Source organism: Cucumis sativus, chromosome 5, assembly GCF_000004075.3.
Source record: "Cucumis sativus cultivar 9930 chromosome 5, Cucumber_9930_V3, whole genome shotgun sequence".
Lineage (NCBI taxonomy): Eukaryota > Viridiplantae > Streptophyta > Magnoliopsida > Cucurbitales > Cucurbitaceae > Cucumis > Cucumis sativus.
The window spans coordinates 23,647,370-23,749,988 of record NC_026659.2 but is presented as its reverse complement, the minus strand read 5'-3'; the positions used below and the strand labels follow the sequence as shown (position 1 = coordinate 23,749,988).

At 28.9% G+C, this 102,619-nt stretch overlaps 13 protein-coding genes and 1 long non-coding RNA gene across 19 annotated transcripts; 4 read left to right on the top strand and 10 right to left on the bottom strand.

Annotated features, from left to right (window-relative positions):
- Positions 1-5,694: 5,694 nt before the first annotated feature.
- On the top strand, positions 5,695-9,648 carry CSPIN6 (auxin efflux carrier component 3-like). The gene is given in 6 exon segments (NM_001280786.1): positions 5,695-7,215; positions 7,301-7,574; positions 7,743-7,828; positions 8,512-8,669; positions 9,143-9,219; positions 9,369-9,648. Coding segments are annotated over 6 exon segments (1,911 nt in total). The 5' UTR covers positions 5,695-5,966; the 3' UTR covers positions 9,436-9,648.
- Positions 9,649-31,252: 21,604 nt separating this feature from the next.
- On the bottom strand, positions 31,253-31,910 carry LOC105435542 (leucine-rich repeat extensin-like protein 5). The gene has a single exon (XM_011657165.2). The coding sequence runs from the start codon at positions 31,760-31,762 to the stop codon at positions 31,316-31,318; it is 447 nt and encodes a 148-aa protein (XP_011655467.1). The 5' UTR covers positions 31,763-31,910; the 3' UTR covers positions 31,253-31,315.
- A 12,137-nt stretch (positions 31,911-44,047) lies between these two features.
- Positions 44,048-44,871, bottom strand: LOC101214672 (leucine-rich repeat extensin-like protein 6). Its single transcript, XM_004150427.3, has one exon. The coding sequence runs from the start codon at positions 44,745-44,747 to the stop codon at positions 44,328-44,330; it is 420 nt and encodes a 139-aa protein (XP_004150475.1). The 5' UTR covers positions 44,748-44,871; the 3' UTR covers positions 44,048-44,327.
- Positions 44,872-49,758: 4,887 nt separating this feature from the next.
- On the bottom strand, positions 49,759-50,956 carry LOC101214430 (dnaJ homolog subfamily B member 6). Its single transcript, XM_004150426.3, has 5 exons — positions 50,756-50,956; positions 50,567-50,663; positions 50,350-50,432; positions 50,143-50,199; positions 49,759-50,033 (listed from the first exon to the last, which is right to left on the bottom strand). Exons 1-5 carry the CDS (start codon positions 50,867-50,869, stop codon positions 49,968-49,970), a joined length of 417 nt encoding a protein of 138 aa, XP_004150474.1. The 5' UTR covers positions 50,870-50,956; the 3' UTR covers positions 49,759-49,967.
- A 1,612-nt stretch (positions 50,957-52,568) lies between these two features.
- LOC101215631 (probable calcium-binding protein CML31) lies at positions 52,569-53,580 on the bottom strand. Its single transcript, XM_004150431.3, has one exon. The coding sequence runs from the start codon at positions 53,276-53,278 to the stop codon at positions 52,841-52,843; it is 438 nt and encodes a 145-aa protein (XP_004150479.1). The 5' UTR covers positions 53,279-53,580; the 3' UTR covers positions 52,569-52,840.
- Positions 53,581-53,966: 386 nt separating this feature from the next.
- Positions 53,967-56,367, bottom strand: LOC101215873 (U-box domain-containing protein 11). The gene is made up of 3 exons (XM_011657164.2): positions 56,231-56,367; positions 55,643-56,020; positions 53,967-55,183 (listed from the first exon to the last, which is right to left on the bottom strand). Exons 2-3 carry the CDS (start codon positions 55,967-55,969, stop codon positions 54,122-54,124), a joined length of 1,389 nt encoding a protein of 462 aa, XP_011655466.1. The 5' UTR covers positions 55,970-56,020; positions 56,231-56,367; the 3' UTR covers positions 53,967-54,121.
- Positions 56,368-57,486: 1,119 nt separating this feature from the next.
- On the bottom strand, positions 57,487-63,602 carry LOC101216115 (uncharacterized lipoprotein syc1174_c). 4 transcript variants are annotated; one of them, XM_031885056.1, is made up of 11 exons: positions 63,436-63,602; positions 63,195-63,329; positions 62,983-63,099; positions 62,716-62,844; positions 62,274-62,450; positions 61,529-61,669; positions 60,299-60,484; positions 60,036-60,107; positions 59,370-59,532; positions 58,865-58,921; positions 57,487-58,159 (listed from the first exon to the last, which is right to left on the bottom strand). In XM_031885056.1, the coding sequence occupies exons 1-9, from the start codon at positions 63,559-63,561 to the stop codon at positions 59,371-59,373; spliced, it is 1,245 nt and encodes a 414-aa protein (XP_031740916.1). In that variant the 5' UTR covers positions 63,562-63,602; the 3' UTR covers positions 57,487-58,159; positions 58,865-58,921; position 59,370. The 4 variants fall into 4 exon arrangements, with proteins under 4 accessions (XP_031740916.1, XP_011655464.1, XP_031740917.1 ...); XM_011657162.2 differs by having other exon boundaries at positions 57,487-58,079; XM_031885057.1 differs by lacking the exon at positions 63,436-63,602 and having other exon boundaries at positions 57,487-58,079; positions 62,983-63,117; positions 63,195-63,330.
- A 1,061-nt stretch (positions 63,603-64,663) lies between these two features.
- Positions 64,664-66,979, bottom strand: LOC101214913 (heavy metal-associated isoprenylated plant protein 37). The gene is made up of 3 exons (XM_004150428.3): positions 66,677-66,979; positions 66,420-66,495; positions 64,664-66,019 (listed from the first exon to the last, which is right to left on the bottom strand). Exons 1-3 carry the CDS (start codon positions 66,713-66,715, stop codon positions 64,959-64,961), a joined length of 1,176 nt encoding a protein of 391 aa, XP_004150476.1. The 5' UTR covers positions 66,716-66,979; the 3' UTR covers positions 64,664-64,958.
- Positions 66,980-73,922: 6,943 nt separating this feature from the next.
- Positions 73,923-75,017, bottom strand: LOC101215152 (heavy metal-associated isoprenylated plant protein 22). The gene is made up of 3 exons (XM_004150429.3): positions 74,823-75,017; positions 74,641-74,716; positions 73,923-74,333 (listed from the first exon to the last, which is right to left on the bottom strand). Exons 1-3 carry the CDS (start codon positions 74,964-74,966, stop codon positions 74,041-74,043), a joined length of 513 nt encoding a protein of 170 aa, XP_004150477.2. The 5' UTR covers positions 74,967-75,017; the 3' UTR covers positions 73,923-74,040.
- A 542-nt stretch (positions 75,018-75,559) lies between these two features.
- Positions 75,560-76,732, top strand: LOC101216354 (putative fasciclin-like arabinogalactan protein 20). Its single transcript, XM_004150434.3, has one exon. The coding sequence runs from the start codon at positions 75,560-75,562 to the stop codon at positions 76,730-76,732; it is 1,173 nt and encodes a 390-aa protein (XP_004150482.3).
- Positions 76,733-77,160: 428 nt separating this feature from the next.
- On the bottom strand, positions 77,161-80,291 carry LOC101216600 (pentatricopeptide repeat-containing protein At1g71060, mitochondrial). 2 transcript variants are annotated; one of them, XM_031886320.1, is made up of 3 exons: positions 80,053-80,291; positions 79,231-79,321; positions 77,161-79,039 (listed from the first exon to the last, which is right to left on the bottom strand). In XM_031886320.1, exon 3 carries the CDS (start codon positions 78,976-78,978, stop codon positions 77,350-77,352), a length of 1,629 nt encoding a protein of 542 aa, XP_031742180.1. In that variant the 5' UTR covers positions 78,979-79,039; positions 79,231-79,321; positions 80,053-80,291; the 3' UTR covers positions 77,161-77,349. The 2 variants fall into 2 exon arrangements, with proteins under 2 accessions (XP_031742180.1, XP_004150483.1); XM_004150435.3 differs by lacking the exon at positions 79,231-79,321.
- An 8,785-nt stretch (positions 80,292-89,076) lies between these two features.
- Positions 89,077-89,787, top strand: LOC101215395. Its single transcript, XM_004150430.3, has one exon. It carries the CDS (start codon positions 89,099-89,101, stop codon positions 89,576-89,578), a length of 480 nt encoding a protein of 159 aa, XP_004150478.1. The 5' UTR covers positions 89,077-89,098; the 3' UTR covers positions 89,579-89,787.
- A 3,190-nt stretch (positions 89,788-92,977) lies between these two features.
- On the bottom strand, positions 92,978-94,765 carry LOC105435538. Its single transcript, XR_969592.2, has 2 exons — positions 94,373-94,765; positions 92,978-93,670 (listed from the first exon to the last, which is right to left on the bottom strand). It is a non-coding gene; the product is annotated as an uncharacterized LOC105435538 (long non-coding RNA).
- Positions 94,766-100,201: 5,436 nt separating this feature from the next.
- On the top strand, positions 100,202-102,309 carry LOC101212746 (protein PIN-LIKES 2). 2 transcript variants are annotated; one of them, XM_004150808.3, is made up of 2 exons: positions 100,202-100,358; positions 100,601-102,309. In XM_004150808.3, the coding sequence occupies exon 2, from the start codon at positions 100,642-100,644 to the stop codon at positions 102,001-102,003; it is 1,362 nt and encodes a 453-aa protein (XP_004150856.1). In that variant the 5' UTR covers positions 100,202-100,358; positions 100,601-100,641; the 3' UTR covers positions 102,004-102,309. The 2 variants fall into 2 exon arrangements, with proteins under 2 accessions (XP_004150856.1, XP_031741930.1); XM_031886070.1 differs by having other exon boundaries at positions 100,234-100,358; positions 100,580-102,309.
- Positions 102,310-102,619: the final 310 nt, after the last annotated feature.

Sequence of the window (102,619 nt, the reverse complement as noted above, 5' to 3'; positions counted from 1 at the left end):
ATATTCTAAGTTTTTTTTATGTAATTTAAAATTATAACCTCATTTTAAAATAGAAAAATTGTGAAATATAGTAAAATCAATCAAATATTTATTCAAACGTCAATAAAAAAATCCTACGGTTGACATGTGATTTAATTCTCCCTGTACTTTCAAATATTATTTAGATTTTCACATTAAGTTTTTATTAGTTAAACAAACAAATATATATTGAGATGGATTTGGTACTTTTAGTTAAAACAAAATATTATATTACGTATAAGAATGAAGATTAATATAATACAATATTATATGAGTTAAATTGGGCTCATTTTAACAATTTAGAATTATTTGTCATATACCAATCTCACCAGAAAGGTATATATATAGCACACATTTTTGTTAAGATTCATTTTAATAAAATATATAAAACCAAAATAGTTTAAAATCTTACAGAAAATAATGTATGAACATAATTTGTATACATGATATCAAATATAAATTTTCATTAACTTTATTATTTTATTCATCACGATTTAAGAGTTAATATAGATATTTTAAAGGCTTGATTCAAATATTATTTAATTAGCAAATAAATAAACAAGTATAATAAAACAAATATGATGCAATAATAATAACAACAATAAGAAATAAATAATAATAAAAAAAAGTCAAAAGCAATTAGAATATTTTTTTTGGAATGTTTGTTTAATACTATATTGGAGGCAAGATGGATTATTGGATTGTAGATTGGAAATAACTATATAAAAAAAACTAATTATTTACATCTCATTAAAAAAAAGAAAAACCACTAAAAGACACCATTCTAGTAAATATTTTGTTCATATTGCGAATTTTTATTTTTTTTATAAATAGAATCGTTCCTGTTTTTACATGAAATGGAAAAAATAAAAGAAAAATGTTCGAAATTGATAAATAAAATATATAAACTCTTGTGTGTACTGAAAATTTAACACTAAAAAATTTACACTAAAAATGAAAAATATATGAAGATTATTCTTCTTCATCAACTTCATATATATTATTTTTTGATAGCAAACACAATTGTTTGATTAATTTTGGTAAAAGTTTAGCCAACAATATAAACATAAGAAAAATGAAAAGAAATATCTAATTACTATAAATGAACAAAATACAGAATATAAAAGGGATCCTAATTGTACATGCTAACAATTATTTTAATTTTCTAACAAGAACTTAGCTCGACATATATATATGTACCGAAATATAAAGAATGATTTATGGTTCAATTTTGATTAGAAATTTAGCAAAAGAATTAACAAATATAAGGGCTTGGTGAGCATATTCAAAAATAAAAATAAAAACGGGAGGAAAGACCTATGACTATAGAATTAATACAAATTTATGAAATATATCAATAAATATAAATATATATATCAAAGTTCTGAATTTTATAGAAATGTACATAAAATTATTGTTAATATATGGATTGATAGATAAAATTATTGTTAATATATGGATTGATAGATATCGGTAAACAAACAAAAATTGATATAAAGAAATAACATTTTATGATTTCTAAACAAGAAGTTAACAAATTTGTTATTTATATTATTATTTACTTTAGTGAAATTATATTACTTGATTTAATTTAATTTTATTTAATGTAGAGTGAAAATGTCAGTTCTTCTAAATGTCGATGTCAAACTTATAAAAGTATAAAATAATAGATGAAGCTATTAACATGTGGATGAAAATTTTGATATCCTAATCATTTTTTAATCCAATATCAATATTTGACTTCACATATTGATGTAACATTGAGTATGCCTTTTAACCTACAACGCCGCCGAAGTAATCTTTTTCTACAAAATGCATTTCTAGGAAAAAAAATTTTATCTATAAACATTCGTTTAAACACATCCTTAATTGATTGATTTTCTCATTTCTAGATTGATTGACGACTAATCTAGATATGAGATAGAACCTGTCTGACTATATATAGAATTATGTCAAGAAAACTCAAATAGTATATATGCTATATTTTCAATCTGAGAAACAATTACTTAACTAAATAATTAGGGTAAATATTTATTTTTATTTATTTTATTGTTAAATTCTTATATGCATAATTGATATATGTTTTTAAAAGAAAATTAAAAATATATATATATATATATATATAACTGTTTATTTTATTAACAACTTAATTTCAAACAATACCTATAGTATTATTTTTTAATATTTAATTTTTTCTAAAAACGATCACAAGTGACTAATCAACAATAATATTTTACAAAAAAAGAAAATTGAATTAAACAACATTTTAGAAGTGATTGACAGGCATCATCCAACCAAAATCACCTATCACTCAATTCTTTCAAAACTAATATGAAATGATTTTCTATTTTTCTAAATTAGTTTTAGTTCATGCCCAATGTCATCAATTGAAAGAAAATTTTAAAAGTGATTTTTAGGAGAAAAAGTGATTTTGACAAACATACTTTAGTTTTGAATGGAAATGGTTAATGTATATTTTGTATAAAAAAATATCTACAAAAACGTTTGAAAGTGTTAAAAAGTAATCTTAAACTTAAAAAATAATTAAGAAAATACTATAAATTACTACTACTGTATGGATGAAAATCTTACTTATCTTTTCTTTTTCTCCCACCATTTTCAATACCTTTTACTCACTTTTTTTTTCTTCAAAAACTATTTAACAGTTGTTTATCATATGCTTTGGATGTTGGAGATTTTGATTTTGAAATTGAGTTTTTGTGAGATTTAACCCTAACTAAATTGTTTTAGATTTTATTTTAGTTGGTTGAAATTAATAGATAAAAACAGTTGTGATTATACAAAAAAATATTTTATAGGTACCTTTTGAAGGAAATTTTTTAAAAATAGTAAATTTTTTAAAATATTTGCAACTTCTAGCAAATTCTATCACGGACGGTTATTGAGAAGATTATCAATGATAGAATCCAAAATTTTGTTATAGCTTGTAAATATTTTAATTTATTTTGTTATTTTCAAAAATACCTCTTTTTTAAAATACGTATTAACTACTTTTGTTTATATGGTAATAATAAGAGTGTTTTTTTAGGTGGAGGGTATTTTTTATATTTTAAAAGTTTGTGAGCTAATATTAAAAGTATTTAAATTTAAAGATATTATAAAACTTTTAAAAGTTATTTTTTTTAAAATCTAAAATACAAAGTACTTCTCTTTTTCAATATATAATTTAGGTACAATTTTAGATGTGATGGAGAAGATAAAAAAGGTTTTGCATTGGGTGTGGGATTTGAGAATATCTTTTTTCAAAAAAATATAATTTAAAAGGACATTCTTTTTAAAGTTTGTAGGGTCTACAAAAGGTTCAAAATTATTGAAGCCACGTGGCTCAATCTTGGTGGTCCTAATACCTTTATTTGATCATTCAGCCAAAAACTTGGAAATAAAAATATAATCCCTTCATTAAAATTAGAAACTCACATTCAAATTCCTTGTTAATTCCAATTTTGGTTCTTAACCCAAAAAACAAAAGAAGAAAAAAGGTTTCCTCTCAAAAATAAATACAAATTTCACCTCATTTCCAAATATGATCAAATATAATAACTTTTTTTACCTATGATAAAGTACATTAATACACCAATACTATTATATTAATGCAACCGCCATTTCCACACACCAATTCAATTTCTGTTGGTATGTGTATGCCTCTTTCCATCACCCATTCCATTGTTCCATTTGGTGTTGTTCTTCTATGATTGAGTGGGAATATCGTACCTCTCTGCTATCTGTTTTAAGTTTATTTAGTTTTAAATATAAGATATTTGACAAATTAGGTAACGATTGAAGAAGACATTGAACATTGTATCACTTTTTTTTTTTTTTGCTCGTGTATGGTATTGAGGTTTTGAGAAATAAAAATTTATTTATTGTAGTTAATGGTCTAGGGAGATTAGGAAAGGCTTTTAATTTCTCCAATAATTTGATATTTTTTAAATATATTCTATTAAGGCTATAAGTGATATTTAAACTATTTTTCTTTCATATATTCATGGGTTTTGACCTAAATGAAATGATTTTGTTTCTTTTACTCCAAATTTTGCTGAGAATTACATATCTCACACATCTCTCGAACCCTTTATATATAGATTGTGCAATTTTCAATTGAGAATTGGTTTTGTGGGTAGACATATACTTCCTTTCCTCGACTTAATTACAAAGTCTTTGGCTACTCTGATAACTGATTTTTATCGATTTCTCTTCATTTTTAATCTCTCTCTTTACTTGGGTTAGGGATGAGACAGACATTGGATTTAATGTTAAAATTGTATAACAATCTTAAATTCATTCTCATGTTCATAAGTTTAATTTTATTGTGTATATATATTGTAGTAGTAATTTTAAGTTTTTTTTCTTAATATTTTGTTACTAACATTATGCCTTACAGTTGTATTTTCATGTTTTGTTGAGGGAGTGAAAGTTTGTTAGATAACATGTGAATGCTAGAAAATAAGCTAGAGTTTTATGATTTATGATTAAAGAAACATTATTTAATATATATTGTATTTTTAAACTTCAAAATTAATATTAAAATACAAAAACCGAGAATGTAAGGGGGACAGTGCCCCTAGCCTCTTCTTAAATCCGCTCTTGAGTGTAGGAAAAGGGTACATAAATAAGATAGATAACAAATATAGAGATACAAAGGTCTTAGAGAGAGGGAAAAGAAGAACAAATATTATAGAGACAAAAAAAAAAAAAAAAAAGAATGATTTAAATTATATTGAATAATAAACATTGTCCATTCATTTTTAAATCGGGTGATTAAACTATAGACTATTAAAATTGCGAGTAAACACAAGTTGATGTGTGACAAATTTAAAAGTGAAGATTAAAAAAATGGTATATTCTAAATGATTTCATGTAGATCTTATTCATGGACTTTTTTAAACGGAATTTTGTTTGTGTTTGTTGCAAAAGGAAAAAAATTAAAGTTAGATGAATGAGAGGTCATACAAATTAGTTGGAAGTCCAGATTCAAACGGATTTAGGTGAAGAACATTAAAATTCAAGTCCAATGGTGAGCCTAGCTATAAAGCCAATCTTGTGCTACATGCTATCCATGAGTGAACCTTTGTCTATTTAGGTAGCTTTGTTAAAAAGAATTGACAAAGCTCCCTTGATATTGTTTCCATACATCAACTTCATTGATATATTTATCATATCAGTTTACTATTTCTATAAGTGAAGTAAAGTTGTACGAAAAATAATCAAACAATCATCGTGCCATACCAATCAAAAGATTAATCTACCATAATCTCAATGACAATGAGGTACGTTGTTAAAAATAAATTAAAATCGTTATAACTAGTTATACTATTTTTGGTTTAGAAGTATAATGATTTGTAGTGATTATGTAGTATATAGTTGAAAAAAGAATAAGAAATTGTAAAATGTAGAATAAAAAAAGAAAAAAAAGAGTAAAAAAGTTATGAGCACATACGTTGATGGAGTATGTAAAGTAAGTAAGTAGAAAAGAAGAGATCGGATGTGAGTGAGAGAGGATTTGCACATGAAAACTGCCACTTGTGCAAAGTAGGGCCCACCATAACCCGAATTGGGTTAAACTAACCATAGTAGGCGGTTAACTTCCTTTTTACGAACCAAAAAAAGAACCTCACTTCTTTCTTCTATATATACTCCTCTAATCTCTCTCTCTCCTCTCCGCTCTCTTCACTCTCTCTCTAAATTCATTCAAATTTTTTTGTTTTAAAAAAAATTATAAAAAGAAATCTATATTTTTACGTCTTGTCGTCCCTTCCCTTTCTCATAGTTCCCATCACAAAGCTTTACCAGTCGATTGCTGCAGAACGACATATATTCCCACCCTCTTCGTTTTAGTTAGTTAACTAACCGAAAATTTTCTTTCCTTTTTTACCCTTCTTTTCTCTTCTAATTTATCTTCCACTGCCACTCACCAAACAAAAACCGCCATGATTTCATGGAAGGATCTTTACACCGTCTTAACGGCGGTTATCCCTCTTTACGTCGCCATGATTTTGGCTTACGGTTCTGTTCGGTGGTGGAAGATTTTCACTCCCGATCAATGCTCTGGAATCAATCGTTTTGTCGCCATTTTCGCCGTTCCTCTTCTTTCCTTTCATTTTATATCTTCTAATGATCCTTACGCTATGAACTTCCGTTTCATCGCTGCTGATACACTTCAGAAGATCATTATGTTGTTTTTTCTTGGGATTTGGACTAATTTCACTAAGAATGGGAGTTTAGAATGGATGATTACTATTTTCTCTCTCTCCACCCTTCCGAATACTCTGGTTATGGGGATTCCTCTGTTGATTGCCATGTACGGTGAGTACAGTGGGAGTCTGATGGTACAGGTGGTGGTCTTGCAGTGTATTATTTGGTATACGCTTTTGCTTTTTCTGTTTGAATACCGTGGTGCGAAGATTCTCATTATGGAGCAATTTCCCGAGACGGCTGCTTCCATTGTTTCCTTTAAAGTTGATTCTGATGTGGTTTCATTAGATGGTAGAGATTTTCTTGAGACTGATGCTGAGATTGGAGACGACGGAAAGCTTCACGTGACAGTGAGGAAGTCCAATGCTTCTCGTCGCTCTCTTGGACCTTGTTCACTTCCGGCATTAACGCCTAGACCTTCTAATCTCACTGGTGCCGAGATTTATAGCTTGAGTTCTTCTCGAAACCCTACTCCTCGAGGCTCCAATTTCAACAATTCCGATTTCTATTCTATGATGGGATTTCAAGGTCGATTGTCTAATTTCGGACCTGGAGATTTGTATTCCGTTCAGTCCTCCAGAGGTCCCACTCCCCGGCCGTCAAATTTTGAAGAGAACTCTGCCGTTCAGCCTCAAACTGCCTCTCCGAGGTTCGGGTTTTACCCGGCTCAAACTGTGCCCTCGTCTTACCCGGCTCCAAATCCCGAATTCACTAAAACTGCTAAAATCCCTCAGCCACCGCCGCCTCCTCCGCCGCAGCAACCACAGCAACAACCGCAGAACGCTAAACCAAACCATGACGCGAAGGAGCTTCACATGTTTGTATGGAGCTCTAGCGCTTCTCCAGTCTCTGAAGGCGCCGGTGGACTTCACATTTTCGCCGGGAATGAAGTAGCCGGAGCCGAGCAATCTGGACGGTCCGATCAAGGCGCCAAGGAGATCCGGATGCTCGTGGCTGATCATCCACAAAACGGGGAGAACAAAGGTAACAAACAATCATGATAAAATAAAATAAATAGTTGTAAGATATTTTAAATTCTCAACTAATCTCCATAATTCCATTTTCCCAGAAAATGAGGGCTATGTAGGTGAAGCCTTTAGTTTCAGCGGCAAAGAAGGGGAGGATGAAAGAGATGATCAGAAAGAAGGACCCACAGGCTCAACAGGAGATCAACTCCACGGGAAAGTTTCCGCCGGCGCACCGGACGGCGTGAACTCAAAACTAATGCCGCCGGCAAGCGTGATGACCCGTTTGATTCTAATCATGGTTTGGCGGAAACTGATCAGAAATCCGAACACGTATTCAAGTCTGATCGGATTAATTTGGTCACTCATTTCATTCCGGTAAGCCAAACCCATTTTGATTATTACACAGTAGATTGGATTGAAACATCCATTTCAACTAACTGTTGTTCCCTCTTATTTGGATTTGTGTCTATGAAATTTTGCTCCGTATTTATTGTTTGTTCATGGACTTGTCTTTCTTGTTGGGTCTGTGATGAAATTTTGCAGGTGGCATGTGGCCATGCCTAAAATAATAGAGAAATCGATCTCCATACTCTCTGATGCAGGACTTGGAATGGCTATGTTTAGCTTAGGTAAGTGGTCGTTATCTTTATTTATTATCTTTCTTTAATTAATTATTCTTAAAATTCTAATGAATTAAGAATTAAGAATTAAGAATTAAGACTCAAGGAGAGAAAAAAGAAATCACTTGTTCTTTTGGTCTTTGTTTGAAACATATTATGATCATGTTGTCACGTAAGTATCCTAATAATTGAAGGGAAACCTAATGTAATCATTACAAAGACAGAAAAATATATATATCTTAAAGAGTTGATTTGTTGTTTAATCCGAGAATTAAGAAAAGGTTAGTCTATACCTTTATTATTTAGTTAATTAAACAAAGAAGTGTATTATTTGGTAGTGTGTATAGAGGCTGGCAAAGAATGGGTATTCTTTTTTGTGTGCATTATTTTTTGGTCACATTGTATGTCTGAAAAGGGGATGGGAAGGCTTTTAATCTTGGGCCTTGACCAGCCGACATGAGGGCCCAGTGGGCCCAAATGGGGTAAAGGTCTGAACTGGGTGGTCCAAGGAAGGGTGGGCCGCAGTTAATGCCATCCATTGTACAGTCCAAATTAGTGAAAGTAGTTGAAGTGTAAATTCATGTATTTTTCTTTTTCCTTTTTTTTTTTTTCTTTTTCTTTTTCATTCAAATTCTTCCTTTGGAAAATTGACTAGCGTTTGTTTATTGATGAAAAATTAAAATAAAATAAAGGTATATTTATGGGACTACAACCAAAGATGATAGCATGTGGGAACTCTGTTGCTACTTTTGCCATGGCTATCAGATTCCTAACTGGGCCAGCCGTTATGGCTATTGCTTCCATCGCTATTGGCTTACGCGGAACCCTCCTCCGCGTAGCTATTGTTCAGGTAAGTTCTTTTAATCAGCTTGAGATGACTTTTGAAAATAGTTTTGTTTAAACCATACATCACACTAAACTTGCCTTGCCTTGCTTTCCTTCATTTTGAGTCCATTCCTTAGGTTTAAAATAGTATTCACACATCTCATGATAATTAAATAGTGTTTGAATAACTATAAATAACTTTAATTATAGAATGTTAATTGATTCTATAACAAACATTTTAAAAAGTTACGAATACAATAAAATTTATGAAAGACTCTATTGTTATTAGACTTTTATCAATAACAAACTTTACTGTAGATAGACTCATGTTTATAGTCTATCACTCTTAGACTTCAAGACTTGAATTTATTATGTATGATTTTTTTTTGTTACATTTTATTATATCATTTAATGGTCTGAACCTAATTAAAATTGTATGAGGTTTGTATGAATAAATAGTGAAAAGCTGATGAATCATCCCATGTGCTATTATTGTAGGCGGCATTGCCTCAAGGAATTGTACCATTCGTGTTCGCCAAAGAGTACAACGTCCATCCAGCAATTCTAAGCACCGGGTAACCAATACTCAACCTTTCAAAAATGCCTTTTCTTTGCAGCTTTTTGGTCCTTTTTTCAGGCCCTCTTTTAATATAAAAGCTTCTCCTCATCCTTCTGTGGCCATCATTATTGAGTTTGGTACACTTGCTATCATCATATTATGCAGGGTTATCTTTGGAATGCTCATAGCTCTCCCCATTACTTTGCTCTACTATGTTCTGCTGGGTCTGTAAATTTCTCAAATTCCTTCCATATTTCATAATGGTTTTGAGAAGAAAATGATGGTGACAACAACGACGAAGATCATAGGTTATATATAGAAGAAGTTTGACGAATGCTTAGAGAGAAGCCTCAAGTATAATGTTGGAAAAATGTCGAAGTTTCATCAACTTTGCAAAAGATTTGATATGAAAAGAGCTGTGTTTTGATCATCTTCATATATAAAAGAAAGAAAGAAAGAAAGAAAAAGAAAATCCGAGCAAGAGGAAAAGAAAATCTTCGTTGCCATTTTGGGTGTAAATTTCTGACTCGAGTGGGAGATCAATAGGGAAATTTAAAGATGTTTCTTGATTAGATTTTAATTGAGGAAAAAAAGAAAAAGGAAAAAAACAAAACATCAATTATTCTTAATATTGTTTTTGTTTGGCAATAGATTTAGAAATTATTTTGTGTATGTCGTCTTCTTCTTCTTCTTCTTCTTTTTGGGCTTTGTAATTTCGTTATATATACTATATTATATATTAGGTTGCTGCTGATTATATTTCCATTTTGTCACCGTTTTTTTTTTATACAAAGAATTTTTTTTAAGAATGTAAGACCATCTGATTTTAATCACAAGTCTCTTTTTAGTACACCTTTCATGTCATGAAAACACTAGGCTTGAAATAGGCTCTTATAGGATTGAATAATGTAATTATATGAATTGGTATTTTAAATGTATGATGTCCCCCAACTTGGCCAATGGTGGTCCATCTCCTATAATTATTTTACCAAAAACTTGTCACAAATCAACCGGAGTTATTCCTCCATTTATAATTTTATCTACCATATTCACATTACTCCAGTGAATGTTCTCTTGAAAAAAAAGAAGTACATGTTAATATAGTCTTGTAAAGTTGAAGATACATGCTAGTATCAATTATCAATTAAACTAAGCTTTTGTTGAATTGTCAAGTTTAATATTTTGATTATTATTATTTTTAGTTGACTTATATAGAATATTTTTTTACAACAACAAAATTTAAAATTATAAACTTTGTTTTTACCCAAAATAGAAAATAAAAAAAGGAAAAAAAAATGGAATAATAATACATTCCTTCTCTACCTTCATCTCTTTTAAAAAACAACTTTTAATTAGACAATATATATAGGAGAAAGAGAGAATCAAACTTCTAACAATCTTAGTCACTTTTTTAACTAGTTAAACTCTAATTAAATAGTTAGATTACGAGCTTTTAATTGTTTTATTTATAAATGTAATATTCAAATAATTAAGTTACCTTCTTAACTTTTCAAAGCAAGAGAAAGAGGGAGATTTCTGTTGGTTTGATGAACCAATTATTTATAGAGCTTAAGACCAATCAATTAATTATCTACACACCCTTTCCAAAAAAAAAAAAAAAAAAAACTACTTAGTAATTTTAATTTTCAATTATATATATATGTGGAAATTTGAATAAAAAACTATATTTTATTTATTAAGGATATCATATTCTAATTAGAAGTAGAGTTAATTATTACTTTTTTCAAATTATAAGAATTCAGACCTCCAAATCTAAAAGAAAGATGAATCAATTATTGTCAACATGCCCGCTTTGATACAAGTGAAAAAAAACTAAAATTTTGATATTGAAATAGAGGCTATAATGTCAATAGGTAGATGCATGCATGTCTCTATATAAAGTATGAAAATCAGAATTCCCTTTTTCAAAAAACTAATTTTAAAGTGAAACACTTTATCATACTCATTTTCAAATAAAAATAGTTACATTTTGTGTCTCTTTTAAAAGGTTTATATATATGTGTATTTTACATGTTGCTCAATAAATAAAATATTAATAAACATAATAATTCAAATTGAAATTTCAATTATTTGATCTATCTCTACCACAATTAAAATGAAGATAAAATTAATAGAAATTTATAAAGATAGCTCTAACTTTTCGATCTTCTGAACTATAGAAAATTTTCTATTCTTACCTTAAAAATAATTTAAGAGTCAAATATATATCTTTAAAAAAAACACATGAGAACTTAATAATGATATATTTGATCTACATATACATATATACATACCATATATGAGTTTGTGCATTGTAAAAAAAAAAATTATATCATCCATATAAGGAATAGGGGACATTGGAAAACATTGTAATCAAATTAAATGAAATTGAAATGAAATAACCAACCATTAGTCACCTCAAAATTTCAATCAAATGGTGGTGTATTAATGGAGGGGAGCATACGCCATCCCATTACACAAAACCATGGTCTTTATTTCCTCTATTTAATTACCCCACCTCTATTGTTGTTTTAATTCAATTAATTATTTCCTAAAATAAAATTAAATATTGAAAAACTTGTTCACCTATCACGTAAATATTTATATATATCTGTATATACACACATTGTATCATAATATTTTTTAATATAAATGGAGAACCTTAGATCTTTTAGTTCCTTATACTAATAATGTCATTCAAAACTTAAATCTAATATTTATATTATTGAGTAGAAGAAATGTTATATAGTAATATTTTAGATATCATAACTTTATGATTGATTTTGATTAATTAATTATCTATTATTTTCATAAACCACTTTATCAATCACTCCTCTTAAAAGCAATATTTGGTTTTTCTTAATAAAGGGTTGAAATTATATATAAATCTTAGCTAAAATTCAAAGCATTAAAATATTGTTTTTTAAAAAATACAATATACTTTTTTGGTATGGATTGCTAAACTTTGACCTAATTTTCATGAAAACATACATAAAATATTCTTTTTAAAAAGAACAATAATAAGGTTGATTTCTTTAAATAAAATTAAAAACAAAATAGTTGTCAAAGAGACAACCATTTATTTGGGTTGGAATAAATATGATTTAAAAGAAAGTGGTGAATAATAGAGAAGATGCAATTAATTAGGAAAACCGACATGCATGCTTTCATATGGGAAAGCGATGTATCGGTTTGAATAAAGGCACACTCGCCACCTTTAATCCAAGTTTTGTACGACTTGTCGTTTTATAATATGAGAAGAACCCTTTTTTTTTCTTTTGAAAAATATCTCAACTCACACATTAATTCAACTTTTTATTGTTTTTTTTTTCTTTTATCATTTTACTTGTCCCAATTTTAAGCAAAATATGCAATTTTGTCCTATTTGGTTACTTTTCTTTTTTTTTTAAAAAAAAAAAATCATTTCATTTCTGATCTTGAATGAATTTCTTAAATTTCTAGTAAATCACCCAAATTTGAAATTTAAAGAATCCATCTATTAATTACTATCTTAACTTGGTTTGTATGTGGTGGAAAGATTCAAATCTCCACATTTTACTTCTTTTACTATAACCAAAATATTGTTTCCAATTCTATTGATGACTGGGAAATGATGAAAGTTTGTTTATCCATCTACAAATTTATCGTAATATTTAATTTAATCAAACCAACATCTTCTGCACAAAATTTTTTTTTTATTCATTTTGATTTTGATGATGTGTAAGAGAGAAATTAAACCTTAAATATTAAGATATTGAAAGTATCATTGTTTATGTCCATTAAGCTAGGTTCATTTTGTATACATCTTTATCTAATATTACTTTTTTTAATGTATGATATTGGAATATTATTTAATTATTTAGTGTAAATAAAATCAATTAACTCTCTGACATAGAATTATTTCTATAAGTGCACTGAGAAAAAAGAGAGATTGATTAATAGAAGACTGATAGAGTTCATTTCAACTGGGGTTCAATAAGTGAGAGCTGTTAGATACTCTTAAAACTGGTGTAGCTCATCTAAGAGCAAGAACAACTACAATCCTCTGTGTTATCTTCTTCTTCCTCTTCTATTTATTTATCTCTTTCTTTATTTCTTTATGAGTGTTGGTGTTAATTAGATTTATTCTGCAACATTATTAACTATGTTCTGAGTTTAAAGAAGATTATCAACTACTTGTTTTACACTCCAAATCATGGTGCAAATTCAACAAACATTAATGGATCACATGTTAGATATTGTGAATTCAATTTATAATCCGAAAGCTACAAATTTTCATGGGAACGACAACATTGAGCTTATCGTCTAACAAATTTTTAGGTTCAAAGTATTACTTTTATTAAATCATAATTCAACCATATACATATACGGTTAAATACTTTGATCCATATTGATCAAATAATACCAATAATTTTCATGCAAAAAACGAGACATTTACTATGTAATATAATTTCATACTTTAAGAAGTAAGTTCATAAAGATTAAACCAAATAAAAGTATTAAAACTTAAACCATATTTTAGGATAATATATATGTGTTGAAATTAGACCATTGAAAATATAAAAATTAAAACGAAACAAAATCTAAAGCGTCCAAAATAATATGTTTAAAATTTTATCGTATAATTTTATATCGTGTATTTCTAATATAAAATAGTGTGATTTATATATTGCATATATAGACATGTGTGTATGAATATTTGGAAAATTATTTTAAATGAAAAAATATTTAAAAAAATTATAGAAACAACCCATTAGTTACAATGACGACATCCTTGAACTATCAATTTGCTCAACTATTCCTTAGGTTTATTATTGATTGCAAGCAATCAGTTTTGTTCAATCAATTTTTATTGTTATATCTTATATGGATAAAAAAAAGGACAGTCTTTTTTTATTATTATTAAAACTAGAAAGAAGAATATTGTAGAAAAGTTTTACCTTGAAAATAGGAATTCTGATCTTATATATATTTTACAATCCCAGCCACATATTTTGTCAAAGCTTAAAATGATTAAAGAGATGAAAGAAAGAGAGAAATGTAGCACATCATTTCTTACAGCTAGCTAGGTATGAAATGTCTTTCTATTTTCTCTAAAAGCTCAATAACATTATCTCAATCCAAGGAAAACTCCAGGTTCTTTGTTTTGGAATTTGCCCTAAGGACACTCTCAAGAGTTGGGTCCATTGTTTTTTCTTCTCGTGGCGTTTTCTTATTATTGAATTTCTCATAATGAACAATGCAGAAAATGTATCTTAATCTTAATGGTATCTTATTGTTTTTCAAAATGTAAAAAAAATAAAATAATAATAAATGTCTCAAAAGTCGTCTCACAAATCAAAAAGATTTACCCTTATCAAATATTTAGATCATGTACCATCGTTAATAAGATGTGTCGGTTTTCTTTCAACAATAATTTATTAATGGAGAAGATGATCAATAGATGCATCCACATACGTCTTGATTAAGGTTGAAACATCGAAACATCCGTAAACCCTCATCCTACTCTAAATTTAGAAAAAGAATATCATTTAGATATAGGCCAATAGAACCTAAAGAGAGAAGCTCACTTTCTTTTATTTATCACACTATTTACTATTTCCTACTAACATTTATCCTCTTTATTATAGTTTTTACAATTAAAATTGATTGTAATCTAATACATGCTGAAAGGACTTTGGATTCCTTAGACCTATGCTAGGGTTTAGGGCATAGGGGAGGAATTGAATGTTTTTCTAATCATTATTTTTTTAAAAACAAATTTATTTAGGACAGAATAACATAGATAATAATGCATAAACCAATCATTTCAATTTTTTTTTTTATAAAAAGCCAATCATTTTAAAGTACCATTGTACTTCTTGAATATTGTATTTGTTTTAGTGCTTTGATGATTTTTATTAATTCAATTTAGTTTACTTATTTGTATAAATTTAAATAACTATTTTAGTCTTGTTTTAGCAACAATAGGTTTAAGAATCACAAATGTTTAAAAGCTAATAATAAAAAATTTGTACAATTATTATAAAAGTCATCCATTTATTTTAACAATTTAAATTCTCATTTTAAGTCTTAAGATGTCAAATTTGTTGTTTACAATTCTTATGCATAAGATATGGTTTCTATTTTTTAATAGAAAATTGTATTAAATGAAAAAAAAAAAATTTTTAAAGAAATAATTCATGATATTTTTTTCGATAATGTTGATATGAAAAAATTAGTGATATCAGACAACTATCAAACGATAATTATAAGATTATCGAAGAGTTATCATACGATAATTATAGGGTTATCGACTTTTGAATTTGCTACTTTTGCAATTTAAAAAATGCAGTGACATGGATTTTATTATTATAATTTATTTTGGTATTTTTGTCCGAGTCCTTTTTTAATTTTAACCATTTATAGTGACAAAAGAAATTAAAAGTACACCATAAATCTCAACTACATTGATACATTTTTAAAATTATCATCATACTTAAATTAAAGTTTGAAAATTTGCATCAAAGAAAAAGATATATAATGTTAAATACATACCATGAGAACTTGGAGATCAGCAAATCTAACATACGTGTGAGATTAGATATTAATTTTGAATTCGATGTGAAATATTTGAACCTATTTTAAAAGAGACAATTAAATGGTTTATAGAATTTGTTTTAGTGGATCTTATTCATACAAATATTACAATAGTGAAAATTTGAAAGAAATGATATCACAATATTTTTTTCAATAAACATTGAATGACTAATATGTATGCCATTTAATTATAGTTTACATTATGTATGTAGATCTTAATGTAATTAATTACATAGAATTTTCTTATAGTACATGTTAAGTTTTTTTTTTCTTTTTTTGGTAGAATAGAAATAACACAATAATGATGTAGTTAGCATTTTCAAATATATCAAGATTAACCAACATATTTATAAAAATAGAGTAAAATATAGCAAAATTTTATGTCGATAAATGCAAAAAATTTGTTATATTATTCGTAAATATTTTCAATAATTTTATCTTTTATCATGCTTTCTTACATTTGAACTATACTTTGGTTTTTGAGTTTGATGATGCACATTTTAATTGATTTGGAATTAGTTTTTAATCTCTAACTAGATTAAAATTCACACACAAAAACGATAATATAATGTTTTATCAGAACTCTTTTCCCCCTTACATGCATATCTAAAAATAGGTCATAATTAAGACACAAGAGAGATTTGATGTTATGTACACACAGAATTGAACATAAGTATGAAGGAGAGGTTTTGTTTTTTCTCTTTCTATCTGGTCATCCAAATTCTAAAAGTGCAATTGAAAATTTAGAGAGGAAAAATTGAAATATCGTTATTTGAATCAAAGATAAATTAATGGTGCAAGTGGGAACAAGTTCCTCCTTCATTTTTCCCTTCATAATTCTGATCATACAGAGAATTGGACAAATCATATTTGAACACTCCGTGTATCTTCCATAAAACTTTTTAATTTTGTGTCTCATATTTGAAAGGTTTACAAACCTATTAAAGTATGGAAATGTCAAGGTACTTGAAAAGCCCTTACAGAAGTTAGAAATTGTGAATACAAAGACTTATTTATTATTAACGAATTTTTGGCAATCATTTCCTTTTCTACTTATAGTTTTTTAAAATTAATTAAGTTTATGCCCTCTACTTTATCTATAAATTTCTTTAAATATAAGCAAAAAAGTTTAAAACTAAAAAAGTACAAGTAACGTCAAAGTCATAGTGTGAAGTTTATGAGAAAATTAATACAAGTTTTTAAAAAATAAAAAATTGAAAACAAAAAGGGCCTTAGTAGTTGTAATTAGAAATTTGAACTTTCAATTATAAAAACTAAGCACTCAAATTCATGCACAATGTATTAATATTGAGCCCTCAAATCTAGGTCATGGTAGAAATTATAACATTTGTATAAGGTTTGATAATTTGATAATGCCATTTTTAATGAAAACTTAAAGTTGCAATTGATACCTACCGCCATATGCTTACAATTATTAACAAAATGATGATGAAAATTGATGAGGTAAACAAAAGCTTTCATTTTTCTTTGAGAAGAAAATAAAGAAGTGTGTGGAAGCATGGAGGGGTATTGTGTTATGTTGGGAGAAGTTAAGAAAGTGACAAGGAAAAAGGGATAATATTCAACCAAAGAAATCAAAATTGTGGTGCTTTTAAGATTGGTTTTTATAGCCATGCACACGTGAGAACCATATAATATATATATATATATAATAAGAAGAATAATTAAGAAGGGGATCGAGGGGCCTTGTTCATGTGGACTACCATACTGCCCACCATGTGCATTGGCCTCTAAAACACTTCAATCCAACACTTATTACAATCAATGATGTTTTGTGTTTCTATGTGTTTAATCATTCTTCAAACTTTTGGGGTACCACAAAGTTATATAGCAAACATGAGAGGGGTACTCAAGATATATATATAGTTTAATTTTAATGTTTCTGTCTTTCCATTAGAGGCTAATTTTGGTTATTTAGGTATTTATCAGACCTTTGAGATTGAAGTATATTCATATGATCATAGGGATATTCTCTGTTTCTTACATTCTGTTGGATAATTATTTACCTATTGATTGTTTGGTTATAGTTTTTTTTAAAAAAAATTAAGTTTATTTTCAGTTTCTTACCCTTCTACAGTTTTCTTAAGTCAAACATTTGTATTCTTAGTTAAATTCCACTAAAAATTTAGCTTTAATTTTTAAAAATATTGGTAAAAAGTTATATAACATAGCAATAAATCTAGTGATGTGTAAAGTATGCTTATAAGTTTAATTTATTTTTATAAAAATTCGTTACCAAATAGAATAATATTTGTTTTTTGAAATTAAGGCTATAAATATTCCTTTCACCTCTAAATTTTCTGTTTTCTGTTTTATGCATAATCTACTTTTTATCGATATTTTAAAAAACCAAGAAAATTTTGAAAATTAAAAAAATAGTTTTGGTTTTTCTAAAAAACGAATCGCTAAAGATTACCTTTAACTCTACTAATAAAAATATTAGAGAAAATAGACTTCATTTAATAAAAGAACAAAACTAAAATAAAAATGTCATCAAAGAACTTTAACCATTTTATTCATATTTTTCAATTTTATCAACTTTCAAAACATTTTTACGATATTGGACTTACATTTAATATGATAATTATGATGTATAGCATTTTTAAATATTATAATGAATAAATTACATTTTTAAAACGCATGCAGGCTAGTTAAATACTCATCATTTATAAAGAAACATATTTTAATCATAGTTAGATTCCAAAAAACAAATTTAAATTTATAAGCAAGCTTAATTTTCAAGACACTCAAAAGTAAATATTAACAGTGCTGGTTTTAAGTTTCTCTAAAAGTGTTATGTAGTTATGTATATAAACCTAGCTACTATATCAAAAACACCATTTTGCAACTTTTATATTTAATTAAGGGTAGATCAACTTAACCCTAAAATAGAAATTGCAAATTTCAATATATACTGTATGTGTATATATTATAAGAGAACTTTGGAAAGAAAAGATGAAAGGGATAGAGATCAAATCGTAACCCACAAGGGTGGGGACTTGAGCCAAGTTAGGCAGAATGTGTTTGGACTTTACAAGTCAGTTTGTTTGTGTTTTCTTTTAGATTTGAATAATGATATTAAAAAAGAGAGATAATAATTGGAGGAGTGAGTGTCCCAAAGAATGGAGTATTTTGTATATCTTGGAGTCTATATTTGGTCCTACCAATATATTTGGTTTAAGTCTTTTTACCCTTTGCAAAAGTAGGGTTTGTGTATGCGTGAGTTTGAGAGTGATTGAAGAGTAAAGTTCAATTTCCATCCCCCACACACTGTTTTATTGGAAAGATATGAAGGGATTGTAAAGCTGACCAAACCTAACCCTTTCTCTCTTCTTTTTATTTGCCCTAATATTCATGTACATGTAAAAACACGATATCTACAAATGTACCACACACAAAATAATTCAATACGATTTATTGCTATTTGTTTGTTCTTTTCCCATGTGAAATTCTTTTTTTATTTTAACGCTATCAGATTTAAAATGGACTATATTTGATCATTGAAAACAAAATCTTCGGTAATTGATAGTTTGGATATGCTTCTTATATTATACTAGTGTATATATATATAATGTACTTCATGTACTTTAGGCAATCACCTCTCATTATTTAATGATATTGTGCTTTACAAAATTAGTATGAGGTTGAAGTTCAATCCAATGCTTATGTATGCTCTCATTTGTTTGCACTAAAATATGTGATTTTTATCGAACAAAGTCTTAATTGTTATTATTGTTGTATGAGTGGAATAACATGGATTGAACAAGATAGTTTACATGAATTGATCACTTTGCTTTCTCTTTTTTAACGTAGAGAAGCCTGACAAAAAAGTCTTATTGATTGCACCTAAAAATAATGTCAGTAATCTTATTTATTTAATAATACTTAGATTAGAATTCTTAGTTTAAAATAAAATGGCTACAAAAAAGAGAGAAAGAAGTTAAAGAAATTAGCATATGAAAACAACTATAGTAAATGAAAATTATAATTTTTTATTATTTCAAGTGGATTATTTGACGAAGCTAAAGATTGTGAACATAAAATAGGTTGAAAGAAATGGTACTTTAGGTATTTTTGTTGCTTCCTCGTGTCTAAAGTGAACCTAAATTAACTGACATAAAATATGTGTATACTATGAACAAAGATATGTATGGTTAATAAAATGTACGTACTAAGAATGAAAATACTTAATAAAATAAAATAACAATGTTTAAGTGGTATAGAATTAATTTGTTCTAAACTTTGAAATTTTGAACGTTTTTCTTTCAACTATCTAATTTAAATTTTTATATATTTAGTGGGAAAAAGATTAAAAAATAATCTGCTTGGTAGGTGATTTAAGAAAAAAAAAACTCAATAAAAATAAAAGTTATTGTAGTTTTGTTCAATAAAATCTTATTCTATCATAAATGTTTATATTGTTAGTAGTTTATGTGCAAATGCATTCTCTATTTAACAAATGTGTATAATTATTATTATTTTAATATACTATATAATAAATATTATAAAATTACTTTTGAGATCTCTTGAAAATCAAATATAAGAAAAAAAATAAGGCTTTTGTAAAAGTTATATTTTTCTCTGTTTTAAAGAATTTATGCATCATAATATATGAAAAGTTGATTAATTAAAAACCATATATAGGAAATTGTTCTGTTAATTAATAAGCAAATTAAAAAAGAAAAATGAATTAGTGGTGATCTGCCAAACTTTTCATCACTAGAAACTTTGAAAATCTTCGCTTTTTATCTGTAAAAGCATCCAAGATTTGGTTGGAGAGTACCAAACACTCTTTTTTTATTTGTTGAATTTTGAAAGAAGTTTCTTCCTTTTAATGGCAGATTTATTTTCCTTTTATAATTATGGGCACACACAAAAAAGTAGCCCCCTGGTGTACCATGTGACCAATTGATAGCAAAATAGACCACTAAGATCTCGAGATCGATCTTCATCTTATAAAATTATCGATGTATATAAATATTATAATATAACTCTTTTAAAATATTTGAATTAGTAAATTTGTATATTTATGACTTAAGTAAGTTTAGGTTTTTCAGGGTTTAGGGTTTGAGATTATTGATCATAAGAACTAAATGTTGTAATTAATTATATTATATAGTTGAATTCTCTTCCATCATTGTTGATGGATTAATTTTACACTAATATTTTTAAGGTGATTTTCAAGTAAAATAAGTTTTATTCTCTTGTTATTTTTCATTGTTATTCTTCTTCATCTATTATAGTTGCAAATCCATCTTTTATCCTATTTGATCTAGATCCATTTCTAACATGATATTTTGTTTATATTTTTAGTATTGACTAATCATGTATCATGTCGTTAGTATATGATCTCACAAAAAATATGTTTTTGTTACAAATTACATAAAGTTTAAATTTAAAAAAAAAATGAAAGTTTAAAGTGGGATATAAAACAGAAAAGAGTAGAAGAAGACTTTAATTTTTCTTCAAATGAGTTCCTTAAACACTGCCATGTGACAAATAATTATTTTTATTCCAAGGACCTTAATGTAAGATTCCAAATAAAGACTTTCCTCTAATTAAAAATGTAATTCTACAAAGAATGTATAACATTTTTTATGAATGCTAAAAGGTGTTTTTGTTTGTGCTTGATTACGTTCATTTTCTGAGCTTTTTGTTAGGGTATTTTGTTTGTGTCATGAACTTGTAAATAATTTAGTATATTGAAAAAAAGTAAAAATTTTGTTATAGAAGTTATTTTCTGGAAGAAAAACTCATGGTTAATACTAATTTTTATTATCCTAACTTATCATGTTATTAATTTAAATTAGGTACAAATATTTATATTTAAAAAGTTAACTCGTTACATAAACAATTAAAGAATCACAAATATTACAAAATCTATCGGTGATAAATGATATTAATGACAGATTTTTATCAACGATATAGTACTTTTATCACCAATATACGTAGTTTTACTATTGATAGACTCCTAAAGTTTAATATAGATTTTATTATGTCTGCATTATTATTATTGTTTTTTTCTTATATTATGCTATATATGTGGCTATTCTAGACTTGATTGTTGTATTTACAATTGTCACCTAGAAACTAAAAGATTAAAATAGTCATGATGTGAATCACATACATTGACCAAATAAAATTAAAAGACACAAATCAATGGTTTGTTATAATGGAAAATAAATGTATATCTATAGGACAAACTCAAATTTATATATCCATGGTAAACTTTTATATATATATATATAATTAAAGTAAATAATATCATACTACGTAAAAATATACATATAAAGAGTCGTTGTCGTTAAGATTGAGTAGAGCAGGAATGTTTTTATTGAAATTCTAGCTATTTCATCTCTCTTCCCTAGATTGCTTGTTCTTAACATCTATGACCGAAGTGAAATAGCAAAATTTTCCAAAGACTTTGCTAAACCTTAGCCTTTTATCAACTTCGGGATGATTTATTAACTATTTCTATTATATATATATATATGCTTCTCCAAACTAATCCTATTTTCGTCATTGTGATATATAAGCACTACAATACCTTTCAATTGAAGTATTCGTTTCAATTTAAGCATTATTATATATGTGTGTGTTTCCTACCTAAGTAATAGTGATTTCTTAACCCAAAGTATATAGATGTTATTAGTATATATTACATATGCAAAAAAAATGGATGAATCTAATGTCAAACAATAAAAGTTCCCATGTAATATCATCAAAACGAAACATAAATAGAAAAACACAAAGATATGATGATTCAGTTCGATGCAATATCATCTTCTACCGTAACTCTCATACAACTTACCGTTCCTATTTAACTTAGTCACCTTCTAAGCTTGAGATCATTTCTATTTTTATTATAATATTATTTTACCTCTTGTTCAATTTGAAGATACATTTAAATTAAATAAAATTATTTGGGCTTATCCTAAATATGAGATCTCAGATCAATACATACAAACTTAAACTCTTTTAAATACGAATAAGTTTTGTACTTCCAAAATGAAGTAATTATTCTTGAAAAACTCTAGACCCAAATCTTCAAGACGCTCGCATTAGTCTCACAGCTAAGAGGTTTAATTTACACAAACTTCTTTTCAATAAACGCTCTCACACCACACGCTCACTCACTTGTACAACAAAGAGGCTAACTTGAAATGGAATAAAAAAGAGAAATATATATGAGTTTTTACGAGGATAATTTCCAAAAGAGAGAAAAAATAATCTTTATTAAAAAATATGTCAAAAATTGGACCTTCAAATTCAAAACATATATATAAGGTAACTTAGCTTTGAAAAAATATAAACCCAAACTCATCTACCGTAACAATATATTGTGTATAGGTAAAGAATCTATTAACTACATACCAAAAGTCAATAATTGATTAATTTTAGTAATCGTTAAACTCGATATTTAATTCACCAATAAAACTTAATTCTTTTCTCTAAAATTGGTATATTAATTCAAAACATAGAAGGTAACTAGGTACATTGTGGCTTTAATTTTTCTTCACTCTAAAATTCAAATCACATGATGAGAGTAGTTTGAAGACAAGATATATAGACAAAATAAGGATAACAAGGCATGTGGATCCATAGATGAGGACCAAAACTATTTAAAACCCCTTGGCTTTGTAATGGTCATAAATAACATTACATTCACATATATATACACACAACAACAAGTAATCAATCTACATTGTGAAAAAGAGAGAGAAATGTGATGGTTTATGTAGGGCAAACCACGGACAGCAGCTGGGTCCATAGAGAGGGACCAAAATACACACTCAACCATTAATGGTGAATTGGATGAGAAAAAGAGATCCCTTCTGACAAACCATGTCATGACAACACACACTATACTTTTCACTTTTTAATTTTCCTACCCTAAATTAGGGTTTATAAGTTGGTCAAGTTAGTCGTAAATGATATTTACTTTTGTCAATATTATATGGAAAATGTTGTTATATGATATACAATTTTATCTCATCTATCCTAACCTATTCATAAAAGCTTCGAAGTTAATTATTACAAATTTAATTTTAAAACTTTAAAGTTTGTATATATATTATGGTTTCAAAACTTAGTTTAATATTTTGTTGGTATTGATAATGTGTTGTGGCGTTTGTGAATTTTAAAATTTTAGAAGTTTATAAACTGAAATAATTTTGTGGTTTGGAAAGTTTGGAAGATAAGGGTTTGAAAGTTTAAGAACAAATTTATTATTTCTATATTTTTTAAAACAAAGAAAAAATGAAAGAAGTATAAAAAAGATTAGGATAATACTAATTTCTTTTTCAGAGTTGAATACCTCATCAATAGATCCTATTCGAACTCTTCCAATTAGTGGCCCTCTTTAAAAGAACTCTCCAACCCACATGCATACACAATCCCTTTTCCTTTGCACTCAACACAAGTTTACATCAAATTCCCTTTATCAAACTGCACAAAGTTGAAAGCAATGTATACATAGATATATAGATATATATATATATTAATACCCTTCAATGTGTAGACAAAATTTAGGTATACTTTTAAAATCTTAATTTAAATTTTTAAGTTCTCTTTAAGACTTAGTTTATAGTTATTCTAATTTTGAAAATGATCATGTCAACCGTGTTTCTAGAAAAATCAATTATGAATGTAATATACCTGTGTTCGGTCAATTTCAAACTTTTAACTTCAAAAAGTGAGTAGTAATTTCAAAAATGCTTTTTTTTTTTTTTTTTTGTCGTTGATTTCAAATAATACTATAGCTCATATGATTTAAACTTTAATTTATTTTATATATTTTTTAAAGGAGATTTTTCAAAAATAGCAAATTTTATAAAATATATACAAACTATAGCAAATTCTATCACTAGTATCATTGATATGTTATAGTGATAAAATTCAAATTTTTGCTATAACTTGTAAATACTTTAATTTATTTTGTTATTTTTATAAAAGTCTCTTCTTTTAAATATAAGAGTGTTTGATTATATATAAGAGAAATAGACCGTTTATAAAAAAATTATATTAGTTATCGAAGAAAAATTTATGGTATTGAACTCTTCCATTTGAAAATTTAAGACTAATTTAAAATTTAAGATATATAAATTAGTGGTATAAGAAATTAAATGTACAAAACAAAATTTTAATTAATAAAGAATAAATTGAAAATTTGAAAAATTGAAAAATTTGTTAAAAAGTGACAATCCTAATAAAAAAATCACTTTAAAGAAAAGTTGTGTGGAGTATGGATATGATCCGAATGGTCATGAGAAGGGAGGAAGAGTCATCGAATCGGAAAAGAAACATGACCACTCTGGCCCAAGAAAAGGGAGGGAGACACATATCCCTCACTCGACCTCAAAGCGAGGCTACCTAATGCTATTTTATATTGATTCACGTTTCTAATTACAATTACTCTCATGGATTGACTATATGAGATCGATCATCCTCCACTTCTTTTATAATATGTTTAAATCATTGTTTGAATAACTATATAATTAATCAATATTAACTTTTGTATATGTGATTTGGATTATAAAAAATGACATAATTAATTGACATTTTGATGAAAAGCTTAGAGTCCATTCCACTAGACAAAAGATAAACTTATGACTTCGAAAAATTGCATTAAATGACCTATATGGTCCTAGCCTCATCGTGCAATATGAGGGCATGACGGATGTAAAAAATTAGAGTAATTATTAGGGATAACAGTTTTAGAAATAATAATTAAATATATAATAATATTATTTTTAAGAGATTACAAATATAGTAAAGTCTATATAGATTAATATTTATAACATGGTCTATTATTCGTTTATAATTTAGGGAAAGTATCACAATTTTTACTCTCAAAATTTTCAATACAAGCATCAAAGAGTATATGTAGAAAGCATAACACGGACCTATAGACGTTCATTTCTTTTATAGATAAGTTTCTTACCCACTCTAAAAAAACATATTGTTATTATAAAGTTGTGTTCAATTCTATCTAAATTTTGACTCTATTTGTACAAGTTTATTTTCTTTTGTATCACGTCGTTCTTCCCCTACTCTAAACAAATTTACTACAATCACATAAAAGCCATACCCTTTAACTTCTCCTATTAGCTGGAGTTTTACATTTACAATTAAATATCTTTAAAAAAATTAAATAAAACAAGTATTCATATATTTATTAGGATAAACATAAACCTTCATACCTATCTCTATAATGGTATGCTATTGTTCACTTTGGTCACAATCTTTGCAACTTTGTTTCTCTACTCTTAATAATATATGGTGGATTTTTATTAGGATGTAATGAACATGTGATGGGTTAGTGATATATACGGATTACAATGAACAACTATATAATTATTATATGATGGTTACTAATTATTGATGAGTTTTAAAAGTTGTAAATAGTTATTTTATAATACTTTTTATCTCAATCATCCGAAATCTTTCCCTACTAATACTGTCAACATATTTTAACAAAGGAATCAAACAATACTGAACATCATAAATGGAGTTGAGATGGGAAGTTGGGTTAATTAAGTAATCAAAACCTATAGCTACTTGCATGAAAAGATGTTAAATTAAAGCTTGATGAATTATAGACATGTTACAATCATAGATTTATTATTGCTATTTATTTGGAAAGTTAAAAAAAGAAATGAATAATTGAATAATTGAAGCAAAAGCATAGCACGTGGGAGAGAGCAATAGAGTGATGGGTAGTGTAGTTGGTCCAAATACAATCCAACAAATTTGAGGGTTACAAAATCAAAATTATAAATGAAAATTCAGAAGGGGCAAATTCATTCAATTAATTTAGTACATTTACTTCTCTTTTCAATTGTGGACCTTTTTGTTTCCTATTAGTTTCACATCTTTTTCATCTCTATGTACTCAATTTAATTTTATTCTATCATCAAATCTTCTTCTTCATTTTCCTTTCTTTAATGTGTGCTTTACTATATGGCCCCATTAATCCCTATATATTACCTAAATATATAACTTCATCACAAAGTTTTCATAACTCTCACTCTCATCCTTTATCACGTCCTCAAAAAAAATTAAATTTTCGTTGATTTTTGCCATCTTAAAAAGTGGTATTTTTGTCTAATGATTAAGATGTTTGTGATTTTAATTCTTCGGATAATTAGTTAAATAATTTAAGATAAATATTCTCTTTTGAATTATTTTGTTGTTTCAAAAGCAAGCCATATTCTTTTTTAATTCGTTGTATTTTTACATATAACAAGTGATTTATTGGCATGAGAAATACGAGTAAGGTGAGTTGATGTGAAGTAGGTAGGTTTTTGACCTTATGAGTGAAAAATATTTAAATCAGTATATTTTATGATTATATACCAACTAAAGGTATTTTCAATCTCTCTCAACCTGTAAATTAAAATGGAGAGCACAGTTTAACTAATATGTGTTAAAAATAATTTAAAAGGGTGTTTGAGTGTTTTTATTTTTCTAATGTATTTTACAATATAAAAATCATTTATGTGAAAATAAAATTGTTACAAGTATTAGGTGATATTACAAAATGAGATGCTTTTTCAAATTTAATCATGTATGAGATTGTTTGTCTCAACCTCATTTGGATCAATTTATTGTTTTTAAAAATTTTGAAGTTTTAATTCTTCTTATTTATTTTTTAAAAAATAAAAAAAAAGGTTAAAATAGACGTATATACTAAAGATCTTTAGTTTGTGAAGACTAAATTGGAAAAAGAGGTAGAGATCACGAATAACTTATATATATTTTTTGTCTTGGATATATGTCAACTTATTTCATAAGGTACATTTAAAAAAAATTATAATATCAAAAGTTATATTTATTAATGTTAAATTATTAAGAGAGAAAAAAATTATCAATTTTCATCCCAAATTTATTGTATATATATAGTATCAACTTTAATTATAAACTTTCAATTTCGTCATATTTATATTTTTAATTACATAAATTAATTAGTTTATGATGACTCTTATATTCTTTCTAATTAAAGTCAGTGAAAGTTGGATGGAAGATAAAAATGGTAACATCTATTTAAGTTTTAAGGTTCAATATTGATAAAATTTAATGTACATGAAAATTGGCACAACCTAATTAACAATTTTAGAATGAAAACTATTGTTATTATTGTTATTATTATTATGAATGACTGAAAATTAGAATAATAATTGTATTTTTCGTTTAAGTTCAACACTATAGAAGTTAAGTTTTAGATATATCTAACTTATATATACGTATGTAATTACATCTTAATCAATATTAAATTAATTTTATGTCATATGTATTAGAGAACATTTTGTTAGAGGCAATTACGTATAGATAACATGAATTTAATATGGTAATATTAGATATAGCAAAAGTTTGAATTTTAGAAAATTAAATGAGTAATATACAAATTAAACTCAAATTAAAAATTAATTTTACGACAGTTTAATATTTTCTAAATTTTTTATTTTAGAGAAAATATGAAAAGGCGTGAGAATGAGAAAGTGAATGCATGGACATGTTGAGAAATATAAAAGCAAGTGAACACAGATTTTCTTTTATGATTAATTTTGATTCAGGTTTAGGTTTTCTTTTTCACTTTTTACTTATTTTGATATATACATTCTTATTGATATTTGGGATTCAAATTTTTTGCATTATATTAGGGAAGAGATGACTCAAAAAAATTAAGGCTGTTTTATGTTAAATTGATTATTGGCGTGATTGAATTAATTTAGAAAAAAACACTTTCCAATAAATCATTTTCATTACTTTCAATTTCAAAAATTGTTTAAAATAAATACACCCAACTATTTCTCAAAAATATCTTTATATGAAACTTCTTTTCTTTGTTATAAACCCTAATAAAAAATTACAATGAACTAATAATTTAAATAATAATTAAAAAGTTGGTGAAAGTGGTTGTTGGAGTGACAAAAACGAGAAAATCTAATAGTCGGATTTAGTCAATAGAGGGTAATGATAGTCATGACAAGATAGTGTAAGTAAGGTAGATGACTTTCAAATAGATATCATATTATATAATAAAATGTCATTTTTCTCCAAAAAATTATAAAAAATTTATCCTAAACAAACTTATTTTATAAAAATGAAACCCTTTTAAAGGCACCACTCATTATGCCAATTCAATTACTATGTTCATTGGTTTGTTAATGGGTGCTTCTTCAATTACCACATGTGAATGATGTATTATAACATGTGTTAGTCTCTTAAAAAAACTCATCTTTTGAATATAGGAAGAAGATTCATTTAAATTTAAAAAATTATTTCTAAGAACAAAACTATTAAACAATATATTTAAAAATATAGCAAAATGTCAAAATCTATCTCATTATAAATATAGATGGACATTGATATTAGTGCATATTAGTTCGAGGATGGTCGACTCAACATCACTTTTTCTTTTTGTACTAATTTAGACATCAAAGTATAATAGATTCAACGTCATATTAGTGGAAGGATGTATTATTGCTTAAATCACTAATTTACATAGTAATAAATATTAAATTACTAACTTGGCAGATATTAAACCTTTATCATTATCTTCAAATATCATCGATAATAAAAAATTTACTATGATAATGAGTTTGAAATGGGCCTCCAAAAAGCAAAAGAAAATGGGCTTGATTCTGACAGCCCAATAAAAGTTGGGCCTGAGAGTTATGATGATTGGAAGTCCAGCCCATAAGGAGGCCTATTTAATTTCAAGTATTGTATAGTGAAGCCCAAATTGGAGCTCATGGATAGTCCGTAGTAATTGAAGAGTATCATGTTATCGTTTGTATAGAAGAATTAATATTCTTGCTCATCCATAAATAGTATGTTGATGAACTAGAGATTTAATATGCTTGCTTATTGATATCTCATACACTAATGATTGGACTAGAAAATGTGAAACTCTTGTTGATTAATGTTTAATAGAATCCCACATACCATATATTGTTGATATGCTAAAAAAATCGAAATGCACATGAGTAGGATTATATTAATATATCGAAATTTACATATTTTTTTATAAACTTGTAGACTGTCGTTGACAAATTTTATTAATATGTTGATGTAAATTTTCAGTATACCAATTTATAAATTTCTTTTTTTTTTTTAGTAAATTGGTGTGAATATTTGCATACAATTGACTTATTTTAAAGTTGATATACCAATCTAGTAAAAATAAAAATATTGAGATTACAACAAAATTTAAAAAAAAAATGACGAAAATAAATAAATAAGTAAACGAAAAACTAATTAGATTGAGAGGAAAATTAAAGATGAAATGAGATTTTTTTTATTTTCTTTTTCACTACATTTTCTAAAACTTATTTTCTCTTGGTTAAACCTGACGACTCGTATTGGTTTATGAGAATAACCTTCGTTTTAATAAATCTTTAAGAGAATACGGATGAAATTGTCAGATTGCAGGAGATGCAAGGAATGTCGAAGATCTGAATTCTGATCCCAGTCCTGGACTTAAAAATAAAGTTTTTAAAAAACAAATCTAGACGAATCTACTTTGTGTACCAATTTCACTATTTATTTTTAGCCATTTGAATTAAAGAGTGATAGATGGAGATGAATGTAAGGAAAAAAATCATAATAAATTATTAGAATAAATTACATATTTAATCTCTAGATTTAGATGAATATGTAGGTTTGATATCTCAATTTCAAATGTTAAGAATAAAGATTTGTATCATTTTATTAAATATGAGATTTATGAAATATAGTGAAAAAGGGACTACTTTTTATATTAATTATTTTTATCTATATTCTATCCTATTTTATATCTGTGATAATAACAAATTGATAAAATAAAAACTATATGATAAAAAATATTTTTTATTTTGGTTGAAATTTGATTATTGATGGACAATTAGAAAAGAAATTTGTATTTTATCAATTAAACTAAACAATGTTCCAATCCCAACTTTAGTATATCAAAGATTGTTTATCAAATATATATATGCTCAACTTGTTGATTCATAGTGGTGATTTAGATCCAATTGTTCTTTATTTATTTATTACAATTTTATATTTTAACAATTTATTCTATTTATCAAATTCTGTTCCAATTCTTTAGGTTTCTTTTACCAAATTAAATTCACATATTAAGCGGAAGCTTATTCATTTTCTTCTAAGAAATTATATGCCCACTTTTATACTATTGTTCATTCTTTAGTTAATTGTTTCGTTCTATTACTTTATTCTACAATATTTTAGTATTTATTAAATTTATTTCAATTTGCTTAAAATAATTAAATACATTAAGAAGTGTTTTAATTCAAACCTATAAATAAATAAAGATTATTTTTTAGGGTGTAAAAATATTTATAAAATAGCAAAGTTTAATTTATGATTAATAGAATGGGAAATTTAACTTTATTAAAATTTATACTTTATAAATAGTTATGTAATTATATTGGGAAAATGACTCATAAATAAATAAAAATTTATAATTAATTCATTAAATTAAAAGCAGGTAACTACTTTTTTTTTCATTACATCAAAATGAAAGAGAAGAGAGAGAGAGCTATAAGCACAAAAGTTCCGGCGAGCAATCCGACCTCAGATTTCCGTCCGGCGACGGCGGAGCCACCCGATTCATCATCCGGTTTGTGGGGAGGCTTCTTATAGTAATAAGGGAAGTACGGCAGAATCGGGTCCGGCGGCGGTGGAGTTACGCCGTCAAAGCTGTTGCCGTCCGACGTCGGCGGGTTATATGGGTAATAAGCAGCCGGCGGAGAGTAGTACGCGGGAGGAGAGTAGGAGCTATAGCCTGTTTGGGACGGCGGAGATAGAGTCGCCGGCGTGGTGGTGCCAGAGCCTGTGGGCGGAGGGTAACAGGGATATGGACAGGTGTCGTCGGATCGTGTTGCCGGCGGGAAGAGAGCTATGACCAAGGCGAGGAGAACAGCGGGGATGGGTGTTTTTGGGAGAGAAGCCATTGTGAGGAGGAGAAAGGAAGTGAAGTTTAGAGAGAGAGAAGTGTGAAGTGAAGTTTAGAGAGAGAGAAGTGTGAAGTGAAGAGAAAGTGTCAATTGAAAAGGGGAATTTGTCAAGGAGAGGAAAGAAAGAATGGAAAAAGAGGATTTATTTCTTTAATTATCCTTTCCATTTCCTTTTTGGAAATTATATGTATATGAATACAACTTTTGAACTTTGAAAAGTAGTTTTAAAAAAACTTCACAAATGATTCATCAATCAACTAATAATATATGTAGCCTTTTCATTTAAAAAAAATTAATAGTATATTTGCATTATGTTATAAATTTTCAAGTAATAAAGTACTCAAAAAATCAAGTCATAATAAATGTTTTTTAAAATTGGACTTGATAAGTATTGAAAATCTAAAATTATTTGATCTTAGAAGTTAAAATCAATAAGATTTGAAACAATTATAAGAAATACTTTAAGAAAATAATAATCTAGTCTAACATTTTTTTTCAAGGGAATAATCTATAGTCAATCTACAAGAATACTAAACAGACATGTCTAAAAAGAACTATTAAAGAAATAGATAAATTGGGGATGGAAAAGAATATTGTAGATACTAACCAAAATCATTTTGCAGATAAATATGAATAAAGGATGAGGTGTATATATATATATATATATATATATACTTTTCCTTTTAATAATTTTAGGTGGAAATTATTCAATTATGTGGACAATTAAGGTGGAATTTGAAATAATACTGAGTGATATAGACAATGGACGATTTTTCTAAAATGGCTAACAATGTCACAATTAAATAATTTGACCAAAAAAGAAGGTCAATTTAATCATATATTAGGCTTGGAATAATTACCTAAACAGAGTCTTATTTATCTTTCCATTCTTGCATGCTAACCAAAACACAACTTAAAATTTTAAATGGTATGCAATAGATTCCATCTCATCTTTCTATATATAATATTAAAGATGCATCTATTTTTCCAATTTCAAATTTGATTGATGCAAAGAAAGCACTTTTCATCGCCATATTAGATTTTTTTTAGCGAATGCATCTCTCCTTCACATGCCTCAATTCCAAAAATTGAGTAAAATAGCACATTGAAATAAATCGACATCACATACAAATGAAAAAGATTTAAACTAGTTATACAAAACATGTTTAAAGAACTTCATAGTTATAGAGTAGGATTAAAAGAACTACAAAACATGATAAAGTAAGATATACATTTATTTTCAATAACTCGATTATAAGAACTTCAAAGTTAAACTTACTTCAAAATTTTCTTAACTTGAAATTTTTTCTAATTTGAACTATAGGATTTATTGAATTAAAGCATTTGTTGAATGATGATGTCTAATGCATTCCCTCAACTCAGAGAGGCATACACTCCAATTCCAAATCATAGATTTGGAAGTTTTTGTGTTAGTTCATCTTCAGAACAAGTCATAATTCTATTCTCTAAATTAACTATTCAAATCAAAATTTGTCTAACCAACCCTATTATTTTTTTTCATCATTCTAAATTTATAAATTGATAAAACATTTTTAACTAATTTTTTTTCATCATTCTAAATTTATAAATTGATAAAACATTTTTATATTATTAAAGTGTAAAAGGATGTGACATAGGCATTTTATATTACATTAAAAAAAATACATCAACACAAGAAGTAATGTGAGTCCTAAAAAGAACAAAAAGATATTTGGTTAGGCGTTGAGAATATGTCCTTGCAAGTGGCTCAAATCAATTAGGTAATGAACTTGAGACATATCAGGGGATGAAATGATAATTTTTAGTGTCATATTAGATATAAAATCTAAATTTTAAATCATAGATAATTCTTACACTTTTAGAACGATACTTGTTTTACAAATTAGTAATATAAAAATGTGTTGATAAAATTTCAACCTCAACTTATACTAAGATATATGTCTTAAATTAAATTTGACGTATATAAAAATATTGACAAGCTTAAAATAGTATATATAAAATGTATTGTCGTTCTAGAATATCGATAAGCTAGTGATTATTTTGTATAACTTTTTACATTCACACTCATATTTTTTCACCTTTGGAAGTATTTTAATTGTATTGGCTTTCATTGACCCAACGACGAATTCTTCCACTTTCAAGTTTCCTATTATTGAAGTCTCCACTCTCACCAAAACAATAAAGCCTTGATCATCAGTTTTACCTAAAGATTCCATATGACAAACACAAATTCCCCAATTGAATAATTTTTTGTTTCTACCAAACTTTTATTATAATTTTCTCAACTTTTGGTTGTTTAGTTTCTTTTTTCTTTCTCCTTCCTTTCTTTCTGTCTAAACTCTTGCCACTTTGATTCATGGGATTGGAAAGTTGAACTATATATATATAATTAACATTGAATTCTTTTCATTTATATATTCAGATAAAGTAGGGAAGGAAGGCTTATTTAAAAGTTTGGTTATAAAATCTTAGTTTTAGTCACCAAATCTACAACTTTTCCTGAGTTAAAGTATATAGTTAGAATTGAAGACCAAATTTTGAGGAGTATGAAAAAAAATTTCGATAACAACTTGCTTTTAATAATTTGTTTTCAAAATTTAGCTTATTTCTTCTCAAGTTTTTAACGTGGTTTCAGGTTTATTTAACTTAATCCTTGGAATTTCTTTTTTCTTTTTAGTTTTTAAATTTTGATATAGTTATTTAAAATATTAGTAGTAAGTGGATAACAAAACAAACATATAAGTTCAATTATAAGCTTAATTTTTAAAAAGAGAAAAAATAGTTATGAATTTATTTTAAGTTGAGGATCCTTAATTTTTTTTTTTCTTTTTATAAAACATAAAGAAAAAGATTGTTGTAGAATGTAGCATATGGATTTTATGGAACAAAAAAGATTATATACTTATAACCTATAAACCCCTTTTGGTAGCAAAAGAATGTATATATGTGTATGTCTTTATCCTCCTTCAAAATAAAATAAAATAAAAGCATATTTGTCGATTAGGTAATTCAGTTGTTATCTTTTATATTTAATCAATCTTTTTTTATAAAAGGAAAATTAAGATAAGAGCACAAACTCAAGTATTATTATATAACTTTTATTAACAGAATATATATATATACACACATATATGACAACGAATAATGAGGGGTATTGTATATTAAGAAAATTATTTAATTCAAATAAAAAAAATTACTGAGAATATTTATAGATATATCAAAAGTTTAAAATTTATCATGATAAAAATCTATCTATAATTATCATTTTAATACAATTTCAAGGATACATGAATTATTGTAATAACGTTCTAATATTACACTCATTGTTATTTACAAATGATATTGAGCATGGACAAATCATAAAATAATTTCATATATGTAATCAATTATGAAGAATTTTTTTCTAAAAAATGTATTCATTAAAAACAAATTCTGAGAAGAAGAAAAAAAGTACACGACGAACTTCTTTGAAAAACAAAAATTAAGAAAAAACTTAGAAATAGTAAAAAAAAAAAAAAAAATTACTCACCAAATGCAGCAAATTCATTTTCTTCCTGTTCTTGGTATTTTAAAAAGTAACAAAATATTAAAACTATTTATAAAATCCATCCATTTCTAGTCTATTTAAGTTTTATTTTTGTTATATTTTGTAAAAAAAAATTCTATCTATAACAATTTCTTTTTTTCTCATTATATTGTTTTTATTTATTTTTATAACAATAAAATAAAAAGCTCTAACAAAATTTTGATAAAGATTTTTTCCCGAAAAAATACAGAAAAGGGAATAATTTGTGAAGCATTTGAATTAAAATTTATTTTTTTTATAAAAAAAATATCCCTTGTATTCTGCTTGCCAAATCAATTTCAAATTAAATGACCTAAAAACATTCCAAACTTCAAAAGTAATAATAAATAACTATTTACATAAAGAATATTTTGGTGAGATAAAAATAAGAAAAATATTGTGAAAATTGAAGAATAAAAAATAAAGTTATTTGAGTTGATTGGACACAATTAAAAGAAATGTTAGTAAAAAAAATCAAAATCAAGAGTACAAACAAGAAATCTATGAAACAGAATCACCCACACAAAATTTCCATCCAATCGCCTTAAAAAAACTTATCATCCTTCCTTCGACACCCAATGCCTCAATCTCCTCAAAACAAAAATAAAGTTTGAAAATCAAACGAAAGCTCATCATTAACCATAGACAATGAGGATTAAAATGAAGGGTGCAATTTGATTTCATTTTTTTCTTTTTTTCTTTTTAATTGGATCAAAAGGGATTTTCCATAACTTTGGTGGGTTTTGATGGGTAATTCAATTCCCAATATCTCAATTCTCACGCAAACACAGCTGGAAAGTTAAATGATTTAGACGTGTAGTGTAGGTTAAGCTTAGTTTAATTTATAACCCCTAATTATGTTTAAATTATTTTAACTAATTATTTTACTTTATTTTATATCTTTTTTATAAAAAAAAAAAAAAAAAAATTGACTGACTTAAAAAATTGTTAGTCAGAAAAAGTGTTGGAGTTAGGTTTACTTTTATTTCAATGAATAGCCTAAAGAAAAAACAAAAAGAAGGAAAATGGAAAGCAGCCTATGATGGAAAGAGAAAATGTAGATATAATAGATTTAGTAATTTCGTGTCTTTTAAATACCGGAATAATTAGGGTACGTATTCACATCATATATCTTTATCTATAATGCATCCAAGTATTTTTTTTTAATAATATATATAATTAATACTGCAAAGTTATTAACTATGAAGTTGAAATTTCTTTTCACTTTTTTAAATAACTTTTTGCTATACCGTGTGATATGTATCATTAAATTATTGTTTTATTAATATATTTATACATGTAAGCATGATATTGATGATTAAATAACGAAAAACTACTATCACTAAAATGTACGTATTTGAATATGTAAAATAAAGTGATCGGTCATTTTTAGTGATTTGTATATTATATATATATATACATATGTATATGTATGTTAAATATATTGATGTGACATAATAATTGAAGTAAACCGATTGAAGTTCGACAAGAAGGTTTGTTTCCACTAGATCAACTAAATACATATGCATGTTCATCCTTTTTTTTTTCTCATTAATACATTGTCCTTTTCAACGGGACAAAAGACATACAAGTCATTGTCATCGATCTCCATCGATCTTAAAAAGCTATTAGGATAAGAAAAGCTTTAAAACGAGAATTGAAAATATGTTAGATCTTTAATGAATTAGATTAAATTATATTATTAGAGTTGATGTTAGTGTCGGTGGAGAGGGTTTTTAATTTGGTTTGAAATTTCTAAGTATAAAGTGTGGTTGTTATATCTACCATTGATTCCCATTTCCATTAAAAATCTTGGGTCATCTTCTTTTCTAAAGTCTTTTTCTTTGATTCATGTACGCCCAATATTCCAAAATTTATCAACTTTATTTCCTTCCATATACTCATGGTTTTCTTTTTATTAAACAATTTTCCTATTTTAGAAAATATTATTATTTTTATCCCTAATGAAATATTTTTCCTAATTTTATATATATGCCTCATTCAAAGCAATCGCCTAATCAAAACTTTTAAAAATAAATATACACATACTCGGTTAAAAAATATAATAAAACATATACACATTATTATTTTGAAACTTTATTTTAAATGATAAACTATTAAAAATATTAAAAAAAATAAACTAAATCGCTAGATAGTAATCTATCGCAATTTATCTCATAATATTTTTATTTATTTTATTATATTTATTATCTAAGATAAATGCAATTTCATTATGACATTTCAATTGACTGAACTATGTTTTATATATATATATATATATAATGCTCTCTATTTTTTTTTTTAAAAAAGTCTCTATATCCTTTGGCATGGACATCTCTCTCAAGTGAATATTCTTCCATATAAAGGAAAGAGTGGAAGGGATAAAAGTTAAATGCTAAAAACAAAAGTGTGAATCTTTATTTTTTTTAAAAAAAAAGTGTAAAGACAAGAAAATATCAATCTTCATTTTATGAAATGAATAATTTTCTTAACGCAAATATTTTTTATCAATCAAATATAATTATGAGAACATCTATAAACGAAATCACATTTTAACTAAAGACTATGAAGATATAAATTATGGTCAAGAAAACTTAAAAGAACTAAACTTCCTTTTTAACTTATGACACTTTTTATATTGGCTCACCTCCAACAAGTTTTCCTATATTAGGCATAAAAATAATATATATATATATATATATATATATATATATATATATATATATATATATTATATTTATTGTGATTTTTTGAAAATATGATAACTTATTTTTATAAACATAAAAAATAAAATGTTATAAGTACAATGTACTATCTTCAATATGATTTTATGGATTTTAATATCTAAATCATAAGAAGAAGAATAATAATAAAACATATATTTTTTTCTGCCTTCATGGATAAGGCTTTCCCTGCTTTGTAAAAGATTAAACATATTCTCTCTTTTTCTTCAATTTTACAAACCTTTTAAAAAGATGAAAGATACTCTACTTTCTATTTTTATAGAAAAAAGTTGCATAAATTTTATTTTCTATTTTTATATTATGATTTATTTCAGTTGTATACATTTTTCCTATTTTAAAAGTCAAATCAAATTGGAATCAACTTGATAAGTATTTGTGTTTTTACAATGTGAATAAATAATATTTATGATATAAAAAAAAGTGCATCATTTAAATTTACTAGGCCTTAAGAGATTTTCACTCTTTTAAATTCATGTTTGGAAATTGGAAGTATTCTAATTTTGTCTAATGAAAAAAATGAAAAAAAGAACTATCATTTTGTCTTTGAAAAATGAGTAAACAATATAAGAAAAAATTAATCAATCAAATATTATTGGATCATTTAGAAGAAAACAAAGTTTAATTATAAATTTCCTATATTTTTTATAAATAGTACCAATTAGATTATGAACGAAATCCAAACAAATATTTCACATAATACCTTTGTCGTTGTCACGTAGCAAGAGTGTTTCTAGGTTAGGTTGGGTTTGCAAACACTCTTAAACCAATAATGATTCGAGTTGTATTTTCTTTAACTCAAAATAACATTTATTGAATTCAATTTAGTTGTGTTTAGATTATATTTTTAAATATTTAATTTAGAAAATAAGTTATTTTGAAAAAAAGATTAAAAGGTTTGAAAACAATTCAAAATATAGATTTTTAAGTATATTTTAAATAATTTTAAAAAAATGTCAAAACAAAAATGAGTTTGTTGACAAATATTTAAAATAAAAAATTTTAACATGCATTGGTGCTTCTTTCCATAAAATGGGATGGAAAAATAGAAATCATTTGAACCAAAATTTAAACTATGAACAATGGTGGATTTTTTCAACATGCCATACTATCCCTTGTTTACTTGAACAATCATGGCTAGGTGAATTAAAATACAAACTAACACCAACTTAGTATATTTCCATGTAATGAGAAAGAAAATTAAATACTTAAAAAAAAAAAGAAAAAAACTAAAAACAAGTCTCAAACCTTTATTCATGGAAAAAATGTTGATCAACGTTACTAAAATAAACGTGTACTATCAATAGTATCAAACACCTCGTATATTGTGATCAATAGTGTCAAACACCCCGTATATTGTGAAAAAGAAGGTTTTTTTTTACAATATACTAGAAGAGATAGGATTAGGACACGACGGACCAAAAAGCTGCTTATGTAAAAAAAATTACAATAATAGAAAACCCCCTAAAGTTAGAAAATTTAGTATTTATGTTGATATCGATACGAGGTTCTATATCGATATTCCTATAAATCAAATGATTTGCCCTTCAATTAAATAATTTTTGGAATTTCAATTTGAAATCTCATATCGATATCAACATCAATAGAAAATTTTTCAACTTTAGGGGTTATTTATTATTGTGAGTTTTTTTACATAAGCGGCTTGTTGGTCCATCGTGTTCTAATCTCATTTCTTCTAGCATATTTGTCAAAAAGAACCTTCTTTCTTTCCTAATATGCGGGGTGTTTGAAACCGTTGATAGTACACATCTCTATCACCTATGTTGGTCAATATTTTTTCCATGAATAAAGGTCGAGAAACTTGTTTTTAGTTTTTTGGTTTTTTAAGTAAGTATTTCTTTTTCTTTCTTTTTTTCATTACATACAAATATACCAAGTTGGTGTTAGTTTGCATTAGTTTTCTTTCACCTGCCATTTTTTAATTATATGGTCTAAGAGGGCAAGTTCTTTTGCAACTGCCATATATTCTACAAGTTGTTGTACTTGAAATATTATCATTTTGCTTTTGAACTTATCTTCAATGGCAACAACATCTTCAAATTCTGATCCTTGCTTCTACCCTTTTAACCAAACCAAAATTTTACTTTATCAAATATTGTATTGATTATTTTTTTTCTTTTTAATTTCATTCCTAATCTTATAAGCATTATTGCTTCTTCCTGTATTATGTTTTTTTCCCATCAAATGTTTACCGTTATTAATGGATTTCATTTATTTTTGGTTGATAGGATTATTTTTAATTGAAGAATAACTTACGAATTTGAAATTATTTTTAATAAAAAAAAAGTGCAATCGTAGTATATTACAAAAGATAAATCTAAATTGGTTTATTTATCAAAATTTATGATTTGAATGGATTTTTTTTTTTTTATTAATAAAACCTCTAAAATTTAAAGCATAATTTAATATTTTTTGTAAAAAGAATTGAATGAAGTTCATCTAAATTAACTAGTGCAATAATTAAAATTTGGTCCAAATGAGGTAATTTTGTGACAGAATGGCCTCGACCCTTAATTGGCTCATGTCTTAAATTTATCTCAAAAGTTAGCTTAATATCCTTAGGTGACACATACTCGTTAAAATGGATTAGAGTCAAGAAAACTCACCAAAAATGAGACAAATAAAAAAAGAGAGGAGAAGGCAATAAACTTCATATATGTTTTCATTCAGAAAATCAAAACATTTTGTAAGATCTAAAATTGATTTTAGATCCACAATTAAGGGAAAACATTATGAACTATAGCCCAAGGCTATGCTATGCTAATTTAGCAACTATATATCATGATGACGTATATTATTGTACACTAAAAAGAACTAGAATTATAAAAACTCTTCTAGATAAAAATGATAATAATAACAATAAGACTTTAGCCTTAGTCATCATAGCAAAAAAGATGATGGTAGGTTTAATTTCTTTTATGTATTGGTAGTTGGAATATGAGGACTAATTCAACTCATAAAATGTGAATGAGTGCCACTTTCTTCTTCTAGTGTTTGCTGGTATGAAAAATGAGAGAGGTCTAATATGAGTAAAGGTATATGAACAAATTAAAATCAATAATTCCAAAGTCCATCTTTTCGTTGGAAAAAAATCTAACATTTCATACCCATTGGTTTAGTTGGAATAACTAGTTATTGAACAATTATACCTTTTATACCTCATTAGTATTTAGATTTTTGTAAAGTATAAACTTTATGATCGATACACTGTATTAAATAAACGTAAATTCTTATTTCTAATTACTAATTGATTTTAATATTAAACATGCACAACATGAATTCTCAACTAATAGTTAACATGAATTTTGACCGAGTTATTAATTTAAATTAACTAGTATATATTTTAGAATTAATTAGATAATTTTTTTAAATTTTTATGTAAGTAACAAGGCTGTAAATAGTCAATCAGTTTTGTAACTAGAAGCTTTTGATTATCATTTTAAAATAGAACTTGGTTCTTGCAGAGATACTTACATTTTTAATAGATGATGAACTTCCTTTACTTAATAATCATGGATTTTGCCATAAAAATCTTAATTAGTTGTGTTAGGTTGACTCTCAACTTTAAGTGAAGTGAGTAAACTGCTATAGCTCAAACTCCAACTTATAGTAGTCGGTGTGTTTTCAACTATTATAACGTCTAACAATTAACTATAATATTATTATCTAAAATCTATTAAGTATTATGTGTTTACTATTTTCCACAAATGTTAAAATAGTATATACATCAAACTCATACTATTAAAACTTATGATAAAATAATTTACAAAAAACAATAAAGTATTATGATCCACAAATTATAATTATAACCACGTAGTCTATAATAACCACATCATAGCTCCAAACCCCTAACTAATGAATTTATTTTTCCTTTTCTTTCTTAATAGCTTCAGACACCACGATCTTACGTAAGTGAAAAGTAACTTCACTAAACATAACGTAAACTTTTAAAAAAACATATATCAAATAGATCTCTAACCTTTCGAGTTTATTTTAAATAAGTTTATAAACTTTGAATATGTTATAGGTTTTGGAACTTTAAATTTTATGTGCAAATGTCTATAAGATGGTCAATTATGTGCCTTGTATGTGCAATAACTAAAGAAAAAAAAATATGTTGAACACAAATTAAGAGATTCTAAGATATATTAGATACTAAATTAAATGTTTACGACGTAGTGGACTCTTTTTAAACTTCATAGACAGTATTAGTTACAAAATTATAGAACTAAAAGTCTAATCGACCTTAAATCTAAATAAGTATCAAACTTCAAAATCTTAAAAACTAAACTTGTAATTAAATCCAACCTGTTTTCAAAAAGTTAATCAACTCTCACATTTAAATTTGTAAGTAGATACATTATTTTCCTTTTCTCTCTTGTGATAGAAGAGCGAAAACAGAAGTACCAAATAGATTTTCTAATGGAAGAAAATATAATTCTATCTCAACTAATTAGTTGGCTAGTTTTAACTAAAAATAATGATTTATATGTAAATTATAACTTGTTTGGAATGAGTTTTGATTGTTTTATTTTAAAAAGAAATTAAAGGTCAAATTAAAATTGATAAATTCTAGATTATACACAATACATACATTCTATACCATTCATTAAAAAAAAGGATATGAAAATATATCCCTCACTTCCAATTTTCATATGAGAGAACTTATGGAAAATAACACGTCTTTCCCAATATAGAGTTATGATTACATCATTTACCTAAACATCAGTTACAAGTGTATGAAAGTTTTGATAAATTTAGAGTTAGAGGTGAAGAAGTTGGACTTTTCTTTAATTAGAATATACGACACGTGTCATATTGCAATGCCTTAGAAAAGAAAAAAGAAAATATAGTTTTTAGTTTTTAGTCGATGAAGAGACATGTGGGTAACGACGTGTAATATTATATCATAAAAGAAAAAACAGAGTGAAAAAAGATGAAATTGGAGAGTTTAGGGAGAAAGAAATCCAGTGGGGCCGTACTTTGGTGAAACCGAAGATGATCATCCTCGGAAGTCAAAAATAACCCTACACCTGATCTTATCGCATCTCGTAGAACTCTCTGACACCCGATCCAATGGCTCGGGATCGGGTCCCCACTTTCCAAGTACACTACGCATTTCCGTCTCGGAATTTGAACTTCCACACGTGTCATTATAGCATTCGTTAGCCCCACATTGTAATTTACTCTTTTTGCCCTCTACCACTTTCTCTTGCCCGCTGCTATCCCTTCTATTCCACTAACAATCTTTTTCTTACTTTCTAGATCCATTTAATTTAATTCCACTCCATACACGTTTGTTTGATTTTTTTTTTTCAAGGATAAATACAAGAATAAACTACTTAGTAAATAAACAAAAAAAATTATTAGACTTGCCATCTTTCAAAGTACTAAGATTTTGATTTTTGATTAGAGAGAAATGAATACAACATTTAAAATTAGAATTAATATGATGTAATAATAAAATAAAATTTATGTGAGTGAATTGTAGGGACAATTGTTCCATTGATATTCAAGGTTTTTGTAACAAACTTAGGTGTGAGGGAAAAAGGAGCTTTTTGCTTTTGGAGAAAACGACGCCGTTGAGGAATATTTATTAATTAATTAGAAGGAAGATGGGAAGTCGCATTTTAACAACCAATGGGGCCCAGATGACAAATTAATTTTCGTATTCATCTGTTAATGGATGACTCTAGATAATCCAAGGTTATATCACTCTCATAAATAAACAAATAAATAAGACATATTTCTATTAATTATGAAGGAAAAAAATATCGTGGCTCTGTCACTACAAAATAAAAAATGAATTCATTATGAATATTTTAAATTAAACAATAAAAATGTAATCAGTTTTAAGTATAATTATTACAGCACAAAACTCAATTATATGGTTGTGCGACGATAGCGATTGAATTCGAATCATCCAAATTTGCATTCATATTGAAAAAGAGAAAATGATCGCACTGAATAATTTTGGCCTAATTTTCCATATTTTCATTGAAAAAGGAGAGGAAAATAAATTGCTAAACAAAAACACAGATATCTTCTCTTCTTTTTCTTATCACAAATTTCTGGACAAATTAAATATTTGGTACAAATTACAAAATTATTGGACAAGAAAATTATGATGATGAACCATAAAAATTCTAAAACAATAATATCCCAAATTAAAAAGTTTCTCGTACGGGGAAATTTGTTTTACCTTACGAGAAATTCTATTGAGATCCCACCGTTTCTAAACGACCAACAGAAGCCCGGCCAGAACAACCCCAACCACGGTTGCGGCGGATCTCCGCCCGGCGGCGTTGTAACCCTGGTCGATGGGATAGAGGTCGCCGGGAGGTCCAGTTATGTACATGAACGACGGAGACGGCGGCGGAGGGCAGTTGGGGCTTTTGGGCTCTTTCTTCTTGGGGGGTGGGGGAGAGTAGTAGGGGACGACATCGGGTGGCGGAGGAGACGGCGGCGGTGGTGAGGGGTACACAACCGGCGGCGGCGGAGACGGGGGATTTTGTTCGCATGGGGCGCACTTGACGTTGGGGTCGGTGGGGGTGGTGGTGTCATCGAGGCGGCGGACGGTGACGGAGGTGAGGGCCGAGGAAGGGGAAATGAGGAGGAGGAAATTGAGAAAAAGGAGAAATTTGAGAGGAAGCATTTTTCTAGAGAGAAGAAAGAGTGGGAAATTAGTTAGATGAATGGGTGCATGGAAACTGTATAAAACTTTGAAGACTTAAGAGAGAGAGAAAAAGGAGTGTTTGGATTCCCAGCTAAGGGAATAGTTTTTTCTTTTTTTTTTAATGTCATCTTTATTCTCATGAATTCTCCAATTTTAGTTTTTTTATTTAGTAGTATCGAATCTATCTATTTCATTCATCACTTTTACACAGAATGAAACAATGAAACAATAGACATTTTATATTTCTGTTTTAATATAAGTATAGATTAACAAATTTTATTAGGTTGCATAAAAATATGTATATAGGTAAAGATCACTCAATTTATTTTTATTTAATTAATTTTGAAGATTTCTGTTATTAATGAATGTAAAATAAAATAAAGTACAAAAATGGTATTTAAAAGAATTAATAATGAAAATAAAAATGGTTGGGACTTGGGAGAAGGAATGGAAGTGCATGTGCATGGTCCATGTTAAGGGTCCCACCATTCGGCTCTCACAAATGCCGTCTGATTCACATTGCCTTTTTCTTCCATGCATTATATTAATTATTAAATTAGTTTGACCAACTAAAAAGAAATAAACTTCTTCAAGAAGAAATTAAATTTTCGAAAAACAATTTATTAATTAATGTCCCTAAATTCTAGGTTGTATTTAATCAATTAAATGTTTACACTACACCCTCTACGAAATTTTATATCCTAATTCATTTAGATTCAACTTTATCTAAACTCAAAAATAAAATTATCCTTCTAAATCAAATTAGATTTTCACAAACTACTTATATTAATAAATACTTATTATTCACTCTTAATTGTTAAGTTTTTGGATTTGAGTTTTAATCTACACACACCCGATTGTTTAAGAGTTTATTAGATTTTGTGTTTCCCAAATTGGAAAGTTATTTATTTATCATTGCACTGATTTTATTTTAAACATTTAATTTCATTCAATTGAGGATTAACATAGGGGTAAAGTTAGTATTTTTTTACTTTTATTCGTTTATTATTATAATGTTAAAGGATTCTGGTAGTTTTTCAAATTAGTATCTTTTATTTATTTGATCGCTGGTCCTTACTATTAATAAATGAATTTGGTCTCAGTGTGGAAATTTATTGTTAATAAAATTAAATATGAATAGTAAAGGGTTTTTTTAAAATAATAATAAAATAACAAACTATTAAAACAATGTAAGAAAACCCAAATATATTTTATTACAATTAATGTATTTCACGTAAAGAAAAGATTGTAGATAAATTTTAACCAAAATACAACAATTAATTTGGAAACTAACCCACCAAACATGAGACAAACTATAAGGATGGAATATATAAAATGTATATGAAGGGTTGATTTTGTTTTGTGAGAACTCAATATTGGTATAAAGTAAACATTTAGGATTAATCTAAATTTTTTTTAACATCTTTTATTCTTTCAAGAGTTTTGGACATCTTTTTCAAATATTAGTTTTTTAGATTACTTTCTTCATTTCATTTTTCTTTATTTTCTTTCTATAATTAAAATAAATGCTTGTTTACTACGGTCTATATATTTAAATATTCTTGTTATATCGTATTTGTTTTTTTTTTTTAAAAAAAAAGGTTCAAACTTAAAGTATTGAATTAAAATTTATTTTGTAAAAAAAATCTTAAATCAATTTATATAATTTTTTTGTTAAAAAAATAACAAATGTAATGGTATATATAATACTATATTAATTTAAGAAAAACATACAAATGATTAAAAAGGTATATTTTATAGAAGTTCAACTTATATTAAATTAATAACTAGCTGTAAGGACATTATTGTATATCTTAAAAATTATTTATACAAAACAAAAATAGTTATATAAGGGGTATCAAACATTTGTAATTTCGAGCATGTACTATGTAATATCTTACAAATTTCTCTAAGCTAAATTATTATAGGAATAAATGAGTTATCTCATAAAATTATAGTCGAAGTATCTATAAGTTACAACTCAAAATTTTAAAAACATTTATACACCAAAGAAAGAAAACGTTGAAATGGCTCAATCCATGAAAGAAAAAGAAAAGTTATATATTGAATATTACTAAGATGTGGTATAAGGGCTCTAATGAGAATACTCTCAACTATAACATGTTTAAGAATATGGAATCAAACATATAAAGAAACAACAATACATTATTGTTATTTTTATAAGCTTTACTTCTAATTAAAATATTAATTTTGAATACTTCGTACCGTATAAAAACCACATTGATATATATTACATTTTACGAGGGGGTGTAGTAAGAAAAAAGTGATGATAAGAAAATGAAAAAGAGAAAAAGTATTGAGAGAATATATTCCCAAGGAATATATACATAGATGAAAGAAACTTTAAAGAAAAGTTTCAATATATAGATGAGAATAAGAATATATCTCAAAGTGTCTATTAATTAACCACCACATAATTGGACTAAATCCATTTTTTGAGGTGTTGCATTACATTGAATCTTAAAGTTGTACATTTTCATATTACATTTTATGAGGATGTTTGTTTCTCTTAAGTTTTACATCACTTTTAGCATCCACTTACAAAATTGGATCATATCTATGTTTTTTACTTTGAATCTTTTTGTTTTCTTGAGTTCTATTTTTGAGAGTGTTATGGGTAAGTTTTGATTGGTTTTCTTTTATTCTTATCTTTTAACTTTTGTGGTTGTTGAATTATGTGGAGTTTCTTTTTTTTTTTTCTTATATTGAAATATAATTTGATATACTTTGGAAAAATTAAAGAAGTTTCAATTTTTATTTAAATAAGTTATTATATATGTATGGACACGAATCAGTGGATACTGTACTGGAGTAATATGTGTATACTTTTCATGTTTTTGCAACTAATTGTATCAATAATCTTCTGAAATTTCAACAAATGTTTGCATTTCAATTAAATGTATATAAACATTATTGCTTTATTTGATTGACTACTAATGTATATGCTATGTTTGAACACCCATAGGAACTAAACACACTATAGATAATAAGGATGTAATTAGTTACTTGTTACTTTTAATAGGTCTCTTATCGAGATCAAGTCAAAACTTCTTGCTTTTGTCATTTAATCATTCTTTTACAGTTAAATAGTTTTCAAAGGTTTTCTTATCATCTTTGAAATTATAACATAATTTTTCGATGTTATTGGGAGAAGTCTACTTGTAGAATAAACTTGTCGTAGCTTCTGTCTCTATTGAAGATGAAGAATAATTAATATTTTTTTGAAGGAAGACCAATATTTATTTACTTTATTATGGTTATATTATGTTTAACATGTTTGGTTAAATTGTTGTTGAAAGGTTGCTAAGTTTTTTAAGAATAATTAATACTTATGAGTTTGAGTTGTGGGTATGGGACAACTATCACAATCAAGGCTTTCTTTTATCATACTTAGCTCACACATGATATTGTCTATTATAGAACTCTTGTTGGTCATTAAAGTCAATAATTGAACTCCATAATTAATCAAATGAATATTATTACAATTTTTAGATATATTATTTATTTTATTTTATTATTCTAACCCACCAATAAAAGATTTCATAATACTTTCCTTGGGAATATCTTTTAATAAAAAACATGTTAAAAGTATAATATTTTGTTTAGGTTGTTTCAAATATACTAAATATGGCCACCGACTAATAGTGATAGATAGAGCAATAGACAACAATGGAGTGTGAGGTAAAGATGTTATCAGTGTCTTCGTTCACCATTTTGTGAGCATTTATAATCTTTAATTGAGATGTGAAACTAGTGACTAATTTTAATTATGGCGTAAAAGAATGAATTTTGAGGAAGGAAGGAGGAAAATTTTATTTTTTTTAAAAAAAAGTATAATGTATTAATAGTGACAGAGAAAATGATAAAGAAAGTTGGACAAAAAGTTGCTATCTTTCATAACACACATCAACCATGCTTTATATTCATTGTCTTCTTCACTCCCAAAACTATTCAATCATCTATTTGGTTTTTAAAGATTCCATCTCTTTGCTTCTCTCTCTCTCTTTATATATATTTATTATTTCATTACTTTTTATCTAATAACATCATTTTGAATCTAACCCACGACATACATTTGTTATATAGATACAGTAATATATGAAGATTTTGTTTAAATTTGATATTGAATCGATAAACAATTATTAATTAAGATATCTAACTTTTTTGTTTTTCCTTCGATAGAGCAAATAAATTATATCTATAATTTTAAAGTTGATAGTAAGAGAAAATGAGTGATATAGGTCTATGTCTATTCATTAAAATGTTCATATTATTTTATTATATAAAGAAATGATGATAATTTTAAAATGGGGAATGAGAGATGTTAATAGAATCCGGGGGTGTCAAATCGAAAAAGTGCAGTATAGAAAGAAATGAAATGTAATTAATAAAAGGGTATAAAAAGACGAAAGATTATATGGAAAAAGAAGAGTGATTTAAGAAGAGAGTAGAGAGGATTGAATTAAGGGGACCGACATGGAAGGCAATGGAAGAAATAGGGGGCGGCTAGTGAAGGAGAAAAGTTAGGGAATAGTATAATTAAAATGAATATTAAAGATGGGAGAATAATTTTCTTTACACATGTCACACATATGATCACTCAAATTCCCTAAACACAAACAACAACCACTCTCTCTTTACTTTGCTTTTACCTTAATTAGTATCTCTTCATTTCAATTTTTAGGATTAAATTTTATCAGTTTTAAATAAAATAATCATGAATTTGAGAAAACGAGTTGTTAAAAAGGAAGATCTTATGACAAATTATCGAAATTACTCAATTCAAACTTGCTGCGTACGTACTGATCGGATACCAAATTTTATTGAACTTATAACATTTTCTCGCAATATTTTCGTTATAGTCTCCAATGAATAAAGATTTATTTTAGACTACAACGTCCTTTGATTTATTTTTTCTCACAATATTTGATTTTTATTATGTTACACATAAATCAACCATTAGCAGATGTAATATCGACGAATAATTATTAGATGAAAATAAAAGTGAATGAACAAATCTGATTTCTCTCTACCATTCATATTTACAAGCATCTTAAACGTGGGCCGTGTGAGGCTTCACAATAGTAATGGGTTTCAACTGGGCCCCGAAGTAAAAGCATATTTCAAAAATGGGCTGCCTAAAATACTGGCCCGTAATAGAAAGAAGACAAAAGAGAATCAAAAGCCTTGGGCCATCTCCGTTAGCATTGTCTGCAGCTCCTCCAGGCTGTTGGACTTGCAATCCTTTAAAACAATTTTTTTAAAAAAAAACGTCATATTCCTAAAGAAAGGGGGCATAATGGGAACTTATGAAATGTGAGATATTATTCCAAAATTTAAAATCCAGACATACCTCATTCCTTACTTTAGCCATAAGTGACACCATTTCTTGCATAAAATCATAGAATCCCTGTTTCATATCCAATACAATTAGTCACTAGTAAATAACTAAAATTTCGGAACAATGTAACAGTACTCGAATCTTGATTGTTGTTCCAAGTCAAGATTTCATATCTCAATTTTGAAATAATTAAAAGAAATTGTATAGCAGAGGCCTCACCTGATTGTGAACATCGTCGTCATCGTCGTCAAGATTATAGAGCCCAGCATCATACATTGCTCTCTTCCTCTGGTCCGATAAAACTGCTCCATAAATTAAAAGTCTCTTAATCAAATTAAACCCAAATAATTAGAAAATGGAAAAACAAGATTTCACAAAAGATTCATAAAAAAAGAAGGTGGGTTTTAGTATTTAGTTAGAATGTAAAGATTCTTACCTGAATAAGCTTGTTGAATCTGCTGGAATTTGGCTTTGGCTTCACTCAACAAAGCAGGGGAAGCCCTTCTTCTGGCCCATCGATCTGGATGCCATCGCTGCAGAAATCAAACATAATTGGTATTTGGTGTTACTATTATTGCATCATTTCCAAATTAGATGAACAGAAAATTGTGGTTGCAAATGGTACCATTGCGAGTCGCCGAAAAGCGCTACGAATATCTTCGGGTGAAGAATCCGACCCAACTCCGAGAATGGTGTAATAAGAACCGGACCCGAAAATCAGCGGCTCCATTTCTTCCATAAACGGTGTGTGGAATTGATTGATTAGTAAGTAAATAGGATTTTATAGAGAGACGGGGGAGGGGAGATTGGGTTTTGTTGTTGGCTCATCCAGAAGCTTCCGGATGGGTGATAAAGATGAGATTTTTTTTAGTGTTTTAGATATTTTGTACGATCCTTCTCGACCATTCAAACTCTAAACACATTCTCTTTCTTCTTCTTCTTCCTTTTTTCAATGAATAAAGGAAAAAATAAAACTATATTTTGATCGCACGCAATTTCAGAGTTCTAACAAAAATGTGTTTTTAATCTTTCAAACTTTTTCACCAAAGATGATGTCCTCTTCCGACTTTGGATTGTACACATCTTACAGTATGTTTTAACAGTAAATTTAAAATTTGATAACTCAGTCTAATAATTTTTTTATAATTCTATAAACACTATAGAATATTATTGATTTTATCGTATTTATAACACAAAAGAATATTGGCAAGAGTGTTCAATTAATATACTTCCGACTTTGGGTTTAAGTATATTAAATATATATTGGTATATATTTAATTGGAGAAATCAAAATAATTAATGAGAGAAAGACAATTAATATATCTTGATATATATTTAATTGGTGAAAGTTTAAACCATTCACTCAAAAAAAAAAGAAGGATATTAAATATATTTTTATATATATATTAACAAGAGTGTTCAAATAACATGACAATCCCAACCACTTAGACTATGCAATCCAAATGGTAAGTTAATGTTTATTTTGTATTGGGTTAGTTTAAATTTTTTTAAAGTTTTTTCGGGTTTGATTGCCATCAAGTTTAAGTTCATTTAACAAATTTAAAATTTTGGTTACCTAATTCAATTCAAATTTTATAATATTGTTAAAATATAAATCATAACCTACCATGTATACTATTTTTAAAGATTAGTTATTTAAGTTACCAACTTAATGAATCTACTACTTATTCTAAGATAACACCCCTCTATATTAGTATATATTTAATTTGAAAAAAGAAATTAGGATGTTGAATTTATATATATTTGTATGGGCAATAGTTGAGTGCATACATGATACATGCAGATGCAATGCATCCATCGTCCTCATGTCTTCGCCACACGAATTTTAGTTCTTTAAAGTAATTTTTAACTTCGTTTTGTGTGTTTCAATACCGTCCCACAAGGAATATGCCAGCGTTACAAAAACAAATTATTTTTTTCTCTTCTTCTTCTTCTTCTTCTTCGTTACACCACGAGCCATTTCCCTCCTCGCCGCCCCGATCCCAACTCAATCTACCGTCCAATTTACCAGATCTTCCCTTGTTGTCGCCGCTCACCGGAGTTAGATACCCATTATAGTTCTCGGTGTTTTTGGGAAGTCTTAGTGGAGATTAAGTCGCTGTGAAGCAAGATTTTGGTGTTTTCCAGCAACTTTTTGGTATGTATTTGAGAGATCTAAGTTGTGGTTTTGAGTTGAGACAGAAAGGGTTAAGTAGGTCTTTATAATACTCATCCTTTTCAGATTTCATTTTCCATGCGAAGGTAAAGGACAAGTCGGCCAAGTAACAAAGAGGACCCGTGAATGATTGTTGCTTCCGTTTTGTTTCTCATGGAGTTTTATAATGTTTATGAACTCTTTATTACATAGTATATCCAAATTTAACCACTCTATTTTCTTTTTATGTATTTATTAGGGGCCGGGACCCCGACTTAAATTGTTTATTTTCGTATCAATTTGATTCCCCTAAATTCATTCAAGAAAGTAAAGATATAGAAATACAAAAATTGTAGGTGAGTAAACTTTTGTAAAGTTGATTATACACATCTAATTCAAATCCTCACACACAATAAATGTTGTAGTTCCTATCCTAACTCATACATTCCATTAGCAAACAATCGTAAAATTACTATTTCTAAAAGGAATGAAATTATCGTAAAAATTAAAATGCCCTTTTTTCTCCCAAACACATAGAAATAAGGTTTGAGAAATTCAAAGCAACATCATACCCCTAAATTCATCAAAACACAAAACTCCATCCCCATCCAAATCAAATTTAGCAATCATTCTCTTACAATCCCCAACACTCCTCGATTCCCCAAGACGGCTAAGCATCCGCCGCAAGCTCACCGGAGTAATCACCCCCAATCCTTCCATTTCATACATCTGAAAAGCCTCCCTCACCTCTCGATCATCATCATCACCACCAACAACAACCCCCTCCACCAACCTCCCAAACTCCTCCATCCCCAGAAGCCCGTCGCCGTCGGAATCGAAGGCAGCCACAGCCGAGGCGGCCTCCGCTTCGGTCAGAACCTGCCCAGTGAGAGCCGGGAGGCGGGTGAGGAGATCGTGAGGGGAAACTTTGCCGTCGGAATCTGTGTCTATGTTGTAGAAAAGCAGAGTGTGGTAAGGGGAGAGTTTGTCCATGGTAATTATGGGAGATTAAGATGGGAATTGAATGATGGTTTTGAATGATGAAATGGGTATTGATCGAAGATGGAGATGCTTCAATATGGAGAAGGAATTTGCCGCGTTAGGGACTGGATTGGCGTGTGTGAAGGAAGATGTTCTATGGGTTGGCGGCGGTAGGCGGTGGATCATAAAGTTGTTAAGGTTATTACTTATGGTTTTGACTATGCATTTTACTTTGGGAGACCTTTCTTATGAACGACCCTTTCTCTCTTTCTTTAGCAACTTCTTAAACCATTAAATGTCATGACCACGTTTCTTGTACCCCTAATTTGACGCTCATATCTCTTCGATTCTAGATATTAAAAAATAACTTTCAATTTCATTAAATTCAACGAAAGTCCTTTCTTTTTCGTTATTGAAAAGTCCACAAATTCAAAGAGGAAGGATTCACCCGTCAAATTTCTCTCAGCATTTATTCAGTTCCAAAATTACAATCAACACTCTTCTTCCATTATATATTGACTAATAGAATTTCATGGATGCTTCAGGATTATCACATTTTTTCCTTGTATTTTCCATATTAATTTCTTTTTATCATTATTATTTTTTTAAACCCAACCAATTATTCTATTTATTACCAAAAGTTTCATCAATAAGTAGATATGAACATAGCCACTACCTCATCTTTAGTAATAAGAAGTTGTTAACTGTATAAGAAGATTATATAATTGAAGTTCGAACTTTTCTTACTGAAATTTTGAGATAAAACAATAGGCAAACTAGCAAATCAGACTTGAATACGAAAAATATATATACATTTTATGATGTAGATAGTCAAAAACATGGTTTGGATCTTGTTCATGATTTTCCGAGTTGGTCCAACAATGTAGCAGCCTTTCGCCTTGCTCTCCCCGTGCCGTTCTCCCCAAGTTTCATCAAAGGTGCAATCGCGCCGAGCCTTGTCAACCATTCCAGCTTCTCCCTATCTCCCTTGCAGAATGCAAGCAGAACAGCAGCTGCATTCTCCTTGCTGCGAGGCGACCCCGTCTTCAAAACATCAGTCAAAACAAGCAGTGAATTTGCATTCCCCATTGTAGCTTTTGCATCCGGATGGCCGCAAAGAATCGACATTATATAGAGAGCATCATCAACCAAAGAACCATTTGAATCAGAGAGCATTTTCAACAATGGTTTGACAATCCCAGCTTTCAAAGCCCTGCCCTTGTTCCCTTGGTACATGCACAAATTCAATAGAGCTCCTGCAGCATCTTTCTGCCCTCTCGGGCTACCGATGTCGAGAATTTCTATTAAGTCTGGTATCACATCCGAAGCCCCGATTACTGCCTTGTTCTCATCGGCTAACGACAAACTATAAATCGTCGCAGCTGCACATTCTCTCCCTTCCATGCTCCCAACTTTGAGGACTTGGGAAATGTATGAAACTGCACCAGAAAGCATAATAAGTCTCTTGTTTTGCTCATGAAGTGAAAGGTTAAGAATGCAAGAAATTGCATTTTCTTGTGTTATAACGTCTTTTGAAGTTAAAAGGTTAACAAGCTGTGGGATTGCTCCTGCTTCTGCTATTTCAACTCTATGATCTGAGCTGCTTTTCGATAGCTGTCGGATCTCCGTCACGGCGGTCTTTTGCTCTTGAACTGACCCAAATGAGAGGTGTCGAACCAGAGTATTGATCGGCAGAGGAGTCCTTCGGCAGTCGTCTTCAAATGATCTACACTTCTTAAGTTTCTTGTTGGTTAGTCCTTCCTCCAGCTTCACATTGTGCTCTTCACACCATTCATATATTAGTTTTCTCATTATAAAATTTGGAGTGAGGATTAGTGCTTGGAGCTGCTCCTGAGTTTTTGGACATATTCTATTTCCTCTGTCTATCCAATTTTGTATGTTGGATCTTTCATATGTCTACAAATTAATTTTCATAATGAAGTCTATTACGAAATTGACTAACAAACCAAAACAAAAAACGTAAAGAGTAGAGAAATTGATAAAAAGATCTACATAGTTTACTAACAGTATCTTAACTACGTCCACAACTAATTAAGCTAGAAAATTTATATAACATACTCCTCTAAACTCTAGAACCAATGTTGCATATAATGTAAATAACATAAAAACGAATATAACTTGTTCGTTCTAAGTGCTAAATAACATAAAGAATCTTGTTTTGAAACGATTTCATTATAATTTTGTCTTTTCTAACAAATATTAGTGAGATGAAAACAAGTGTGGTTAAATATTTTCATAAAAAGTATTTGTCTCGGTTAGGATAGAATTGTTGGATCACCGATCAACTAAAAATCTAACTCGGTGAATTATATCAACACTTTAGAGAAAGAGTGAATCAATGGTGATCATACATACCTGTCCCGTCGAGACGATGACAGGATCCAACATCAACTCATAGGAAATGGGGCATAAGAAGTTTTCAGGAATTTCAGTTTCAAGATGCTTCTTAACCTCATCTTGGCTCCTGCTGGCTACAACATCTTCCATATCAGAATGAACAACACTTGAACACTCATCAAAACAAGAATTCACCGAATCAAGACTAGTCAGATAATCGCGGTTTCGAGGACGATGCTGAGACTCATCTCCATCATCAACGCTTGACATGCTCCTGACATCATTATTGATCATCCATTTTATGGAACTTCTTGCTTGAAGCTTCTTTTCTGCAGGGTTAGACATAGATTCATACTTGTGTGATGCTCTCCTCAATTGAGCTCTAACCAAATCAACCTAAAAAAAAAACAAAACAAGAACATTCTCAAACATTGTTTAAGGAAAAGGCGAAATAATAATGTAACACTATTGTAATTGCCCGCCCTTGTATAACATAGATCATTTCTCTTTCGCAAATAAATGTAACAAATAAACATCATCGAAAACTTCTTGAATTAGATCGTGAGATTTTGGGTTCAAATTTGATAATAAACATGTTATGTTTACCTGTTCTTGTACTTCGTCTGAGACACAAAATTTATCATATGGCAGATTTGAAAGTGCAGTTTCCAATATTGTTGTCACATGCTTGAATTGTAGAACCAATTTTTTGGTAGCTTCCTCCTTAATTTAAATAAAAGGATGTTAAGAATATATGTGGAATCAAAAGAAACAATAATGATCTACTTTAGTTGTGTGTGTGTACTCTTTGGTTGTCATATTTCACAACATATTCCCAATTGATTAAGTTAGCATATTGATGCAGTTAATGGTGACGGCTTATCAATCACAAAATTAAAAGGTCTAAGATGTAATTGAAGCTTTTTATATAATTTTGAATATGAAGTGATGGCTTAATTTATCAACCAAAAATCGTGAAAATATATATTCACATATGATAAAATATATTTTTGGTTTGAAATTGTGAACTTAGATTCTAAGGATTCAATCTTGAAGATTTGAATTTAGTTACTTATATTTGGTCTAGTTTGAATTTAATTAGAGGCAACTTTGTTTCTTGTTGGTTATCAAATTAGGAATCAATTAAGTTTAACAAAGTGATGGTATGTTGTTAACATGAATTAATTGAACTTTTCACATAAAAAGGTACGACAAATATTTGAAAATATTTATAAATATAATAAAATGTCACAATCTATATGTGATAAATTATGATAGTTTAGTACAAATAAACTTAGATAATAGTTTTCTATCGTAATTCATTGTAGATCGACTGATATTTGATTATATTTTGTCAAAATTTGGTAAGTTTTGTTATATTTGAAAATAGCCGATAGATAGATAGATAAATAATATATATATATATATATATATAATATAATATATATATATATATATATATATTAATTATATATATATATATATATATATATATATATTACATTTCTCTCCCATCTCTCAATTGGATAGAGATGACCACTTTGTACAAAAAAAAAAAAAAATTAAATAAAAGGACTTCCACCAAATGGACCATTGACCAGATGTTATTGATAGTTAAATTTCCATTTTGCATTTAGCAAAAAAGAATGTGCATAAAATTATCAATCATTGCCAAAATAAAGACATTTGGAAGTTATTTTAAAATGGTTGAATCTCTTATCATCTTCGTAACCATTCTCCAATATGTTGAATAATTTACCATTCTCCAATCACTAAAAGACTCCTCAAACATGACCTAAACTAAAATAAAATATTTTCAAATATAACACACATATATAATTAAAAAGAGAGGCAGCCAGACAGAAACAAATTTCCACCAATTACTTCATAGCTTAAAAGAATTAAAGATCAATTCTCTTGTTATAAACAAAAAAAGAATTAAAGATCAAGATTCACCGATCTTAAAAAATAGAAACATAAATAATAAATAAAGAGAAGATGAAGAAGGCAGCACGTAGAATGGAATTGAAAATTTGACAAATCTGCACTGAATCAAAAACTCAAAAGTGCAGACTTATTACATCAATGGAAGTTACACTTCTAGGTCTGTTGATTTTCCAATCCAAACACAAACAATTGTAAGCTATAACAGAAAGACAAGATGAACTCACCGTCGAAGTCACACAACCCTCCTCGTCGTTTGGAGAGAAAGTCAAAGCCGTGTACAGAAGCCGCTTCGCCGCCTGAATTGCTCCAACCACTTCCGAAAGGCAATCCAACCAAGAAGATAAAGAAGAAGAAGAAGACCCATCATCATTCGATTTCTCAAAATTGTCCCAGCTGCCACTACAGAAGTTTGTGATCTCCTCCGCCAGATGGACCAGGAGGGCGATCCGACGAATGAGATCGGTGCAATCTTTCTTCATAGTGTCTCCAGCGCCAGCGATCGACCTCCCTGACATCAGAACAAAGTCACGTACAAGGTCAAGAAGTTGCAGCGCTAAGGCCCGCCTCCGGCCATCTCCCATAACTTCGCTGCTCATTGCCACACCTAGGTGTTTAGTCTATTCTCTCTTGATAAAAAGCAATCAGAATATCGAGAAGAAGTTTTGTGTTGTTTGTTCTAAAATTGTTTGTTCCTTTCGAAACTTTTCATGTTTCCATCAATAAATATATTTTTATGAATTGAGAAGACAGGAAGGTAACGATTTAGATTGTTACAACAATGGCCAATCCAATTTTGATTGACTTTGACACTGTCTTAATATCATATATTATTCGAAGAAATTTGGTTGCTGATGAAATATGATAGCTAAACAAAGTTTGAGGGATATCATTCTGAAGAATATTTTTATCCTATTAAATATTTTGGTAAACACAGCTGTGTATATCCATAGAACTGCCAAAACACGAGGCTTAAGAACAATAGCTTATTCTATAGTTTGGTTAGATCTTCTTAATCGTCCCTGTTGGTGAGGAATTACGTTGATTTCGATGAGAAACTGACCTAAAGTAAAAAACTTCTTCAACTATATTGCTTTTATTATTGCTCTGACTAATTTCTTAATAAGATTAAACTTTCTATAAAATTTGAATTCATTTAGAAGTGGTAGGAGACTATGGAGAAAATCAAAATTAAAATACAACAGACCAAATAAATCAAAATCAAAAGTATGGAAAGAAGAATTGACTCAAGAATTAAAATACAAAAAAAGAATAATTTAACCAAATAAAATCTACCTGGTGAATAGAAGTTGAATACGTATAACCAACTTTTGTAGCTGAATTCAACAGACCCTGCAGAAAGCAACATTCATATTTTAGCCGATCAAGTTCAAAATCTAAGCTTAAAAAAACACTGTTCAAATTTAGCTGTTTATCACATATACCGAATCAAGATATCAAACAATTGTACTGAATGCATCAAAGAAAACACATTTGACATCACCTAACAAGTCCATGAGTGATGATGATATTTCTTGGGAGTGATTTTGAAATGGTAAAAATCATTGTTGTAATGTTTATAACAACTCTAAAAACACGCTTTTAATAATTCATAATCAATTCAATATTTGATTCTACACTTTGTAAAAGCATTTTCATACTATTAAACCTGATTTTGAATAATTTAAAAGCATTCATGACATAATCTTAAAAATGATTTTACTTTTAACCATTTAAAAATCACTCTAAACATGTCAGAAATAACATTCATAATCATACACAAATATCACTTATTAGATACCTCAGTGGAATCCTTCAGAGGCACTTGAAACTGCGCCATTAGAAGATGTACTGGAAATGCAATTAATGTTTTTTATTCTATTTCTTCGAAGGGAATAAGGATCTATTCCAGCCTTGTGAGCTGCAACAACACCAATGGCTTCCCAATAATTTGCAACTTTTACCTGCACAATATGCTTAGTTACTCTCTGTGACAAATATCTTTCTGCAACGGTCTCTATAATATATTTTGGTTTATAAATACCATCAGGGGTTCGGATGACTTAACATATTGTTTATAAAAATCACGAATGTTTTCAGTTTATATAAAAAATAATGGACCTAACCTCTAGGATTTTCTCTACTCTTTTTTTTCCATACCCCCACCAGAGTTTTTAGGTCTTTTTCTTCAGTCCATGAGCTAAGACCAATTCTATGGGAGACTTAAATTAATCACAAACACTACAGCGACCAAATACCATAGGATCAAAATAGCTTATTTTTGGTTTTAAAAGGTTCCACAACCCTTCTTCCTTCTTCAATTTCAACTTCAACTTCGGCCAGTATGTAGGAGGACGTAAGTTCACTAGAACTCAATATTGACTTCCAGATTGTTTCAATTACAGTTTCATCTGCAACAACCAGAAAAGTAGAAGATAAAGCGTTGTAGAAGTTTTCCAATGCATACCGCCTCAATCCCAAGTGACTCTGGAGAATCGCTGAGAACTGTATCATTTTCCTCTACTGCAATGATAAGTGGCTGCAAAAACGGACAAAGTTTACATTACTTAGTTAATGTCAAAATAGTAATCCAAAGCAGTCTCTTAGAAATGAAATGTACCGACGTTATTGGTTAGAATTTAGATATTGCTTCTATAAAGCATGTATCCAGACCAGACGGTCCAGATCCATCTGCACATTTACAATGTATTAAATTCACAAATATGATACCTTGTACTGTTTGCTTCTGGCAAAAGCAAGAGTGCCATCCCCTCCACATGCATTTATAGGTACAATAACACTATCAACATCGTTTGCCAATAGGCAGTCCTTCCCCAATGAATCAGAATTCTTACTCAAGTACTGAGGCGCATTACTTAGCCCAGAAAGTACACATGGTAAGAATGTGAATCCTAACTGCACAGTATGGAGACCTTGAAAGCATGAGAATGAGAAAGAAAGAGAACGAGACAGATTTGCTACCAATAACAGAACATATGAAAAATAAGCAGTTCGGTTAATATTGTTTATAGTGGGCATATTTCAGTTCAGATTAAAACAAATGCTGTAAATACAAGTTTTCCTAAAATATGAACTTTAGCTTGTGTGTAAGCTGAGTAACTTTTCTTTTCCTTTTTCTCAAACGTATACTACAAATCATTATTTCCTCTTATTAAAGTAAGTGAGTATTGCAGAGAAATACACTACCAAGAGTGACTGAACAAATTGGTAACCCCACAACAAGTGAAACAAGACGGCTTGACACCTACCAAGAACATATCACGGCAGGAATAACACAAGGGAAAAACATCTAGTCCACAGTGTTAACTCTTTCGAGTAAAATCCGCCACACAAAGAATCTACCTTCCTAGGGATGTTAACCCTCTAGATAGAGGAGAAAGTAAAGGAAATTAAAGATGGGAATGGGCAAACAATAAACAAAAGAAAGAACTGCAACAGAACCCTAGAAGGGTCGAGAGTTCAAAGCCTAAACTCACTCCTCCCACAGAACATTTGTTGATCCTGAAGAATCAAAACAAGACCCACATTATCTAACACCTCTCTGTTAGAAAAGTAATATATAAAACCTAACTACAACGAGGAGGGATCTGTACATAGTAAAATAGAAACCACAAAAAAGTAACTTGCTTGAAATGCGATATAAATGCAGAACAACTCACAAAGAGGTTTATTGCCCGCCCACACACCTATTTTTAAAAAAATAATCACTAAGCCCTCCTAAACAAAACATTTAATATATGATGATAAAGCCAACGGAAATCACTTTCCATATGTTTGCATTTTTGCAACCCTAAACCCAAGCTAAAGAAACGGTTAGTTGCATTGTTTAGAGAACTTCAAAATTAGATTTTTTTAAAATAAGAAAAGGAACTACTTTCGCTATTAATTAAAGTTCAGTACACACAATAACCGAGAGAATAAGTCCAGGGTATTACTAACCTCCTCTGCTGCAGATTTTGGAGATAGAGATGTACACAAGGGTGTAGGTGACAAAGCAGGAGCATGAGCACATGGAATCTGAAACTCCTTCACCACAAGATGGCTAATAATAGCCTCAACCCCTGCCAAAGTATCAACTCCCTTCAAACGACAGATTGAAAAATATTAGATATCATATAACTAGATACACAATAAAGTAGGTACACATCTTAGAACTGTTACTTGGATTGTTTACTTAAACATTGCATAGGTACACATCTTAGAACTGTTACTTGGATTGTTTACTTAAACATTGCATTACTGAAGAAAAAACACACACACATGAAGACAATTTGTAAACAGTGGTTCCTTTTCTTATTATTATAACTGAGTTCTTCAAATCTCTACCAATAGAACTGTAATAAAATAAAATAAAACCTCTGATTTAATCAAATCAAACTGACGATAGTCAGGAGACTCAAAAAATATTTTCCATCATAAATAGTTTTATCAAGTCAAAGGACAAAATTCAACTAGAGGGCTTTCCTTTGAAATAATATCAATGCTAACTACAACTTCAAGGCATACTAATGGTACCTAACTTTCTATACAACTGTAAGCAGGATCAACGCTTATGTCCTATTTCATAATGAGAGACCAAAAAGTAACCTCAGCAGCTCACAAAAGTTCACCAAAAGAAGCAGTGAAAAAGGTACGGTCCAAATGAAGTACAATGGGTATTAGAGTAACTAAGAAACTTCCATACCATCCCTTGTCGATAACTATCTTCCTCTTCAACATCATCATCTGGGAAACGTCCAACAACTGCAACTGCATTCACCTTTGACCGGTTCATTAATGTCTGCACGGCTCTAAGCAGTGAGGCAGGATGTCTTATCCTCCCAGTTGATTGCCCAGTCGTTCGATCAATCCACTTCTCTACCTATCAATTATCAGGCAAGCCATCTAAACTTTTATAATCTTACGATAAAAATAAATAAATAAATAAAATTTGTAGTTCTTCCTATTGAGTTGAGGCACACAGAACTGATCTTGAAAGCATAACTTCGTAATGTTCCTCGTAGTCAAAATACTCAAAATTAGCCAGCTTATGAGATTCATACTACAGATATTATTTATCTATGTACTCACTAGGCATGAATAAGCCAAGTTAAATTAGATATCTCATGTGAGTAAGAAAATAATACCACTAGAGGTGTATCTGTGACAACATATTCCATCACAGGCAATCCAAGAGAAGCTCTAGCAGCATCAGCCACTTGCAAGTGACGAATTTGAAGCTCTTTCTCCATTCCAGCATCGAGAACCAATCCTACCTGATTCATTCAACTATAAAAATACATTATCATGTTGCAGGGAAGTCACTAATCCAAACCAGACACCACTAGGCTTAGCAAAATACAACATATGACAGCTAGTTCAAAGAAAAGATAACCACATTAATTAACATATACCCGATTCTGGTGAACAGGTTGTAGAGCCCATGAGCCTTCTGCAAATCGATCTAGTGCATAGCCTTCAACATAAAGCACATTTTGCATCGGCCAGTAAAGCATTGCTGCATTAAGCACCTAAAGAAATTTCCACAACTTCTGACAATAAGGAAAAGAAAAAAAAATTCAAAACTTAATATGGTAAAAATATAAAGGCAAGGTGAAATAATTACGTTAGGGTGAGTTATAAGGCAATCAACGACCGAGGCGAGAGCACGAGCAACCGGCAAAGCGTCACCTGCGTATCCACCAATGGCGGCGCCTACGCCCGTCGGGACTATCATCACACTCGTATACTGCCTTTTACACTGCGTATTCATTTAGAGAAACAATCGAAGTGGAATTAGCGCAGTAATAGGAGTAAGTGTATCCCATGTGGAAATGAAGGAAGTGATATTAAAGAGAGGAACTCACTCCGGCGGTGTAGCGTTTGGCAGCGGAGCAGGAAACGATCGACTTCGGCGGCGATGACAGAGATATTGTCCGGAATCCATTCCGGCGGGAGAATATCGGGAGTGGATAACTGAGATGAAGGGACATTTCTGGCGGTACCAAACTACCAAATGAGAAATGAAAATGCCGCGGAATTGAAAAGGAAATATAACACAAAAATAAACAAACCTTAATTTGGGCCTATTATAACCCAATTCGAGCGGCCCAAAGAAATTTAAGGTCTAAGATTGCTCGAAAAAGGAGATACATTCCTTAGATACCAAATAAACTAAAAATATATCAAAAGGATAAAATGATAAAATGTGGGTTAGTTGCAAATTTAGCTATTAGATTCAAAATAATTAAGTATATAGCAATATTTTAAAAAATTTGTAAATATAACAAAATTTATCAAATTTTATCAAAGATTGCTCTATCACTGATAGACCACACGAAGTGTATCGACGATACAAGTCTATCAATGATAGTTTTGCTATATTTACAATTTTTTTTAAAATTTTGCTATATCCTTAATTATTATTACTGAAATGGTTATCCATTCCAATTTTTCTAAAATCTTTCCATAACTATCATTAATATAGTAATGGATAATATGTTTTTCAAATAAAAAGCTACTAATAGCATTTACTAATGATAACAACTATTGATTGTTACTACTAATAACGGTTATAAATAGAAGTTTTCTATTTAAAAAAAAAAGAGAGAAAATACTCGTGATAGGTGAAAAATAGAAAGTTAACGACTAATAACCATTAGTAAAAGCAATCATTAGTCATTGACAACTTGTGAGGTGGTTGTATACGAGTTTTTTTTGTACAATGTGCCGTATATTCTACTGTTCTTTTTCTTAAATGTCATTTATGCATATAGTCATAGGAAATTTTATTGTGTGGTAGCATTTTAGTAAGTTTTGAATCAAGTGTATGTGTTGCTTTTAAAACGAGAGTTGCGTTTAGGTATGGTTTAGGATTGAATTTGTACATGACCAGATTCAAAATTGAATCATAGTTGGATAAATACCTGACCAAACCACTAGAACTTTTATTGTATTTTCTTTTCTTTTCTTCTTTTGGGGGGGTTTCCAAGATCCCAAATTTATCCAGAATCTACAAAACCCTAATCCAAATCCTGTTCTTCTGTTCAAAGTAATGCACAGAATCAAATCTGTTCAAAATCCAACAACTCTCTCTAGTCTCATCTCATCATCCTCCACAGTATTATATGTTTTCTCCATAAGTCACCCTTACACCAAGACCATCAAAGTCTGTTTTCTGAAACAAAGAAAAACAACAAAGACAAACAAACAAACAGACAAGACAGCTTCAAATTTCACAAACATCATCTTCGAAGAACAATAAACAAAATACACTGACAAAAGAGAAAAGAGAAAGAGATCCCCTAAACACAAAAAAACAACCCCCCACCCCAAACATACACAAACAAAAAAAAATAAAAATGACAATGATCTTTGTCCCTTTTCTTTCTTACATAATTGAGCAACTGCTGCTTGTGTTCTCATCACTGAACATATCGGCTGCAGAGTTACTGTTGTACCCATGAACATTGGGATGACTTGGATGAACAGGGCTTGGATTGTAACTGAAGTAATATCCTGTGTTTGATGGAACCAATTGAGCTCTATTGTACATCATTTGAGGCTGTTGATTCATTGCTTGCCTATTTAGCATGTTGTTCATGTTCATCGATGGTTGCTGTTGTTGATACTGGTTGTAGCCACTTATGAAGTTTGGTTGTTGCTGTTGTTGGTGATGATATTGACCAGTTGCCATGGAGAATCCAGAGGTAGATGGTGGTTGATAGCCATAACCATAGCCATTGTTTTGTTGAAGGTGAAGTCCTTGAGAGGTGTTTGTTGAATTGACATCGATTGACGATGGAGTGGCAAAATTTAACAGGTTGCCGCCATTGAATCCCGCCATGCTCATCATAGAATTCAGGTCGTTGTTGTTGGCTCTTTTCGCTTCCCCAGGATTGATACTTTCCCGGCCGTTACCGAAAAGTTGAGCATTGTTCATCTTCAGAGTTGCCAAAGTTTTTCTGTCAATCTCAGATGGGGTGTTTTTTATTGACATTGGCTGATTAGGGTCTATTTTCTTCCCATTCCCAGGTTTGTTGTTAATGCTGAGGTGGTGGTGGTTGTTGTTCATCTTGCCATTTCCCGCAACAAGCCCGGGAATTCGGCTGATCCCAATGCCACCTTTCCCGGCATTGTTCGCTTCGATTGCTCGCTGCCTGAGGAGATCTCTGAACTGAAGCTGTGCAACTTCATAATCATCTCCTTCCTCAACACAATCAGCAATTTCATCATCTTCACAGTTGAATGTAGTCAATTTAAGATGCTTCGTTTCCTTGTTCGGAGTTTTATCCTCTTTGTTCTTTGGTTTCGGGCTTGGGTTTCCTTTCTGTGACCAAAGCTCAGCATGTTTTCCAGCTCTCACCAGCTTATTGATCAAAGTTGAAGAATCCACATTGCCTAAAACAGTAACCTTTTGATTCTCTGCACCTATTTCAACCTGAAAAACTCCTGTTCAAACAACAGAAATTTCATCAAAAGGCTGCTGTCAAAACAAAATGACAAAATTTCCTTCTTTTTCCTAATTTACTTACACTTTCCCAGTAACCAAACAAGCCAAAGCACACAACTTAACTTCCATCACAATAGACAATTTTCAATTTCTCAAAGCAGTAATCTATTCCCTAACCTACGAAGTTCACATTTTCTTCAAGAATTAAACAAATACCACAAAAACCATGTCTCCTTAGAAACTTTTTTTCCCATTTTTTCTCAAAATCCTAGTCCCCAGACAAGTTCCACAGCAGCATTACATTACCATTGACCCAAAAAGGAGTAAAGACAACAAGAATGAAAAGGAGATGAGCCAAAAAAAAAAAAGGTAACAAAATAGAAAGGCAAAAGAACAAACCTTCTATCCTTTGAAGAAGTTTCTTAACTTTCAGCCTACACCCATCACAGTGAATGTTCACTCTGAGATCACAAGTCTAAAGAAAACAAACCAAAAAAAAAATCTCAAAAAAACATTCACACACATGTAAAAGAAGATTCCTTCATGAGAGCAAAGAAGAAGCAAAAAGAGACAACTTTAGAAGAAGAAAACAAAACAAAACAAAACATGGTGGAAAGTGGGTTTATGAAGAGAGAAACGGAAAAAGGGAGGAAAACCTGAAACTTTAGTAGCTTAAAATCATCCTCTTTAGTCATTTCTTGAGACGAATGTGCTAAGAGGATAGAGAGAGCAAAGGAGAATGGGATGGGGAGAAGTGGGGTTTAATTTATTAATAAGAGGAGTTTGGTCCTCAAAAGGAGAGGGCACATGTGAGAGAAAGGACTGTTTGGAGAGAGATTTTGGTCTTGGTTTTGATTTTGAAAGAGGAAAGAAGTCAGCAGCAAGGGAAGAGAGGGAAAAGGGAGGATTTTTGGAAACAGGGGAGAACAGAGTGAGAGAGAGAAAGAGAGATAAAAAGGGGTTTTTTTGAATTGGGAGATGATGTGATTCAACGTTAAACTAAACACTGAGGAAACAAATAAAAACAACAGCGACTTGACAGTCTCTCTCTCTCTCTCTCTCTCTCTCTCTCTCTTGCCCTATGCCTAATTCCAAATACTTTCTCCATTTCTTTTATATCTTTCAAAATTGTTGAATTGTATATAAGTTAAACAATTTGGAACCAAACGGGTAGTGTTCCACTAAATAGTGTAGTTAATGGTAAGTCACAATGGTTGAAGTCCTAAGGATGGAGTGTCCGTTTGAAGTTGGTGCTCCAAATAATTACTAGAATTCAAAGTGTTGTATTTCTTTTCTTACTTTTCTTTCAATTTACTTCATACATTTTAAAATGTTTTAATTTTACATTTAAATTTACTTTTCTTTTAATTTATCTTTATGTTTTTAGATTTTTGGTTTCAACATTTACGCTCTTATCTTCCACTTTTAGAATAATTATAATAGATAATTAAATATGTATAACATTTTCTAAAAATTGTAGTGATTAATATTTGCAACTTAGGTGTTTTTAAAATATTACTATGTATATATATGCTAATATTTTTAATCTAATTACTATATTTATGATTATTCACATTTTTAACTAAATAGTTAAATCATTATTGATTAAACTAAAATTGAGAATTTAAATATATTATTGTGAAAATAGTTTAATTTAATCAATTATAATTAATTTAGATTAACTAATACAAGTCACTAATAAATATCAAAAGTGACCACTTTGTAAAATCATACGGTTTTGGAGATCAAATTGAAAAAAAAAAAACGTCTAACTTTAGAATGTACAACATTTCGAGGATATATGGATGTGCGACAGCAAAAAAAAATGTTATTGAAGAGAATAAATTGAATTTTGTTGATAGTGTTGGACTACATACGTCAAGAAATATTTGAATGACACGTGTTCATGTGTCTAAATATGATAATAAATAAAAAAGATTAATGATACATCAATTTATTTTGAACAAACTTTAACGGTTTTTACAAAAAAAAAAATCTAAGTGAAATTCTTACCAAATTAAGAGTGCAAATGATGATTGTTGTGGATCGTTTTATGAATATGAATCACGAGATCAAGAAGACAAAAGAAGTGTAATAAATGAGTCAATGGGCCAAGTGAGAAAAAAAGAGCCAAAATACTCCTCTTGTCCACTTCAACCTTTCAGGGTGAGGAGCAAGGTGAGTCCGACAAATAGCCCAACTTGACCTAGCTCCTTGATCGAGGGCGAGATAAGTTAGGTCATTTGACTCAATTTACAGTTCTTGACCTTGAAGGGTTAGAGTCGAGAGATGGATTGTTTTTCATCCCATAAATTTGCTTTTCATAGAGGGAGTGATCAAGTAAAGTGATCCTCATTTGATAAGTGAAAAAGATAAAAGTTTTGAATGACACTTTCACGTGTAAATTCACTACAGGAAGAATCTGTAGTAAGTGTACATTCACTAATATGCATACCCTTAAGAGGAGGCTAAGAAAAAGAGCTTAGGAGGGAGTTTTGCAATTAAAAAAAACTTAAGAAATCTTTCGTTAAGTTAAGTTGTTAATGTATCACGAAGTTTGTCGTGTTATTACAAATAAGTAGGATGTTATAAGTGATTCATGTTATATGAATGAATTTATTTTTGATTAGACCCACTGGTGTTGAAACGATAAATGACATTTATCACCAAATTTGATGGGTTATTGGAAAGAAATAAAAAATGAAAATGTTTTGATACCAATAATTATATAGAAATAATAATTGAATTTGTTATTGTTTTGGAAAATAGAAAAGAAAAGAGGAGAAAGCAGTTTGAAGGGTGATTTCAGATGTCCCCGTGAGTGGTGGGACCAAAGTGAGTTTGTTTGGTTTTGATGGAGCGATGGAGCGATGGAGGGATGGAGGGATGGGAATCACCACAAATTCGCCTCTTTCTCCCTTCTCCACATCCCTATGCCTCTTTCTCCCTTTTCCTTTCTACCCTTTTTCTCCCCAACAAATGTGTTCTTAAAAAATATTTTATTTTACTTCCTCTCTTTTTATGTTTAATTTTTACTATGAATCTTTTCCAATAAAGTTACCATTTCATTAATCACTTTTTAACAACTTCCTTTATTTCTCATGGAATAAAAATGAATTCACATATAAATTACAAACCAAAACGAACCTAGATGGAATCAATTAATAATATATTATTAAAATACACTAATACAAATAAAAACAAAAGTGCTACATGGGGAACGAGTAAAATGAATGGTAAAGTAGGAATCTTGGGTGTGTGTGTTTGTGTGTGTGCATATATAGAAGTAATTTATGAAATATGTTGGAAAATGTTTTTGTGTTTGTTTTTGTTTTTTTGTATTGCAATTGGTGTAGCTGTCCATTGAAGTTGAAGCCTTCTGTTGAGTGTTGACTTAACTTTAGAAGGCAAAAAAGTTAAAAAAAAAAAAAAAAAAATTTAAAAAGAAGCTTAGAAAGGAAGCCAAAATAGTCTCTCTCTCAAACAAACAATAGGACTTAGTTCCCCTATACTATAACCAATAACCAAACATATAAGCTCTCACAATTCAACATGAATTAGTAGAATGAAATATGATCACATTTAATCATTTGTAATCAAAATTAATGATTACAACTAATATAATCAAAATGAATTGATTGATTATGTTTATAGCGAAGTAAAGACGAAGTAGATGAAGATAATAGCGAGGGTAGTGGGGTATGTGGGAAGAAAAGAGAGAAGAAGAGCACCTAACAAACCAAACGCAAACACAGTAACTAAAACTGTAAAAAGCCAAACTCTCATAAATGCAACAGTGAGAGAGAGGTAAAGAACAATAAATTAAAAATATATATTGGAAAAAACAAAGAATAAATAGGTGAGTGAGAGAGAGAGAGAGAGTGTGTGTTGTTGTTGTTGTTGTTGTGTATGTGTTTGATAATATTTATATACTTACTTACTTACTACTACTACTTCTGGTGCTTAGTAGAGTAGGGTCATCATTACTTTCTACCTATTCTCTGAAACTCTTCTGTCCAATGTTTTTGTTTTCTTTTCTCTTTATTCCCATTTTCCCATTTCTCAACAAACCCTCTCCTTTCTATTCTCTATTCCCCTTCTCTTCCTCAACTTTATCACTTTCATTACTCTCTCTCTCTCTCTCTCTCTCTCTTCATAAATATATGTATATTTTCTCTGCAACATTTAAACTTGATATCCTCCCCATCATCCTTATTGTACCATTTACAATAATTCAGCAACAAAAATGCATGTATTACAACAATTTCACAGCAACTAATCTTCTTAATGACTATAAGTACTTTAATTTGAAATTAGTTTAATGTATTGTTATCTCACTAATTTACTTGGACTACTTTGATTAGTTTGAAAGTTTGCCATATTATTAACTAAACTATATGTTTTTGGGTATTGGAGAATAGTTGTGTGTTTGAAGGTGTGGGGTAGAGGAACATCTTAAATTCTGTTCTTACAAATAAAGGTAGACACTAGACAGTAATAAATAGAAGTGAAAGAATAGGAAATGTGAGTAAAACACATCGTACTGAGGTTAGGTTTTGTTACAATAATTGTGTTATTGTGTTCATTCATACCATTCAACCAACTAATCATCACTTATTCAAGTTCAATAATTAAACTCAACTAAATATTAAAAGCATACCAAAAGTTCAAACAATTTATGTGTCACCCAACTTGAAACTTCAAGATTTAACTTACCCTTTAAATTATCTTTTCCATTTTTTTTTAACTCATTGGATTCACTTTATGATAAAAATTTAGAATCTTGAATTATGGATCTCAACTATCCAGTCCACGTTAAAAAAAATTTAAAGTAAAAGCTGATAAATTTTAGAGGGATTTTTTAAAGTAGTAATAATAATAAGAAAAACTATTTATATTTCATGATAAAAATTCACTAAATTTGATTTTACCATATAAAATGTAAGGTAATTTTACCATCCCAAAATTTGGTGACACTTTTGATATTTGTGAAAAATAAAAGAGAAAAGGGTACAAAAGTTGGGCCTTTAGGCCCAATGTGGCTTAACATATTTGAGATGGAATTGAAAAAGGGTTGTGCCCAAATTAACTCACGGTTGGGTAAATTATATTTTTTTCACTTGGACGTTACAAATTTAATAATTTTTCTTAGGGTAAGAATGATGAAAAATGAAGTAGACTATATGTAACAACATTTGGAACATTAACAAATAAATAGTATATAATTAACACAAGTAAATCAAATTAAATTATAAGATAAAAAAACACTCATGATTGTACATGATCATATCAATTACAACAACATCAAATGACCGAAACCTAAAAAAATAGATATCTATTCAAACACTAAAATAGTATCCTCTAAACTAGAAGAAAACCAAAACTCCACCCGTAGTTAACACCTACTTAGCAACTTAACCATGTTAGATTGTATGTAAATGCATTAGATAAATGTTAAAACTAACGTATTGTTTCTCGTTCAGGAAAATAAAAAGTAAATATTATTTCTATTTTATAAAAGAAAAATATAAAACAATCACTTCATAGGTATTGAAATTTCTAAACACTCGTTAAACTTTTAAATTTCTTATTTTATCATATCTTTTTTATCAATATTTAAAAACTAAGCCAAATTTAAAAAACTTAAACAAATAGGTATTCTAAATATTTTTATTTAACCATTTTTAGATTATTTTGTATTTAAAATAGGCATTTGAATTATAAACTAAATATAAAATTTACTAAAGTACAATGACATAAATAGATGAATTGAAAGTACAAAGGCTAAGATATAAAGATCAAAACAATATTGTTATAAATAATAATGGACATGAAAAAATCTAAAAAAGATATAAAACTGAAAAATTCGCCTCATCCCAAACAGACTAAAAAGCATGTAGAAAGTAGATCTAAAAACGATACAAAAGAAACGTTAATAACACGATAAGTAGCACCCAATTAGGCCTCTTGGGGTTGGAGGCCGAGAACTAGGTCAGTTCACCCATTTGATACCAAAGAAGAGAGGGAAGAAGAACCAACCCTTTGGCCCAATATTAAGGCACCTAAAACATAGCAACTTGTGTCCATTCTTTGGAGCTTAATTATTATTTTGGTAGCCCTTTATTTGGCACCTACATATGTATAAATAAGCATGACACATTTCCTTGTTAGGTAAGTTAATCTTCTTTTCCTTTCACCCTTGTACTCCATAACTAACTTAAATATCAAACTGTCTTCTTACCAACATTAACATAAATAATTAAATTTTGTGTCATCCTTTTCTTTAGACTTAAAAAAAGATTGATAACCCAAATCTTTGTAATTAATGAATGGGATAGTCCAAAAACGGGAAAAAAAGATCATACTAACTTGATAGGAATGATATCACCTTCATATTCATACATCATATAGATTAAATTTATTAGTGTATTAGTTTAAAATTAACTCTTTTCGTCGACAAGAGTTTAACTCAATGGACACATGTATGACCCTAAAAATGAGAGATCTCGGGTTTAAATCCTTTCATTTCATGTTTGTACTAAAAAGAAAATCTACTTTTTTTCTATTAAAAAACAATCAATAATTAAAAACCCCACATTTACCTTTTCAGTTGTTATTTTTAAATATATGTTAATACACATGTTTAATATGAGTTTAAGATATTGATAGTCTCCTTAGAGACAATTTATTGTTTTGTTAGGTAAAAAAAAGATATTTTGTAAAATTGAATAACAAGACTAGTAAATCAATAACAACATTATACTAAAAAAAAAAAAGTAAAATGATAACATTAAAAGTTATGAAAATTGTTGGATGTAACACATGGATAGTGGACTATATATATAATCATAATTTTATTTGTAGAGATTCATTCTATATTGAATTTTTTTTAAAAAAAATTATAGACTTTTTAATGGGAAATTATTAAAAGAAAAAAAAGATTTAGAAAAAAAAATAGATAACACCTATTTTTTACAAATATAGCAAAATTAGTGATACCAAGTAATAAAAGACTACCAGAGTCATAACTTTTAAATTTACTATTTTTGTAATTTAAAAAATGTAGTGACATATGAGTTCTATTATCATAATTGTTTTTACCATTTTACATGTACTTTTTTTTAATGACATTCGTTTTTTTTTAATAAAGGGATAGTTGCAAATTTAACAATTAAATTCAAAATAATTAAGTATATAGCAATATTTTAAAAAAATTGCAAATATAACAAAATTTGTCAAATTCTATCAATGATAGAGTCTATCACTGATAGATCATGTTGTAAAAATTGGTATATCACCGATAGATCATACGAGTGTATCAGTGATACAAGTCTATCAGCGATAGTTTTGTTATATTTGTAATTTCTTTTAAATGTTGCTATATCATTAATTACTATTCCTCAAATGCTCACCAATTACAATTACCCTTTAATAAAAGTATAGATTAAGTTGGACGTTGTTTTTTAAAAAATAAAGATTTTTAAATTACACCTATACGACGTATAATTACTTATTCATTCCAAATCATTATAGTTCTATTAAACTAAATTGTTATTTCTACGACCATTTTGAAATTTTTGTTAGGAGCATCCAAAAAAACAGTTTTAAAGTAAAGAAATATTTTTATATTGTATCAATGATAAACATTAATATAGTAGGCTATCAGTGTTTTCGAATATGAAATTTGACTATATTTTATAAATATTCATCATTTCTTTTAAAGATATTTATAAATATAGTAAAAAAAATTAAAAGTATTTACCCAACAAAATTTATGCATATATGGATTTTTATAAAACTAAACCAATATTATACAAAATTTTAAATTAAAAATATATATTCTGAGTTTAGAATATCTCAACCAACGACAAAGAAAATGAAGAAAGAAAAAACCCCTCAAAATGTTGTCAAATACATACATATATATACGTATAGAAACTTTATTAATTATAATCTTCTTCCATGCATGGTTGAAAGGTCGTTGATAAAGCCAAACAACCATATTTATACATATATTTTGCTACATAATAGAACATGCATTAGGATTTTCATCACTAAACATCATCGTCAACCTCTGATCGAGTGCCTCGTCGACGGGAAGGGCTTGAGGGGCCTTCTTGACGTAGCCAGGGGGCGCCTTCTTGTCGTAGGCTTGAGGTACATAAGGATAAGCCACAGAGTTGTAGGGAACATAAGGCCAAAGCTCAGCCTTCTTTCCCGTGCTTTCAACCTTTTTTAAAACTTTGGTTGCCTCAGCATATCCATTTACTGTTACTTTGCTTTGCTTTCTGTCCACCTTCACTGACTTCACTCCTTAATTCTCATTCATTAACAAAAAAAAAAGAAAAAAGTCTCAAAATCTCTTTTCAAAACATATGGAGACAAATTCCCAAGAAAACTAAGCAGTACACCAAACTTTAGATTTCTATGATAATAACCTAGAACGAAAATTAGACCTAATTATTAAACACCATTATATCAACCTCAAGTCATTGTCACATTCGTACTACCAAGTTTCAATCTATAATAATGTTGAAACTCCAAAAGAAAATAAGAGTATTTTTAAACAAATGACAAAGATTAGAGATGAAATTAATTAGTATATTAGAAAATAGGAGACCTTTGACAGAAGAAACAGCATTTTTAATTCTCCTCTCACACCCATCACAGTCCATCTTCACCTTGATTTCTACTGTCTATGTAAAATCACAAAAAGCAAACATATAAAGTTGATATATTATCATAAATAATTAACAAATTAACAAACATATCTATATATATGTGTGTGTATGAATCAATTACCTGGTTTGGCTTTCTCTTCTTTTTTCTTGAACCAAGATTATCTGTTACATAATCTGAAACAAAACCAACAATTCCCATTTTTTTTTTCTGGGAGCACAGTGGAATTAATGAACTATGTGGCCATATATACACATCTATAAACATACCAAAAAAAGTAAAAGAAAAAAAAAACTTAATTAAACTTTGAGTGCAAGTAGTGAACTCTTTCTTACAAAAGTTTTTAACAAAAAGAAAAAGAAAAAGACTTCTTGACTTTTTGTATCCAATCAATGAAAGACACCTCTTGGAAATTTAAAAGTGTGTGTTTGATCGGGATTTTATCAAAAATAAAATAAATTATCTTTCACATAATTCACCTAATGAAACAACTGCTGTCTTGATTTCATAGCTTTTGATTTCTTAATTCATTTAATAAGTTTTGTTTTGTTTTCTTTCTATTGTAATCAACGTTGAATAATAAGCCTCGTCACCACTCAATCTAATTTGTGTCGGTTTCCCTTCATATTTGATTGATGTTGAAAACTAAAACAAATGTTTCCCAATTCTCATATACGTTTGATGAAAAACGTATATACGTGATATATATAAATGGATGAAATCAATATTCCTTGAAAGTGTTGCCACTTTTTATCATATCGGGCTCGTGAGGATATTGCTGGCCTGCTCGAGTGAAGTTTATTGAGGCTCATAGACCAAAACGGCCCAAATCTTCATTCCGTTGGGGGCTTAACTGTCTAATGGATTCCCGTTATCAACAAAACCAATATTTCCCGCCAATTTTCATTCCATCATCTTCTTCCTCTGTTTCTCAATCTACCATTTTCAATTACAGTGAACAAAGCTCCCCTCCCATGGCCTCCTCTCTCCTTCTCCCTCTCATCCTCCTCTCTCTCCTCCCTCTCTTCTCTTCCCTCTCTCCCGACCCCATCCTCGACGCCTCTCACATCCTCAAGGACTCCGGCTTCTTCTCCATGTCTCTCATTCTCGACCTCGCTTCCCGATCCTTCCTCCACCATTTCTCCTCCCTCACCATCTTCGCCCCCCCAGACTCTGCCTTCTCCCGCTCTGGCCAACCACCACTCTCTCTTCTCCAGTACCACCTTCTCCCTCACGCCTTCTCTGCCGAAAGTCTTCGCTCTCTCCCCTTAAATGCCAAGATCTCCACAATGCTCCCCAGCCGATTCCTCACCGTCACTAACGACGAAACTCGCATTTCACTCAACAACGTCACCGTCGACAGCCCCCCAGTCTACGACGATGGATCTCTCATAATCTTTGGAATCGAGAAATTATTCAATCCGTTCTTCGACATCTCTAACGCGAGTAGTAAAAGAATCATGCATCCAGATAATGAATGCCGCCGCCGCGGCGATTCTGAAATTGAGAGCAAACCGGTTGAAGCTCTGGCAGCAGCGCTTAGAAACAGAGGCTGGACGGTAATGGGATCGTTTCTGGATTTGCAAATTCTTGGGTTTCATAAAGAAGCGGCGGTGACGATCTTCGCTCCAACGGACGATTCTTTAATGAATCGCGTAAGTAATTTCTCCGATTGGATGTCGATGTTTCGGCGGCATGTAGTTCCGTGCAAGCTGTGGTGGTCGGATTTGACGAACTTGGGCGGCGGAGCGGAAATAAAGACGTATCTGAGAGGGTTTGTAATCAATGTGAAGCGGAGTAATGGGGTTTTGACGCTGAACGACGTGTCGGTTATATATCCTGATATGTTGTATAGTGAAGGGATTGTCGTTCATGGAATTGGGGGAATTCTTGATATTGAAATGGAAATGAAGGGAGAAATTGAAGAATCTCCTTCTTCATCGATGAGAAATGGAGGATCTCCAGAAAGTGGGTTTGAAGAAAATGATGGAGATACAGCAGTAACACATTACCATTTCTCTGTTATCAGGTGATGAATTTCTTAAGCATTTGATTCTCACTCTACAATTCTGTGCAAAATTAAAGAACAACTTCGTTTTGGATTCACTATGAAAATTGATACTCCTTGATTCGGATCAAAGAAGCTCCTCTTTTTTTTCTATTCAAGACACCTCTACAACTATTTTAAAGAGCTCTATATTTATTACAACTCTACACTCCAAATACAAGCTAAGAAGCTAACTTCAATATATTAACTTCAAACTTAACAACTCTACTCAATTGACCAAACACATTCTAAAACAATAGTTTAGTTCTTGGAAGACATGGATTATTTTATCCTTGGTCTTTCTTTTTAAGTGGAAAAAAAGTTTTAATGTATTTTTGTATGAATTTCTACACTAATTTTCATTGGATGTTAAACTTTGAAAAAAACCATTGAAATATAACGATCTTGAAACCATTAAAGAAAATTCTATATGTATATATGCAAGATCATTAATCAATAACACAGAAAACAATTACAGAGTTAGAAGTGTCAAAATTCTTTTTGAGTCCCTTAACACAATAATGTTTTTATATCATTGCCTATAATCAAGGAGTCGTCTCTTCAAACCAAACTTTCAAGTAACTATCAAATAGAACCCTCAACTCACCCAACCAATGGCGCCTTTCTCAGTTTTTTTATCTTCTCAGCCATAAGTAAAGCAGTATCCTTTCTACCATCATCAAGAAGAGCCTGTTTCAAATTGCTAAACATGGTTGCTGGCGGCCGAATACCAACATCCAACATCTCTTGAAAGTATGTGCAAGCATCCTCCAACTTGTGCTCATGGCACAAGCTATTAATCAACGTTGAGAACAAGTGCATTCCGGGAAGAACTCCTTTAGCCTTCATTTCATCCCAAATCTGAATCGCCATATCCACTCTTTCTTCGTTGCAAAACATTCTTATCATAATGTCATATGTACTCAAAGTTGGTTCACACCCAGGCTCCCTACTCATTCTCTGGAAAACAGAATAAGCTTCCTTTGATTTCCTACCCTTTATCAAGTGATGTAATATGATATCATATGTCCTCGAGTTAGGACCAACGCCAGATTTCCTCATCTCGTCTACCATCCTATATGCATAAGCCATCTTCATTGACCAACAGTAAGCCCCCACAACAGCATTATAAGTCGGTGCCTCCGGAGCAAAGCCGCTTAACTTCAACTGTTCGAAAAACTCTAGAGCTTCTTTCAATCTCTTCTCAGAACCCAAACCATTGATTAAGGTACAGAACACATGAGGTGAGGGCTTGATATTTTTTGCTTCCATTTCGTGAAACAACCGAATTGCTTCATCATACTTCCTTGCCTTGCAATGTGCATTGATAAGAATACCGAAAGTAACAACATCGGGTTCAAATCCTTCGTCTCTCATCTCCCTATAAACCTCATTCAACTTCAACAAGTTCTGATCCTGACCCCACCCTTCTAAAAGAATCGTGTAGGACTTGATATCAGGCTTGAACCTTCCATGCTTCATTTTATCAAACACCTCTTGTGCTTTCTTAACGTTTCTGGATTTGCATAGAGTATCAAGTAATCTATTGAAATCTGATACTCCCATTTGAAAACCAAACTTCTCCATCTTCTCAAATGACTCGACTGCTTCCTTAACTTTTCTAGCTCGGGCATATCTCCGAGTTATTAAAGCAAATGTTTCTCTACTTAAAATTCCTTTGCGTTTCATATCACTCACCAAATTCCAAATCACATTGAACTGTTTGATCTTACCCAATGCTTCAATTAACAAGTTGTAGCTTTCTGTAGTGTGTTTGAAGCCTTTCTGCTTCTCTGCCCACCTGAAGAACGAAAGCGCAAGAAACCCCGCATTGCTCAGCTTCTTCAACACCTCCACAATCAGAGCGGGCGACAACTCCATTGGAGCACCATCAAGCAATGATTCAATGCAAGAATTGGGGTTTTTTGATATTAACTTACAAAACTTTTCAGCATCCTGGGCGATTTCATCACTTTCCACGATAGATTTTTGGCTGGCTTTCAAATCCTGCTTGCTGTGCTCAATACGATGATGGGTGGAGCGATGAGAGGTGTAATTGCGATTTGGAATAAGCAAAGTTGAATGCTCGTTACAGTGAGATGAAATGCAGATTGAAGTTTGATTTTTAGTGATTGTTTTTGAACAAGAAACTGATCTTGCTGATGCATACTGGAAAGAACTTGTTCTTGGAAATAATCTTTGGAGGGAACTGAGAGATTGACGGAAACCCATTGGAGTATCAGAGAAAACGAATTACTACCATCTTTCTTGCATCCTTCTTCTACCCATCTTTCTGCAGAATTTTTGTGTAAGAATTAACAAATAGTCATGAATCCAAATTCTAATCTAGATCTCACTCTCTCAAGCTAAAATTTAATTTAAATCAAGCAAAACAATTAATCTTCGGCTAGAATATTAAAAGCATCAATCACATAAACACATGGGTGAGTTTTAATCTCTCTCAAGCCAATAGTGAATTATCACCTCTAGATCATTTTTATTCGAGGCAACTTTGTAAATACACAGGGTGCTCTTTCTCTCTCAACTCGCCAGAGTACATAAAACCTACAACATACTTCTCCAAACCATACTCTATGTCAAAATCATATAAAATAACAATCGCTTTCATCATAAATCATATGCATAGCAACAGGGTGTACTCATCAGTCATAAACATAGGGTCACACAAATAGTATATCAGCATGTCAGTGTTACAAATATTAACTCAACATTACAATATGCTTAAACATCCAAAAAGCAAACACAATTCAAGAACATAAAGCATTTACATCATGAATGATAGATATAACATAAGAAAAACACTCAAAATGCTAACAATCAACAAACCAACTCTTCAAATAGAATTCCACTTACCTAAAACTTAGTTCAATACATAACTCAAAGTTTCAAAAGTACAAAAAAAATAAGTAATGTTATCCAAAGCAACCTTCAGCCTTAGTCTGAACACCTTGAACCGAGATTACACTGTGAGTATCCAAGAGTTATAAACTAATTCACAGCACTTTAATTTAATTCAAAAGGACCTAAATAGATTTATAATGCCTAAAACTCAAAAAAACAGACCTGGGTCCTCACTAAAAGAGTGTTCGAATAAAGTTCTAAAATATCCCAAAGCATTAAAGAGACGAGCTGGACGAGCTTAAAGAGCCTTAAACTACTTCAAGAGAAAATTTAGAGTGTTCTACCCACTGAAACTTACCTAAATAGACTTGAATCCTAACTTAAACGTGTATGAATACGCTCAATCCAACTCAAATCTTTGATCGAAATAAAATGAGTAGTTACCAAAATTCGTCGAAATGGGAGAGACGTCGCTGGAAAGTGTAGAGCAGAGAATTTGCAAACTTTAAATGGGCAGCTTCGTGTGGGTCGCAAAATCGGAGGTGCTCGTCGCCGGAAGGGAAAGGGCGTAGTGGGTCTCCGTCTCCCTGCTAGGTGGCAACGCCGGCGCCGTGAGTGAAACGAAAAGGGGAGGAGCTGCGGCTGACCTCTTTCACGACAAAGAGAAAAAGAGTGAAGAGCCGGTTGTAGGTTTCTTTTAATATTTTTATTTTCTCTCTTTTTAATTTTAATTTAAAAAGGAAGAATGTTTCAAATTAAAATGTGAAACTTATGATTTTTGTTTATTTTTAGATGTCTCTCAAACTTTTAATATAAACCCATGATATTAAAGATTAGTGTTTTTAAGTTTCTATTGATTTGAGTATTTTTTGTTATTTTTTTTTTTTTGTTTTTGGTTTATTCTCGTCTCTATATTCTTAAAAATATAAAGACCAAAATGAACCAAAATTGAAAGTGTGAATTAAAATGAACATTTTGAAACTATAAGAACTAAAATATCTAATTTAATTATCTAATTTTTGTTCCGTTCTATATCTCATAGTGTGAATGAGTCGTATATTTATATTGCAAGGTTTAATAGACTTTATATGTAGCACACTCTTCAATTGATATATCACACCATATGGATAATAATAATCTCACTCTACCACAAAACAATGCACATGAGGTAGTGAGCTTATTTGGAAGATAATCTTTGGATTACATAGTAATATGCACATGTTTGCACCAAAAAATGAAACGATATTTATAGATAAAATAACAAATTTAATCTTAATTGCTTAGGTGTAAATATACTCGATATGTATCTATATTAAGCTACAACATGTGTAGGCCGGTGTTCTTGTAACGATGAAGAGAACTTGTCATTCCATTCATATAACATAAAACTCTCATGTGTCTATTGTATTTTTTACCATTCAATATGATACGTTAGAAAATATTAAATGTAAGTATACAATTATAATCGAAACAAACATTAAATATAATTAGGATTTAAGATATAAATTAAAGGTTAGGCACATCAAATGTTTACAAGGGGTTTAAGGTTTTTAAACATATTCAAAGCTTCTAAGTATGGAAAGTTGAAGTTAATTTTAAATTTGATGTACTTTCAATTTTAATTTATTTATAGAGAAATTGCATCAGATGACATCTGTTGGCTATCGACCTTTAAATTTGTTACTTTTGTCATTTAGAAAATATAGTACTATAATATTGTTTTATTATTTTTTTATTTTTTTTTATTTTTGCAGGACCCTCACTTAAAATAGGCTTTTAAGAAAAAACCAAATGAGTCTATAGTTAATCTTGGCGAAGAGGCAGAGATCAAGACCAACATATAGTGCATCTCATGCACAATATATATAAGCTCAAATATAGGCCAACAAGAAGAGGGTTGACTCGGCCAAAGAGCGATTAAGCCCGGTGGACCTCGATCTCGCCTTCTAGAGAACGTTGTCATAAAAAGAAATAATATTTGTTGACCTTATGTAAAATCTTAAAGAGAGAAGGATCTAGCCACCGACTTTGTAAATAAAGAAGTAAAGAAATGTAGAAAGTATATTGTCTCTTAGCTTCGTTTCATCATTTAGACTTTATAACTTTATGCATTAAAGTGTACGTATATGGTCTAAATTTATCAATTTATTAAGGTAATTTTATTCTTGTCCCCTTAACTGATCAAATTTTAGCATGAACATACGTATACAAATATAAAGGAAAAAAAATAAAATTAAAGTATTATAATTTGTACCATTAAGTTTAAGCAGCTTTCTCAAGTTTCATAATTTTCAACCATTAAATAACATTACCGCATCTTATTTTTGTTTCATTAAAATTATAACAACCTGTATATATATTTTCTAATATAGTTCATTTGCACATCCAACCAATCTTTTCTATCATTATTTCGAGTGATAATTTATTTATCAAATTTTCAAATTTAATTGTATGTATGTGATAAAAATTTGTAGAGGTGAAGATAGATAGAACTTGAAAATTTTAGGAATAAAAAAAATGTGTGTTGATGCGAATTCAAACAATATAATATATGAAATAAGATAATAAAATAATATGGAGTGACAAGTTTGAAGGAAAAGATATACACAAAATTGTACTTGTTATATTGAACTTAATTAATACGAGGTTCAAATTTTACGAATTAAATTTCTCTAAAAGTCTCACGTGAACATAACCGACTGATAAAATATATATAATAAGACTTGAAATATATTTAAAAAGATTTATCTTTGGTAAACCTAAAGTATACACATACGAAAACACTTGGTCGTAAGATTGAATCTAAAGCGTCTGCCTAAATAGTTTAATCAAACAATTTTTTAAATAAATCAAATTTTTTCTACAAAAATACAAATTGAATCGAACGAATTGCATTAAAGAAGTTGCACTCTTATCGTGTATAAAAATGGGACGGAAGTAGACAAAATTTTAAAATATATGCGACTATAGATTAGAATGGAGGAATTTGAATGTGAAAAGTTAGATTTCTAAATCCACAATCATAGTATGATTGAAAAAGAGGGGAAGTCCAAAATAACAAAACTGGTGTGCTTTCATTCCAATATTTAACGAAATTGAGGATATATAAATGGTTAGTGTATTATTATTATTTTGCAGTATTGAATTGAAAAAGAAAAGGGTCCAACGAATGAATGGGTACGTAGTTTGGAAGCCACATGGCCGCAAGATCAAAAGTAGTTGCCACGCGTCGTTGATCTTTCCAAAGGTGCACGTGGCACATTTTGCATCGGCGCCGTAGAATTTTTCTAATCAACCGCCCACCACCACCACCACCGCCACCATAACACATTTCCCTTCAACTTCCAAAACTGCCCTCCTTTTCCCACATTTTAAACCCTTATTTTATTAATTACTTATATATATATATATATATATATATATATATATATATATATATATATATATATATATATCAATTTCTTCAACATTTCTTTAATTTGTTATAATAACAATTCATTTCAAACGTAATCTTCCTTTTCTATGACATAATTTCCACTCAACTTCCTCCACACAAAATTTGAGATAATTACTTGCACTATAATGGATTTATACTAACCTCATATATCAAATAATACTTTACTTTTACTAATTTATGGTTATTGTACAGTGGATGTGTCCCACGCCAAAATCACCTATAATCTAAAAAAGAATAAAATATATATTTAAAATAAAACACTTACTTATTTTTGTTTGTTCTCATTTGTTATCTAACGAATATTTAAACAAACTCACCCAACTTCCACTCTAAACAATATTTCGTAAAAAATATATTTACTTTTTTTATGCATTTTTTAAATCCACATATTTATATTACAAAAATTTCATGTAAAAATTGTCAATCTTCGTTAATTACTACAAATACAATGAATGTGATGGAAGCGTCAGTATTGATATATTTGTTTAACATTTTATTTTTTTTAGTGTATTTATTATATAATGTTTGGTGTCCCTTACATAAAGTTTCTGGATCCCAACTAACTGTCAATATATTAAATATATTTTGTTTTGTTATATGCTAAAATTTTGTAACAAACATTCTACAAAGTAAAGAAATTAGCAATTACATGACATTTGCTATTCAAATTAGTGATTTGATTCTCCATCTTCGTAATAAATTTAAGACCTAGGAAGAATCAAAGTACAAATTTGCTACCAAATTTACTAATGATTTCATTACATTGTATTAATTATATATATACCTAACATAATTAAAGTTGAGAGACTGGAGTGGATGAACCCAGGAGGGACTTATAAGAGATAGAGAATTGTATGATGATGATTATGGTTGGTTAATACAATAGATTAAATAATAGAATAATTAAGAAGCAAAGTAAAAATCGTTTTAGTCGGGTAATTAAAGTTAGAGAGTTGAAAATTAATTGCGGCTCCATATGATACAAAAGAGATTATAATCATATTTTATAGATTCGTATAGAACTCGAATTCTTTAACTAATTACTTTCTTCATGGGAAAGGCAGAGGTCATTAATTTCAAAATCAATCAAGTAAAAATCTCAACTTTAAGATTACTACTTTTGAAAAACGTTTAATCACCGAGTTCAATGTTCATTTTTAATCACATTTTGAGTGATCTTGCTTTAGGAAAAAATGTTTTCCTATTCTCCCATGGAAACCGTGTTATTTAACTTTTTAAAAGTCATTTACATTCGAGTTTTATATAATAAATTTATTCTTTTCGGAAAAATTAAAAAAAGCCAATCATAATATTTTTTTGTTTGATATATTACAAATATATCAAAATATGACAAATAATTAGATATAACATACACTTATAATTTTGTAATTTAAAAAATATAATGATATGAACTCTATTATCATTTTTTTGTTATCTTTTTTATGCAAGTGTTTCTTGTTTTTTTGTCTAACCGCTTATTTTTTCTTTAAAATATATTTTCAAATATAACAAAATAAAATAAAATAGTTACAAAATATAACAAAATTTTATATTTACGAACACTTATAGAAGTTTATTGTATAGTATATAGAATTTTGTTATATTTGTAAATATTTTTTAAATAATGGTCATTTTCAATTTTTTTTAATAATTTATTATTAACAAAAAAAACTCTCATAGTAAAAAAAGTTAAAATTATTTACAGAATACATAAAAATATTAAATGGACTATCGACCATTTGAATGATTTTCCTATATTTTTTTTAAATAGTTTTAATTTATTTGTTTTCTTTTTTTCCCTGGATTTAAAAATGCCCCATTTTGATAAAATCATTTTGCTATTTTTCTAATTTTGAAAGTATTTTGCCATTTTAAAAATAATGGAACTTTTCCTCTTATTAGCTTTAAGGTAAGTATGTCAATTAAAATGACACTGTTTTTTTATTTATTTAATTATTGGGTTTTAATAATATTCTAGAATTTTGTTTATTTACTTTAATTAACTTTGAGTTATACATACTTTTAATTTTTTTTTCATTTTTCATGACCTCATTAGCAAAATGTTGATTATAGTAAAAATTGATTTTGAATATTTTTTTCTTCTTCAAAATTTAGTTTTAAATAAAATTTGTTGCCTATCTAACAAAATTCAAAGGTAACGATATAAACATTTTAAACCCTAAGATATCATATACGAATTATACTAAAAACAACATATAATAAAAATAAAAGAAACCACAATAATAATCTTTATTTTATTCATTTTGTATATGGTTGAATTAATCAACCATTACATAAACAAACAAATAAATAATTATACACATATATACAAAGTAAACCTTAAAATTAATAATTAAATCTAATTTTTATATTATGAAGAAATATATAAGCTAAAGATTGACTTGGTTTCTCATTCTAATCTATTTTTTTCTTTCCATTTCTATTGTTACTATTTTGTTAAAAAAAAAAAAAAAGAAGTTAATTTATCATTACTAATTCTAAAAGTTAATGCAAAATTAAGAGGTAGTAGAAGTTATCAATTTTCCTTTTTCAGCATATGGTTGGTAATAAATAAATAGAATAGAAAAAAAGAGGCATGCAGTCAATAATGGAACAAAAATGGCTTAGCTAAATTCTATGTATACCATTTTCAATAAAACACATAGGTTTTAATTACCCAACAAAAGGGATGCCTTTAATAAAGTTGGAAAAAAACAAAATATAGAACTTTGTCTATATTCCATTTTTGAATTTATTGTGTATTAATTATATGTTTTTAGTTCATATAAAGCTAATAAATCCCAACTACATTCAAAGAATATGTTATAGAAAATCTTTTCTATAGTGTAATTTGACAAATTAGGATACTGTTTAGTATTTAATTTGACAACTGAACATTATGACTTTTTTATTATGACATTATGGGCATTATGGTAAATAAGGTAAGCTTTTTTTTTTTTAATAAAAAAAGGTAAGTAAGAAACCATCTCTATCCTATAATTTCATATTATCATGCACCCTAATATCACTTGGATATCATGACGTGACATTTTAACTACTAAAAATCATTTATTGGAAGTATTCTTACTTTCTTTTTCTTGGGGAAATTACAAAATTTGGAGTCACTTATAATCGAGGTAGAAATTAGACCTCGTAATGTTAGAATTGAACTCTCAAATTTATAAAATTGTTAAAATTGTTAAAATTTCTACAAATATTATATAATATTGATGGGTCGAATTTTTTCATACAAATTGGGAGAGGATTTGATGAATCCATCTATTTGTTCATAACATATTTTGATCTTAAGTTAAAATAAAATTATTTTTTCATTATATATACAGAGGTAGAGAAACGTTTTATATTGATTAAAATAACTAGTTAAGTATTGTTTTTAAAACAATTAAAACAAATTTATTTTTCCTTTCATTTTTAGACGTTTTTCTTAAGTAAAATTATTTCAACTAGACATGATTTTGAAATCAAATAGATAACCATTACTTTCATTAATACAAATTTATTCTCGTTTCATTTAAGTCACTAAAATAATCTAATAAAATTACTAACAAAGAATCTAAATTAATTAATGTAAATTATTAACTTAAAAGATTTAGTTTATACAATTAAAGAGTTTTAGTTGATACAATTAAAGATTAAAAAAAAATGTATTTACGGTTGAGGGGGTTAGTTATACATCACATTCAAATAAATAAATAATTAACTTATATAACATCTATTAGAGGGTTGTTTTAATTATTATTTTTCAATTTTGTTTTTGTAATAATCTGCATTATTTTCAATTAGAAAGATGATTGCCACCTTCCAAAAATATAAACAAATTTTTATAAAATACTTATTTTAGTTTAAATTAAAAGATAAAATGTAACGTTCATATCATAATTTTTAAAATAAAATATAAAATGATTACCGAATAGAGTTTTTTCTTTTATGCTTTTTCTTTTGTTTTCTTTTTTCTTTTTCGATCAATATTCGATAGTTGAAAGTTGGACAAAAGATAGTTTTTAAAAGCTCGCTTGTACCTGTATCTAACAACTATGCAAAAACATGGATAATAAAATTTTACAACCATATATATACTATTTTTCTTTAAATGAAAATACATAATATTTATCCATGAGGATCCAACTATTTCACATCTCTTTTTATTTGATTTGATTTGATTTCATTAGTATAATAGTTGGAAATTTTGAATATATATATAAAGTAGAGGTAAGTTGGAAATTGATGTGGAAAAAAGGAAATAAGAATATTTATGAGCATGAGGTTGCTTCTTGTTAAATTAGGATGTAACTTGTAAGCAAGACAGTTGAAGAAGAAGGTTTGATTCTTCCATTATTTCCAAACTAATTAATATTACCTAATCACCCTCCCAATTTATAAAATAAAATCGAACTTTAATTAATCAAAACTAAATCATTCTTACTTTACATTATTATTATTTTTTTTCTAATATCAAGTCTAACAAAATTCTATTTGAAAAGAAAAAAAAACACATTATTGAAACGACGTGGCAGGAAATAAAATCAAATAGAAATAAAAAGTTTTAAAATAATTATACGAAATTGTATTATATAAAAATCATAATCAAATAATTTTTTACACATTTAATACTTAATTATATTTCAAAATTTGTTTTGTACTACAAGTGATGTATGATTAATGGAATTCTTTGACTTTAAAATATAAATTAATAAATGTCAATCATAGCCTTACAAACTCATTTCGGCAAATTCAAGATTTTTTTAAGAACCTAAAGGAACAAAAAAGAAAAGAAAAGTATCATTTGATGTTATAATAATGCAATAAATCATGTTTTCTCTCTGCCTTAGCAAAAGATAGAAAATTTTAAGTTGACATATAACATATCACTAAACAAACGGACAATGTATTTAGGCACAAGCACAAATTGGACTAAAAATACATTTATTAATATGAGAAATAATATAATTTACAAAGTTTAGATATAGACGCTTGACTATATATTACTATACATATACTTTGTTTTTGGAAAAAAACAATATACAATATTTCAACTTGTATGATTGAATACATTACATAGATTCGACTTATCCGATCTATATTTTCGACAATAATATTAACAATATTACAAAATCGTTATAGTTTGACTTTATTACATAAATATGAAGCTTTATCTTAAATCTACAATCGACCACATCCTCAAACAAGAACAAAAAATTAACAATGAAATAAATAATTGAGGTATGCTTTAAAGTAGGCGAGGTTCCTCCATCTTTACCATGTGGATCATCAACTACATCATCATCTTTAACATACCTTGAATTTACACATAGAATAAAGACTATTTTCACAAATAAATACAAATCGACCTTTGCACATGTTTCGTTCACCTAATATCTAATGTGAAACTTCGTTTTCATAAAGCCAATAATTTTAAACATTTACATCTACCATCAATGCATTGATTCTAGAACGTCGGTAAACTTAAAAAGACATCAATTTGATAAAACAAACAATTAGAATAAATAATACAAAAATAATTGTAAAAGTAAATGATGGGTTTAGGTGATATAAGTATAAGCTTCAGTTGGCAGATACAAAATTTAAACATTAAAATTGATATAATTATAAATGATAGAGGTGTAAGAACGGGAGGGATAAGATTAATTTAAATCATATTTTGATAATTATATTTAAAGAAGCGATTACCGACGTGCAGCACTAGGAAAGCTAAAGAAACTCCATATTATATCGTTTAATTACAACATTACACAAATCTAATCTCACATCTCATGATTAGAGACGGAAGGGGTATAGAAATTCCAAAACATAGGAAACAGTGAGATAAAGACACGTGTCACCTCCCAATCAATTTAAAACAAAATCCTAGCCGTCAATTTATACACGGTTTCCCCCATCTTGCCTCTTCCATTAAGTTAACTCTTTCCTCTCCACAACTTGCCCCCATTTAAATAAAATATAATCCCTATAAATACCCAATCAAAATCCCCAATTTTTTCAGCAAATTCAAAAATGGAATCCATTAATTCCCTCTCCTTCTCAACCCCCTCCCTCTTCTCCCCCGCCGCCCACCCCCACGTTCGCCGGAAACCACTTCCCGCCGTTACCGTAAGAGCGTCGCGAGAACAAGCAGCTGACAGCAACAATAACAATAAAAACAACAACAACAATTACTACGCAGGTGGGAAAGTAGTCGACGAGAGTATGATCGTGCTCCGGAAACGGATTCATGAGATCAAGATGGCGGAGCAGAGGCAAGAACCGCCGGCGGATTGGCTGGATTGGGAGAAACGGTGGTATTCCGATTACGATTCCCATATCTGTGAAGCTTTAGGGTATCTTCAATCTCATTTGATGAATACTCGGCCTAGTGTGGCTTTGGGAATGCTTCTGCTTATTATTATCAGCGTTCCGCTCTCCTCTGCTCTTCTTCTTCACCGATTCCTCCACATCGCCGTCGCTCTTCTCGCCGGTTTCTCTCCAGCGTCTTGATACCGGAACCGGACCACCACAGTTTAGTTACGTGATTGATCCGATACGCCGTCGTTTTTTATATCGTAATTTTTTTTATATAAGGACTGTTTGGTCTTTGTACAGCTTACATCCCATTGTTTGTTTCGCCTTCTGTTATTTATTTAAACGGTCAAGGTTTTTTTTGTTTTTTTTTCTTTTCCATATAATACAACTTTTTTTTCCTTTCATTTTTTTTTTCTATTCAATTTTTAAACATAGAAAAATAAAAGTTTTAGATTTAGATACACATTAATAGATTATTGATATTTTCTTTTTTTCTTAAAATTTCTTGTCGTTAGTTCAAAATTTAGATAAACTCTCATCATATATCATATTCATGATAAAATTTAGAATTGAAAATGAGATCATAAAGAATAAAAGGGTGGAAAAGCTATAGTAAAAAAATGAATTTTAATATTAGAAATGGGGTCCAAATATTTTCAATCCACACTCGAACTTATCATTTAATTACATGCAATTAAAGCAATTACCCTTCTCCCTCAAATATATATATATATATATAGTGTATATGTAATATATATATAATAGTCCATGTCAATGTAATCTTAAAAAAAGAAGAGAGAGATTATTAAAAAGAAGAAGAAAGTCAAAAGGGAAATAATAATTCATCTATAATTAAAGAGTTTTGGACCCTTTGATGTAAGTAGTACGTAATGGTGGATGGCAATGAATGGAAGATTCCTATATTATATTTTATGAATATGTTTTCATATTTTAATTAGCTATGGTCCTAACTTTACCTTAAAGCTTCATTACTTTCCTATACAACTGTGTGTGTATATATGCTCTATTTATAAGAATACGATCAATTGTATGTTTCAATCTCTGTCTCTTTCTTTTTGGTTGTATTTGTAAAAACAAAAAACAATTTAAGTTCGTTCAAAGTTCCAATCCTTTTGTTTTTGTTTGTTTAAATTTTAATTATTATTTTAATGATTTGGTAGTTAACATAGCTTTATATATATATATATACACACAAACAAAAGCAAATAACAAGAAGTACAAATGCAAACAATAGCTTAGGCAAGCGATCTTACCCTAATTACTTTATATTAAAATATAAACAACTGTTGTTTTAATTTAGTACATTGGATTCACACTCAAAAAGAGAGACCAAGTTTAAGTCTTGGAAAGAATTTTAAAATAATATAAATATAATCAATTAATTTTGATTTCTTTTTGTTTGGCTTATTTGCACTCTTAAAATATTTATTTGATATCTATTATTTTACAATATTTATTTTGGTATTTGTTATTTCTTAAAATGATTATTTTTTTTAAAGTTTCCAAACAAAGATCCCAATCAACGTTTGATAGGAAGAACTAAATTTCAAATATAGAAAACTAAAATGAACATTTTTAAAATTATAAGAACTAAAAATAAAATAAGAACCAAAGTAGAAGTGAAACCTATTCTTTATAAAGTTTGGAAGTTTAAAAAAAGACTTATTTTGGCTTCAATATTCTTACTATTTCATCGAAGAATTTGGGTGAAGATTGTTAAATGATGACGTAAATAATTTGTTAAAGAAAAACGATGTGACTTTACTTGCCTTGACAATTCTTTTTATATGACTATATCTAATCGTTACGACATTGTACATAATTTTTCAACGAAAGTTAAAGATAATAAATATATATAAAGAAAAAAGTTATGAAAAGGCAGATTGTTATAAAACATGTGCACAATCAAATTAAGTTTATTTTAATATTGTGGAAAATTATAGTATAATTTTTTACTACTTTTGAAAGTTCCAAACGTAAAAACATTGCCATCTTCAAATATATATATATATATAAATAAAAGAACATAAAAGAATTAGAATTTCAAACAAAAACGTCTAGTCTTTTTCCAGATTTATTAAGAGAAGAGATAGAAAAAAGGAGAAGCATTAAATAAGAAGAAATAAAAAGGGTATGGGATGGGATGGTTCGTCCAATTATTAGGGCAGAAAAGTTGACACAGTCTTCAAAGTCAACTCAACTGCTCTTCACTTTTTATTTTATTTTTCTTCTTAATTTATAAAATTGTTTAGTTTAAATAAAAATTACAAAAATTCTCGAAATAAAAAAAAGGTTATTTTAATTTATTTATATTTTGGACTTAGTGTAATATATTTTTGCATGTGACATTATCTCAAATTTGTTGGGCATTTCATTTATTTCTAGAATCTCTCAAATGTTGACCGTAAAAAGATCATCGTTGACTTTCCTGAACTATTTCTACAACTTCTTTTATATATACAAAAGGTTATTTATTTCTAGAACCTCTTCATTTACCTTTCTCTTTCATCCTTATCATTTATCAATACTTTGGTCTATCTTAGACTACATCTACAACTTTATATATTCCATTTCATTTCTTAAATTAATCAATATATAAGAAAATGAGTTATTTGTCTTTATATTTCACTATTTTTCTTTTGTTTTTGTTTGTAACCCTTCAACCTTTTCAAATTCTATCTTTCAATTTTATTTATTATAATAAATTACTATTGGCATCTAATGAAATTTATTGCAAATCAACTCATTAGAAACTTCAATGTACGTCTTCAAGTTATAAAGTCTACATCATTATACAATAAAAATTAACATTTTATATTCACCGACCTATAATTAAAAAATATTTAAATGAGATGGGGAAGAAAGACAGAGTGGTGGGTGAAAAGAATAAAAAGGAGGACTCAAATGCAATTTAAGTAAAAAATTTAGGGGCCAGAAGATAATTTTTCTTATTTACAATTTTTATACCATATTTATTTATATGCTATCACATCTAATTGTAGTATGCTACTATAATGTTTAGATTTTCTTAACTTTTAGCTATTTAGCTCAACACACTTGGTCCCTTTTTCGGCATTATTAAAGATTTTTAATTTTAAATAATATCCCTAATTATAATGATTGATTGGGTTATTAATTAGTGCTTTGATACATATTGGGGAAAAGGCAAAAGTTTTCAAAATTTTCAAATTGAGTTTTGGCCAACTTTGCTGCCAATGATATATATCATCTCCACGTGGCCAAAAGAAAAAGCCTTTCTAATTAATTAATTTGTTTAAAAAATAATCCTCCTTAATTCAAGGTGCCAACTTATGATCTACTTTGCACATCTTAACTACTTAACTCTTCTTCTTATAAACTATTATCAAAATTCTAAAGGTCATAAATAGTATTTTAAATAATAACTTTGAATAATGATGTGTTCAATACTTGCTTGCTTGTCAACTTTATTTCGTTGGGTGACAGATAGTTTCTATCTTATTATTACTTTAATTTTATTCCAAATATGAATCTCACCAACAAAATTAGAATTTTAACACCGACTTTGATACTAATTGTTTACAATAACGTATCTTTCACAACACAACACAACAATATGATATTGTTCATTTTTTTTTAACAATAAAGATATGATAGACTTCACTTTTGAAATTTGAATCTACAGAAGGATATCGTAATCAATAAAGGTAAATTGTCTTCTAGTATATTACATACCATGTATAGATCTAACTTCCATTGCAGCTAATGTAGGACTTTATTTATGTTTTATATGCTAATGATTAGAAATATACAGTGTACAATGTTAGGTTGGTGGGGTTGGCTGCAACTTGAATAGGGTTTCCAACTCAACTCAAATAGTGTATGATGTTATTTTCAAATTTGTCAATTTATCTACCATACATCACTAAAATTGAATATTAATTATTGTTCGAGTTATGGTAAGTAGACAAGATGATCATCTCAATTCAATTATAGTCCGCCAACCAATAACATTAGTGGGGGAGTTTGCTGCGTTTTGAAGAATTTTCACTAATGAAATCAAGGGAATACATTGAATATGCAAATTGGGTTAGCACTAGGAAACGAAATTGTACATAATTGACTACGAACAATTATATATATATAAATAAAACTAAAGACTTGGTGTATATATAATAAAAATGACAAAGAAGATCCTAATTAGCTAGATGAGATCAAGGGAAAAAGAAGTCGGAAGGATGAATACAATGACGAGATTGTGACAACAATAATATATCAAACCTGAAACTACAAAAAAAAAAAGGAAAAAATGTTATAATAGAATAAAGGAGATAAGCTTCACTCTAAAAAACACAATAACTAAAAGTGAACAAGCTACGCTAACAAACTATAATAATTATCTCAACACACATCTAATAGTCAATACCAAATTCCAACTAATCAAAATTAAAATATTTAAAAAATATAGAAGAAATAACAAGACTAACCATAATCTGTAACCATACAAAAATGAGGTAATTTCTTATAAATAAAAAGGTAAAAAGAAGTTAAATACTATGTAATTAAACAACACACAGAATACATACCATTTATTTTATAAAAACACAAATGGTAAAAAGTTAACTATTCAAACTCATAGTAGCTACCAATTTAATTCATGAATATTCTTAACTATAATATATCTACATAAGAGAGATATGTTCATCCCATAATCAATTAGATGAAAAGCTTGAGTAATAACTTGGAAATTAGTAGAAAATTTACTGATCTAATATAATTATATATTAATTAAATCACCAATTAACTCAAAAATTTAAGTAAAAGTGAAGGAGCTCCCTTCAGTCCAATACACGACATCGATGATCAAAGATTGCTCCTACATCGTTAGATCAGGAGCACATCACACAACTTTGATATCAAAATTATAGAGATTTGGAGGATAATGAGCTATTGAACTAACGAATGAGCAGCAATGTTTCGACCTTCTACCTGTCTTGAGATGAACTGAAGAGAGCTCCTGTTAATTGTATCAAAACTCGTAAAGAAATTCTTGATCTATATATATATATATAAACCCCTTGTTTTCCATTCCCCCTTTGAGAAATAATCTAATTTTGTATATAAAGATTTTGAAAGGAAGAAGGTAAAGAGGAATAAAGAAAGAGGTGTGGAGTATAGAGGAAGAGGAGAGTGGGAGAGAGAAGCTTATTTAAATAGGGTTGGAAGGGAGAGAGACATGAAGATCTATAAATGGATTTGGGTTTGATAAAATGTTTGAAACATTTTCTAAATTATTTTATCTTCTTTGTCACACACTATACCCTTAATTATCATGATCATACCACAAACCTCACTATAGCTCTAAAGTCTAAATGTTATTTCATTGTGTCACTTCCTTTTTCTTTTCTCTCAAAAAATAATATACTTGAACCTCCATATATTCATTATTATTTATTGACAATTTTTGTTTGCTGTGTCCATCAATCTCTCAAAATGTCAATGTTTAATTAGGTTGTGATATCTTTTGCTTTTGTTTTTCATTATTTTGTCAAGATTTTATACATAGATTTTGTCGGGAATATGATCAAATTTTGATATTATATCTAGATATGAGAAAGACCATAAGAGTGTTCACAGTTGTTTCAGACTTCATGTGGATTTGAGTGCTAGTGCACACTTGTCTTAGTAAGAGCTTGCTTTTGGAATGTGGTGTCAAGTCTATCACACATTGATGCATAAATAAAGAAAAACCTTCGACATTTCAACGCCTACAGATATGTAGCGTATAGTTCAATTTCACAAAATAGTAGCGTAAGAACTCTCTCTGGTAGATTACTTACGATCCCCTTTGGAATTGTTGAATGAAATTATTTATAATGCTCTTCCTTTGGCACACGTTCATGGTTATTTGTAACTCGAGATTTCTACTCATAAGCTTTGGATCTTGCATAGGAATGATCTAAACAAAATAAAGAACTTTGAAATGATATAATTGTTGGAAAAAAGCTTCCACACATCTATAACTATCACATCTATAACATCTTATACCGAACTATCATGTATTTCATTAACGTCCTTATGATTTCATTGTTAAGTTAAAGTAGATTTGACTGAGAAAAATAGATATTTGAAAGAGATTTCTCATTAAACACTAAATAAATATTTATTTTAAAATTTGGTTGAATATATATATTTTTAAAATGATTTATTTTATAATCTAAAAATTATTTTATAATCTAAAAATTAAATCCTTTAAAAAGCAATCTAAAGACACCCTTAATTTAGGCATTTATATAATATCATGATTGAGATGTTATTGGCAGCTAATGGCATATCCATGTTGATTGGAGAGTTCACATACTCAATCCCATATCATACATTGAGATTAAACTCCCTTTTAAGTCTACACAGATTCCAATACCAAAACTAAAAAATATATATATATCTTGAGATCACCTAAAGCTCATATAGGTCTTCAATACATAAAATTAATAATTGGGATTTTAATTGACTCATCCTACTAAGTTTAATGGATGATAAAATTGATTTATTTTCCCTAAAAATAATGATAACCTTACCAACCATGCAAATACACACACTAAATTAATCTAAATGTTTGCTTATTATAACTCATCCCAAACACAATTCCAATACAAATTACATTAATCTAATCATATAAGTCACATATATATGAAAGCTATTGATTATGTATAAATGAGAAAACTTAGAATAATTTTAGAGCATCAATAAGAAAATAAAAGGGCCCCATATTAGGAGGAAACAAAAGAAGAAAAAAGAAATGATGGATTTGAGGGAAAAGAAAGAAAGAAATGACATAATTTGCTATTCACTTTATGGAAGGGGTATCTCTAAAATATTTACATGTCTAGTGGGTGCTTGTCAAAGCTTCTATTGATAACCATAAATAATGTCTTTATCCTATTTGATTGAACCCAACAAGAGAAAAATGCATGTGAAATGGAAATTTGTGTTCAACTAAAAGAATAATAGGTACTAAATGGTATAAGTTTGTGGAGGATGATTTCATCTTGTCTCCAAATTGCATACCCCACACCTATTATTGCTTTAATTTGTTTGTGTGTTAGCTAGAAGAGTTTCTTTAACCATTATTCTTTTTCCAACTTTTCTTGTTATTTTGTTATTTTGTAATGATAGTATATAATGTTTCAAATATCAATAGTTATAAAATCTCAATAACATATAAAATTTACAGTTTTGTTTTTGTAGACTTATTAAAACAATATTGTTATCGATTTTTATCAAAACATTTTGGAATTTTTAGATAATTTAAGATAAAATTAATAATATAGGTACTATATATATATATATACTCATTGTGTTGAGTGCTTTTGATATTTTAGTATAAGTGCACTCTTGCTCTCCATCTTAACTCAATCATGGATCCAACAAAATATCATTAAGTTTATTTACTTATTTATTTATATATTTAAAATAAACATAAGATCACTCTTTTTTTTCAATTATTAAACCCTATTTGAAGTTTTGTTTTTTCCCCATATTTTCTTTAATTAAGTTCTATTAATTTCAACACTCACTAACTTTTTCAACCCAACTATTTCAAACATATAAAAGAATACTATTCATTACTTTTATTTTCAAATGGTTTTGATATGTTAGATCATTCATGAATGTAGACGATCATTGTTATGTGCTACAATATAACCACTCTTCCACCTAAAATTTACCTCTAATCATAAGTTTAAACTTTGGGAGTGATATAATTAATTTTCTTTTATTTAGAGCAAGTGGTCTTAAGACATTCTATGTTCAAACTTTGACATTGTTATTTATTCTCCAATTAATATTGTTCTAACCATTGTGTTTGTTCTTTTTTTTTTCCTTTTTAACCATTAAAAAGAGTAATGAACTATAGAATTGATAGATATTTATAAATTTTCTTTTACAATATGGTATGGCAGGGGAAAAATCAAACCTTAGACATCGAAGTCAATAGTTGAGATTGAACTATGTTTATATATACTAAAGTGTTTGACTATTTGTTTTCAAATGAGCGTGGTTTATTATAACAACTTTGTGATTGAACTGGTTAGTGTAATGGCAGGGCGACAAGAAGAACATGACATGTATTTTATTGTAAAAAAATGTAGTAATTGAGGAATATACGACATAAAAAAATGTCATAATTATACTAATTCATGAGTTTTTGTAATTGTCGTCAATAGTGAAACAATGATATTTACTTTTATAAAAAATTGTCATGATTGACATATCGTTGACAGAAAAAAATGTCATAATATATGAATTTCATAACACTTTTATAAATGTCGTCAGTATAAAAAAATTACACTTATTTTTATAAAAACTGTTACGATTGATATATCCTTGACAGATAAAAAATGTCATAATAAATGATTTTGTGACATTTTTGTAATTGTCGTTAATATGCAAATGATGACATTTATTTGTTGTCATAAAATAAAATATGACAGTTATTTGTTGTCACAAAATAGTAATTAATGACATTTATTTTCTATCTGTCATGGAAAAATTTATTGTAAAAACTGTCATGAAAGGGCTTTCCACAAGAAGCGATACTATGACTGTAAAAAACTGTCACGGATTTTGTTCGCGACAGAATATAGCTGTCATCGTAGACCATTTTTGTTGTAAACATTGAGCTATGTTTGTATCGGTGATTAATAATTATGCTAACGTTTAGAAATGTAAAAACAATTTAGATTTGAGTAAAAATAAAATATCAATTAATACTCTCAATTATGGTGTTGTATTAGTTTATACCCTAAACTTAGGAAGTTGTATCGATTTAAACTCTAAACTAATAATTATATCAATTTATTACCCTAAATTTTTATAACTTGTTAATTTAAACATTGAACTTTCATGACTGTATCTATTTAAATTCTCCATCATCCTTATTTGGATACATTTATGAAAGTTGAGAGTTTTAAATTGATATATTTATAAAAATTCAAGATTTAAATTGATATACGGTTAGTTAGTTTGAGATACAACCCTAAAAGTTCAAAGTCTAATATTATAGAAGGAAACTTGTATAGGATAGCATTTTGAGACTATGATATAGCAATTGTGGCACATTGTTTTAGAATTTTGTAAATATGAGAAAATTTTTACTTCTTCATCTTAAATTTGTTATTATTCCTAAACTACCATTCAATAACTTATTTCTCTTCCTATTTTTAATTTTAATATCCTATTCATTATTTATTTATTCTCTTACTTTTTAAGGCCTTAATTATTTGTTTATTCTTATACTAGAAATATTATTTATTATTTATGTGTTAGTCTTCATTTTAAAAATATCAATAGTACAATAATTACATTATGAAATATATAATATAATGGTTGTTGATCGGGGTAATTTAACTTCATTTATGATCTTTTTTACTTTATTCGAGGTGTATTTTTGAGTTAAATCTAATTTAAAATGATTTTGTTTTATTTTTTTACATTAATTTTTTGGTTTTACTTTGTCTCAATTTCGTATATCAATGTTGTGATATACTTATATTATATGTATTAGTTGGTTAATATACTTACTACGTGATTTTTATTTTTTTCAAATTTTATGCAGTTCATTAGAGTATTATTAAGTATATAAATAAATGTAACTTTGTGTATTATTATCAAGTATATCAACAATATACTGTTAAAACATATCAGTAAAATGAATCATTATCAAGTATATGAATCAAGTTTACAACAGTATATCAAGTGTATAAGTAGGACTTCAAGCATATCAAATGCATTTAATCAATCAATTGTATAAGTGAAGAATACTAAATTATCTGCAGTGTGTCAGATGTATCAATCATATATTAGTAATGTTTTAGGTGTACATCAAAAGGTATTGAGTGTATTAAAGAGTATCAGGTGCATTAAGTATATCAATTAAATATATCGGTGTAACAAGAAGTATCAGGTGTATCAAGGAGTGTATAAAGTTTATCAAATATATATTAGTAACGAGAACACCTGTGACATTTCACCTTATCATTTTCACGAATAATAAATTGGGTAGCCTAAAAACTTAATTATTATAATTTATTTGACAACTTTTGGGAGTGTCCCATTGTAGAATTAGCATCCAAGCCATAGTGAAGTATATAAATTCCATGTTAATAATAGAATTTGAAGGGGATGATGTGGACATACAATGAGCAAAAGTAGTAAGGTTATCTTGATGTTTTGGGCCAAGGCCTGGCCCAGTAAAATAAAATATATTCATATTTTTTCTTGTACCTTTAGTATTATTTGAATTAAATAATTATAAATTTGATTGAGTAAGTTAGAATTTAATTCACTCTATAAATTGATTGTCCATACATATTGACATTCTATAATCTATAGTGTATCTTAAATGACCACCTTTCATACACACACTCTATTATTCACTCATCTTATAGTCTTTAGATGTTAAACTTCTCCAAATTACATGTTTTTAATATTATTAATTACTTTGCTAAATTAATTAACTTAGCTCCACCTAATGTATATTTTTTAAAAAAGTTTTGCAAACCATAAAGAATAATCTTAATCACTAATATGTTAGATATAAAATAATTTATTGTTGACAAATTTATTAATCAAAGATAAAAAAAAATAAAAATAAAAAACATCCTTTTGATAATCCTCTAATTATATTGAGCAAAACAAAATAAAATTTTCTTGTAGGGGATTATAATTTTATAATTTATTGTTCTTATTATTATTTTAGCTAATTTTACTATTGAATTATTTGGAAAGGAGGTGATTACAATGTTATAGTAACTTTGCTTTTCTTGAATCCTCAATAATTCTTATCTAAAACAAGAAAAAAAAAAAAAACCCCTCAATCATTGTGATATCCTCTTCATAATCGTTGCCTGAACTTTTTTTTTTTGTATGAATTTTCTTTTCTTCGACCCGATTGAAGCTTCTGGGATCTTCTTCGGTGAGTAATTCTGTTTTATCTTTGCTTTCTTCTCTATTTCAATCGAAAAGTTTCTGGTTACCTCAGTTGCTTTCAATTTTGCTGATAATTTTAGGAAACCCCATTTGATCTTTCAACGAGATTTTTAATTTTCTTTAGCTGATTATCTCTCAAATCCATTCCCATAACCTTCTTGTCGTCTGGATGTTATAGCTTTCAGATTTTTGTTATAAATCTTTCAGTTTCTCTTTGATTCATCGCAGAAACAAACTATTGGTTGTTCTAGTAATTACCCAAAATCGATATGGATGATTATTTTAGTGTCGTAGTAGATCGAAATGAGGTGGGGTCGAGTACTGGAGATCTTCTTACCGCGATTGTGCCACTAATGAAGCTTCTCTCCCTCACAGCAATAGGTTTATTACTTTCCCACCCAAAAATCCAAATGATCCCAAGAGCAACCCTAAGGCTCATAAGCAAACTTGTTTTTGCCCTGTTCTTGCCCTGTTTAATCTTCACCCATCTGGGTGAGAACATTACGCTTGAGAATATTGCTAAATGGTGGTTTGTCCCTGTAAATGTTTTGATTAGTACTGGAATTGGATGTCTTCTTGGGTTCTTAGTGGTGATTATATGTCGCCCCCCTCCTCAGTTGGTTCGATTTACCATCATCTCGACTGCGTTCGGTAACACCGGGAATCTTCCTCTTGCCATTGTTAGTTCTGTCTGTCATACTGATGATAACCCCTTTGGAAAAAACTGTCACTCGAAAGGGGTTTCTTATGTTTCCTTTTGCCAATGGGTTTCTGTTATTATTGCTTATACTCTTGTATATCATATGATGGAGCCTCCATTGGAATTTTATGAGATTGTTGAAGAAGGCACTGAGATTGAAGAATTGGTTGAAAGTGATGATAATGATGTAAGTAAGCCACTCCTGATGGAAGCTGAATGGCCCGGGATTGAGGAAAAAGAAACTGAGCATTGTAAGGTGCCCTTCATTGCTAGAGTTTTCAATAGCATTTCAAACGTATCTCAATCTACATTTCCTGATCTTGATCACAGAGATAGTAGTACTTCTGCATACCCCGAATCAATCACGTGTTTAGCTGAACCTAGAGTTGTGAGGAAAATAAGAATTGTGGCTGAACAAACTCCTATACAGCACATTCTGCAGCCCCCAACCATTGCTTCTTTGTTAGCCATCATTGTTGGATTAGTACCTCAAATCAAAGCAGTCCTCTTTGGCGCCGATGCTCCGCTGTTATTCATATCAAATAGTTTTGAAATTTTTGCTGGTGCAATGGTGCCTTTTGTAATGCTAATCTTGGGCGGTATGCTTGCTGAGGGGCCTAATGAGTCATCTACACTTGGCCTACGTACTACAATCGGCATATGTGTTGCAAGACTCTTGGTCCTACCTGTACTGGGAATTGGGATTGTTGTAGCTGCCGATAAGCTGAACTTTCTAGTTCATGGTGATCCAATGTACAAATTTGTGCTTCTATTGCAATACACAACACCAACTGCCATTTTGTTAGGAGCACTTGCCAGCTTGAGGGGATATGCAGTGAAGGAGGCCTCAGCTCTACTGTTCTGGGAACATATTTTTGCCCTCCTCTCCCTCTCTCTTTATGTTTTTGTGTATTTTAAGGCTGTGATATAAGGATGATTTTGCTACAACCTATTTCATTTTTTTACCAAGCCTCTACATATTCTAAGGAAATAATTCTCTTCCTTGTCTGATGTATCATGCTCAACTTACAGGTTGCTTGTAGGTATGTGAATTTGCTTGATATAAGCTTCAAAATGCAGCATGAATTGAGTTTTTGTAACTCCCTTTGTAGGTTCTATGATATAAGTTTCTTGAACAGTGAGCTAATTGCATTCTTAAAGCTCTCATGGGGCCGTATGGGTTTAGAACTAAGTTGTCAGATTAAGAATTTGAGATAAGAGATGATATTTTGTGTCCTTTCTCAATCCAGCATTGAGAATGAGAATGAATTGATTTCAATTATTCAACAATCATTGTTAAGTGTTTGTCTTTAGAGATTTATGTACGTAAACTCTGTATCTAGTCACGCAAACAAATCTAAACACATACATCGACTAATCCGTGAACCATACCTATTGCCTTCTTCCTTCCTTCCTTCCTTCATCCTCATGACCCCAACTTTTAGCTTTTTTCTTTATGATTTTTTATACCAACTCTAACCTCCAAGTATATATACTTCCTGTATATGTTTAGATTTGTTCACTTGAGCAACATTTAAGCATACACC

Coding starts and splice junctions, on each gene's coding strand:
- LOC101216115 (XM_031885056.1), bottom strand. CDS start 63,561: ATGTCCCTTCATCTCAGTTATCCACTCCCGATATTCTCCCGCCGGAAT. Junction 61,670..62,273: donor ATAGTTATCGACAAGGGATG/GTATGGAAGTTT, acceptor TGTCGTTTGAAG/GGAGTTGATACTTTGGCAGG. Junction 60,108..60,298: donor CCAGAAGCAAACAGTACAAG/GTATCATATTTG, acceptor CCGTTTTTGCAG/CCACTTATCATTGCAGTAGA.
- LOC101215873 (XM_011657164.2), bottom strand. CDS start 55,969: ATGTCTAACCCTGCAGAAAAGAAGCTTCAAGCAAGAAGTTCCATAAAA. Junction 55,184..55,642: donor TCATCGTCTCGACGGGACAG/GTATGTATGATC, acceptor ATTAATTTGTAG/ACATATGAAAGATCCAACAT.
- LOC105435542 (XM_011657165.2), bottom strand. CDS start 31,762: ATGGCTTCTCTCCCAAAAACACCCATCCCCGCTGTTCTCCTCGCCTTG.
- LOC101214672 (XM_004150427.3), bottom strand. CDS start 44,747: ATGCTTCCTCTCAAATTTCTCCTTTTTCTCAATTTCCTCCTCCTCATT.
- LOC101214913 (XM_004150428.3), bottom strand. CDS start 66,715: ATGACTAAAGAGGATGATTTTAAGCTACTAAAGTTTCAG. Junction 66,496..66,676: donor TTAAGCTACTAAAGTTTCAG/GTTTTCCTCCCT, acceptor TGTTTTCTTTAG/ACTTGTGATCTCAGAGTGAA. Junction 66,020..66,419: donor ACTTCTTCAAAGGATAGAAG/GTTTGTTCTTTT, acceptor TTGTTTGAACAG/GAGTTTTTCAGGTTGAAATA.
- LOC101215395 (XM_004150430.3), top strand. CDS start 89,099: ATGGAATCCATTAATTCCCTCTCCTTCTCAACCCCCTCCCTCTTCTCC.
- LOC101215152 (XM_004150429.3), bottom strand. CDS start 74,966: ATGTTTATAGATGTGTATATATGGCCACATAGTTCATTAATTCCACTG. Junction 74,717..74,822: donor AGAAGAGAAAGCCAAACCAG/GTAATTGATTCA, acceptor GATTTTACATAG/ACAGTAGAAATCAAGGTGAA. Junction 74,334..74,640: donor TGCTGTTTCTTCTGTCAAAG/GTCTCCTATTTT, acceptor ATGAGAATTAAG/GAGTGAAGTCAGTGAAGGTG.
- LOC101212746 (XM_004150808.3), top strand. CDS start 100,642: ATGGATGATTATTTTAGTGTCGTAGTAGATCGAAATGAGGTGGGGTCG.
- LOC101216600 (XM_031886320.1), bottom strand. CDS start 78,978: ATGGGTTTCCGTCAATCTCTCAGTTCCCTCCAAAGATTATTTCCAAGA.
- LOC101214430 (XM_004150426.3), bottom strand. CDS start 50,869: ATGGAAGAAATGGAGCCGCTGATTTTCGGGTCCGGTTCTTATTACACC. Junction 50,200..50,349: donor ACGACGATGTTCACAATCAG/GTGAGGCCTCTG, acceptor GATATGAAACAG/GGATTCTATGATTTTATGCA. Junction 50,034..50,142: donor TGGCTAAAGTAAGGAATGAG/GTATGTCTGGAT, acceptor ATTGTTTTAAAG/GATTGCAAGTCCAACAGCCT.
- LOC101215631 (XM_004150431.3), bottom strand. CDS start 53,278: ATGGACAAACTCTCCCCTTACCACACTCTGCTTTTCTACAACATAGAC.
- LOC101216354 (XM_004150434.3), top strand. CDS start 75,560: ATGGATTCCCGTTATCAACAAAACCAATATTTCCCGCCAATTTTCATT.